Here is a 142,142-nt window from a genome sequence, read left to right as displayed (position 1 = left end):
TGGGGACAGACTGGATGCTGCTGCTGCACCGGCTCTCCTTTTCAGCCCCCACGCAGCACTTACTCTCAGTCCTGGGGAAAGCGAACCTCTCTCCCATGTCCCATCTCCAGACCTAGCACTTTGGAGCTCCTGTGATCACACATTCCAGGTTCACAGACTGGTGGCAGAGACCAGCATGTCGAGTTTACAGTATCTCAGTGAGAGTCTACCAGGTCTGCTCTGAGGAGAAGGGAAGCTTAGGGAACAGATCAGAAAGAGGAAGTGGGGATTGAGGTTCAGTTGGTAGAGTGCATGTCAAGGCCCTAGCTTTAATCCCAGCACCAGAAAAAAATGAACAGAAAGAGGAACATATCGCAAGAAACGCTTGATTGGATTAATTAAGTGGAGACATTGTAGGAATAATTAAGATAATTAAGTGCTTAGTGATGAAAGTATTTACCTTTCTTCTTCTTCTTCCTCTTTTTTGTTTGTTTTTTTGTTTGTTTGTTTTTTGTTTTTCAAGACAGCATTTCTCTGTAACAATCCTAGAACTCACTCTGTAGACCAGGCTGGCCTCAAACTCACAAAGATCCGCCTTTCTCTGCCTCCCAAGTGCTGGGATTAAAGGTGTGTCACTCTGTAGACCAGGCTGGCCTCAAACTCACAAAGATCCGCCTTTCTCTGCCTCCCAAGTGCTGGGATTAAAGGCGTGTCACTCTGTAGACCAGGCTGGCCTCAAACTCACAAAGATCCGCCTTTCTCTGCCTCCCAAGTGCTGGGATTAAAGGCGTGCACCACCACTGCCCATCTAAACATTTCTTGTAACACACTGAATTTTGCCAGGAGCAACGGATGCACCTATAATCCTTGCACGCACACGTGCATAGGTGTCTGTGTGTGTCTATGTGTGTCTGTGTGTGTCTTTTTGCTTTTTCAAGGCATGGCTTCATAATGTCTCACTGCCAGGCTCAGAATTTACAGATATCCACCTGCCTTTGATTCCTGGGATTAAAGGTGTGTGCCACCACACCTGGATCTGCCTTAGTGTATGTATGAATGTATGTATGTATGACTGTATAGATCCTCTAGTTTACTCTTAGTCTAGGCTGTCTGGCTGTGAATCCCCAGGGATTCACCTGTTTCTACTTCCCCAGTGCTGGGATTACAAATCCTAAATTTTTTAGGCAAAGATCTCACTATGTAGCCCTTGCTGGACTGCAATTTGCTGTGTAGGCTAGGTTGGTCTCAAAATCAGAGTTCTACCTGTCTCTGCCACCTGGGTACTGGGATTAGAAGGGTGTGCCGCCATGCATTTACATTTTACTTATTAATTTAATGTGTGTGTGTGTGTGTGTGTGTGTGTGTAAGAGGATGTGTATGTGTGGAGAGAGAGAGAGGGTGTGTGTGTGTGCACGCACACACACGTGTCACAGTGTACATGTGATATCAGAAGATGACTTGCAGAATTGGTTCTCTCCATCCACCATGTGAGTTCCAAGAATCTAATTACACTGGCAAGTTCTTTGGCCTATTGAACCAACTACATGCCCCAGAGTACAAGATCTTTAACCTTTAATGTCTTAATGACTCAGGTGTGGTTTTCTTGTTTAGAATACTGGGCTGAGGGAAGGTTAGCAAAAGAAACTCAAGGACAACTCTGGAAGGGTGGCCACCTTCACTGTTAGAAGAAAAATAAAAGGTTGCCCGGAGTTGATGGGTCTTTGTGGCCCCCTAGCCCAGGGAACTGTGAGATTGTCTCTATGCAACTCTGAGATTCTGATCTGCAGGACACCTTCAGATAGGCAGTGTGTGGAGACCAGAGCCAAGCCTCAGTTTTCATGCACAGGCTTGTCTCCTCTGTGGGTCTTTTGAGGATTTGGGGATCAAATACAGACAAAAGTTCCCTGGCACAGAGCCTCTGCGAGCAAGTGCCCCCTCCTCAGGGGTTGTGATTCCTTCCTTTTCTCTTTCTGCTCATGGAGCATGGAACCACCTCAGGCCTTTGCCACACTGTGTTGAGCCTTCTCTGGACTGACGTGCACCTGAGTATGCCCAGACCACAGTGGGACTTCTGGAGACCACAGATCAGATAGTAAATCCCTCTCGGTCTCCAGACAGAGTCTCTTTAGCCAGGAAGTAGTGCCTGCCCCCTGTTTATCTGAGGACATTCCTTGGTGGGTTGAGTTGGTCTGTGGCAGAATCTCCCCATATAATCCAGGAAGCTTCAAACTTAGACCCCTGCTCAGCCTCCACAGTTTGGAAATGATAGCAATGACCAAGGTTCCCAGATATAATCTTTTGCTGAGTCTGACTGACTTTATAGCACACTGGGTGGCCTCTGGCAGCCCTGGGGAGGATATGACAGGGATCATGACCCTTCTATCTGTGGCAAGTGCCTTGCCTATGGGCTGGTTACCATGGTGCCTGCAGCCTTAGCCTCCCAGTTTTCTCAGGAAGCTAGTCTAGAAAAGGCCTTTTCTTTCAGCTCTAGGTGAGGGAAGCTCCTAATACACAGACACATGGACAGACACTCTCTCACACACACACAAACACACACACACTGCCAGCATCAGGCTGTGACTCCAGAGAGCTGGAGAGGCAGCCTTGGCAGTTCACAGCGGCTCTCAGTGACACAGGCCAGCATGTTCTCTGGGAACACACAAAGGAGCCTACCCTCACCCAGTCAGGACACTGAGCCAGACACCATGGGGACACAGCACATCCCAGCAAGGCATCATTGCCACAGAGCTCTTGCAGCCTGTCAAGCACAAACTGGCAACTGACTTCTCTCTGTCTGAAGCTGTGGCTAGGCTATAGCGAGATCCTCCGAGGTTAGGACAACCTGAGACTGCAGCCATGAGACTGGTTTACACAGCTGCTGTCGAGAGCCTTAGAGGGGATGTTGTTATTATACTAACTCCCCAACTAAATACTGTGTTTCCATAAATGAAACCTGAGCCAAGCCAAAGTTTTGTTTCAAAGCACAATGAAGCTGAATCTATGGTCCCAGCACTAGGAAGGCTAAGGCTGAAGGATCTCAAGTTCAGGTTAGCCCAGGCTACCTCAGGAGAACTTGTTTCCATAAACAAAATGAAAAACAAAAACAAAAAAAAAAAAAACCAAACTCAAAGCTAGAGGAAGAAAAGTAACCAGACTTGTCTTCTCTGAGGCTGCAAACATTGCCAGAGCCTATGCCATGATCTCCTGTCCCCCTAGAGACTCCTTGGGATGGGGCAGGCCACCTCTCAGGCAGGAGAGCACTCAGATTCCACGAAGCTTTTGGCCAGCAGGCATGATGACATGTGGCAAACAACTGGGTATAGTGACACAGACCTGTATCTCTGTGCCACATGAGACTGAGGCAGGAGGATCCCTGAACCAACCTGAGCAACACTGTTAGATTATCTTGAAGGGTAATGGGGGGAGGGTAAGAAGAGGAAATTGGCAAACTATGTTAATTGAATTTATTTTGAAATATATATATATATATAATTTCGACACGTGACCAGTATAAAAAGTTGAGGCCATGTGCAGTCGTTTTCCCATTGTCTCAGCCACATATATTTTGTATCCTTGACCTGTGTCACAGGGAACCAGTCCACCAGTGGCTCGGTCTGTGATAAACACAGAGGCTGTTCCACACCCAGAGATGAAAGGATGTTTACCCCAGGGCAAATCACAGTAGGAACAGAGGGACCCTGAGGCAACAGGCATAAAGCCTGAGTGTGGCCGACTGGATGCCCTCCACTCAGGACGGGTGTGAAGACCTGTGGGAACATCCAGGAGTGTGATACTTCAGAGAAGTCCAGGTTAAACTTTGTGGTGGCTTCTGGGGAAAAGGATAAGGTCAAGGGAGAGGAGGCAATGGGTGGGCCCTAGCTGGAGGAACGCTGGACTTGAGTCTCCAGGAAAGCAGGGGGGTGGGACTGGCTTCTGTTGGCAGAAGAGGTGACAAGGGAGAGTGAGGACAGAAGAAAGGTCACCATCAGTGTGTCCTCTACTCAATTGCTTTATATTTCTGGTCCTGACAATGTTATGGGTCACCTGATCTTCCGAAAGGAGCTGGAGAGCTGGGTCTGATGACCTAAGTCTATCATCTCAGACTCAGGATCTGAGGCAGAAGGCTTCCCATGAATGCCAGGCTGGCCTGGTCTACAGAGGAAGACCAAGTCTCAGAAGGAGGGTGGGGAGAAAGGTGGGTAGAAGGCCAAAGAGAGGAGAGAAGAATGAGCAACTGGGAGTAGACAGCCTTCGCCCTCTTAGGCAGGTGAGCCCCCTCCTGCATGTGGTGGATAGCTCTCAAGGGGACTTGAGGGATTCTGTGGATTACAGTATTCTCTTATATACTGTAAAGATTTGTCATGTCTATTGCTTTAATAAAATGCTTATTGGCCGGGTGGTGGTGGCGCACGCCTTTAATCCCAGCATTTGGGAGGCAGAGGCAGGCGGATCTCTGGGAGTTCGAGGACAGTCTGGTCTACAAGAGCTAGTTCCTAGTTCCGGGACAGGCACCAAAGCTACAGAGAAACCCTATCTCAAAAAACAAAAACAAACAAACAAACAAAAATGCTGATTGGCCAGTAGCCAGGCAACAAGTATAGGTGGGGCAACCAGACTAGGAGAATTCTGGGAAGAGAAAAGGCAGAGATGCAATCATCATCCAGACACAGAGGAAGCAAGTTAGTCCCAGGACAACTAGGGCTACACAGAGAAACCGTGTCTCAAAAAAAACAAACAAATAAATAAATATAAATAAAAATAAAAAAATAAAGTTGGCCTCACTCTGTGTCTAGTGGCAGGGGTGGGGTTCTGCCCCTGAAGGCAGCTGCACCCACCTCTCCACAGTGATGTTTCCCTTGAGGAAGCCCATCATGCTGGGTCCCTGACTTCTGCAGGAGTGAGGCTGAAGCAGGTGCTGGGCCACCTGCCTTTTGATGGACATAGCGCTGGCGTTCCTCCCAGGCTCAGAATGTGCCTTTTGTTCCTAGGACTCGCTGCCTTTCTGAACCTCGGCTAAAAATTGCTTCCGTTCTTCCTGGAGTTACTCATCGCCTGCTGACTAATGCTTCAGGCCATCCATCTTTAAATCCTTTGTTATTTCTCAGCCTACAGTCTTAGGAACAAAAGTTGAAGAGGTATCCAACCGGAAGTGACCAGAAGGCAGTCCTACTGAAGCTGTGCAATCCAGAGAAGGGGGTGGGGGGCAGTATTGACTGTACTGCAGCGAAGTGGCCACGATAACTTTGGGGAAAAGTGATCTGTCACTCATCTGTCTTCCCAGCATGCAATTTACCCTCTAAGGCAGTTGCACAAGATGATTTTATCTCAAATTATTAAGTGCTGAGCGTTGCTGAGAAACAAGTTGCCTTGAAATGAGGCAGGATTCAGGTGTGTTTTGTGTGATGGCTTTCTCAAAACAAGCTGGGCCAAGTCCAAATTCTTTGCCTCAGTGGTGCTCTTGACACCCACCCCCAGCCTCGCCACCTCCTATACCGTGTTCAAATACTATCTTCCCCCAGCTTCCCAGACACACACCAGTCAGTCGACTGTCTCCCACTTCCCTCCTGGTTCTCATCCCCAAAATTGTCTCCAGGCCTGCCACATAGGTGACTGCTTTTTGTGTCTGTGTCACCCCAATATGCACATTTTGAACCTCTCTGTTGTAATTTAAAAAAAATAAAATCGGAAGCCGGGCGGTGGTGGCGCACGCCTTTAATCCCAGCACTTGGGAGGCAGAGGCAGGCGGATCTTTGTTGAGTTCGAAACCAGCCTGGTCTACAAGAGCTAGTTCCAGGACAGGCTCCAAAACCACAGAGAAACCCTGTCTCGAAAAACCAAAAATAAATAAATAAAAATAAAAATAAAATAAAATCGAGGGGCTGGAGAGATGGCTCAGAGGTTAAGAACACTTGCTGCTCTTCCCGAGGTCCTGAGTTCAATTCCCAGCAACCACATGGTGGCTCACAACCATCTATGAGCTCTGGTGCCCTCTTCTGGTGGGCAGGCATACATACAGACAGAACGTTGTATACATAATAAATAAAAACATAAATTTAATAAATAAATAAATAAATAAATATACAAACAGCATGTGAGAGAAAGATGCAATGTGACAGAGTTCACGTGGAGGGTTTTTTGTTTTGTTTTGTTTGTTTTTTTTGGGGGGGGAATCTAAAAAGAGGGAAAGGGAGGGGGGAGACCAGCCTCTGGGGACAGGAGCAGAAGAAGAGAAGAAAGGGGAGAGAGACAGAGAGAGACAGAGAGAGAGAGAGAGAGAGAGAGAGAGAGAGAGAGAGAGAGAGAGAGAGAGAGAGAGAGAGGTGGAGGGCAGGGCCCTTTTAAAAAATTTTTTAAATATTTATTTATTTATTTAGTATACAATATTCTGTCTGTGTGCATGTCTGCAGGCCAGAAGAGGGCACCAGACCTCTTTACAGATGGTTGTGAGCCACCATGTGGTTGCCGGAAATTGAACTCAGGACCTTTGGAAGAGCAGGCAATGCTCTTAACCACTGAGCCATCTCTCCAGTCCCTGGCAGGGCCCTTTTAAAAGGGGAGGCACAGAAGGTGCTCTTAGTGGCTACAGCTGAGGACACAGCCTGTCAGGACCCCTCAAGGTCAGGCCAGTACAGATGCCTGAATACTAACACCGTCCCTACTGTGACAGCGCTTGGAGGTGGTCTTTAACAAAACACTCTGGGCAGGCACTGGTGCGCAGGACTTTAATCCCAGCACTCGGAAGCAGAGGCAGGAGGATCTCTGTGAGTTTGAGGTCAGCCTGGTCTACAGAGCAAATTTCAGGACAGCCAGGACTGTTGTACAGAGAAACCCTTTCTTGAATAACCTGACTGGTTTTGGGTGTCAACTTGACACAAGCCTCAGTTGAGGAAATGCCTCCATGAGATCCAGCTGTAAGGCATTTTCTCAATTAGTGATCAATGGGGAAGGGCCCAGCCCATGGTAGGTTGTGCCATTCCTGGGCTGGTGGTCCTGAGCAAGCCATGTGAGGCAAGCCAGTAAGTAGTATCCCTCCATGGCCTCTGCATCAGCTCCTGCCTCCAGGATCACACCCTTTATGAGTTCCTGTCCAGACTTCCTTCAGTGATGAACGGCACTATGGAACTGTAAGCCAAATAAACCCTCTTCTCCCCAACTTTCTTTTTGGTCATGGCATATTTTTAGACCCCGTTAGACATCACTAAAACAAAACAAAGCAAACAAAAAAACCCAACTTAATTAGGTGGTTTATAACAGGCATTCATTCCCACTGTTCTTGAAGGCTGAGGATCCAAGATCAAGGTGGCTTCAGAGCCAGAATCTGAGGAGGAACTGCGTTTGGCTGAGAGCTGGTGACTTACATGTGATTAAAAGCTCATTATTTAAAAAATTATGGCCAGGCAGTGGTGGCACACACTATTAATCCCAGCACTTGGAAGGCAGAGGCAAGTGGATCTCTGTGAATTCAAGGCCAGTCTGGTCTACAAAGCAAGTTTGAGAACAGATGGGCAGCTAGGGCTGTTACACAGAGAAACCCTGTCTGGGAAAAACAAACAAAACAAAATAAAACAAAATTATGTATTTGCCAGGTACAGGAAGAGGTCAAAGACAGCTTAGCCAGATTATTGCCGTCACAGGCTTTACGGAGATTGGCCCCTGGAGTAGGCCAAAGTTTCGGTTTATTGTAGATTACCACCCTGTTCCAGGAAAAATCATAATTGATTTTTACCCAGAAATGGACCAGTCAGCATCCAGAGGGCAAGTACCTCAAGTTCCAACTGTTATTGATAAGGTCACCAGATATCTCTAAGCCCAGCATGAACCTATACCCTTTCACCAAGACCCCCCTAGACAAATGTCAGCTAATCAAGTGTCCAAAAGATGTCACCCCAACCCCTGCCATGATAAAAACCCTACTCCAACTGGGCTTGGGGTTCTCTGATCAAACCACTCCATCAGAACACATGGAGGGTCCAAGCTGGAGCTGGAATAAAGGCTCTTTGCTTTTGCATACAGACTCAGACTCTTTGGTGGTCTTTGGGGGAATTTCACAACACATGCACACACCTTTAATCCCAGTACTTAGGAGGCAAAGGCAGGCACATCTCTGTGAGTTCCAGAGCAGCCCAATCTACCTACTAAGTGTCAAACCAGCCAGGGATAGTGAGTCCCTATCTCAAAATCATCGTAATAATAACATGTATTTGATGATAATGCTAGCACACGCCTATACTCCCAGCACACAAGAAGCTCAGGCAGGACAATCAGCATCGGCTAGTTTTTTTTGTTTTTTTTTTTTTGTTTTTTGGTTTTTTTGAGACAGGGTTTCTCTGTGGCTTTGGAGCCTGTCCTGGAACTAACTCTGTAGACCAGGCTGGTCTCGAACTCACAGAGATCCACCTGCCTCTGCCTCCCGAGTGCTGGGATTAAAGGCGTGCGCCACTATCGCCCGGCAGCATCGGCTAGTTTTATACAAATTGTCCTCTGACCTCCATGACATTCCCAGTTTTAGCTCTGAAGTACAAGGCCTCCTTGATGGAGAAACCCCCATTCCACCCCTGGAATCCATCCAGGAAACAGCCATGTAAGTACCATTCAGAGTTTTTCTCATGTCTCATTCTGTCCCCTGTCCATGAGGATGCCCTGCCCAGGACACATTCCTGCCTTCATCCTGCTGGGGTCCCACGTCCAGCAGCCTGCAGAACCAGACCTCATGAGAGGGAAGTTTTAGGGGGTCCAGCTCAAGCATCAGAGAAAGGAAGGAAGTGATGAACAGAGGAGGTGGAGGGAGAAGGGAGGAAGCGTCAGGGCCATGCACACACCACAGTGCAGGGCACAGCACCAGCGATGGCTCTGAGTCTCCTCCCCAGGATCCACCTGCATCCCTGAGGATGAGGAGGTCCCTGTGACCCCTGGTGGGTTCACAAGTTCAAGAGCCAACTCACTTTGGCACAGACAGGGTATCAGGCCGCCCTCAGATCACTCCAGCCCAGGTGAAGTGTTGGCCCCCCAGCAGGAGAATTAGACTTCCTTTGCACACCTTTGCAGCAGCTTTCTGCCTGCGCAGGTAGGTATGCTGCCCTGCCTGCCCTGCCTGCCCTGCCGGGCTGGGATGGATGAACCTGGAGGCCAGCCATTCCTGCAGCCTTGGAGTCTTCTAACTCAGCTCCCACGTGGTGTTTATTTTGATTAAGCCTGATATGCAAGCTCTTGGAGTTTGGGGGAGGGATATGGCCTCATTACATTTTTTTTTTTAAAACAGAGTTTCTCTGTATAGCCCTGGCTTTCCTGGATCTTCAGGGGCAAAACAAGCTTGAGGTGATCCTTCTGCCTCTGTCTCATAAGTACTACAAGTCCAAGCTTGCCCCATTATGCCTGGCTAAAAGTTTGTTTTTGGCGATGACAGGAATTGAATCTAGGGCTCACATATACCATCCACCCAGCACTGCTTTTCTCTCTCTTCCTTCCTTCCTTCCTTCCTTCCTTCCTTCCTTCCTTCCTCCCTCCCTCCCTCCCTCCCTCCCTCCCTCCCTCCCTCCCTCCCTCTCTCTTTCTCTCTCTCTCTCTCTCCCTCTTGACACAACATTTTGCTATTGCCCTGCTTGGTCTAGAAATCACAGTGGTCCTTCTGCCTCTGTTTTACAAATGTGGTCAAGACATGTGCCACCACTCACAGGTTCATGTTTTGGCTGCCTTGGAACTCATAGAAACCCACCTGTCTGCTTCTCTGGTGCTAGGATTACAAGGAACACCATCACGCCCTGCGAAACATTTCCCAAGGAAAGTGACAAGGAAGAGAAGTGTCACATCCGGCCGAGTGGCCTGGAACGGAGGCTCAGCTCACGGTTGTATCTCTGGGTGAGGAGCTAGCAGTGGAAGCCTGCTTCTCGGAGCTCTGAGGGCAGAGGTCTGCAGACTGCTGGGAGCTATCTCAGGTCAACTGTGGCCCAGAATGGCCTGAACAGTTGTCACTAGGGCCCTCCATTCACCAGAAGATGCAAGGTGAGCTTCTAGTCAGGTGTGTTTGAGACTTGAAACACCAAACTCTGACTGAAAGCTGAATGGAGGGTGTAGGAAGGGCTGGTTCAAAGACCTTGAAAGGTTGAGAACCGCCCAGGAAGCTAGGTGCATTATTGGAATTCCAGCACTCAGGAAGTGGGGGCAAGAAGATTGAGTTCAAAACAGCCACTTCTTAGCCAAACAAAACAAAGTGTACCCCGTGGGAAAGGAGGGAAATGGTCTTGCAAAAAGGCTGCTGCTAAAAGTTGGAAGAGTGACAGGCCTGGGTGTGGTGGCAAAAAACCCAACCCAAACAAACAGCAACAACAAAAACAGGGAAGAGGAGAGGGAGGAAGAAAATGGTGGCGTAGACCCACAAAGCAAAAGGTGTTATTTTTGTTTGTCTGTTTATTACCTGGGCTGGTCTTGACTTCACAGCCCTCCTGCTTCAGCTCCTGAGGGCTGGGATTATGGGTTGGGACCACCAGGCCAGGCTGAGAAGCTGTTCTGAGTGGCTCTTATCTTTTCAGAGCAAAAGCACATGACTGGGTAACTTAACAGAAGTTTGTTTCTGACTGTTCTGGGAGCAGAGAGTTCATGACTCAGGTGCCACCTGACTTGGCTTCTGACTGGTGCCATCTTTCTGCCCGCAGCTGCCCACCATCACACTGTGCCCAGTGGGCTTCAGTATCCACAGTCTACTCAGGAGACAGACCATTGAAAAGCAGAAAAAGGTCTGAATGTGTCGGCTGGGCCTCTGGGGTCAATGTCAATGTTCTGGTCATCGTGCCCAAGCTTGACACTTTCCAGATGGAATGTTGGAGTGAGGGGAGAATTCACACACACACAGGTCACCAGCAGTGTGGCATCCGTGCTCACACTCCAGCAGTTGGTACATGAGTAGCCAGAGAACAACAAGGCACCACACACTGGGTGGCTTAATAAATAGTCATGTTGGGGGCTAGAGAGATGGCTCAGAGGTTAGGAGCACTGACTGCTCTTCCAGAGGTCCTGAGTTCAATTCCCAGCAACCACATGGTGCCTCACAACCATCTGTAATGAGATCTGGTGTCCTCTTCTGGTCTGCAGCATATATGTAGGGAAAACGCTGTATACACAATAAATAAATCTTTAAAAAAAATAGTCATGTTTTCATATACACCTCTGGAAAACAGGGGTCTAAAATAATGTTGGTCAGGTTGGTTTCTTCCTAAGAATCTGCTTCAACCTCTCATCTTGACTTGGAGGCCATTCTCTCCCATATCCATATTGTCTTTTCTGCAGCTCCTTCTGTTTTTTTTTTTGTTGTTGTTGTTGGTTTTTTTTTTGTTTTGTTTTTTTGTTTTTCGAGACAGGGTTTCTCTGTGCTTTTGGAGCCTGTCCTGGAACTAGCTCTTGTAGACCAGGCTGGCCTTGAACTCACAGAGATCCGCCTGCGTCTGCCTCCAGAGTGCTGGGATTAAAGGCGTGCGCCACCACCGCCTGGCTTTTGTTTTGTTTTTAATTTTTTTAAAGTCTCACTGTGTAGACCAGGCTGGCCTCAAACTCAGAGAGATCCGCCTGTCTGTAGGAGGAGAGCCGCTTGTTTGTCCCGGCCACCCAGAACCGAAATAACCACACAGAAACTGTATTAATTTAATCACTGCTTGTCCCATTAGCTCTAACTTTTTATTGGCTAACTCTTACATCTTAATTTAACCCATTTATATTAATCTGTGTATCACCATGAGGTCGTGGCCTACCAGCAAAGTTCTAGCATGTCTATCTCTGGCAATAGATCCATGGCGTCTCCTGACTCCGCCTTCTTTCTCCCAGCATTCAGTTAGTCTTCCCTGCCTACCCAAGTTCTGCCCTATCAACAGGCCAAGGCAGTTTCTTTATTCATTAATAGTAATCACAGCACACAGAGGGGACTCCCACCTCATCTGTCTCTGCCTCCTGACTTCTGGGATTAAAGATATGCACTACCATGCCTGGCTTGTATCCTAGACCTCCCACCCCCATACCCACTTTAATTTGAGAGAGAGGCAACCAGCATGGCTCAAGATAACTTTGTACTCATTGTGTACCTCAGGCTAGCCTTGGACTCTGTCTCTTGTCTCAGCCTCCCTAGTATTGTGGTGTGTGTTAGGAATATTTCTTAAGAAAAGCCTCTCTGGCCGGGCGATGGTGACGCACGCCTTTAATCCCAGCACTCGGGAGGCAGAGGCAGGCAGATCTCTGTGAGTTCGAGACCAGCCTGGTCTACAGAGCTAGTTCCAGGACAGACTCCAAAAAAAAAAAAAAAGCCTCTCTGCTGATGCGAATAATTCCAATCAGACAAAATTAGACCAAATAAAAGATGCCCATGTTTATTGCAGTACTCCAGGGTGGCACCAGGAAAGCATGGTGAGGGGAAGAGAGAGAGAAGGGGAGATCATGCAAAACCTGGAGACCACGTGTTCATTCTCCAGGGAGCAGCCTAAATATCCTGTGAGAGTGGTCCTGACACTCCCTGGGGAGGGGTCACCGCTTGTCTGGATTTCCCAGAGGTGGAGTCCGGACCAAAGCAACTCCCAGGGAAGGGGACTTGAAATGGATGCCGGGATGGGTCTGGGGTGACACTTCCAACCAAAAATCCCAAACTCCTTGGATATAAGGGTGTCAGGGGGCTGGGGTCTCACTTCCAACTAAACATCCCAGACTCCTTGGATATAGAGGTGTTGGCTCAAGTCTGGCTACTTCCTACAGGAATGGGGCAACGTTAGAGAGGAGAGAGCTGGGAACCCGAGTCCTCTGTGGGTGTGTCCTGGAGTCCGCTGCTGCTTGGATCATGCTCTCCGTCCTCACTGCTTTTTTCTCCATAGGCTTTGGATTTGCTTGCCCTACAGTGGTAAAGAGGGTTGGAGGGGGAGACTGCTTCTGAAGTTTGCCCTGGAAGAAGAAAGGGCACAGTGGCACACTGAGGTAGGAGGGGATGAGGTCAACTGCTGTGAGGATTCCTTAGGCCCCCCCAAAGCCAACAACCTCAAAGGCAGCATGAGAAAGGAGCAATGGAGCAGTGGTTGGTGCCATGGGCACTGTGGGCCCAGTAATCCTTGCCAATGATTTGCAACCTCTGGCCTCTTTTCCTTATCTTCAAAATGGTTCTGGTCTTTGGTGGCCACAGACACATGTTCATGAAATGATTTTACTGGGTTTTGGCAAAGACTTGGTTCCCTCCCTCCTCTCCAGGTCTTATGTCTCTTGGAGCCCAGATTGTACCCTGGCTTGCTGTGTAATTTAGGATGACCTTAAACTCTTAATCTTTCCAAATGCTGGGAATATAGGTGTGCACCCTCACCCCAGGAAAGATTCAGCATGTTTCATGAATGTTTCATGCACACCAAGGAAAAGCTATTATCAACAGGCAGTTCATTATTCCTACAATGTCTCCACTTAATTAATCCAATCAAGCGTTTCGTACAATGTGTTCCTCTTTCTGTTCACTTTTTTTCTGGTGCTGGGATTAAAGCTAGGGCCTTGGCATGCACTCCACCAAATGAACCTCAATCCACACTTCCTCTTTCTGATCTGTTTCATAAGCAATAGGGGTCCTTCCCTTCTCCTCAGAGCAGACCTGGTACCCCAGGACTCTCACTAAGATACTGTAAACTTGACATGCTGGTCTCTGCCACCAGTCTGTGAACCTGGAATGTGTGATCACAGGAGCTCCAAAGTGCTAGGTTGGAGATGGGACATGGGAGAGAGGTTCGCTTTCCCCAGGACTGAAGAGGAGAGCCGGTACAGCAGCTACATCCAGTCTGTCCCCATGAGTGGCTCTGAGAAGGTGGACTTGAGAAGATGGGGCTGGCTGGGATACTGAGAAGGGACACGTGGCTCAACTCCAGGGCAGCCTTAGATCAGACAGCCGCACTCGCAGCCGACTGGGTTCCGGCTTGAGTGCATGCCTTGTAGCTGGAGGGGTCCTCCTGATCTCTAAGGGTCTTATAACCCTGGTGTTCAGTGTTCAGTGGTAGCTCCTTGGACTACTTCTAGGAGTGCCACTCCGGCGGTGATGGGTGATCGGCGCAGTATGATAAGGCCGCGGACATGTGAGAAATGAATGAATCATACTGGGGAGAGAATCCCAGATGAAAGAGCTTAGGGCTGACCCTGGTCTGCAGAGAGGTTGGGCGCCCTTGTGCAGCCTGCAGCACAGAGGAACAGATCCAGGTCAGTTCTGCTGGTCCCTTTCCCAGAGGGTTGTGGCCTGCCCTTGAAACGGTCTCCAGCCCGCCCCTCAAACTCGCTGATCTCTGCCTCCAGCATGGGGATGAGAGATGTATGCCACCATGCTTGGTTTCCCAATACCCTTGTTTAATGCTGCTGGGGACAGAGGCTAGGGCCTTTCTCACACGTGCTAAGTAATGCTGTACAGCCAGCTACACTTCAGCCCACTTCCTCCTGCAAGGGGCAAGAGTCAATATCTCAAGGGCACGTGTATGTGTACACTGTATGTGTGTGTATGTGTGCGCAGGCACGTACACATGTATTTTCTGTGGGCTTCCTGAGCCCAGTGTGTATGCAGAGGACTGAGTGAATTTTCCCATGAGATAGGAAATGGAGGTATTGAAGATGGGCCCAACAATGACTTCTGGTGGCTGAGGACATGACACTTCCCAAAGAACCTATCCTGCTCCCATCAGGACCCTGGGCTCCTTGTGGGGTCACTAGTTTAGATAGAAGTCTTTCAGCCCTCCAGGAGCCTCCAAGACCCCTTTATGCCCTACTGCTCTGTGTCCTTACCCTTGGTTGTCTCCTGGAAGAGCAGCCCCTTGAGTAGCTAAGCTGAAGACACTAGACAAGAAAAGGCCCATCCAGGGCTGGAGAGATGGCTCAGTGGTTAAGAGCACTGATTATTCTTCCAGAGGACCCAGGTTCAATACCCAGCAGCCACATGGCAGCTCACAACTGTCTGAAGATCCAGTTGCAGGGGATCTGACACTTCACATCAATGCACATAAAATAAATGCTAAATAAAGCATAAAATATTTTTAAAAAAAAAGAGAAAAGAAAAGGCCCATTCAGGGGCCAGTTGCTGTGAACGGGTGTGAGGTCCCATGGGTGGGAGCCTGCCACCCCCACCCCCTCTGGGGCAGTGTGCAGGAGGCCCTGAGTAGAGAGACCACAGCACAGAGTAGGGCAGCTTTGGTGAGTGGCCTGTAGAGGTGAACTAAGGCCACATTGTGCAGCTCATTTGGGGTCAGGAATGCTATTTTGGCACTCCCTGGAGGCTCAGCCACTTCCAGCTGTCTGAGCCAGATGTGAGCAACTGGCCAGCTGATAAACAAAGGGGGTCGTGGGACAGTTCTTGACCAGCTTTCATCTCAGTGCCCATCTGGAACCTAGGTGAACCTATATCTGGGTTTCTGAGTCTCAGGGTGACCTGGCAGCAACAGGTGCCGGCAAGGTTGGCCTACAGAATCTACGGTGAGCTCAGCACAGACCCCTCCCCTTAGGACTTCACTGTGCAGCCCAACACTGCAGACCCCAGCAAGACATGACCCCTGGCTATGCCTGCTTGGCACTAATCCTGGCATGAGTGCTGTGAGCCAGGCTGAGGGTGGCCCCAGAACCTGGAGTGAGCAGGGTGGGTAGAGAGATGCCTTGTGGACATAGGTAGATAGATGCATTGTGGGACACAGGCTGTCTATAGCATTCACCATGGAGATCAGAGGGTGTGGTTTGGCTGGACTGGAAAACTGGTCAGTGGCCAGTGGTGGGAGGGATGTGGCCCTTCGACTGTTAGGTGACTCCGGGTGACACAGTCACAAGATGCTTGTCCAGCCTGCTTGCCGATTCCCATCTGTGAAAGAGGCTTAAGCATCAGCCTGGAACTGGTACTCCATGGCTGGAAGCACCTGTGAGGATCAGCCTGCTGTCCCCCTCCTATCTGCCCCTAGATGCCTGTGGAAGAACCACACTGGAACATTCCAGAGCTCACCCCACTGCTGCTGTGCTGATTCGCTCTGCCTCCCTTGGAGATTAGCTGAGCCATTGCTCTAAACACAGCATCTTCAGGCTGTGTGAGCCTCTCTGCTGGAGGTTTGATGATGCAGCAGTGGAGGCGGGCATGGGGCCCCTGGGATGTGCACCACCTGCCCACACAGCCAACCCAGCATAGCACACGTCACTGCTGGGGGCGGGGCTGAAGAGGAGCCTGTGGAAGGCATGGGCAGCAGGAAGCAGGAAAGGCAAAGCTCCATGTTCCTGTTTTGGCTTTCACTTTCCCAGGTGCCACTTGTCCTCATCTGGAGGTGTTGTCCCCTGCAGTGGAAGGGAGAAAGTATAACAGGCTGTGTTGGGGATGCTTTAACTACCCCAGGGGACAGCCGGAGGCTTCTCCACAGGATGGTGCTGTCCAGTTTGCCCAGCCCCCACTAGGGTCATTAGATGGCCTGAAATTCATCAGTTAGGCTAGGCTGGCTGACCCATGAACCCCAGGACTCATCACCAGCAGCAGAATGACAAGCAAGATCTGCTATGGTTGGCATTTTACCGACTGCATAATCTCCTGAGCTCAGGGTGGTCTCTTACTTTAAAATCAAAAGCTTTTAAACTCGTTGATAGGTTTGATTTGGCTCGGAGGTCCATAGCTTTAATTTGGCTCAGTGAGCTGCTTTGTGTGCTGAGGATGAACGGTTAACCACACGGAGCCTTGGTCTCCACCCAGCTTGTCTCAGGAGGCCCATTTGTCCTGTCTGGATGACTCCCACTGGAGCTATGAGAGGACATTCAGAGCGGCAAGCTGCTCAAGGACGTGGTTGTTCTGGGGACCTCAGCCCTGGCCTGCGACCTTCTTTCTCTCGTTGACATGGAGGGAGGGAGAGTTTGCTAGCCGGTGTGGTAAGAGACTGGCTGAGCTGAGCTGGGGCTGGGTCTTGCCTCCTCAGGGTGGGTTAGAAGGCCCACAGGGCCCGCCCCTTATCTGCACAGACAGCTGCTCACAGTGCTTTCTTTGGCTACTGTCATCAGGTGGGCCCTCTGGGGTGCTCTGTGAACCCTTCAGTGCCTGCCAGCAGGGGAGAGGGGTGTGGCCACCCTGGCCCTTTGGGCAATGTTCCTGAGTGAAGGAACAGAAGACTCCCATGGTCAGGCTTGTGTGGCCCTGAAATACAAACATCTGGCTGGCTTGGGCAGGTCCTTCTGTTCCCACCCTGTGACCATCCTGCCCAGGGGTCTGTACCACCTAGATGGTCTCCTCTGTCACCCTCCTCAAGTCAAGACTCTAGCCGTGGTTGGGACCCCTGCTCTGAGTTCTTGGAGTCACAGACGGGCACTCACACACCTCTTCTGTTTGTCCCTCAGGTTTTGGGATTTGAAGTTGATGCCGTGAACTCCGTGCAGTTTTCGAACCACACAGGTAGGACTACAAGGTGGAAGTGAGCGTGACATAGAACCTGGCCTGAGGCTGGAGGCTGGAACCTAGAAGTGCCACTCTGTGCACGGCCTGTGCCCACACCATGGCTGACTTGTGTGACCACTCTTCTGGAGCTGACTGGTGGGAAAACCTCTGTGCCTCAGTTTCCTCCTCTGTTAAGCTGGCAGTCATAGCACTGCAGTGTTAGGAGAGCTGAATAGGTCAACCACAGGGAGTGCTGCCGTGTCCCCTTGCTGACCACTGTGACCTGCATGTTTGTATGCTTTTCCACTATGGCACCTCCTTGGGCCAAGAAGAGCCCCATGCGTTTCTAGACTCAGCACCAATCCCATGGGGGAAGGGCATGTGTGTATCTGCCTTGTTCTTGGGTCTTAAGACATCACTGCTTATTGCGGAAGGGAACTGGACTTGGAAGGCCCTTGAATTGTTTTGGACAAGTGTGTGCGTGCGTGTGTGTGTGTGTGTTCCTCCACAGCCCTATACTATAGCCTCTGGAGTCCATGGTGTGTGTAGCCCTCCCTATTTTCTGTACTGGCAAGAGAACAGAGTCATCCGGGTGTTTGAAATACCTCCAAGTGCCTGCCCTGGCATTGTTCTGCACACAAAGGGGACCTCAGGAACTCAAAGTGTCCCTGAGTAACCCAGCTGGTCACCAGCAGAATGCGAAGGCTTAGAGGAATTTTTTTTTTGACAGCATTTCTCTGTGGTTTTGGACCCTGTACTGGAATTAGCTCTTGTAGACCAGGCTGACCTCGAACTCATAGTGATTTGCCTGTCTCAGCCTCCCGAGAGCTGGGATTAAAGGCTGCCCTGCCACCACCCAGCTGGCTCAGAGGATTTAATGCACTTCTCAAGTGTGATGTATATTAAAATGGGAGGGAAGAATTGTTAGCAGCCTCGGATAGGAGCTGCCAGTGGGTGACCATCATCTAAAGCTGAGAGTCAAACCCAACACACAGGGTCACTAACTGGCCTGGAATTCATAGTTAGGCTAGGCTGGGAGACCCATGAACCCCAGGACTCATCACCAGCAGCAGAATGGCAAGCAAGAACTGCCATGGTTGGCATCTTACCGACTGCATTATCTCCCGAGCTCAGGGTAGTCTCTTACTTTAAAATTGAAAGCTTTTAAACCTCAGACTACAGAGATGGCCCAACATTTTAAAGTCAGCGTTTTAACGCGCAGACCACCTTGGCATTTGTCTGTGTGGCTTTGACTCATCCATTACTCTTTGTGAGTTCCCTGAGCACAGCTGGCCACACGTGGTCCACACCAGTGCAGGACTCACCTGGACCTGTGTCCTTCCTGCCCTGCTCTGCCAGTGGAGTCCAGTGGCAGTGACCGGACCAGGTGTCTACTTTGCTCAGTGGCTGTCTTTTCATCTGCTTTCTCCAATGCTTATTTTCTGGAAGGTTCCCTGCACCAGACCCTCATCCCTCCTTTCTTCCTGTTACTGCTTGCTGCAGTGTCCCCAGCCAGCCTAGGAGATGCTGGTGTTTGGTTCTAAAGAGCTCTCCTTTGGGTTCAATGTCACTCCCTCTGCTGTGTCCTGCCTTAGGTTAAATAACATCTCCCTAGAGTGCCTAGATTCAAGATTATGTGTTAGGGTCAAACACACAGAAAGTCTGTGGCTCAGGTGATCAATTTTGTTCTATTTTTGGTCTAGAGGGTCAAACCCCGGGCTACTCACATCCTAGGCAAATGCTCTGCCACCGAGATGTGTGCCATCCATAAGACAGTGTTGTCTAAGAGCCTTTATTGATGTTCTGATGGGTAGTGCATGCCAGCTTGACACAAGCTAAAGTCACCTGAGTCCAGGGAACCTAAGATGAGAAAATGTCTCTGGAAGATCAGACTGTAGGCAAGCTTGTAAGGCATGCTCTTAATTAGTGATATTGGGAGAGGCTCATTGTGAGTGTTCCCAACCATCCACGGGGAGCAAGCCAGTAAGCAGCACCGCTTCATGCCTCTGCATCAGCTCCTGCCTCCAGGTTCCTGCCCTGTTTGAATCCCTGTCCTGGCTTCCTTCAACAATGAACTACAGTGTGGAAGTGTAAGCCAGATAAACCCTTTCCTCCCCAACTTGTTTTGGTCATGGTCTTATAACACTAGGAATCCTAACTAGGGTAATGTCACAGCCAGGCCTGAGTCTAGGAGTTGGACTGTCCAAGTGGACCCATCTTTATTAGTTTTTCACCAATATATGCCAGCCAGCAGGAGTCCATCTGCACAGGACCTAGGGAAATTCATCAGTAACTGACTGGGGAGACACTGAAACTCACCAGTACCGCAAATCACCATGGGAACAGACAGTTATCTCAGAGCCTCTTGAGGGACTTGGATGTCAGGAACCAGACATGGTTGTGAGTGTCTGTGATCCTAGTTATTTGGGAGGCTGAGGTGGGAAGATTGTGAATTCGAGGCTAACACTAATCAAAAATTTAAAAGGATGAGCTTGAGGTATAGTTCATGCTTGCCCAACAGACATGAGGCCCTAAGTCCATCCCCAACATGAAAATAATTTAAAAAAAAGAAGTAGAAGGTTGTTCTAAGCTAGTCTTGGTGACTCAACCCTGTAATCTCAGGACTTTGAAGGAAACAGGAGGATTGCTCTGAGTTCTAGGCCAGCCTGGGCTACAGAGTAAGATCCTGTCTCAGAAAAAAGGGGCGCAGGAGAGCACTGTTCTGTTGAATTGTTCATTGATAATTTAAAACAAAAATAAAATGATCAGAGTGTGTTGGCTCACAAGCATGTCTTAGGTGGAGAGGAGACGCCCCAGGACTCAGGCTCCCAGAGCCAGGTGGGCCCACTCCTGGATGTCAGGTCCCGAGGGCCCGAGGCTGCCTCTCGTCATCCTGTGCGGTCCTGTGTCTTAGCTCCCTCCTTCCTGTTCTCCTCTCTGGTTCTGGTGAGCTGAGGCCTACCCTCCTGCTCCAGGCCCTTCATGGTGGCAATGCCAGGTCTTGCCACAGGATATGGGCTTTGGGAATGTTCCTCACTGGGCCCTCTTTCTGTGGGAGTAAGTCCCCTTCTTTGTCTCCTGTGCTCTCCAGTACGTTCCCCAGGACCTCCTTCCCGTGTACAGGGACAAAGTGGTGCCCGTGGCAGACATCATCACTCCCAACCAGTTTGAGGCTGAGTAAGTAACTGCATAGCCAGCAGGGCCGGTGCCCTCGCGAGCCCTGCACCGTCTTCACATGTGTCCTGGCAGCTCCACATCTGCCTGCTCACGTCCTTGGCAGCCCTTAGAGAACCTGGCCTGCACTAGACTGATATGTCACCCTTGACCCTGACCCTATAAACCTGCACCCCAACCCTGCAGTGGTTCCCATCGCCTCTAATGTCACGACAAGTGCTCTTTCTGCCTGGTTGTTTGGTCATGATTGTGTGGGCTCACAGTATCCCCCTGCTGGCAAGATGCTCCAAGGAGAGAAAGATGAGGTGGCACCTGTCCCGCTGAGAGCTCATGAAGCTGGGAATGCCCCCAGGTGGAACTGGAGGCCATAGATCTCTCTCAGAGCTCACAGCCCCTAATTAGGTGAAGAGTCAGCTCCTAAGAGAAGTGCCAGATACCTAGACTCGCAGGGCACAGGCCTCTCTGTCCTGTGAGATGGTTCCTGCAAACTTGGGATGCAAACATTGGTGGGCATTTTAGACTGAATAGCTGAGGGCTCTGTACCAGGCTTTCTCTTCTGGGCCACCAACCAGCTCCTAAATCGTGACACCCATAGACTTACTAGTTTTGAATGTTCAGCCTAGCGTATGCTCATTTCTAGCTAGCTCTTTTAACTTAAATTAACCTGTTTCTCTTTATCTTCCTTTTGCCTCTGGGTTTTCTTTTACCTTTTCTTTCCTTCTGAATATCTTATTTTCATTGCTTCTCATGTCTGTCTGTCTGGTGGCTACCTGGCTGGCTTGCCCTGTGGGTGTGCCCTTCTTTCTCCTTCCTTCTCTTCTTGTTCCTCTCTCAATTCTAGATTTATCCTCCTATTTATTCTCTCTGCCTGCCTATCCTTTCTCTGCCTAGCAATTGGCAGGTCACCTTTTTTTTTTTTTTTGACCAATCAGGTGCCTTAGGCAGGCAAGGCAAAACAAAAGCAACACATCTTTACATAATTAAACACACATTCTTCTGTCATTAAAGAAACACAGCATAAACAAATGTAACACACGTTTACACAGTTGAAATAATATCCTGTGGTATAAACAAATGTAACACACGTTTACACAGTTGAAATAATATCCTGTGGTATGAACAAATGTAACACACATTTACACAGTTGAAATAATATCCTGTGGTATAAACAAATGTAACACACGTTTACACAGTTGAAATAATATCCTGTGGTATGAACAAATGTAACACACGTTTACACAGTTGAAATAATATCCTGTGGTATAAACAAATGTAACACATCTTTGCCTAGTTAAAATAATATTCCACAACAGAGCCTCATCCCTGGGTTCTTCCCAAGCAAGGGATGCCATTTCTTTGAGGCCCTGTGCCTTAAGCAGGCTGAAGCAGGTGCGCGGGTTGTGCTGGTCATTGTGGCCAACAGAATTCTATGAACATTGGTTACCAGACTTCTGTAATGGGAGACACAGGGCTCAGCAAGTAAGGCTGCCTGTCGCACAGCCTGACAACTGGAGTAACACACACGCTGGAAGCAGAGGTCTCGTTCCTGTGAATTGTTCTCTCTTATACACAATTAAAAAATTATCTTGTTTATCAGTATTCTAGGCCCGGGTTAGCTAGCTCTCTGTCAAGTGTTTACTGGTCCTATTGTCAGCCTCTGGGCCCCAGTTCTTGCTGACCAGAAAGAGGAGACCCATGGCTAGCAGGAACAACCACATTCCCCTAAGTCATAGCAAAAGCTTGTTACTGCCTCGCAGAGAGCAGGGAACCCCGCTTTGCCAGCAATGAGAAAATCTTCCTTCTTTTTTCCTCTGCGTGTTGAGACTCGATGGGAGAGATGGCCATGCATACAGGAAGAACCTGAGTTCAGTCCCCAGCACCCGAGTGTGGTCCTGCAGTGTGCACTGGAGGCCTAAGAACTAGGGAAGTGGGAACAGGAAGATCCTTGGGGCTCTCTTGCCAGTCAGTCCATTCAAACAGGCTTGGTTGAGACCCTGTTTCAAAGCAAAAAGTAGAGAGCAATGGACCCCAGATGTTGACACCTGGCTTCACATATATGCACACAATGAAGGATAAGAGCTGACATAGGCTGAGAGCTTAGATGTGTCTGATGAGGTATGAAGAGTTCCCTGCCAGAGCAGTACTGAGTGTGGCCATTTTTTATATGCTGGGGTCTTCATGACCATCCCAGCAAAGACATCAGGAGAGCCTTGGCTCTTGACTGTAGCCCAGAGCTAATGGGGTTGGGAGGACCCTTTCTTGCTTACACAACAGGGTGAATGCTCTCTCCTCTGAGGACTTCCTCTCCAATCCTGAACTTGGCTGTGGTCTGAATTGTCCTTCTGTGTGCTTTGGAGCCCAGGGGACAAGGAGCAGTGGCTGTGGCCCAGGCTTGTCACTAAGAAGAAACAATAAGTGCTTTGAGCATGGAGCCTGGGCAGAAGTAGTGCTTCCCAAAAAAACATCTGCAGCCTGCCTGCCAGCCAGCACTGGCTCTGGTCCCTGGTATCCAGATCAGAATTGGCTTTTACTTTCCCTTCCCGTAGTTTGTTTATTTTTAAATATTTATTCATTATTTATTATGTATACAATATTCTGTCTGTGTGTATGCCTGCAGGCCAGAAGAGGGCACCAGACCTCATTACAGATGGTTGTGAGCCACCATGTGGTTGCTGGGAATTGAACTCAGGACCTTTGGAAGAGCAGGCAATGCTCTTAACCGCTGAGCCATCTCTCCAGCCCCCCTTCCCATAGTTTAGTTATGAAATGATGTATCTGGAAATGAAGCGGTGTCCTGTTATGCCCAAATCCACAAGATCCCCCAAAAGCCAACAAGGAGACCGACTTCTGTATATAAAAGCAAAGAAAAGAGCCTTTATTTTATGCAAGTTTGCAAACTCTGTCTCTCCACATATCCAACGTATTGGAATAAATGGAGAGCCCCTAGCTCAGTTAGAGTTGTGTTTTTGTAGTAGTAAAGGTGGGGGTGAGGGGCTTCTGAGGTTCAGGATTCCTGATTGGCTGACATTTGTCTAGGGGTGTCTTGGTGAGTGTGTGCTGGCAGGTGATCCTATCTACAGTGGTTGGAACGTTAGGCATTTCCTTTGGATGGTCTGTTCTTGGGTGGTGTTCAGGTAATCTTAGTTTATGGTGCTTCCTGCAACCAGGTATTGCTTCAGGGTAGACTACTGAGACTCAGGCTTCTATTAAACTCGAAGCTGAGTCCTACTCTGGCAGGTGATAATGTTTGGAAGTAAAGAGCTTCCTTTGGGTGGTCTGTACATATTTAGCTTATCATGGCTGGCTCCTACATTCCTTCTCTTCTCATTGGGAAAGCCCAGTGTTTAAAAGCTGCTTGAGTCTTCAGTGGGCGTGGCCAGGCCTGGCTTCACTGTGCTTATGTGGAGTTTTGGAAGGAGGGGACTGTGTGCCCTGTAGGCTAGCCGAGTTCCTGGTATGATGTCACCACCCCAATCCAGAATAAGAGAATAGCACTGGGTGATAGAGGCCAGGCCCTGTCCTGTCCTTGCTGGGAAAGGCAGGGCCCTCCTGAAGGAGGCAGGTGGGCCCTTGTAGCCCTGGGCCCTTTGCTGTGCCCCTGGGCGGCTCCTGAACACAGTGTCCTGTTCCCATTGTTTCAAACCTTCCATTGTCTGTAGCTGAAAAGATATAGGAAAAAAAGTGAATGTATTTTGTTATTCTTTGCTTCCATCCTGCCCTCTGAGGACATATCTGGTCTAGAGTTACACAGTTCTCAGGTGCCCGGTGACCCTGGGCAGACCGCTGCTTGTTCTGGCCCTTTCTGTGCACTTTCCTTTTGGGCTGGGACAGGCAAGGACAGACTTGGTGGTGGCATCCAGATTCCATGTGCCCTCCAGAGGGTGCTGCAGCCCAGAGGCCCCTTTCAGTGCTGTCTCTCTGCCACTGGGAAGCTTGTCTCCCAGCCATCCATGTAGATACCTACAGTGGGAGTCCCTGGGAAGAGGGTCTGTCTGAGTGACAGATGTCTGGTGACCCTCCAGTGGATACCTCAGAAAGGTGTCCCCTGAGGGGCAGTTCTGGGAGGCCTGGTTCACTGTAAGGTTCTTCATAAAACTGTGGGCTCTGTAGGGAAGGCTTGAACCTGGTCCAGCAGTTTGGGTGGATGCTGCTGCCAAGGGGCCTTGAATGATGGAGGAGCGCCCTGGAGTGGAGGCACAGCTGGGCATGTATGTGCCAGTCCGTTCCTTTCCCGTAGTGAGTTACGCCCTAGTCAATGAAGAAGGAAATATTTTTTGATGCGAGATGTTCTTCTGTATGTGTTGCTCTTATTGGTTAATCAATAAAGCTGCTTTGGCTTATGGCAGGGCAGAATATAGCCAGAATGGAAGGGAGAGATAGATAAATATAGAGAGAAGGCAGAATCAAAGAGATGCCATGTAGCTGCCAGATGCTACTGGAACCTTTCCGGTAAGCCACAGCCCTGTGGCTAATGCACAGATTAGTAGAAATGAGTTTACTTAAGATGTAAGAGCTAGCTAAGTGTAAAACACAGCATCTGCTTTTAAGTGCTATGGTACACAGGCTAGGAACCAGGATGGAGATTTAAAAACACACGCACACAGACTGAGACACAGGGACATGGATCATCCTTGATACAAGAGTGCCAACTTAATTTGTCCTCAGGGGCAGTTTACATAGGGCTCTGGCCACGCCCAAACTCTCGGGAATCTGTCTTGTGCTCAGAGCAGCTGCAGCAGGGTGGTTTTTCAAGACCGGGAGGATTTCTCTGTGTACCAGCTCTGGTTGTCCTGGTACTTGCTTTGTAGGCCAGGCTAGCCTCGAACTCGGGTCTATCTCTGCCTCCTAAGCTCTGGGATCAAAGGCACGTCAATGCTAAATCCAAATGGATGGTTTTTGTCCTATGAACAGCGCCTGGTTTTCTGAGTGCTTTGTCTCATGGAGGAGCCTTCCCATTTCTACTGCCTCCATAACCCTCCCTGAGGTCGACTGAGAACCCTTCTGGACCCCCTCCCCCCGTACATGTGTCACTTTCTTCTGGCTGATGTTAAGTAAGTTCCAATCTTACAACATCTGGACCGTGGCTGGGTGCACGTGTTTTCCTCCTGAGGTGGAACTGGGCAGTTGTACTGGGCCACAGGTGCCCTGCTTTAGACACAGTGAATGGCAGTGGGGTTTTACAGTCCCAGTGCATCAACCTGAGCGAGGCCCGAGGAAGCCCACTAGCTCTGGGGGAAAAAGGGACAAGAGCCTGCTACGTCCTCTTCAAACACGACTTAATTTTCCAGTCCCTGGCACGGTAGTAGTTTCCAGACAGGCCTACATTTATAGACACCAAGTCAACATTAGAGACAAAGTTGAGGATAAAAACATATTTCTTTTAATTGCTCTTGGCTTTGATTTGTACCAACAAGCCCTGGAGAAACCAATACAATTTGATCGTAAACAAACTACACTGGGGGCAGTTGGTGATCCAGAGAGAACACAAACCTACTTCCCAGGGAGGCCACTCAGGCTCCCTGTGCTTCAGTTCGGAAAGGGGACTGTGTCCCAGCACTAGGGAGGATGAGGCAGGACCACCAGTGTGGGGCCACATGGGATACATGAGAGCTCGTGGGGAGCTGGGAGAAAAAAGAAAGTTTGAAATTAAACTGTAAAAAGGACCATATCCACACTCCTAAGACCATCATCTTCCCAAGTGATGTTTAGGTCACCAGCACTAAGATCTGCTTCTTCGGTCTCCCCGGCAATTTTACTTGAGGAAATAACACACATCAAGGACAACCATGGCATCCTAAATGTACTCCTTCACGTGGCAGAGCCTCCGTGTTTGTGCGCATAAGAAATAAAACCAAAAATCTTGGTCTGGCACAGCAGTGCCCACCTGTAAACCCAGCACCCAGAGGTTGCCCTCTGCCCCGGGAGTAATTTCGGCAGGAATTACATGTGCTTCCAGGATGCTCACTGGTCCCTGAGGATGGGTAGCTAGCGTGAAAATACTGCGGATGTTTCTAACACTGCTGCCTGCTGCTTCACAAAACTTGGCTATATAACATAACTTTAAAATGAAAAAAAAATTACTGGACATGTTGAACTTTGTAAATGAAAAGCTAGCGGCAGTTGCTGCCTTAACCTTAATCTTTTCTACACAGGCTGTTTTGAGTATGACTGTCAAACTCAGCACACTGTTGTCATGCCACCACACGTTACACTGCACACGACCTATTCTGACAACAGCATAATATCTCTATTTTTTATGGCCTATTGATATACTTCATTACTGAGCAGGCAAAAGACAAAGTCATTTCATTCCTCTCAGGAATGTTATCCATGAGTCAGTTGGTCCAACAACAGGAAGTGGACCCCTCGACTGTGTTCAGGAGTAAAGCCAGAGGCAGACGTAGCAACTCTGCGATCCCTGCAGTAGTGACCTGCCATCCTCTACTGGGGCTTCTGCACAAGGGTGCACAGAGTAGGAGGTACCCGGGCATACCCTGAGCATAGGGCAAACTGATAGCACTTTGAATGCTTGGGAGCCAGGGCCTCAAGGCAAAACCAGGAGGATCTGGGCCTCTGGCTGTGCCCCTTCCTGAGGCTCCACCCTTCAGACCCAAGGTAGTTTCCTTAGACAAGGCCAATTGCCAAGCAGGCTTTGCTCTGAAAAAAAAGTCAGATTTGTTTCAATGGAAGCCTGAGCGTCTCCCCGGGATTCTGCACTAATGCAAGCTCGAAGAGTTGCAGAAAACCTGCGGATGCAGGTGCTTGTGTTCTAGGTAACAGAGCTGCCAGCACATGTACTTCCAGGCGGACAACTTCCTGTTCTGCCAAGAGCCTGGGGTCCAGACAACACTGGGGGAAAAAAAAAAGCAGGTGCAGCCAGAGAGGCCCTTGGCTCACTCACTAAGCTTGAGAACTATGCCTGAGGCCTGGGAAACTGTGCTAGTGTGGGCAGCAGCCTGGGGGCACTGGCCCTCCTGAAAAGACACTTTGGGCTTGCTATAGAGGTAGGAAGACAGAGACAGGTCAGGCCGAGGAGAAAAAGCCTCATGGACAGAGTGGCTTTTCTCCACTCCGCACCTGTCCACCCCGTGCTGGTCACACGTAGAAAAGCTACACTATTGCTCATTCAAGAGAAACAGCCAAACGCCCACAGAATCCACAGAATGGGCCCGAAGCTGACATGCTTTCACAAGGGCAGACTTAGACGAGCAGCCAGAACGGCACCGACTGCGGTAGGTGCAGCAACGGGCACCGAGGAGAGGGGCTCCTTATACCCACATCACTTAGTCCTCCCCGTGAGTGCGTGCATGGACTCAGACCAGAACCACGGCCTGCACCTCAGGCAAGGACGGACAGGGACAGCAGCTCAGGCCTGGAACATTCGCCCCGTTCATGGGGATTTGTAAAATAATTAAAAAGCCCACATTTAAAAGTTATAATTTATAGAACATCCAGTATAAAAGCAGTCTTTAAAAAGGGATGCTGGCTCTCAGAAAAAGTCCGCAGCCCTTGGCCTTCTTTTCGGAGTGGTGGCTGGTAGCTTCATGGTTGACGTAGGAGTGCTGGCAGGGGAGCTGGTTGGCGTCTTCAGCACTCCATGCAGCGGCCTCTGCTCAGGGTTAAAGGCCACTCTGGAGAGGCCTGTGGGGCTGACCAGGATACTCTTGTCTGTCTTCTTAAATTCTGTTCGAAAGGAAAGGTTGTTAGTTGGATGGACAGAACCAGAGAACACCGGGACAAATGGCTTCTTACCTCACCCCTTTCCTGGTGGCCTCAGGAGGCCCCAAGAAATCTCTCCCCGCCTTTAATCCCAAGACTTGGGAGGCAGAGGCAGAAGAATCTCTGTGAGCTCAAGGCCAGTATGGTCTACATATGAGCTCCAGGAACGCTACAACTACACAGAGACACCCTATCTCCAACAAAACAAAACACCCTGAAACCTCTCTCTTCCTTGGCACCCATGCCAGATCTGCCAGCACTGCTTAACTGTCTGACCCTGAAATAGGCAGGGACAGGAGGGTCTTCGGCTACTGAGAACCCTGAGCTGGCTCCAGCTGGTTGGTCCCAAGGAAGTTTCCCAGAAGCCCACCCACTCACCTGCAGTCATGTTTCTATTCAATCCAAAGGTGACTTTCTTGGAGCTGGAGGGTGTTTTATTCAGCTGCAGAACAACAAAGGAGTAACCATGGTAACACAGGTGCTCAGCCTCCTTGTCTGGGAATTTTCTGAAGAACTTACCCAGGGAAGGCCCTTGCAGTCTGTTTCCTGACCTGCACACATACAAAGGCTAATGGGGCAGCATGCTATGACCTAAACAGACTCCACTACCAGACTTCTGCCCATGACCGTCACTTTTTACAGATGCCCAGATTTTTCAAATGGACACCACATTCCCAGTGAAAAAAAAATAAGGATGTTTGGAATTCCAAATTTATCACCCAAAATGATAAGGACATGTTAATAATCATCATTTATTTTGTCCCAGGACTTAAAAAAGTTATTTATTATTAGGTGTATGGTGGATATGGATGTGCCTGTGACTGTGTGTGTGTGTGTCTGTCAGAGGACAACTTCTGGAAGTCAGTCCTCCTCCTTCCACTTTGGGCTGTGGGGATTAAACTCAGGTAGTGAGACCTGGGTGGCAAGCAGTTTTACCAGCTAAGCCATCGAGCAGGTCCAGAATGTCTAAGCTGCAACTTGGAGCTCACAGGCAACTGGCTAGATTAGACTTAAAACGGGGTCTAATTTCAATGGGCAATGGGTATGAATTTAAAATCTTTGCTGGAGATAGCACCCAAGGCCGTGAGAAGTACTGAGGAAATGCTCTTGGCTGGCACCCCATCACAGACCAAAATCCCCAAACTTTTGTGCAAAGGACCTCAAATTATTTGATTTCCCAACAAGCTATCAGAATTAATGGTGAGCCTTTCTACTTGAGATGTTCTTAGAAGCCTGAGCCCTCCTGAGCTCTGCCTCCTTCTAGAGTTTGGGGCTCATCCACATGCAGGTGGTCAGACGAGGAAGCTGGGCCCTGCTAGTCCCCAAGTTCTTTGCCAGGTAGACTTCATCACCTGCACCCAGAACTCAGTTCGCCTGTCTGCGTGTCCCTGTGGGGGTGTGCTATGGAGGGCTCACCTGGACAGCAGGACTTTGGGGACGGATGGCAGAGCTGCTTTTTGCTTTCCTGAAGAACAGGGGCTTTGGTAAGAAGTGGGTGTCAAACTTCACAAAGTCATCCTCCGTTTTCAGCGGCTTTTTCAGAGTCCTGATGCTTTCCTGTGAAGATGAGAAGTTGGGAGTAAGGAGAATCATACCACAAGCACCTGGCCAGACTCACACCCACAGGGAAAGAAACCAGAACAGCATAGCAGGGAAGTGCTAGAGGCTGACCCACCCTAAGCCCCTTAGCCCGCAGTTTCTTTTGTCAGCTCTGCCAGAAACCCTCTTGCTCAGTGGAGCAGACTTCACTTCTGGGCCCTGTGCCAGCAGGGATCACAATGTTGGGATCTCTGCGGGAAAGCCCACTGGTCTAACCTTAAGCTCTATACCCCAGAGCCTACCGATGGAGTAAGCATCCCTTTCAAGGTCCACCTGTTAAGCTCTCACGTTTCTATCTGTGCCCAGATACGTGGGCTGCATGTGTAGTGTGGCTTTGGTTTGGGGATCCCCACATCGGGAAGCTGAGCGTGGAAGCACCATGTGGGCTGTTTGGCTGGAGCTTGGTGGTGCCCCCCCTTGCTGAAGCATGCTTTTTGGCATGCTCCAGAGCAACCCTATACCAAGAGAGAAAGCAGCGACTTCCCTTGGCCCCAACTAGTTAGCAATCATCCCAATTCCAAGGGCTATGAAGTAAATTCGTGCCTCTACCAGGGCAATGCTAAAGGCTGAGATGATATGCTAAGGCTAGCCCAGTGCTGTGCTCTCCTTTAGTAACCCTTTACTGGCCAGGAACTCCACTTCGATACATAGGCACCGCAAAGCAGTATGTGTAAGCACACACTGGTGCTGAACAGGGGTCACATGTTTCCCTGGACAGACAGGGAGTCACTATTTTGGTGGTTTGATGGCCACAGCAAAGAACACATGGTAGTGTGTTTGCCACCCGGACTGAGCCGGGCACAGAAGCAGCATGCTTCCTAGATATGGCAAAAACACAAGAGCCTAGGTTGCCCTTACAGCTCCAGAAGTCTACAGAGGAAGAACGCCCTGTCATTAACCTGAGAGTCTAAGAGCTCCAGGCTTCCTCTCTGCCACAGGGGCTGGACCGAGAGAGTTTTGAATGGAGGCTTGACTCTGACAGTGTCTTAGCTCCATGCTTACTGTCTGACCTGGCGAGACAACAGGTCTGTGAGGGAAGAGGTGGACATATGGTGCCGAATGGGTCACCTACACTTGGCCACCTAGACAGGAACCTGCCATCTGCTTGGTGAGAGCTGTTCTAAAGCAGTGCATTCTAACCCTTGCGTCCCCTAAGTCTGGCTGTCTCTACGTCCTAGCCCTAGCAGACAGCGGAGTCCTCTGAGCATACCTGGTCAAGCCCAGCACTATGTTCTGGGAACTTCCCCCCTTACCAGAGCTGGGATCTGCCCGGCGCTGGACTCAGTCACTCCGTTGTGTTCCACCAACTTTGACATCAGCTTCATTTTCTTCTTCTTTTTTAAAATTGCTGATTTTTGACTGGACAGATCATGGAGGTAAAGACTGCAGGACACTGTTTTCTTCTGTGGCCTCTTGCACTGGGGCAGGGTGGTCTGGCTATCTTTCTCTTCACTAGGGCTTGTTGGGGTGCCTGCCTTCTTCACAGTCAAGCCACCACTATTGACAGGGACAGCCCCGAGTTTCCGTTTCCTCTTCCGTTGGACACCTTCTGAGGAAGAAACTTGGGCAGCAGAGCTCTGGGGCCGGTCACTGCTAGGATCATTCTCTGCTACATCCTCCTGAGACAAAGGGGTAGATTTCCAAAACTCTCTGTGGGCCCTCAGGCTCTTCTTTCTTGGCCACTTCCTTTTCTTGTGAGTGGGAAAGATGGGTGTTGGCTCGGAGCTGTTCTCTTTGATGCTAGCTGTGGGCTCTGCTGCAGGCCCAGTCACATGTGCCTGTGGGGTCTGCCTCTTGGCATTGTTGGGCTCAAGGTCAGTTCTATCTGCTGGGGGCATGATAACAGCACCCAGGTCCTGAGTCTCAGCCTGAAAGTGGCTCTTCTTCTTTTTCTTTTTCTTCTTGGGAATGTTGCCTCCATTGTCCTCTTCACCATCAAGAGAGACTGTGTTTCCTACAAAGATGCAGACCAATGAGTGTGCCAGCCCTGCTGGTGACTCTTGGGCAGCCAGGCAGCCAGGGTGTTTACCTATTTTGAGATAGGGTCTCATGTAACTCAGAGTTGCCTCAAACTTGCTATACAGCCAAGGCTGCTGTAGGAAACCCTGGTTGTCATGACTACCTCTCATGGGTGATAGGAATACAGGTGTACTGTACCAGTGCACACTCCTTTAGAGGCAGGGTCTCACCAGAGTTGTTAAGGTCTGGAATTAAAATACCCCCATTGGATGGTTGAGCAGATGGCTCAGCAGGTTAAGTGCTTGCTGTCAAAGCGAGAAGACTTGAGTTTGGATATACAGCACACACATACAAGCTAAGTGTGACGGCATAATGTGGACCTGTAACCCAAGTGCTGGGGACAGTGTGTCCGTCCGTCCAAGGTAGAACAGGTCGATCCCTGAAGCTCAGTGTAGCCAAGCTAATGGAGGAAGACACCTACTGTCGACCCCTGCGTGGCCTTGGTGTTTGTGAACCTGCATATACCCGGCACATGTATCTGGACACTTGGCCCTCTGTTTGGGGAGGCTGTGGAACCTTTGAGAGGTAGGCCTAGCTGGAAGAAGTCCTTGAGGTTTACAGCCTTGCCCTGTAGTTTCCCCGTCCCCTTTGCTCCTTGGCTTGCCTATGCGTAAGTGAGCTCTTTTATGCGCCTGCTGCCATGCCTTCCCCACCAGGACTGACTGTACCCTGAACTATAAACCCACACAAGCTCTTCCTCCTTTAGGTTACTTCCTGTCAACTGTGGTCACAGTAGCTCAAGCTGGCCTCAGGTTCCTGAGTGTTGAGATTCTAGAGCCCAGCCAAGACTACTTTTTGGTGGTGTTGGGGACGGCACTAGGGCCTGAGACACACTGAGAAAGGTTTCTGTTGCTGAACCCACTTCCAGTCCCTGGATCTTGCAACCTTCACCATCAGACAAGTTCTGACCTCGGCTAGTTTTGTTAACCGGTCCCACTTCTCTCCTCTGGTGACCAGAAACCTTCAAGCATATCTTGATAGAAATGTGTAAATGGCAAGAGGTTTTCAATCATATGTTTTTCAGTATTTTCAAAACTTATTTTTTACTTTGCTTCATATGTATGTGTGCTGCGTGTAGAGGCCAGAAGTGCTAGATCCCCTTAAACTAGAGTTACTGACAGTTCTAAGTTGCCATGGAGGTGCTGGGAATCGAACCTGTTCTCTGTAAGAGCTGGCAGTGCTCTTTAGCCTCTGAGTTCTATCTCCAGGCCCTAATATTTAACATACAGCCGGGCATTGGTGGCGCACGCCTTTAATCCCAGCACTTGGGAGGCAGAGGCAGGCGGATCTCTGTGAGTTCAAGACCAACCTGGTCTACAAGAGCTAGTTCCAGGACAGTCTCCAAAGCTACAGACAAACCCTGTCTCGAAAAACCAAAAAAAACCAAAAAAACAAAAACAGTTAAAATACAAAAATTATGTTTATTTTGTGCATGTGTAGGCACACGAGGAGGTGAGAGGGCAACTGTGGGATTCAATCATCTTCTGCCACATGGGTCCTGGGGATTGAGCTCAGGCTTGGCAGTAAGTGCCTTTATCTGCTGAGACACCTTGTTAGTCCAGGCTTCCAATAATTTTAAAGTCAGAAGACACACACACACACAGAGGATAGTGTTTGGAACCCTATTCTCTCCCTGTACCATTCAATAGCACACACCTCTGCACAAACGAGATCAGAACAGCGGCTGCACAGAAAATAAAAACCTCTAGGACCCCTGAATACAAGTGACAAGGGTGTGGCTTGGGCAGTAGGTGGGGCCACTGGCAGTGGGACCAGGATCTAACTCTAACGCATGAAGTGATTTTGTAGAGCCTCAGCCTAGGCGCGCGCGCGCGTGCACGTGTGTGTGTGTCTTGGTCCTGTCTCAACAAGGTGATGGGACAGACAAAGTGGACTTCCTAGGGGAGGCCTTACCCTCTCTGAGGAGCAGATAGGGGGTGTGTGGAGAGTAAATTAGGGGAGAGGGAAGCCAAGCAAGGGGGCTGGGATTGGTATGCAATAACAAATAAATAAACAAGATTAATTAATAATTAATTGTATAAAAAAGAAAATAAGAGAACCTAGGGGATCTGTGGATGTGATGCTGCTTGCATGGTACCTCAGTACTCTGGAGGTGCAGGCAGATCATGAGTTTGAGGCAAACCGTGGCTACATAAGAGGGTTCTATTTCAAAGAACAACCCCCCCCCAACCACACCACAGCAAACCAAACCCCAAAACACATACAGAAACATTATGCTACGCCAATAATTCATAAGAACACTGGCTCTCACAAGTCCCCAGACCTCATAGCCCAGAGCTACCCAGGTGTGAGCAAGAGGTGAGTCTTTTTCAGGCCCGAGACTAAGACTTTGCAGCTTACCTTTCTCCTTGTCCAAGGCAGCTCTCTCTAAAAGCTTCTTTCTTTTCTTCCTGTGCTTCCTCCGACTGAGGGCTTGACCATTTTCATCAGCACTAACGTCCTGAGCAAAACTGAGTTGAGCACTATTGCCTGGTAGGTGGCAAAGGGACAATGGTCAGCTTCCAAGGCCCTTTTGCGTCTGCTGCAGTAGCCCAGGTCCTGAGCTCCTCCCTTGCCCTCCAGCGAAGACTCCCCAGCCTAACTTCTGCTTCATCACCTGCACTACCAACTGCTTCTCCAAGCGAACTCACGGCTCTCGGCTGGAAAACACAACCGATGATGACTGCCAGAGCTTTTCAGGTGAGTTGGCTTTACATCCCCCTGGTTCTATGAGCTCACAAGGGGCAGGGAAAGCTGGCTCACTGGCCCGCTCAGGCTTTTAGCAGCTTACCCTGGGGACATGTGTCTCAAAAGAAAATGAAAGATACTGAGATGCCAGGATTTTCTTCTTGATAAAGGATTGTAATCGTCCTAGCCCAGCTTAAAAAAAAAAAAAATAAAAATCTTTGAGTGTTTTGCCTACATGTATGTTTGTGTCAAGTGTGTGCCTGGTGCCCACAGAGGCTAGAAGAGGGCATTCACTAGATCTCTATGTGGGCTCTGGAATTGAACATGGGTCCTCTATAAAGGGCAGCCAGAGCTCTTAACCACTAAGCCACTTCTTCTGCCTTCCCTTTCCCCATTAAAAACTTAACTGTAGAAAGCACCAATAAAATTTCAAATAAATACCACATCAACCACACACAGGAGACACCACATGCATGGAAAGTGGGTGCAAAGGGTCTTCCCTTGGGTATGCCACGTGAACCTAATTGTGGTCTGTCCCCCGTGAGTCACTTTCCATGAAGGCCTGAAGTCCCACTTTTCAGAATCTGGCCGGGAGGCCCCTGGTGGGTGTGCACTGGGTGTGACTCACAGTCCGACTCTTCTTACCTTCAGAGGGGTCCCGGAACCTGAAAAGGAACACATGGAGTTCATAGTGGTAGACACAAGTCCTGGACTTAAGCAGGAATCTGAATGTGCATTCCCCATCCTCTCCTCCACAGGGGAGGCTAGGGGATAGCTCTACCTAGGGACGTGATGGGTCAGGAAGGAAGAAACCCAGAACAAAGGCACCTTCAATTCCACCAACACTGCAAGGGACACAGTGGCTAGAGTTTCTCCTGGCACACAAGACACCAAGAGCGCCAGCATCTTCCCTACTTGTCTCAGAAGGCAGACAGTCCAGTGCTGCTTCTGTTCAGGAGACATTGGCAGAGGGTTCTCTTATGCAACTATATACATTAGGCCAAATAAACAAGCTGAGGATATGAAGGAGGTCATGGGGCTGGGCTGGGTTGCTGGGGTAGGCAGGTAGGATCCAGCATCCACACTGGAGACCTTGGCACACATTTAGTGACCAAGCTATGAAGTACAGGAAGTTATGAATGCTATTTTCCAGAGTATTCTTTCTTTAGAAGCCATGTTTTTGGTATGTATGCCTGTCTGCACGTGAGCATATGTGCACGCAGACGTCAGATCTACATGCTATCACCCGGGGCCACTCTCACTTTCCACACAGAAGCTGGGTCTCTCACTCGAACCCAGAGCTTACCATCTGTAGCTAGTTTGTTCTGAGGCATTCATACCATAGAGGGCCAAGGTCAGGCCAGTGCCTGCTAACCCAATGAGGTGAGCAGACAGCTGTCATTCTCATGCAGTCAGAACACACCTACTGGCTTTTCGGCAAATCATCTATTATGGCTCTATGGTCCTAATGACAGATGCTGACTACCAGATGACCCGACCCCTTTGGCACAACCCTGCTGGGAGGTGAAAGTGGCTAACGGAGCCCCTTGGTGTGTTGAGAGGTGACATTCGAGGAGTATGCTGGCACCACCACCCTACAGCCGTATGGCTGAGCAGGGCTGCTTCTTTCCCTGGCTTAAGTTCACATATGTGCTATGTAGCTAATGAATAAAATTATAAAGAAAAATGAAGAAAAAGGAGGTGCACACGAAATAAAAATAAATACATCTTTAAAAGAAGAAGAAGAAAAAAGCATGCAGGAGAGCGTTGGTCCACAGTGCTATGGCCATGGACTCTCAATCACTGCTTACTTTCTGATCAGTCTGAAGAGCCGCTTCCGGTTGAAGGGAGGGGTGCTCTTTGAGTTGGCTATTTCCAAGAGTCGATCAGCAACAGCCTTTAAGTCAAACTACCAAGAAGAGACAAGACATATGAGTGGTAGCGAACCAATCTGGCCTACCAGTGCCGCCTTCTGAATGTTTTTGGGCGTGAGTAGTTCTCTCTAGACTGTGGTTTCATACATAGGGCAAAATTTGCCTGATGAACTTATATTCCTCCTGGGTTCTCAATCTTAGAACTTCTAATACTTTTTCAAAGTATAACTGGGGAGGGTGTGGTGGCACACGCCTTTATTCCCAGCACTTGGGAGACAGAGGCGGGTGGATCTCTGTGAGTTCAAGGCCAGCCTGATCTACACAGAAGTTCTAGGATGGCCAGAGCTAAATTATAAAGGGACCCTGTATGAACCATTTCATTTCTTCTTTAAATGGAATTTTCCAAAGGTATCCATCCTTAGGAAGCATCTTGCAATGGCGCTGGAGGATCCTGGCTTTCAGATTCTGGGGTGGTGGGAGTGAGAGCTGGCACAGCTTCTTTTTGCTGGGCTGCCGGGAACTCGATGGAGGAAGGTCATTGGCTAATAAAGGAACTGCCTTGGCCCATGTTATTGGTTAGGACATAGGTAGGTGGAGTAAACAGAACAGAATGCCGGGAGGAAGAGGAAGTGAGGCCAGACTCGACAGCTCTCCTCTACGGAGCAGACGCCTCGGAGAGATGCTCCCGGCTCCAGGGAAGATGCACGCTATGAAGCTCCGACCCAGGATGGACTTAGGCTAGAATCTTCCCGGTAAGACCGGTGCTATACAGATGATAAGAAATGGGCTAGTCCAGGTGCGAGAGTTAGCCTAGAAGAGGCTAGGTAGAAATGAGCCAAGCAGTGTTTAAAAGAATACAGTGTCCGTGTAATTATTTCGGGTAAAGCTAGCCGTGCAGGCGGCTGGGGTGTTGGGGACGCAGCCCCGCCGCCGCCCTAATTACTACAGGAACTCATGGATTGCTCGCTCTATCTGTGGCCTAAAGATGTGATTTAGTTTGGGGAAATGATCCTGTCCACCCACTCCTGCTTCCAACATGCCTGACTGAACCACACTCTGCCTCAGCCATTTCGCAAATGATTTCTTGTTCACTGCAGGATTCCAGTCCTGTTTGCCCAGGTGCGTTGACACAAAATTATTCACTTTTTGCCTCAGGTTCTGGTAAGGGGGCTTGGTGTTCACAGCAGCCAGGCAGTTCCAGCGGAAGCTGTTGAACTGGCCGTAGCTCTTGAGCTACAGGTCTCCCGGAGGCAGTGAAGCAGAGTTGACCAGGACCCTTGCCACACTCAAGTCCGCCACTGGTCCCAAGGTCTGGCCTACCATGCCTGCTCCCGTACAGTCTGCCATGGCTGCATCCCATGCCTGGGCCTGCGCTCGGTTGCTCCACTGGGAGCCGTGGGCCGCGATGCACAGACACCGAGGGCCCCACTGAGGCTGCGGTGACAACAGAGGACAATAGAGTCAACAGGGCTCTCCCTGATCACAGCGCTGCTGGCACCTGTCTCTCCTGTACTTATTGTCTATTTTTGAAATGGGGGTCTATGTAGTCTGGTCTGGTCTGGAATTGCTTGCTATGTAGATTAGACTGGCCTGGAACTCACAGAGATCTGCCTACCCCTGCCTCCTGAGTGCTAGGACTAAGGTGTGCACCACCATGCTTGGCTTCTTTTTGTGTTTTTCAAACAGGATGTTACTAAGTAGCCCAGGTTAGTCTTGAACTATGTGCTGAGATTCCACATGTGCGACACCATGCCAACTTAAAATTCCATTCTTTTAAAGTTGTTCCCAACAAGCTCAGAATGGTCACATTAATTACAGAGAGGATTATAAAGGACTTTACAGTTCAGGTCTTAAGGCTTAATGAGCTCTGACCCTAATTCTCTAGCCAAGCACCCCCAGGCAATCCACATTCTATAAAAAGCAAAAGCTGCCCCCACCTGGAGAGATGACCCTGAATTCTTGAATGCTGCACAGCCATCTCTTTCTCTGTTGCCAAGGGCTCCATCTCCGAGGCATTCACCCAGTGCTGTCAAAGTACACCCAAAGACAAAGACAAAACCTTGACATTCAAGAATAGACGTGTTTCATTCAGCTCTCCAGGCTCTGGGATCAATCCCCATCACCAGGAAGAAAAATTACAGTGCACCAGCAACTGCTGCCCAGGGAATGATACGAATTACTCTCTTAAAAATGCTTGTCTTTAGCCGGGTGGTGGTGGCGCACGCCTTTAATCCCAGCACTTGGGAGGCAGAGGCAGGCGGATCTCTGTGAGTTTGAGACCAGCCTGGTCTACAAGACCTAGTTCCAGGACAGGCTCCAAAGCCACAGAGAAACCCTGCCTCGAAAAAAAAAAAAAGCTTGTCTTTCTATTTTCTCTGTAAAGCTCCAGGTTTTACCCCCAGTACTAGGTCCATACTGAACAAGTCTACCCCCCACCAAACAACTAAAGGCTCCTAGAAGGAACCTGTGTGTCAGGGGAGTCATGGTGTGATCCTGACTGTAGGCAGCTCTCCCTGGCACAGGCCACACTTCACAAGAAGGTGAGCTCCTGGAGGGACAGAATCTGTCAGGCCTAGTGTGAGCAGCACTGGGTTTCTCCTGGGGGCCCCTGGTTGTGCACATGTCTCTTCTTTACCCTGCTTCACTCTTTGGTGGGAGGGCTATGTTCAGTGAGATGCCAACCAAGTGCCTATGGAGATTTAAAAAACAAAACCCAGAGGTGCTGGGGAGGCTTAGTCAGGCAGGTATACACCACACAAGTACAAGGGCCTGGGTTCAACCCTCAGAATCCACATAAAAAATCCGGGGCATGGTAGCACGGGGAAGGCTGAAACAGGAGGTCCCCAGGACTCCCTGGCTAGCCATCTAGCCTAATCAGGCATCTTCCAGGCCAACAAGATGTGCCATATCAAAATAAGAGGTGCATGACAACAAGATGTGCCATAACAAAATGAAAGGTGCCATATCAAATAAGAGGTGCGTGAAACCCAAGGAACGACTCCCAGCGTTGACATCTGGCCTCCACATGAAAGTATAAACACACAACCACAGCTAAGACAATATCCACAAACAAGCAAAACACAGCCAACCCTCAGAGAGAAAGAACACAGGAAATGCTCTCACCAGCCTTCTTCCCGCGGACTGCTTTTGTACAGGCCAGCTTGTCTTCAGGGGTCTCTCGGGTAGAGAGGCCACTGTCACCCACTTTGGTTCTCTGCTCCTCCACAGTCTCTTCAGGTACAAATGCAGACTGATCTATAATGACTTCAAAAACATCCCTAGCTATAGTCTGTACCAGTGCGTGGCTGAGGGTAGAAGCACAGCAGAGAGAATGTGATTAAAACACTCGGTCTGGAGCCTGTGCAGAAAGGAGCAAAGTGGAGAATGGCTCAGGGAAGTGCGTGCCTGTGCCTGCCTGGGGCCCAGGGTGCCCACCACTGCTCAGCAGAGACGCAAAGGCACCCTTAAAGCAGGTCCACTGCAGATTCTAGGGACCACTAACTCTGCTTCCTTCTGAGCAGGATCTTATTGTGTAGCCTGGGCTGGCTGGTCTCAGGCCTGTGAGGGGTATTAGGAATGGTGTTCTAGCCAGGCAGCAGTGATGTGTGCCTTTAATCCCAGCCCCCGGGAAGCAGAGGCAGGTGGATCTCTGAGTTCCAGGACAACAGAACCCTACCCTCAGGCATCACCGAAAGCAGCGAGAACATGTGAGCCACTTACTCCTTAGTTTTGGCGGCAATTCTGCAGAATGGATCAATTAGCTTGAGGTTCTGATCTGCTAAAAGCTGTAATTTAGACAGAAAATAGAGGGAAAAATGAGGGAAAGATAGTACATGTTGTAGAAGAGGAAGTCCCTGCCCCCTCACAAGTAAGATCAGCTGCATTGGCGCTGTCACACACAGTTGCGACACGCTGCAGGAACTGCTCAGCAGGCTAAGCCAGCCTCTCTCTGGTCTTCTGGGTATCTTAGTGCAGTGAGCCAAAGAACCATCAATTGATCAGGGGGACCCTGTAGCACTCAAGTCTCCTGGGGCAGCTGGGTGTGGCACCTGCCCAGCAGTAGGCCCTGGCTATCTCCAGAAAGTCAAGAAAAATATGAGTGCCATGTAGATGCCACCTCAGCAGGAGACAACTATCTATCTATCTATCTATCTATCTATCTATCTATCTATCTATCTATCTATCTATCTATCCATCCATCCATCCATCCATCCATCCATCCATCCACCCACCCACCCACCCACCCACCCACCCACCCACCCACCCATTAGGTTTTTTGAGGTTTCTCTGTAGCTTTGGTGCCTGTCCTCGAACTAGCTCTTGTTGACCAGGCTGACCTCGAACCCACAGAGATCTGCCTGCCTCTGCCTCCCGAGTGCTGGGATTAAAAGGTGTGTGCCATTACTGCCTGGCTGACAAAGGTATTCTTTACTTTTAAACTTCATTTGTTCATTCATTAATCGATTACAGTGTGTGTGTACATGTGCTGCCCCTCTCTTAAAAATATATCATTTATAATTTGACTTAATATATGTATACATGGTTCACTATAGAACGTCAAATAGTAAAAACTGTTATATTCCCAAACTGAGATGACCACTTTTATCTAAAAGTATACCTTTTCTTTCCAGCTTTTTGTCTTCATACATGGGGTATAAGCTGTGTGGTGCTGTCTACTGCCTTTCCCCTTACAGCTTCTGAAACACTCAACATATCCTGCTCTTTTCATACTGGACTCTGTAAACTGTTTCCAGCTCTTTCTGCAGAGGAGGGAGGTAGGGTCTCACTGTGTAGCACAGGCTGCCTCAATGCTGAAATGATAGACGGATACCACCATGGCTGACATGGGGTCTCGTACTCCTGGATCAAGTGACTCTCCTGCCTCAGCTTCTCCAGCAGCTGTGTGGGGCTCAATCCTATTTTATAGGTTAAGACTGCCATACACTCATAGTGCGCAGTTCTGCTACAAGTTCACTAGCTGTCTGGGGCACATTAGACTCCAGGAGAAGTTACAGAGATTGCACTTCTGACAGAGCCCACGACAACCCCGAACACGGTGGCCCCACCACACTGCTGGATGGCAGTGCTGCTTCTCACCTCTCTCCCTCCCACAATGGAAAGCTCATCCAAATAGGCATCAATCAAGTGGTTTCTCACTCCGTCGGAAGACTGACTCTCAGGACTCAGGATCTCCTTCATCAGGACGCCCAGGAAAAGTTTGATTTGGCTAAAGAACAACAAAAACAAACAAACCACACAGTTTTTCCTTTACGTTTTTTTTTTTTAAAAAGACATTATCACTAATACTTCCCTCCTCTCAAAGAACAGACAGAAGCAATCAGTTTACTGCTCACACAGCATAACGACCAATATGAGGCCTAAAGGGAAGAACAGTTATTCTGATCAGTATCAACGTCCTCACAACTACGGGGCTCTAACTCCCCTGGCTCAGGATCTACTGTGCTTCTCATAGCACTACATCGTGGTGTGCATACATCAGTCAATTCATGTTTTATTATCAGAAATCTTAGGGGGCCCTATTATTCTTTAAGGATTTTTTGGGGGGTACTAAGGATTAAAACCAGGCCCTCATACCCATTAGGCAAGCTCTCTACCACCGAGTCACCTAGCAACTCTGACGTGTTTTCAATGTCACCACGTGTTCATGTAAATAATTTAACGTGTTAATGGAAATGACGTACTGACCTTTCTTCCCAGGCCTTCCGCTTGAGAACTTCAAAGGACTGCCTCAGGACCAGGTGGATCAGCTAAAGGCCGACATTTTTATAATAAAAGTAAAAGGTAATCATTATTTTGGCAGAATGAGGAGCCCAACCCTGGATCCCCAAAGCAAGACAACTTCCTTAGGTCTATTTAACCCCTGTATCAAAAACCTTAAGCCAGACAGCAGTATGTGCCTGTATCCCGAGAGTCAGAAACTAGGCCATACAGCACACAGAGACTCTGCCCCAACAACCCCCAGAAAACAAAATTCAAGACGGGACCAGGACATTCTGCCACACCTTGCCTGGTTTTCCATTGTTTTCTTGATGGGCATAGAAGCTAGGTCTCAATAATGCCAACAAAGCAGCCATTGCCTGACGACCTCACACCCATATCCTGGGGTGTTGTTTATTTTTTCCCCCAACAGCCTTCCTTTCTCTTAACTCTAGTGCTTACAAGGTATTTAAAAACTATTCGCAGGCCAGGTGGTGGTGGTACACCCTTTAATCCCAGCATTCAGGAGGCTGAGGCAGGTGGGCCTGAGTTCAAGGCCAGCCTGGTCTATACAGAATGAGTTCAGGACAGCCAGGGCTACAGAGAAACCCTGTGAAAAGTCAAAACCAACCAACCTACCTACCTACCTACCTACCAACCTACCTACCTACCTACCAACCTACCAACCTACCTACCTACCTACCTACCTACCTACCTACCTACCTACCTACCTACCAACCTTTCCCCCAAACCCTCTGGGCAAACTCGGCCTTGGCTTGCAGAAGAGAACAGAATGAAGGCCAGGGAAGATCTTACCATGCAGTACTTGTCCAGCTGCAGCTTGTCTGTTGTCTCTTCCCACTCTCGGTTCATGGTTTGCCAGAAGGTCTGAAGGAACAGGTGTTCTGTAGGAACAAGAAGCTCTCAGTGCTTGGCTGCCACATGAGCACGCAGCAAGAAGGAAGCGACAGAAAACACACCTGGTTTTCTTTATACATCTACCTCAAGAATTCTTAGACAGATAGAGTTTGGCCAATAATTAAATATGTTAATAACTTCCTTACAGCTATATAAAGACATTATAATGCAATACTATCAGCATCTCTTAACAGAATGTTCCCCAAAGCACTGTTCTTTATCTGCCTCAAACCCACATTTCTATTAGAAACCCACTGGCCCTCTCTACTACAGCTGCATCTGACAACCAATCCTGTCTACTAATCCTGATGAGCATCCTTACAATTCATGTATAAACACAGATTTTTCAATGTTAAGTGTTGGCTGGGTGGGACACAGCACAAGCTATTTAAGTCACAGAACTATCACTTTTAAAATTGGAAATCTTTCCTGATTTACTGATTTTTGAACATCTCCACTTCCTTCTACATAGGGTTTGGCTGCTACCCAAGGCTGGTCTGGAGCTCACAAACCTCCTGGCTCAGCCTTCTAAATGGACTACCATGTCCAGCACAACTTTTTAACAAATGAAATCTTTACTATACAACAGATGTAGAAGCTCCATGTTGTAGGTCAGCTAGAACCGAGAGAACCGATCAGGGTTACTTGAGTGGGGAATGTCAAGCAGAACAAACTGCTGTCCAACTTCAGAAAACTCATCTTTTCTTTTAGGTAAACTCATCTATGCTTTATTACAGTGATTTATCAGCACGATGGCTCTCATCTTGGCCAGGTCACTGTACTTGCTGGCATAGATGTCACAGCTTTTAAATGTGAACATAACTTGCATTTGGAGACTTTATAGAGGATTTTGATCTCTGTTCACTTAGCAGTTAACATTAAGCACAGCATCTCAAAGCACTAACAGCATGTCACATCCGTACATTGCTAGCAGGAGGCTCCTATGTCACCAACACCCAGAAGACAAACTTCATGGGAGGGAAGCACTGACTAGGTTCCCCAGGCAAGCTACCAAACCTGCTAACGAGGAAGTCTGAAAGCCAGGAAAACAGCGGGACTTACGAGCCTCTGAGCTGTGAACAACATGGATGAGTTGGGAAATAATGTTCGCTAGCTCCTCCTGCAAAAGTGGGTTGGGGAGAAACATCGGTTATTAGTGGTCAGGCTGTGGTGGCAGGGCTTTGGGCGGTGGTACCCTCCTCCCTCTGTGGCAGGAAAGCCTGCGTCTCTTGTCCTAGGTCTGTGGCAGACACCCTGGGTTTTTTCAGATGTGAAACTCCAAACTTTATAGAGAACTACTAGGCTAATGTGATGTTTCTGGAAAAAATGCTAAAACTCTTGTGTTCAAGAAAGCATCTCTGGTTAAGAGTTTGAATAATTCCAGGAGAAGTAACCTTACCGCCAAATTCTTGGCCTTTTTTTTTTTTTGAGACAGTATTTCTCTACATAGTTCTGGCTGGCCTCGAACTCACAGAGATCCGTCTACTTCTGACTCTGAATTAAAGGTGTGCATTACCACACCTCATCCCTGGTCTTAACATATAAACTAAACAGAATCTATCATAAATATCAAATGTTGCAAGCAGAAGGCACAGGGTCACCTTTCTGGTGCTTGTACAATGGGGTTTTCACTTCGGCCTTCTAGACCTGGTCAGAGCAGGCTGGAATGTCAACAGACATTCCATTTGCTTTGGCAAAACTGAAGAGCAGTGGAGGCACAGTAGACTCCATTTGGCAGCACTAACGGGCTTGGCCTAGGAAGAAGCCTTCCATCTTCCAACTATCTGAAGATGAGCGCCCTTACCGGTCCTCCTGTGCCCAGAGTTCCTTATTCATCTTGAATGAACTCCAAGACTTGAAAATGATGTTCCTTTTTGTTGGTTCTCTTCCTCCCCCCACTAAAGCTGCTTGTTGCTACTTCTAAATATAATCTTACAATATTTTGCCCTGCTATCCCACTCAAAATATGTTCAGTAGAATCAACAGAGTGAACTGAGACAAGTCACTACGTGTCCTGAGAAAAGCAGCACGGCTTCATACACAAGGCAAGCGCTACCCAGCAGGACTCTACACTGGGGCTTGTGTGTTGTGACCCGTACTCCCCTGCTACTGAGGAGGGTCTAGTTCCAGACATTAGAACAAACCTCGTCTACGGTTGAACTGGTGGCAGACTGAGTGGGCAGGGCTCGACTGTGTATTCTAGTCACCAGTGCAGCCCATGGCACTTTAGCCACAGGGCCTGGCTGCTCATTTGGGCACCAGGCCCTCCAGGCCCCCTGCTGTGCTTCTGATCATGCATTGACAGAAGAGAAAGCAGAAACATTAAAAATGTTGTGTAAAACCTACCACGGAAGCTATAGAATGATGAGAGCAATAGGGAATTTATGACTTAGGTGTTCGATATGTCTGAAAGCACAGCCTAAGTGCCTGCTGCTCCTTCCTGAGGGGACAAGGGCGGAGACAATGGGTCCTTGAATCATTTACTTCCATCTGTCTGGGGATGGCAGCAGACTGGCAGAGCGTCTCTTATCCACTGTGGCAAAGGTCCAGGAACATGACGAGGGGCTGTGTTACCTGCAGAAGGGGTTCGTCCTGAATCCACATGCAGTAGAAGAGTCCTCTCCATATTTTTAGGAGTTCATCCTGACTGAAACCTCCTGCGGGAGAAAATGGCACATCCACCTTAGAGTCGACTCGTTTCTTAATGTTTAGAGATGCCATGCCAGCAGCAAAACTACCACACACATCCCCGTCCTCTGCGCATCATTCCCTAGCCCTGAACTTCCAAGCATGCCATGTTTCACTAGTTCATATACCTATATACTTGGCGTCCTGTAAGAATTTCTCAGGTAAAAGGGGCGGTGAACAGAAAAGCTGGAAGAAGGGGGCTGGAGAGATGGCTCAGAGGTTAAGAGCATTGCCTGCTCTTCCATAGGTCCCGAGTTCAATTCCCAGCAACCACATGGTGGCTCACAACCAGCGGTAATGGGGTCTGGTGCCCTCTTCTGGCCTGCAGGCATACACACAGACAGAATATTGTATACATAATAAATAAATAAATAAACAAACAAATAAATAAATAAAAAAAGAAAAGCTGGAAGAAGCAAAGCCCTGGTTTGGTCAAGTCTTCCACTCTAAATATTTACTTTCAAAATAGGCACAGAATCCTATTTTAACCTAGGAGTTTAGTTGGTAAAAACAGGTACTGAGTTTTACAGTACTAAAGAGGGATGAAAAAAACAATATCTGATTCCTTTTAAAACTCAAAAGACGCAGTAAGTATCTGAAGTGAAGCAGTCTTAGTTGAGAGTTGCCCTCGAAGATGCTTTCTTCTTGGTGGAAAGTCTTTCCGAGGTGGCGGTCCTGCACGTCACTTTGTCAGATAAGCACTCTATCCCTAGGTAAGCCTCCTTGGGTCCCTCCTCCTCTGCTATTTTATTTTAAGACAGGGCTCTTCTATGAGTCCAGGCTGGCCAGCCAGAAACTTACAATCCTGCCTCAGTCTCCCAAGTTCTGGAATCACAGGCATCACTACTATAACTGACCATGGAATATCTTTTTTCTGGCTGGCCTAGAACTCACTGAGATCTGCCTGCCTCTGCTTCCTGAGTTTGGGGATTAAAAGTGAGTGCCACCACTCCTGGCTGGGGACATTTTTTTAAATCTTTACCTAATCTAGTTCCTGACAACAGGTTAGGTTTAGCTATTTTAAAAACAATGACACGAATACAAAAGCTTGCCGGGCGGTGGTGGCGCATGCCTTTAATCCCAGCACTCGGGAGGCAGAGGCAGGCGGATCTCTGTGAGTTCGAGACCAGCCTGGTCTACAGAGCTAGTTCCAGGACAGGCTCCAAAGCCACAGAGAAACCCTGTCTCGAAAAAAAACAAAAACGAATACAAAAGCTTCACAGGGAATACCATTGAGTTTTTTTTTTTTTGTTTTTTTCGAGACAGGGTTTCTCTACCATTGAGTTTTGAAATGAGAATGCCCACCAGCAACTCTCTCCACAAAATAAACACAGTACACGAACATGTCCCCATTTTGGATGGGGAGAGTATCATCATCTTCCAGACCACACCACAGTCAAAACACATACACCTCCTTCTAACTTTCAGGCGGAGAACCTTAATTCCTCACTTCCACAATACCTGTAGTATTCTAGCCGCCACCAACCAGAAATCCAGTCATTTTATGTCATTAAAAAGGAAACTGGGGCTGGGGAAATAAACGGCTCTGCAGGTAAAGGCTCTTGCCACACAAACCTCAGGGCGAGTTCTAGCTTTTGAACCTACATAAAAATGGGAGGAGAGAACTGACCCCATAAAGTTGTTTTCTCACCTCCAAATGTGTGCTGTAACACATCTATCTCCCATATACACACTCACGCATGCGGGTGCACACACACAATACTAATATTAACAAAAAAAGAGAAAGCAATGTCACAAATGAAACTGCCACAGGGTTGATTTGAAGATGCACCATGGCTTTAGTAAGCGTGAACCGTTCAAGGCTGAGAACCGCTAAGACAGGCAGGGACTGCCGGTTTGATTCCCTGCTGTATCCCCTAGGCCGAGACTCGTTATATACAACAATACATGGTGTTTCACAAATGTTTGCTGCCTTTATGAATGACTGCACCAGGACACACGAGCCACCATGAACTAAAACACAGTGACCATTTCACGACAGCAAAGACCACAGAGCCTATCTATTCATGCTGCTAACAGACAGCTATGTGTTTCAGAAAGACTAAAATGTCAGATTGCCCAGCAAGATGCATGGCTGCAAAACAAACTGAGTTTGTCAACAAGATGCAAATGTGAGGCAACTCGTGCTTCTATTATGATGGGGCACAGCAGATGCTTTGGTTTTCTTGTCCCGTGACTATGAAGACATTCATTCTGCAAATTTTATTTATTTTCACGCACATACATATAGGCCAGAAGTCAATGTTGGGTATTTTCCTCAACAGCTCTCCAACTAATTTTCTGAGACAGGTTATCTCATTGATCCTTGAATTCACCAATTTGGCTAGACCATCTGGTCATCAAGGCCCCACCAGGACTTTACCTGGCCTTTATATGGATGCTGAACACCTGAACTCAGGTGCTCGGGGGCTTGTGGCAAGCACATTACTGATAGAGCACTGTTCCTGGCCCCTGCAGCTGTTTTTAGTTTATTTTAGACATATGTGTATTTTACTTGCATCTGTGTATACCATGTGCTTCTGTAGTGACCACAGAGGTTAGAAGAGGGTGACAGATGCCCTGGAGCTGGAGTTAGAGACAGTCATGAGTCACCACAGGGGTGGTAGGAACTGAACTCGGGTTCCCTGCAAGAAAACAAGTGTTCTAACCTGCTGAGCCATTTTCCCAGCCCCTCTACAATTATTATTTTCTTGAAGGCATTCTATATCCCACAAACTAGCCATGATGATGAATAGGGGACCAAGATAAGCAAATCTGGGGGGGGGGGTGCTAACCAGGAAGGATCCTGGGGTACTGGTGTGAGCCAACTGGCTTCAGGTCCTTGTGACATCTTAGTATTCCAAGACATCCTTAGTATTCCCGGGGCCTGTCCCCAAAGGGGTCTGAGAAGCATGCTCTCTGGCTACCCGAGGTCCAGAGGTAGTGTTTGCCTCTGTCTCCTGAAGGACCTCCTAAGGCTCCAAGTGCTTTTACCTTTGGCCAAGAAAACAAATGGAAGCTTACACTGCTGGAAGGAAAATGATAAAAGCCATGGAATTCAGAAACAAAGTTATCTGTACACAGCTGAGGCAGGACCACAAGGAGTTCAAGGTTACTCTCAGTTACAAAGCTAATAAAGACCAACCCTGGCTACAGGAAATTCTATCTCAAAACAAATAAATAGCACCCCCCCACCATGTATCTAAGCACTACATATTTTATAAAGGGACACGTGTTTTATAACTCTAGGGGTAACCAGGAGGCGGAGAGATACTAAAGGGGGATTTCTCAAAAATGATGCTGCCAGGGGAGAAGGGGTGGAGTTCTTTGCAAAACAATTCAGAAATGCAAAGGAATAGAGGAGAGCAATTGTTTGGTGTCCTCAGCCTCCGAGGGTTTTATTGATTACTAAGGACTTAGAAAAGCAGGTGAGGACACCCCGACTGACAGACTGTGACCTTCAAGGAGGTGCTTTAGGAAAGTGACCTGGGCTAGTTTGTGAAGGACAGATTAAAGAGGCACGAGAGAAGCCTGGCTTGGTGGTGCCTGCCTTTATTCCCAGCATTTAAGAGGACTCCCAGCACGCAGATCTCTGGGAGTTCAAAGCCAGCCTGGTTTCCAGGACAGTCAGGGCTGATACACAGAGAGACTGTCTTGAAGAACAAAAACAAGCAAAAGGCACAAAGGAGTGAAGGAGACCAGTTAGGGAACAGGCAGGAAAGACATCTGGGTAAGATAAGGGAAGCTCTGGTTAAGCAGGATACTGAGTAGGCAGGACAAAGAGATGTGTGTGGGTGGATGTGGAGGATGAAGAGAGCCCATGGCAATGTGGTATGTTTGTGTGGGGGGAAAATAAGGTAGTATGAGCCATAGGGAAGGAGCAGCGGCAGAGAATAGGTATTTTGGGGGAGCAGGAGTCATTCCCATTTTTGACACTGAGGCACTCATGGGACAGCCAGGTGAAGGATCAGGCTAGTAGCACTAATCTGAGGAGAGGGTAGCTAAAGCACACCTGGGCTACCAAGTTAGGTTTAGGAATTACCAGCACATGCATCTAGGGAACTTATTATAAACATGGGAGTAAACTGAATTCCTGGGGGCAATCCTTAACAAAAGGCATTGCAGCTGTCAGGTCTACCTGAGTCTGACCTCTGGAATCAGGGTAGAAGAGAGACAGCTTTCAAAACCTAACTTCCAAAAGTGCACACATGTAATAATTTAAAAAAATCAAGTTATTTTAGTTTTTATTTCTCTATCAGGCTTCTCACCAAAGTTTCTCTTTCTTTTTTGTAGATAAGATCTTGCTTGTCCTGTGGCCCTGGCTGCCTTCAGCCTTCCAAGTGCTGAAATTAATGGTGTAAGCTATCACATGGGAGAAGAGTTCAATTAAAAAACTTCTGAAGATTTATTTTAAGTGGATGAGTGTTTTGCCTGCCTCTACGTGTGTGCACCACGTGCATGCCTGGTGTCAGCCGAGGTCAGAAGGGGGCGAGTCCTCTTCAGGAACTGGTTATGAGCTGCCATGTGGGTACTGGGTCTCAAACCGCTGAGCCATTTTTCAATTTTAGGCAGATTTAGCAACATGTAGTTTAAACTTTAGTCAACTGTCTGCAACCTGAAACCTCCACAGCACGCTGCAGTCAGTCCAGACCTAAGTGTTCACTCAAGAGTTACAAAACCTACTCAAGATCACTTAAGGAAAATCTTGCAAAGCGCTCCACGGCAGTTAAAATCCGAGAAAGCCAGTAACCTGGCCACACCGCCTCCAGGCTTAACTTCATCTGGACACGCCCTGCGCGCCAACTTCTGATTTCTCTGGCCCAGGGCACCCTTAGCTCTTAACTTGCGTCGGCCTGGCTAACTTCCTCCTGTCAAAACTCTCACAGAACACCGGAGGCTTCGTTTAGAGAGACTTCCTCTTGTACTTTTCCACACCTACTAGTATACATTCCCGCATTCACACATGCCCTACTGCCTCGGGTCCTGCCAGAGTTCCTCCGGGGCTGGAATGCAGCCTCAACTCTCTCCCGCACACCAGCGCCTGCAGGCACTATCCAAGAGAAGAAAACAAGAAACGCAAACGGGCCTCGGCGAGCTGGGCCAGGGCTGAACGTGGAGCTGGAGCTCCGCCGCACAGCCCGCAGCAGCAGCTCCCGCACCCACAAGAGCGACCCTCGCCGAGCGCAGCGACGCGGACCCCGGCCCGCACCTGTGTCGCTCTGCGTCCTCGCGCTGAGATACTGCCGCAGCTTCCTTACTGCGCGGTTGCGGACACCCTTCTCGCTGGAGGCCAGCCGCTGGGCGAACTGGAGCTGGGCCGACTGCATGGCGGGAGCCATCGCACAGGCTCCTGCATCCCCAGGCTGCGCGCGTGCAGCTCGCCACCGAGTAGCCTGTATTGCGCCTGCGCACGGGCGAAACGGCGCGCGGGTGATGGCGTCACAGGCGCGCCGCCGTATCGCGCCTGGGGAGCCCGCGTGGCCGTGGCGCCTGTAAAAGCTGCGGGCGCGCTTCCTGAGTACGTCCTGTGGGTGGCCCAAGTCAGGGTGGTTGGCTTCAAGATTAGCTGGGGTCAGGTCTCCTCCAGGAAGACGCCTACGGCTGGTTTTGACGCAGTCTAGAGTTTAAGCACAGCTAACAAAGCTCTGTCGGGGGTTCCCGCGACCTCCCCACACGCTGTGTCTGCAGAACTCGGCGGGCTTTCCTGGGCAGAATTGAGACCCAGAAGGAACAGTCATCCGGGCAGCCCCGGCCTGACGACAGCCTGTGCTCCCCCGCATCCACTTCCCCCAGTGTAACATAGTGCCTAGAGTCTGATGCAGGCGCAGCATTCTAGAGTGAACGATCCGCCCCATCAATGTCCTGCGACAAATGCAGAGGTGACGAGACCTTTGCAGTGTTCTAGGGCAGGCTCGGGTTTAGCGAGGAGGAAAAAACCCATCCCTGCAGCATCAAGGGTACGTCCAGGAGTGTGGTGTGGAGAGAGCGATCCATTCCTGGGACAGAGTCAGGGGTGTGTAGTGGCAAGACAGCAAGCCTCCCTGAAGCGTCCTGGGACAGGTGTAGGCTTGTTGAATGGGGAGTTAGCAAACCCGTACCCACAGCCTCTGGGTCAGGTGAAGGGATGTCCCCCCACATTAGAGGAAGATGACCTGTCCTGGCGGCATGCAGGGGAAGATTTTGGTATCTAACGGGGAGGGAACTTGGCCCTGTTCTCCTGCGTGCAAAACACACAGTTCTGAGCCGTGGTGTCTTAGGGTTTCTACTGCTACAGTGAAACAAAAAGCAAGTCCTGACCAAAAAGCAAGTTAGGGAGGAAAGGATTGATCTGGCTTACATTTCCATATCACTGTTCATCATCTAAGGAAGTGAGCACAGGAACTGAAGCAGGCCAGGAACCTGGAGGCAGGAGCTGATGCAAAGGTAATGGAGGGAGCTGCTTACTGGCTTGCTCCTCATAGCTTGTTCAGGCTGTTTTCTTAAAGTACACTGGACCACCAGCCCATGGATGGCAACGCACACCATAAGCATCAACCACTAATTAAGAAAAGGCCTTATAGCTAGGTGGTGGCAGAGGCAGGCGGATTTCTGTCAGACAGATCTGTGAGTTCAAGGCCAACCTGGTCAACAGACTGAGTTCCAGGATAAGGAGCCAGAGCTACACAGAGAAACCCCATTTTGAAAATAACCACCCCACCCTCACCTTATATGCCTGCCTACAACCTGATCTTATGAAGACGTTTTCTTTTTTTTAAATATTTATTTATTTATTTTGTATACAATATTCTGTCTGTGTGTATGCCTGCAAGGCAGAAGAGGGCACCAGACCCCATTACAGATGGTTGTGAGCCACCAAGTGGTTGCTGGGAATTGAACTCAGGACCTTTGGAAGAGCAGGCAATGCTCTTAATCGCTGAGCCATCTCTCCAGCCCCTGGAGATGTTTTCTTAATTTCTTTTTTATTATTTTAATTTTTAATTTATTTATCTCAGATTTTCGAGACAGGGTTTGTCTGTGTGGCCCTCGCTATTTGTTCTGGAACTCGTTCTGTAGACCAGGCTGGCCTCGAACCTGGAAGTCCACCTGCCTCTGTCTCCCAAGTGCTGCGTGATTAAATGCACCCCCCCCCCCCGAGATATTTTCTTTATTGAGGTTTCCTCCTCTCAGATGACTTTAGCTTGTGTCAAGTTGACATAAAGCCACCTGGCACCAGCACAAGTGGGGACATACTAATCCCACAAGAAAGAAGTCGTTCCTCTTGCCCCTCCCCCAGAGTTTCATTGCAGCTTTGGAGCCTATCCTGAAACTAGCTCTGTAGACCAGGCTGGCCTCGAACTCACAGAGATCCGCCTGCCTCTGCCTTCCGAGTGCTGGGATTAAAGGCATGCACCACTACTGCTGGCTTAGAAGTCTTTTTTTAAAATTATTATTATTTTTTTATTTTACATACCCATACCCACCAGTTTCCCCTCCCTCCTCTCCTCCCGTTCCCTCCCCCCACCTCCCTTCTATTCCCCCCTCCATTCCCTGTCCCCTTCCTTCTGTCCCTCACCACCACCTCCATTCCTCCATCTCCATTCAAGAAAAAAAGTCTTAACAGCTGTGCTAACTTTAGGGACATTCAAAACCCTAGGTCATCAAACACACATTCTGTAGATTCATTAGCACCTTAAGGGAATTATTAGATTAGGATACTCTTTCGAACTTTGGTTATTGAGTTTTGCCCCCCCCCCCCATGTAGCACAGGCTAGACTCTCCCTTGCTTTGTAGCAAGGCTGGTTTTGGACTCCCTCTATCACCCAAGTGCTGGGACTACAGGCGTGTACCATGACACCCCGCTTCAGTCTTTGGTTATTTCGTATCTCAGTTACCTGGCCAAAATAGTTCTTCAGTGAATACAAAAATACATCTCTCAATACAGAAGTGCTTTGGGCCAAGGGGCGATGTTCTGTTGGCAATCTCACCAAGAGGATGAGGGTTTGGCTGTAGTATCCTCTCCCTGAACAGGAAAGGATGGACTCTGTATATTTTGACACCCAGGCCTCATTTTGCAGGTGCCAAATTTGAACGGAAGCGGAAGAGCTTCAATAGAGTCGGGTCAACCTTATCCCTGGGCCCAGAGACCAGAAACCAAGAGTACGACGCAAACTTGGCGAAATTTGAACCTCGCGGCTTTCCGTCGGGTCCCAGCAGCTCTTCGTTCCCGCGCTTTCTAGCGTGTACGAGAGCTTCACGCAGGCGCAAAGAGCAGAGGCCTTGACCATGGCCACGAGTCGGGTGGGCGAGGTGTCCGATATTGATGAAGCCTGCCGGGTCAGTGGGATGGTTCTGGGTCCAGCAAGTGGGAGCTGCTGGCACTCGCTCCCTTCAGGGCCAGGCCCTGTGGCTGTGAGACGGCTCAGGGCAGGCGGCGCCAGGGCGAACCAGGGCGGGCGACTCGAGGCGCGCCTCCTGAGCCCTCTGAAGGCCTCAAGTCTAGTTAAGAAGCGGCGGTCAGGGTCTCAGGCCATGCATGAGTTTTTGGGAGAACCAGGGCTGTGTACTCAGTCATGGTGCCCTGCCCATGGTGACTCAGCGAAGAGAGGGCCACGGCGACGCCTCTCCTCTGTGACGGCCTTGGGTGGTGGCGGTGAATGTTAGGGGGTTAGGGGTCGCAGAGGCTGTGTGCAGCCCGCAGGGATGCCATCCCCGGGGCAGCTCAGCCTTGGACACGTACATTGTAGGTGCTTTCTTTGGCTTTTAGACTTGTGTACACGGTTTTTCCCCTCCAGTATTTACACTCGCTCTTCCACTGTATTCTTACTGAAACAGAGTTGATACGCTTGCCGCTCTAGGCTGGCTGCTAACGCTTGGGTAAAATCATCTTTCAGCCTCAGTTTCTTTCTTTTTTTAAAAAAATATTTATTTATTATGTATACAATATTCTGTCTGTGTGTACGTCTGCAGGCCAGAAGAGGGCACCAGACCTCATTACAGATGGTTGTGAGCCACCATGTGGTTGCCAGGAATTGAACTCAGGACCTTTGGAAGAACAGGCAATGCTCTTAACCACTGAGCCATCTCTCCAGCCCCAGCCTCAGTTTCTTGAAAAGCTAGGAATATAGGTGTACATCACCACCCTTGTCTCTCTGTATATAAAACCCGTGTGTACCCACATACACATATGCAGCACACCTATATTCAGACACACACACACACCCCTATATCCAGACGTGTAATAGAAGGTGCATCAGGTGCCGGGAATGGTGGAATAGGCTTGTAACCCCATTACTAGGGAGGCAGAGGCAAGCACATTGTTTCAAAGTTAAGGCCAGCATAGTCTACAAAATTCCAGAACAGTTAGGGATACGTAATGAGACCACCCCCCCTAAAAAAAATTGAACACACATGTGCACACACACAACAGTACATATGTAGACATGCTTGTGAGGTAATTAGGAATGTAAGAGGCTTGAAAGAAAAGGAAGCAGGTTGCCTTGGGTGCCAGTTCTGGTCACCTGAAGAGAGATATTGTAATGTTAAGATGTACTTGTTCTTTTTAGTGCCTAGAACCCAAAGAAGAATATGTGAAAGTCAGAAGGAAGGACCTGGAACAGCTGACGACCGAAGTGATGCAGATGCGGGACTTCTTACCCAGACTGCTCAACGCGGAGTTAACGGAAAGTTTGCAGAGCTTGAAGAGTGTAGAAAAAAGTGAGTCCTATCTCATGTATGTTGCTTGTCTACATGTATGTGGGCAAGAGAGCCAGTTTCCAGTGCTGAGCTAAGTTCAGGTCGCTAGGACTTCTTGTCCATTCAGACTTTTGGCGTTTGAGCAGTATATCAAATATGAGTCCAGGACCCTGTTACATTTATCGGAGGTATTTAGAGATCGAGTCAGCACATTCCCGACTGGGACTAAATTGCAATTAAATCTGTCTTTGGTGGTCACAGCTAATTTTCCACGTCACATTTGGTAACTTGATCAAAGTTAGATCACAGATGTTTGCTTGTGTTCCTGACCTTCCCATCTATCTCTGGTGATGTCCTCTCGGTCTCCTTTGTCCCTTTACCTTTCTCGAGAGCCTTTAGACAGTGCAGGCGCTTGAGGCTCAGCCTTGCCCACTTTCACCGTAGACTCCAAGGCAGTGTGGTGCTCACACATAGCTTTAGTTACCATTGGATGCTGGTGGCTGCTGGATGCATCTGTGTCTCCAGCGTCTGCCTTGCCCCTGCTTGTCATCTTTCCCCACTTGTTTTGTTACCATTCAGACTCTGAATGTCTGTCTTGACCTAGTCAGGAACAGATCTGAATTTGACAAGATACACATGATCATATGGCAGAAGAATTGGGAGGCCCCTATCAGACCTTGGGGGCAGGGTTTGAATTTGGTGGTTTGGAAATGAAGCAGTGTTTTTGTTAGAGATGGCTTCACTATATATCCTGGGCTATCCTTGAATTCTCTTTGGAGCCCAGGCTGGCCTCAAACTGTAGATATTCTTGTTTCTGTCTAGGTGTTCAAACAGTGTTTTGACAGCTCATGGCAAGGTGGAACTGTGTGTAAAGAGCCAACTAGAGTTTGAATGTGAAGTGGACCCAGGTCTTGTTTGCCTGTAAACAATGAAGTTCAAATAAATGGAAAACACTGTTTATACATACCTTACCCACACCTCTGAGGCTAGTGGGGAGTTAGGCTGTTTCTGTGTCACTGGAACTCTTCAGGGCAGGTCATGGTTTTTTCTTTCTGAAGTGGGGAGTTTTCAATATAAATTTGATGAATAAGAAGTGAGCAGTCACTCCAAGAAAGGAGCACTGTGACACTTTGCAGTTAATGGGGGAGACACTGTTTTCTGTTTACTTGGCAGCTGGCTCTGTCTGTGCCCGCTGTTTCTGCCTGACAAATGGCAGGCCATATTTTCACTTAGCAATCTCTACTTGACATATGTTTCCCTTGTGTTTTTTCTCATTGGCCTGCCTTGGTCTTCTCAGAGAACATCCCTAGATCAGACCCTTGGGGTTCTCCCTTTTTGCAGCGAGTTCTGTACATTCTTCCTGGGAGATGTGCTGTGACTATATTAGACTGTCTCCATCTCTCCTGCTCACGTGGGATCCTTGTACTTTGCCTTCTCTAGGCAGTGTCTGCTATTCCCAGTCTGGGTCATTTTTGTCTGATTTTATCAAATAGCTGCTCTTTGTCCTTAGGATAAAGACCAACTAGCAAACTGCTGCTATCCTGGGACCTAAACAGATCTTACAATAGCTGTGAAGCCGTTGTATTGCTGGGTAAGCCTCATCCAGAGTGGCTATGTGCTCTGAATGCCCAGACATGAGCTCTATGTTAGGCATGGCCCCTGTGCTTTTCCTCCTGGGAGGTCACTATAAAATTTCAATTTAGGCTTACCCTGACTACCTTCGCTTTTCTGACTGAGGTGTGGTTGAAGAGATGGCCTTCTAGAGCACCCTTTACCTAGTTTTCTCTCTCAAATTCTCTTTTTCCCTCCCTCCCTCACTTCTCACTCCCTCCCTTTCTCCCTCCCTCCCTTCTCCCTCCCTCCCTTCCTTCCTTATTTCTTTTTTTGAGACAGGGTTTCACTTGGGGTAGCCCTGACCAGCCTGGGATTCTCTATGTAGTTCAGGCTGGCCTTTCACTCACAGAGATCCACCTGCCTTCCTGAGTGCCTGAGTTGATGAGATTAGTATCAAATAGTATGGGGAACCTGGTTCTGAGCTATCGGGATAGTTGCCTTTGAGAGCTGGGTAGGTAAGTAGTGGTTTGAAAAGCTACTGATCAGTGTCTTGCCTAAGCATCTTTGAAGAATCAACACTGAAGAAAAGACAGTTTCTTTTTTAAAAAAATCATGGCCGGGTGGTGGCAGCGCACACCTTTAATTCCATCACTTGGGAGGGAGAGGCAGGAGGATCTCTGAGTTCGAGGCCAGCCTGGTCTACAAGAGCTAGTTCCAGGACAGGCACCAAAGCTACAGAGAAACCCTGTCTTGAAAAAAACCAAATAAATAAATAAATAAATAAATAAATAAATAAATAAATAATGAATTTATGTATGTGAGTTTTTTGCCTGCATGCATGTGTGTATATCGTATGTGCCATGCCTGAGGAACTTAGAAGAGGATGTCAGATCCTCTGTTACTGGAGTTACAGACAGTTGTGAATTGCCATAAGGGTGTTGGGAATTGAACCCAGATCCTTTGAAAGAGCAGCTAGTGCTCTTAACCTCTGAGTCTACTTTCTCTCTCTCCCAAAGCACAGATTCTTTTCTTTAGAAGGAAAAAAGTCACAAATGGGAATAAGGATCAGTTATGACTTAGCAGCTGGTTTTCCTGCCTTTGAAAGACTCGAGTATAGCACAAGTAAAGATGGTAAATTGGGGTGTTTATAGAGGATGGGCGGGGGTGTAGCTGAGGTGAGAGGCACTTGGAGCTTCTAAATGGACCGATACCAAGATGCTGATCATGTGATGCTTTCAGGGGGAATGGTTTGAATTAGAGTATGAGTTTGAAAGGTTGGTTGGGTGGAGGGACCAACTGAGAGTGTTCCTTGAGGCAAGTCCCAGGTTCCATTGTACTCTGTGTGTATGGGATAGGAGAAGCATGAGAAAACAGGATGGGCTCTGGTGATGAAGTGAAGGCACAGCCTTCTGAGTTAGGATCAGGAGCGATGGGAATGAGGAGGGCAGGACATCTGTGTCCTGCATGGTGACCAGCACTTCATTATGTGTCCTGGGACTATAAGGCCACACTAAGGACATCTAAGGACAGTAGAGCAACTTGCCTGGTTACATACAGGGTTCAGAGTAAGATCCCTAGGACTATACTACCCACCCCTGAAAGTCTCTTAGGATAGTACTTCTCAACCTCCCTAATGCTGCGACCCTTTAATACAGTTCCTCATGTTGTGATAATCCCCAACCATAAAGTTATTTTCAGTGCTACTTCATAACTGTAATTTTGCTACTGCTGTGAGTCATAATGTAAATATCTGTTATTTATTTATTTATTTATTTATTATGTATACAATATTCTGTCTGCGTGTATGTCTACAGGCCAGAAGAGGGCACCAGACCTCATTACAGATGGTTATTAGCCACCATGTGGTTGCCGGGAATTGAACTCAGGACCTTTGGAAGAGCAGGCAATGCTCTTAACCACTGAGCCATCTCTCCAGCCCAATATCTATGTTTTCTGATGGTTTTAGGTGATCCCCGAGAAAGGATTGTTCAACCCCCAAAGGGGTTGCAACCCACAGGTTGAGACCTGCTGTCCTAGCATGTGGCAAATTTGAGATGACTTAATCCTTCTAAAGGGCTTGTATGGTACCTGCATTGTAGGAATCTTGAAACTCCTTGAGCTCCTGGTGTAATGGAGAGAGCATTCTGGCGGATTCTCAGCCCAGCAGCTTCAGTTGTGACTAAGGCGCCATCACATAGTGAACTTGGAATAGCCTTGACTTGGGGTTTGCCAAATTGGAAAGCGCATAAATATAAAATACTCCCATGAAAACATTATCAGCACTCTTGAGTATTGAGCATTGGAGGAACATTCTTGTATAGAAAGTCCTACGCTGCTGTTTATCATGTTGAGATCACAACCAAGAGTGAGATAGGGAACGAGAACACTGTGGGGCTTTCAGTAACCATGTCAGACCATCCAGATAATAGGTCATAGTCCATGACTGCAATAGTCTATAGTTTTCTGTCAGGTGTCCTCAGTTGTCTTTAGTACTGTAAAGGGTTGCCTGCTGACACCTGGGTCCTGGGCAGAACCAGCCTCAAGGAGCAGAGCCTTAGGAGGATAGGGAGCTTGTTTGGCAGTTCTAGCAGGGGAGCTACTTATGTGTCCTTGACAGAAGAATGGTCCTTCTTAATCAGGTAAGGTTGTCCTCTTCAACTGGATGTTCGGTTTAGGAAGGGATGCACACGGACTGTTGAGGAAGGAGATTCCTGCCTCACGAGACAGACAACCCTTATGAAGAGTGGGACAAAATGCCAAAGCCACATTGCCCTTACATCCAAGAGTCTATTGATTCGAAATGGGACAGATGATTGGGGTTTTTAAATACTACTAGAACAGCTTGTGAGCTTGGGCTCTCAGTTTGTGAGGGCTCTCTACTGGTTACTTGAAGGAATCCACAAGTACATGAGATGGTTGTAATCCTAGGGAACAAGGATAATGAAAAAGAAACATAAACAATGACAGTGTAAGGGGAAGTATGTCACAGGTGCCACATAACCACAGAAAGCCACCAGACTTCCAAGGGGGATAGGGTGGGGCAAGTCAAAGGCTGCTTATGAAGGAGTAGACTTAGAAGACAGTTAAAGGCATCCTAGAAGTAGTTTATTAAAGAGAGATTGTACAGCATTTGGCCTTGTAGGCGAATGGATTTCAGTTTAGCATGTTGGAAAATGTAGGTCATGCTTGTGCAGTCGGCCCTCTCTTTAGCTGTGGATTGACTAGAGTAAAGTGGTGTTCAGCAGGTGAGTTACATGGTGGACCTTCTGTGGACCACTGTATTCTGTGAACCTGAGATATTTAACAGCTGCCCTTTGGTTGGGAGTGACCCAGATCTGAGTCTTTAGTTTGGGAGTCCTTGAGCCACTGTAACCGCTTATTTCTGGGAACCTTGTAGGAAGCAGAATCAGTCATTCTGGGGATGGTCGTTTGCTTTAGAAAACCATGTGAGTGGGAATGCCTACAAAGCACTGACAATTGATGGGACCCTGGCAAGTTGCAGAAGTATCTGTCAGGCGTTTCCCCAGGTCCTTAGCCTGGGACTTTTTTTTTTGTAAAAGATTTATTTATTATGTATACAACATTCTGCCTCCATGTATGCCCACACGCCAGAAGAGGGCGCCAAATCTCATTACAGATGGTTGTGAGCCACCATATGGTTGCTGGGAATTGAACTCAGGACCTTTTGGAAGAGCAGCCAATGCTCTTAACCGCTGAGCCATCTCTCCAGCCCTTAGCCTGGGACTTTGAAGAAAGGTTTTCACAGAGGTAAAATGAGGCCTGTTGGGCCTTATCCAATATGACATTCTTGTCAGGAGAATTTTGAACACAGTTGTGGAGTGAGGTCTGTGTGAAAATATAGGGAGGCTAGAAAGGGAAGACTGCGTCCCTCATCAGGGAATTCTGGGCAGAAAGAGGCAAGGAACAATTAATGCCGAGGTTTCACAGGGAGCTTGGCCCTGTCAACACTTGGACTTTTGGCTTGGAAGTCCTCAACCTTGGGAGACATACATTTCGGCTGTTCTAAGCTACCAACTCATACTTTATTCCATATGCCAGGAAGTGAGTGCACCACCCAAATCTCAGCTCAAAGTAAAGATGGAGCATGTCAGTGTTGCACCCACTTTTTTTCTGAACATGCCAGAGTGAAGGAAGGAAAAAGGTGATGGTTATTTAAAGTATTTTTGTTTTCAGACAGCTGTTTCACATGAGGTGAAAGCAACTGACAACTTGTTATAAACATGCCGGGATCCCAGGGTAATTTTAACTCTTTTATCTATGCTCCGGAAAACCTGCTTTTCACTGACAACTCTCCTCCCTCTCTCTGAACAGTCATTCTCCTGTTAGTTACCAAAACGGTTGAAGTTAGGTCCTGGTAGTACAGGCACTTGGGGCCTGACAATTGCATGCCGTTGAGGTAGGTTGCCAGCAATGCTCTCATCTGGCCACAAGGCGGCGGCCTGACATAACTGATACCCCTGGTGTGCCATAGTCTTGTGAGCAAGGGCTTAGAATTTTCTGGGGTTCCATATTGTCACAAAGGCCTTGTTAAGCCTGTAGAAAGTTCACATAAAACTACACAGAGAAGACTTTACCATAGTGAAAGCATTGAGTGGTTAAAATTAATTCCTATATATTTTTACGTGACAAGAATTGTAGAGATTTAATTACCCTCTTCCTTTCGGGTGTGTTCAAGTAGCATAGTTCAATAATAGAAGCAGACTTTAAGAATTAGCTGCAAAGAGAAAAATATAAACTATTGATAATTTATTATTTAGTTTCTGTCTAGTTATGTATTTCATAGTCATAGGTATGTATTTTATAGTTACATGAATGTACATAGTCATATAATGTACATTGCGTAAGTAACATTCAGCATGGTTACATGTTTAGTAATGTTATTTTTAAGGCATAAAGCTGGCTCACTGGTTTCTCGGATGGTCTTGATTATTGGACAAAGTAGAGTTCATGTAGTATGACATATCTGAAAAGTCAGAGAAGAAAGCTCTGACATGGCGAGAATAAATAGCCCAGTGCAGCTTGCATGCTTCTAGGAAATATGAGTGGGAGCTTGCCAGCCCAGTTTCACAATCTCCAACTTGTCTTTGACCTTTGGGTCTAGTCTTCCTTCTTGGACAAGGTCTCAAGGAAATGTAGACACTCTCCTTGTTCCTTTCTCCAGAACAGTTGGAATGCCAAGCAGCTCTAGGCAATCCCTGGGTTTTTTTGTGTAAGTGTTCCCTTGCCTTCTCTGACCTCAGGAACACAAAGCTCTCCCTCTTCCTTTGCCTGCACTTCATTGAGCATCCTTGATGGTGGAGAATGTGTGGTCTTCCATATGTTCTTAGAGGTGTGCTCCCTTACCCAGTCCCATTTCCCTCCATTCATACTCTGTCATTGCTGTAGCTAAGCTTTCTGACCCACTGTGTTCCTTTCCTGTTGCTGGTGATGAGAGCTAAGACTGTTGACTTGAAGTAGTTGGTTTTAAAGTGCGATTTCCATAGAGTCTCACCAGGAACCTTGTTAAAAATGTAACTTCTTTGGGCTGTAGAGATGGTTCAGTGGTTGAGAATACTTGCTGCTTTTGCAGAGGACTAGATGCCTGGTAGCCCACAACTGTTTGTAACTCAGGTTCCAGGGGATCTGACACTCTCTTCTGTCCTCCATTGGCCTCAGACATGCACATGGTACAGATACATACATACACACACACATGCAGGCAAAACACACAGTTTAAGAAAAGATTTTTTTACCTTTTATGTGAATATGTGAGTACCTGAATGTATGTATGTGTACCACATTCATGCTTGGTGCTTAGGCGTCCAGAAGTGGGAGTCAGAGATCCAGGCAATTGTAAACTGTCATGTGGGTGCTTGGAAAAAAAGTCTGCAAGAGCAGCTAGTGTTCTTAACCATTGAGCCATCTTTCCAGTTCCCACATATAATTTTTTTAAAGATTTATCTATTTATTATGTATATAACGTTCTGACTGCACATATCCCCGTGGGCCAGAAGAGGGCACCAGATCTCATTACAGATGACTATGGGCCACCATGTGGTCCCTGGGAATTGAACTCAGGACCTCTGGAAGAACAACCAGTGCTCTTAACCTCTGAGCCATTTCTCCAGCCTCTTATATACAAATCCTAAAAAAAGAAATTCCAGCACTTGGGGTGAGTGGGGAAGTAGAGGCTGATGGATCTCTGTGAGTTCAAGGCCAACCTGGTCTACAACAACCAGTTTCAGGACAGCTAGGGCTATTACACAGAGAAACCCTGTCTCTCAAAAATAAAACAAAAACAAACAAAATAAAACAAAATGTAAATTCTCTTTACCCCTAATGGCAGTTCCTGGCTACAGGGGAAGGGGAGTAATTTTCTTAGTGGTGTAGTCACTGGTGAGTTGCCCATGTTCCATGTTCATGCAGTACCGTTTAAACTCAGAAGATCACAGACAAAAACACCCAATCAAAACAGCAGCAACAAAGACATGAGAGCAGGTAGAGACTTCTTGACTATAAGGCCATCATTAGGAGTGGAATGGGCACGAGAATGGATAATGGGAGTGGAAATGAGCAAAATATATTACATACATTCATGAAATTATTAATAGAAAAAATTACTTTAAAGAAAAGAGATGTAAGTTCTGAGGCCCAGACACACCCACAGAACCACAAACTTTATTCACTAGGTCCTGGAATCCTAATGCACATTAGGCTTTAGTTAGCCATTAACTCTTAGTACTTGTTCTCAGATCTTGGTATATGTTGGCAAAAAAAAAAAAAAAAAAAAAAGTTTAACTTCTCAGCCTTGAAACCAAACTCTTAAAAACCCGAATTAAGTGTTCAATTTTTTAAGCATCAGTATTTCTGCAGTATTTAAATTTGATATTTTTCATTGATTTATTGATGTGGGTATTTTATGTTTTTTTTGTTGGCCATTTGACTCATAAGCTAAATGATTATGGTGGAGAGGAAGTGTTACGTAGTCGCTGCCCCCTCACTGTAGCGTTTTCTTGTCTTGTTCTCTGTGGCTTCCCACCTCCATTGACTACTACTGCAGTTGTTCCCATTGAGTCAGCCTGCCAGTTGGTGGGATTGCTTTGTGAGTCAGCTCCTGCTGGCACCAGCCACTCCTGAGATGCCTTCTGCTTTTTATGGCACAGATACACGTTTCTGCCATGAGATAGTCGGGCTTCTCAGCTCTGCCTTCAGTCCTTTAAATAACTCATTTTCTTGAAGCCTTGAGTACATGTCTGGCAGTAAATGAGGTCTTAAATCACAAAGTAAGGTAGCAGCAGAATTTCTTTCAGGACTGAAAGCAGTTCAGTACCATAGTGTGCTTAGTGTACATGGGCGCAGGGTTCAGTCCCCAGCATCTATTCTCCCTGCTCCCCAAAATAAAAAGTGATTTCTGGTATGGCTTGAAAATGGAAGAGAGCTTAGAAACAGGGCTTTAGGAATGTTGACTGTGATTTGACATGTCTTGAGTATTTTTCTGTCTCTTCTAGACCTGGAAAGGCGAGAACAAGAATTAGAACAGCTGAGATTGGACTATGAACACTTCAAAGCCCAGCTAGAAACTGTACAGACAGACAGCAGAAGGGAGAAGAAGGTAGGCACTTATGTGAGGCTCCTGCAGGGGGCTTGGTCCAGAAGGTACTGTTGGTTTGCTACCTTTTGCTCATAAGAAGCAACTAGTCTCACATTTTCTCTCTTCACCCTCAGGAAGTTGTAGTTCCGAATATATGTTTTTTAAGTAGGTTAGTAGGTAGGTGAACTGTTAATCGAGTTTATAAGCATTTAACATATAGATTATTCACTTCCTTTTAATGAAGCATTTTTTTGTACATTTAGAGTGTGTGTATGCATGAGAGAGCATCTGCGTGGACTTGTTTATGTGTATGTATTCAGGCTTGTATATGCTTCAATCTGTATAGAGGTCAGAGGGCAACTTGTGGGAGTTGGTTCTCTTCTCTCCATGTGGGTTCTGGCTTGGCAGCAAGTGCCTTTACCCATTGAGCATCTCACTGATTTCATTTTAATTTTGTATTTAAAAGTCTGCTTCAGCTGGACATGATGCCTCAGGTCTTTAATCTCAGCACTTGGGAGGCAGAGGCAGGTGTATCTCTGTGTTTGAGGCCTGCCTGGTCTACAGAGTTTGTTCCAGGGCAGCTAGGGCTACATAGGGAGACTCTGTCTTAAACAAACCAAACCAAAAGGTCTGCTTTAATGCATATGCTTATAACATAGTAAGAATCTTGGAGAAAATTGTGTATATGATAATTTATAATTGGAGATAGATATTAAGTTGAAGTATTTCTAATTAGTTTGGGTATGATTTATTGCTACTTAGGAAAAACTAATTATATTTTATTTTACTATTGGAGGAGACTATATTTTTCTCACAGATTATTTTATTTTATATGTACAAGTGTTTTGCCTGCATGTATATCTGTGTAGCATGTGTGGGACAGATTTCCCTGGAGGCTGGAAGAGGGTGCCAGATCCCCTGGAACTAGAGTTACAGACCACTGTAAACTGTCTTGTGGATGCTGAACCTGAATCCAGGTCGTCTGCAAGAACAACAAGTGCTTTTAACTGACAAGCCACCTCTCTAGTCCCTATAATATTTTGAGATAGTTTTACAGTTGGATAGCATACATTATTTCATCGCCCATAAAACTAGTTCTGTTCTGTCACTTGTAAAATTTTGGGCTTCCATATCTTTGTATTTTAAAATAATAAAGCAATAATAGTGCTGATCAATGACAGCTAGTATGTTTTGGATATTTGCTGTCTGCTAGCAGGCACACAGCTGTTTGAGTCCCACGTACTTCTCCTTTTCCAGGCCTATCAGCAGGTATTACTATTGTTCAAGAGGTTTAATAGCTGGTCCAATGTCATATTGCCTGTGTGCTAATGTGTGTTAAGGAATTCTGAATATCTGTGGCTGTTTTTGAAAACTGGGAGAGTTGGCTTGTATTTAATACTGAGCAACCAGAACGTGGTAGGAAAGACTTTAATTGTAAGGCTGGATTATTATACTGAACAACACAAAGTTGAAGTTTTAGTTTTGCCATAATCTATTAAAACCAGGTGATAGGGGCTGGAGAAATGGCTCAGTGGTTAAGAGCATTGCCTACTCTTCCAAAGGTCCTGAGTTCAATTCCCGGCAACCACATGGTGGCTCACAACCATCTGTAATGAGGTCTGCTGCCCTCTTCTGGTCCGCAGGCATACACACAGACATAATAAATAAATAAATAAATAAATAAATAAATATTTAAAAAAAAAATAAAACCAGGTGATAAATTGCAAGGCAGTCTGGTCAGTTTCAGACTTAACATTTTATGGCCTAAAAGTTGACCTGTAGGCAACAAGGAGCTGATAGACATTTAAAACACTTTAATCTCAGCCCTTGGAAGGCAGGAGTAGGCAGATCTCTGTGAGTTTAAGGCCAGCCTGTTCTACATAGTGAGATCTAAGATAGCCACAAACAATGAGCCAGGTGACCATGGACTGAAGTCTGTGAAATTGTGAGTCAAAAGGAGTTTTCCTCCTTTTGATTTTTTTTCTCTCGGGTATTTGTCATAGCAATAGAAATACTGGGCTTTACACAGAGAGTTGGTGCTGGAGCAGAGCCATTGCTGTGATGAAACCTGGCCGTGTGGTTTGTAAGCCTTTGGAACTAGTTTATAGGAAGAATTTGGAAAACTGGACAATACTGTGTGTAGAGTTTAATGAGGACTGTGGTGGGTGGGAGCTCAGAAGACTAGGAATGCAGAGTGGAGACTGTGCTCATGAGATCGCAGATGGGATCAAGGGTTCTATGGGGATTAGATTAGAGTGCTGTTCCATTCATGATCTATTATGGCAAAGAACTTGTCTATCTTGTGTCTGTGCTCTAAGACTTTGTGGGAGCTGAGTTCAAAGGTTGAGTAGTCTGAAAGAATTTTGTTTTTAATTAAAATATAATTTCTTTTTCTCCTCTTTTTTAACTTTTCTCATGTCCCTTAGCTCCTGCTTCCTCTCAAATCATGTCCTGTTTTTCTTTAATTATTATTGTTATACACACACACACACAGAGAGAGAGAGAGAGAGAGAGAGAGAGAGAGAGAGAGAGAGAGAGAGAGAGAAAGAAAGAGAGAGAGACATAAATGCAAAATTTACTGAGTCTGTTTAGTTTTGCTTGTATTATATGATTCTAGGACTGACCACTTGTATTGGATAGTCAGTTAGGGGCCGCTCCCTGGGGAAGACTAATTCTTGCTCTCTCAGCAGTTGTAAATTGCTTGTAGTTCCTTTATGAGTTGGCCTTGTGAACTTCCCTCATTCATATTAGTATGTCAGCTGGTGCTGGAATTGTTCAGATCTTGTTTAAGTAGCCATATTGTAGACATTTCAATGGTATAGCTTCTCTGTCATAATTAGAAGACACAGTTTGACAGTGGATTTCATGGCCCTGTGGTTTTTTACAGTCTTTCCAATCTCTTAGAAAATGAATTTGGTCTTTCATAGGGGTCTTGCTGTATAAAAAACCCTTTTAGCCAGATTTACAATGAGCATTTAAAGAAAAAAAAAACTGTTTTAAAAAAGTCACATTTAAAGTTGGGACTATTAAGTGGATAATCATTAGAGATTAGCACCATTGTATGTACCGGGTCAGTAGATAAGGTGTCTTGAGGGCACCTCAGTGATTAGGGAAAACCCACCCATCCTACAATCAAGTATATAACCTGATGTTAATCCCAGCACTTGGGAGGCAGAGACAGGCCGATCTCTGTGAGTTTGAGGCCAGCCTGGTCTACAGAGTGAGTTCCAGCATGGTTGGAGCTATGTAGAGAGACCTTGTCTCAAAAAAAAAGTATAAAAGTTTAAGGTCACTGAAAAGATGAATTAAAAGATTGACCTGCAGAGGTACCCTTTTGCAAGATGACCTATGGCGTTTTCCCCCAAGTTTGTTTGTTTATTTTGTGCTAGAGATTAGAGATCAAACCTTGGCCCTTTTGCATGTTAGGCAAGAACTGATCTACCAAGCTGTAATGTAGTCATGGTGTACCCGAATTCCTCCAGGCTTGCTCAGTTATCCATGTACTCATAGGCTAGCACAGCTTAACATACTTATGGGTGATTCTGTTGGAGGGGCTCAGAAGACCAGAATGACTATAGACACACTGAGAGTAAATACTGTGCTCAGGGATGTTGAAATGGGAACTAGACTAGAGAACATTAAGTAGATTTTGTCTACACTGGGAACTGGTTATAGTTTAAGCTACTGGCAGACCTTTCTGTCCTCAGTCTGATGTTGTTTTTGCAAGGCAGGTCATAGAGGCTTCTACTCAGATTTCAAAGGAGTGTTGGGGAGGCCAGATGATGTATGACAGTGGTAAGAGTACTTGGATGTAGCCCTTGGGAGAGCTGTGATGGAATAGAGACCTTAAGAAGCTGAAGATGCTAGGAATGGAGACTGTCTGCCAAGGAAAGCTCTAGTCAGTGAGCAGGATCAGCCTGTAAGAGTCATGTGACCGCAGTGTGGCATACTGTAGGGGCTGGACTGTCCCAGCATTTTGGCACCCAGATCATGGTACTACATGTCTGGGATGCCAGCCATGGAGCTACAGGAGGTTACAATTGCCATGCTGATTCCTATCTTACTTTGGTATCCTCCAACCTTTCCATGTGCTGTCTTTGGAATAGAAGTCTTTACTCTGCCTTGTGTAAAACTTTTCTTTTTGGCCTTACAGGGACTCACAGGTGAGAGTTTGCCTTGAGTCTTAGGAAACTTTGTACTTGTCTGTTGATCAGTGCTGGAGCTGTCAGGAATTTGGGGAAATGAACTAATGTATTTAGGGATATACATAGGATGGTTTTATGAAATATGTATGGCCTTGTCACTTCCTTTGGAAATTAGGTATGGTTTTAGGAGATGTGGCTTAATGGGGGGTGCATGTGTTTGGGTGTCAAGTTGACAGAGGGTGGACTTGTGATAGTTAATCTAGGTTCTTGGACTGAGAAATACTGAGGATGTTTGTAAGGTACATTCCTGATGCACTTGTGAAGGTATTGCTAGAGGCGATGGGGAGCAGCTGCTCTGAATGTTGTTATGTCATTCAGTAGTCTGAGAACCCAGATGGAATGAAAAGACAAGGAGGAGTGAGCACAGAAATTTTCTCTCTTAATGCTTGCTGGTATCCTTGAGGTAAGCAACCCTACTCTGCTCTACTGTCCTGTTTGCAGGACTACAGCCATGGGATGGATTGACTATGGACTGAAACCTGAAACCCTAATGGAAAAGAAATCTTTTGTCTTTTGTTTGTTTTCTCGAGAAATCTTTTCTCTTTTGTTTGTATCTCTGGCTGTCTTGGAACTCATTTTGTAGACCAGGCTGGCCTCATAGAGATCCGCCTGCCTCTGCCTCCTGAGTGCTGGAATTAAAGGCCTGCACCACCACCACCCAGCTTAGAAATCTTTTATCCTTTTACCTTGTTCTGTCAGGCATTTGCCAGTGATGGAAGGTTAATAACATACCAGGTCACTATTGAAAAGGGTCGTGGAGAAGACACATTGTGAACAGGCTTATCAAACTAAAGTGGGATGGGAACTGTACCTTGTTAGTGGAGTTCCTAGCATGAATGAGGCCTTGGGTGATGTGGGATTGCCCTCTGTGTGCTGTGAATAACATTGGTGAATAAAGAGACTGCCTTGGCCTGTCAATAGGACAGAACTTAGGTAGGCAGGGAAAACTAAACTAAATGCTGGGAAAAAGAAGGGCGGAGTCATAGAGAAGCCATGTAGCCCCGCCAAACACAGATTCTGGAACTTTACCTGATAAGCCACAGCCTCGTGGTGATACAGAGATTATTAGAAATGGGGTAAATTAATATATAAGAGTTAGTCAGTAAGAAGCTAGAGCTGATGGACCAAGTAGTGATTTAAATAATATAGTTTCTGTATGATTATTTTGGGGCTTAGCAGCTGGGAACCAACAAGCGGCCTCCTTCAATACTTGGGTTTGATCTCTAGTATTGCATAGACTGGGCATGGTGGTATACACCTTGCACCTAGAAGTTGGACACAGGAAGGTCAGAAGTTCAAGATCATCCTCTGTTAATAGTGAGATCTGTACAGGCTACATAAGACCTATTTTAAAAACAACTCCCCCAAAAATACAGCAGCTAAGTCCTTCCCAGGTGTTTTGTATTCCCAATAGCTGTGCCTGTATCACAGTGCTGAGACCTTTTACCATTGCCAAGGCCCTTCCCCCAGGCAGCCTCTGCACCCCAAGAGCCATCCAATTCCAACTCTTCTCTTCCCTTGATCCAACTAAGTTGCTGCATTGAAGAAGAGTGCACTGCTTCATTGTAGCTTTAGCAAAGTCCCTGTGCAGGACTCCCTATCCCCTAGAAATTGCTGCTTCCACAGCACACTCAGGTCTTTGGTTCCACACTTTTCTTACATGCTGGATTCAGTCATTTCTGTCTTTTTGTAATATTTTCTACCCGTAGTGAAGTACTTACTGGCAGTAATCTAATTCAGTCTTCTAGTTGCTGGATTCTTTCCTGGTTCCTCAGCTCTAAAATAAGCTTTCAGTCCTGCCTCATGATCTGTACAGGCCTGGGCATGGACCACAGACAGTGCCACAGAAAAGACAGCTGCTAGAGACAAGTGGCCTTATTATAGCCATCTTGCTTATCACTGTTCAACAGGAAACTTGAGTAGAAATAGAAAAATAGTCAAAGCTAAAATATTCCCTCATTTCCACTAAGGTCAGAGTACTAGGACAATGATAATACTTGAAGGGTTTGAAACCCTGATCATTCTATTAATTTACTGTAGCTCCTCTTTATTTATTTATTTATTATTTATTTATTTATAAATTTTTTTGAGATGGGGTCTTGATATGGAGAGCTGCCCTCAACTCTATATAGCTTAGGCTGGCATTGAACTTTTGATCTTCCTGTCTCAGCCTCCCAAGCACTGGAATGAAAGGCATTCACTAGCATATATTCGGCTCCATGCTTTTCCCTTTAGCAAACCAGCCATGATAGAGACTGCCAGTTTTCTGCTAATATTTTGTTTTTTATATATTTTTTACTTCGTTAGGTGTTTCTTGTTTTTAGCACGCTATAAAGGAAGTTGCAAACAGTAATAGTGCTTCAAAACACTTTTAAAAGTTTATTTTTAGATTCATGTGTATGGTGTGTGCCTGTATGAATTAATGTGCACGATGTGTGTACTGGTGCCCCTTGAAGACCAGAAAAGGGTGTCAGATTTCCTGGAACTTGAAGTATAGGTGATTAGCAGCTACCTGATGTGGAATGGAACCTGAATCCTCTGCAAGAGCAGTGCATGCTTTTAACTGATGAACCACCTCTCCAGCCCCTTCAAGAAACCTCTTAAAGAAAAAAATTAGCTGGTAGTATAATCCAGCTAAAATCTGAAATGAACTATAGAAAGATTTTAGAAGGGTTCTTTGATATTTGTTTAAAAAACTTAAATAGCATTTTATGTACTATTTCTCCATGCATATCTATCCTTCCCCTCCAGTTCTTCTCCTGTCATGTTTGCACCACTTCACTCCTAGCTTCCTTGAGCTTGTACATGCTCTTTTACTCTCACAGGCCCCTCCTTCTCTTAATACCCATTGAGTTCATTTAATGTTGTCTGGCTATGCATGGGTATGAGACTATTTATAGGAGCATGAGCTGCTGTGGGATTCCCTTCTGTATGCTATGAATATGTTTTATTACCTTTGGTTAATAAAGCTGCTTCAGCATATGGTAGGGCAGAAAGAACTAGGTGGGAAAACTAAGCAAAGATATAGGGAGACAGTAGGCAGAGTCAAGGAGACACCATGTAGCTGCCAAAGGAGACAGATGCTGAACCCTTACCAGTAAGCCCCAGCCTTGTGCTGATACACAGATTAAGGATGTAAGAGTCAGTTAGTAAGAAGCCTGAGCTAATGGGCCAACCAGTGTTGTAATTAACATAGTTTTTGTTTGATTATTCGGGTCTGGGTGGCCGGGAAATAAAAGAGCAATCTCCATCTACAAAGAGTAGTCTCTCATGCAGCATATCCCTGGAGAAAAGTGATTCTCTTTCCTTCAGCAGCCATCAGCTGCTAAGAGCTCTTCAGTTAGGGGTAGGATTTTATGAGTTCCTCATCATCCATGTTGGAATCTTGTCTGACTTGACCTTGTGCAAGCCCTGTGCTTGTAGCCCCAACTACCATGAGTTCACGTGTGCAGCTGCACTGTCATGTCCAGCAGAAGCTGTTTTCTACAAACCCTACTTCTTCAAGTTTCCTCTTCCACAGTGATCCTTGAGTGCTCGCCCTCCCTCCCTCCCTCCCTCCCTCCCTCCCTCCCTCCCTCCCTCCCTTCCTTCCTCCCCTCCCTCTCTGTGTATGTGTGTGTAATATGGATATCCTATTTAGGGTTGAGCACTCTAGTATTCTGCATGTTGATCAATTGTAAGTCTCAATTGCCATCTTCTCCAAAAAGAAGTTTGTTAATGCAGGTTGAGAGATATACTAATGTTTAGGTATAAAGAAAAGAACTTAGGGGAAATTTATTACTATGTCCATTCAACAGAATAGTAAAACTATTCTTCCTTAAGGCCTAGGACTTAGCCAGGTATGAGTTTCACTCAGTACCGGGAAAAAATTTCATCTTGTGGAGTGAAGTTAATCCAATCAGAAAGTTACCCCCATAGCATTTGTGCTACTATTGCACCAGTGGGTCTAGCTTGTAGGGGTCACAGCTGAATAAGACTAATGATGCCTTTTCTCCCCTTGTAGCATCCATAGAACCTAAACACTTCTTCCCTGTTTGATTGGAGTAGTTGTCTTCTTTCAGGTACAGTTGTCCCTCAGTATCTGAGGGGAATCAGCTCCAGAACCCCTTGTGGGTAGTCTTAGGGTGTTCAGGATCCTTCCAAGAGAAAGTGTAGTAGTTGCATACAGCCTACACTTACAGGCCTTAACTTAACAGATTATTTTTGCTATCTAATTCATTGTAAATGCTATTTAGATTATTACTAGGCTGGGGAGACGGCTTATTTGGTAAAGTGCTTGCCTAGTGGACAAGATATAGTACTGAGTTTGAGTGGCTCAGTGGATCTGGAACCTGTAAGGTATGTATGGCAGACCTTTTATAAATATAAATAAATAAATATATGATACAGTTTTTTTTAGCCTATGGCTTCCCTCCCACAACTCCCCTTGATAGACTATTTCTATGTAGTCCAGTCTGGCTTTGAACCCTTTGGGCTCCTGAGTGCTGGGATTACATGTGTGTACTACCATGCTTGGTTGGAGTTTGAAAATTTACCTTATTGCTTTTTAAAAAATGGATCAGGGTTTTGTTTTGACATGTTTTAGAAGTTCCTGTACCTGCAGTTTCAGATAAATGAGTTTATTAAGTATGTAGCAAGCAAAAGTAAAAGAGCAAAGAGTAAGTAACAGATAACATCATCAAATGTGACTGGTGTAGCCTGATTGAGAGTAAACAAAGGTACTGTCGTCCAGTGGAGTCTGGCAACACTTAGCAGAAATGGACTGGGGAAAAAGCAGGTAGCTGGAGCTACTGGTTGGAAGGCTCTCCATTTAGTTCTCACTGCAGGCATGTTATACTATGGAATCAACAATAATAACCTCTGTTGGAAAGGGTTCACCTTCTTTGTTCTCAAGAACACAACTACTTGCTGTTTTTCCTTCTCCCTGCTCCAGAGCTCTGGAGAGAGGGGTTTTGGAAGACATTTAATATAAACGTGTTGGAGTCTGAGACAAGGAAAGGCCTCTTCTTTGTCAGTATGTTTTCAGTAAGTTTAAAAGGCATGACAGTTTACAAGTATGCTGTTGTAATGTTGCCACCTAGAATCTCCTGGGAAGAGAGTGGCAGTTGTCAAGATCTGTTCAGGTCTTTGGAAAGTTGTCCTGGTTGCCTTAATTTAGCTGGGTTGGAAGGACCCACCCTGAATGGAGATGGTACCATTTCATGGTCTGGATTTAGAACTGTGTAAGAGTTCAGAAAGCTAGCTGAGAAGAAGCAAGCATGGTATATTTGTTTTTCTCTGGTATTGATGGTGGATGTGATGGAGGAAGAAATGAGAACAGAGTGGAATGATTCATATAAACATACCCATTACTTTGTCAGTTCAGTTACATAGGTGTGAAGGGCAGTCTAGGAATCCAGACTGTAGTATCATTAAGTCAGACATGAAAAGCATATAGTTTATATTTTGATTTTTAGAATTATTTATTTTTATTATATATGTGTGGATATTTTGCCTGCATGTATTTATATGTACCACAGGCGAGCCTGGTACTCATGGAGGTCAGAAGAGAGTGCTGGGACTGGAGCACAGGCATTGTTAGCCATAGTATAGGTGCTGGGAATTTCCCACCCACCTCTCATTCTCTTGGAAACCCAGGCAAAAATCCTTTTTCTTTTCATTATTGAATATTGACTTCTTTAATAATTTAAAAAAACCACCTTAGCCATCAGCATAATTTAAATTGTTGTTTTTCTACTCATGCTTGATAGAAATGAATTTGCCTAGGTTTTTGTATTTTTCAGTTTATTGCTCTCAGTGGTGCTGGGGGTGGAACCCAGGGCCTCCTGTATGGTAGGCAAGTGCTCTACAACTGAGCGGTACCCCCATCCCAGTTTGTCTCTCAGGAAATGCTGTCTCCTTGAAGGGAGTTTTAGTACCAGAGAAACATGGTCACTGGGGAGGACGAGATGAGAACTCCTTAGGCTGTATTAATGTGAGGGTAATCAGGAGAATGGTTCCCTTTTTCCCTTAATGGTCCTGCCAGAGACTAGCCTAGCTTTAGGTGTTCTTAGGAGCTGCTGTAGGGAGGGCAGGAAACCTTCCCTGGCCTGCATGGCCTTGTTATTCATGAATTTGGGCCTGAGCATATCTGGAGTACCCACCTTCACAGCTTTTCTGCCTGGTGTTTGATTCTGGTGTCATTTCACAGCCACACATGCTTTTCATATTTTCCAGCATCTTTGATGACAGTCATGAGGGCTTCTTCATAGTCTGCCTACAGCAGTGGTTCTCACTTTTCCTAATGCTGTAGCTCTTTAATACAGTTCCTCATGTTGTGGTGACCCCAAACTATAAAATTATTTTTATTTCTACTTCATAACTATAATTTTGCTACTTTTATGTTGGGGAATATTATTTTCAGATGTGTGACTTTTGTTTACACTGCATTTGTTTAATTCTGTGAAGCTGTGTTACTGTGCCTGTCTAAAACACCTGATGATCCTAATAAAGAAATGAATAATCAATAGTGAGCCAGGAGCAAGGATAGGCAAAGCTGCAGGCAGAAAGAATAAATAGAAGTCTGGGAAAGAAGGAGGAACAAGAGAACAAGGAGAGGATGACATCAGGACCCAGCCACCAGCCAGTCACCGAATAAGAAGGAAAGAAATAGAGAAATACAGAAAGATAAAAGCCCAGAGGCAAAAGGTAGTTGGGATGATATAAGTTAATAAAAGCAAGAAACAAGCCAAGCTAAGGTTGGACATTTATAACTAAGAATAAACCTCCACGTGTGATTTATTTAGGAGTTGGATGGTGCCTCCCCTCAAAAAAAAAAGCCAAAAAAGTAAAAGTTCACATAACACTATTAAAAATAATAATGTAAACATCTGTGTTTTCCAATGGTCTTGGGTGACCCCTGTGAAAGTGTCATTCCACCCAAAAGGGGTTGAGACCTGCTGGCCTAGGAGACTTTGTACAGTTCTTTTCTTAAACTCAGTGTTGTGTTTGTCAGTGGACTGAATGTTGGCCATGGCAGCCTCCCTGATAAGAAGTGCTGTGCAGTCTAGGCTGCACGCTAGGTTACTGCTTTGCTTCTGAGTCTGGTGTTGCTGCTCTGGGTGTGGTCGTTTGGCACAGGTGCCACCTCTAGTTTTCTCTTTACTTGAATGAATGAATTTTGCTCTTCACAATTATCCATAAGCTGAAAAGAAGCCATGTGTTCTTCTCTAAGCTTTGAACTTTACTGTTTAGATGTGAATTGTGGCTCAGAAAGAGCTATATTCTACTTGAAGCTGTTTTCTAGAATTCTGAATGCTTTCTCTCTAATAAGTATCATTGTGAAAGAGCATGTAATAGAGATTATTGAGATTGAATGCTAGCTGTCTGTCATCTTGTTCTACTTTGTTGTGAATTTAGGAGAAGTTGGCTCTTCGACAACAGCTGAATGAGGCGAAACAGCAGCTCCTCCAGCAGGCAGAGTACTGCACACAAATGGGAGCAGTTACCTGTACCCTCCTCTGGGGAGTCTCTAGCAGTGAGGAAGTCGTCAAAGCCATTCTGGGAGGAGTAAGTTGTCTGGCACTGTTGAATGTGTCTTGTGACCTGAAAGAGACAGCACATCTGCTGTGACATTGATTGCTAAGTCCTGCCATGATGTAAATTTGCTTTAGTTCATTCATCAGATGGTTGCCAGACACCTGCCGTGTTCATTGTGTCAGTCACCTGATGCTCTGAGGATGTGTAAAATGAAGTACAGTCCTTCTGTCCTGGCACGGAAGGGGAATTTTCGATATATTAACCATTTTAATATTTATATGTAAGAAATTTAACAACATTAAAAGTGCTCATATGTGTTTTACCTCATGGATAATAGATAATTTAAGAATTTGGCATATATTTGTGTCTAGTATACACACACACACACACACACATATGTATGTATGTTAGGGAACTTCATAAGGAAAGGAATTTGAAATGGACCTTGAAGAATAGGTAGAAATGGCAGTAAATTGTAAGAACAGTTCAAGAAGACAGAATTAGGTCGCGGCCTCCATCGGAGAGGAGCAGCCATGGCCCTGCGCTACCCCATGGCCGTGGGCCTCAACAAGGGCCACAAGGTGACGCGAAGGACGTAAGCCAGCCGAGGCACAGCCGGCGGCGCGGGCGCCTCACAAAGCACACCAAGTTCGTGCGGGACATGATCCGGGAGGTGTGCGGCTTCGAGCCCTACGAGTGGTGCGCCATGGAGCTGCTCAAGGTGTCCAAGGACAAGCCCGCGCTCAAGTTCATCAAGAAGCGGGTGGGCACTCACAGAAGCGCCAAGAGAGGAGCTGAGCAACGAGCTGGCCGCCATGAGGAAGGAGGCGGCCAAGAAGGACTGATCCCCTCCCCGTTCTCAATAAGCATTGCTGTGGCGCAAAAAAAAAAAAAAAAAGAAGAAGACAGAATTAGTCAAATCAAAGGTATAAGTGGGAAGTCTGGCTTGTGTTAGGACTGAAGGTCCCTTGACTGAGTGGAGGGTCATGCACTGCAGCTTGGGAGATAAGGCTTGTTGTTACTGGAATGCCATTTTGTGATTGGAGGTAAGCAGTTGCTGGTCCCTTTCTCCCACCATCACCCCCCATCCATAGGCAGGAGGGCTGTAGAGTCTTCAAGTGTTTTTGAGTGAGGTGTGTGGCTCTTGGCAGGGCAGATGGGGAAGAAGGAGCCACTGAGAGCTGTATGATTGAGACAGGTGTGGTGTCAGGGTGCAGTTGACAGCTAAGAAAAGAAACCACCACCAGCAGGTAGGGTTTGACTCTGGGAGAAGGAATGGAAGTTGAGAGGGGGGATGTTTGGCTAAAAGCCAGAGCTACATTAGTTACTGCTTAGAGGACGCAGTGTTTGGCTTGAGGGAGACTTAAGTGTCCTTAACAGTTTGTTGAACTTTAATAAAGTGTAATTTCCTGGGCTGTACGAGATTTTGTCTTAAAAATAAAGATGATTTCCATGTTGTAATTTATCCCCTGGACTTACATAGTTCTTACTGGTTTCTTAGAAAATTTCTAGAGTTGGGAAACCATCCCTACAGTCATAGAACATTCTATCACCCATGAAGTTCCCTTATGCTGTTTTCTCAGGTTTTGTTTTTTGTTTTCACATTCTAAAATGTGCCTTGGTTCTAAATGGTTCTTGACAAATTTATACACATATGCACACACACATACACGTAAAGTATATCTCAGTCATAGATAACTCAAATCTCCCTTCTATTTCTTATTTCCACTTCCTTTTTATACTTCACTAAGTCTAGTTAGTGCTGCTGTGCATGCATGGATGTAGCCACCCACTAGAGCATGAACCTACCAGTGTCCACGGCCCTGAAGAACAGTGACTCCTCCAGCAGCCATCAATCGTTAGTAACTCCTCAGTGAGGCATAGTGAGGCATAATGCCTCATAAGCCCATGTCCCATCCATGCTAGCATGCGGACTGGCTTGATTTGTCCAGGTCTTGTGGATTTTAGTTGGTCACGTTGGCTCCAATTTGTTGGAGGAAGCCACTTGTTGGTTCCCAGCCGCTCAGCCCCAAAATAGACATAGAAACTGTATTATTCAAATAACTACATGGACCATTAGCTCTAGCTTCTTATTGGCTGACTCTTATATCTTAATTTAACCCATCTCTATTAATCTGTGTATCACCATGTGGCTGTAGCTTACCGGATAAAGTTCTGTCCATCCGTCTCCGGTGGGGCTACATGGCTTCACTCTGACTCCACCCTTCTTTCTCCCAGCATTTGGTTTAGTTTTCCCTACCAACAGGCCAAGGTAGTAGTTTCCTTATTAACCAATGGTATTTGCAGCATACAGAGGGGAATCCCACATCAGGTAACCACAGCAGCTTTGAGTTCATGAATGTTCAGAAGACAGCATTTCAAAGCATTCCTTTTTCCCTCCAGCTCTGACATTCTTCCACCCGGTCTTCTGTGATGTTCCCTGAACCTTGGTGGTGGTGGTGAACACAGATGTCCCATTTAGGGCTGAACACTCAGAAGTCACTTATTCTTTCTACTGTGGTCTGGTATGAGTCCCAGCATTGACTGCTTCCCTCCCTGGGAACTTTGAGCACAGGTTTTTTTTATAATTGCTTTTGTAATTGCAACTAGTCTTTCTTCTGTATGGTTTGCACATTTGTGATATTACATTGGCTTATGTGGAAAGATCTGACACTTGTATTCTTTTATTTTTAAACTTTCAGGACAAAGCATTGAAGTTTTTCAACATCACTGGTCAGACAATGGAGAGTTTCATAAAGTCATTGGATGGGGACGTCAGGGAGGTTGATTCTGATGAGAATCAGTTTGTATTTGCACTGGCTGGAATTGTAACAAGTAGGTAACTTTTCAGACATAGTGCCATATATCACGGTTGTTAATTATAGTTAGGGATTTGTGTGTGTCAGTGTCTGGAGCACCATGTTCACCCTGGAGTCTATCTCAGTAAGTTGATCTAGGTGTTGGTGTCTCTAGTATGGAAAAGCGCCCCAAGGACTTGTGGTCACCAACACTTATTAGAACTAACTGATCTAAAGGAAACACAGATTGATTTGATCGCTATTTATTTTTATTTATTTAATTTTTGTTTTTCATGACAGGGTTTCTCTGTGTAGCCCTGACTGTCCAAGAATTCACTCTGTAGACCAGGCTGGCCTCAAACTCAGAGATCCACCTGGCTCTACCTCCCAAGTGCTGGGATTAAAGGCGTGCACCACCACACCTGGCTGGTATTTATTTTTATATATCACAGAAGTAAAAGAATAAAAGCCACAAATTGTACATTTAGATGCTTGTCATTTGGAATCCTTGCTGTTTTATTCATGTCTGGCTAAAGCAAAAGCTGTGAGCTAAACTTAAACTAAATTCCACTTAAAGGATTCTAAAAACTTTGTGTTTTCAGTGAGTTTTTCCTGGAAGCTAATAAATGGAACCTCTCACTGAAGAAATGCTACAAAAAAATTTCATAGCAAAACTATAAAGGAGCTGGCATGGTGGCACAAGCCTGCAATTTCATCATTTAGGAGGCCCTAAGGCAGGAGGATTAAGAGTTTGAGGTCAACCTGGGCTATATAGCAAGACTGTCTCAAAAAACGAAATAAAAAAATAACAGTAACATTCCAAACCTTCAAAATTTTTGTGAGAGATAGACCAGGGACTAGTGATTCCTAGTACAGTAGGTGAGATGACCCAGTGGGTGTGGAAACTCTACTTTCATGAGGTTGACAAAGTGCTTAAATTGCCAGGCGGTAGTGGTGCACGCCTTTAATCCCAGCACTCGGGAGGCAGAGGTAGGCAGATCTCTGTGAGTTCGAGGCCAGCCTGGTCTAGAAGAGCTAGTTCCAGGACAGGAACCAAAAAGCTACAGAGAAACCCTGTCTCAAAAATCACACACACACAAAAAAAATAAAATAAACAAAGTACTTAAATTGTGACCTTTCATCTCTGTTGTATCCTGTGTACTCTTAGAATGATTTTTGCTGTTAATATGAGAAAAAACTGCCCTTTCCCCTTGCATTATGATGATGATGATGATGTGTGCTCACACGTTTGTGTAGGTACGTGTGCAAGAGCGCGTGTGTGTATATATGTAGCCTGAGTTGATGGTGGGTATCTTCTTTGGTTACTCCCCACCTTATTGATTATGGCAGGTTTTGTTGAACCTGGAGCTTAGTGATTCTGGCTAGTTTAGCTTGCCAGCTTGTACCAGCGACCTCTTGTCTCTGCATCCCAAGTGCTGAGATTACAGGAAGCTGCCATGCCTACCCAGAATTTACATGGGTGCTGAGCGTCTGAATTCCAGTCCTCATGCTTGTGTGGCAAGTACTTTGTACCGAGTCATCTTTCCAGCCCTGTGTTGTTACCTTCTTACTGAGATCAGTATGACGAAAGGCCTGTATAGACTACTTCTGCTTCTCCTACTCCTTTAAATTTGAGACAAACTGTGCTCAAACCTGAAGTAATCCTGCTGTTTCGACTTCTTGAGTCCAGAGATTATAGGTATACTACTATACCTGGCTGGCATTTAAAAAAATCCCTTAAAAGTTAGTGGTACTTATTTTATTTATTTTCTAAGATTTATTTTTATTTTATCCTTAGCATAGGTGTTTTTTTTGTTTTTTGTTTTTTTGCCTGTATATATGCCTATGCACTGCCATGTATGCCTGGTAACTGTGGAAGCCTGAAGGGACTGTTGGATCCTCTAGAACTGGAATGAGCTATCATGTGGGTGCTTGAAATTAAACCCAGCTCTTCAAGAAGAACAGCCAGTGCTCTCAATTTCTGTGCCATCTCTCCAGCCTCCAGTGGTGTTTCTTGTTGGGTGGATGCTGAGAGTTCATTACTCTGGCTTGACTGGCACTTTGTCTGAAGCAGGGCAGCTCTCTGCCCATTCATCATAGCAACTATATTCTCAGTCTTCCTGTCTCAGCCTCCTGTGTCAGGCCTTAAAGGCTATATTTAAAAGAAGGCATTTGTACATTTGATTAGTTCTAAAAGTAACCTTAAAAGTCTACTATCCGTGTATGTTGTCATTTTGCTGGTTGAGAATTTAAACTGCATGAATTTCTGGCTGGTGAGCCATGAGGCAGACAGTCACTAGAGGGTAGAGCATCCTGTTGCCCAGCATTCAGGCTCACTTGGCTAAAATCACAGTCATGTACATGTGAAAAGAAGACTTATAGGCTTGCCTGAAAAAGGTTTTCAACTCTGGTGGTGCATTGCTAAAGTGGGTTTGTGCCACAGAAGTTTGCTTTTCAGCTCCTGGAGCCATTCAGTGGGTACAGCAGCACTGTGGAGACCATGGGCTAGCGGTTTACATCTCTTCTTGCTTGTCAAGCTGATCTTCCAGTTTTACACACTCTCCCAGTTCCTTTTTATCTCTTAGAAGTTCTGAGAATTTCATAAACCCATGTACAGTATAACACCCAGCTAGGGAGTGGAGCCCTGTCCTTCTTCCATAGTCAGCCTCATGCAGCAGCTGTCCTGGTGGCCTGTTAAACATTTGATCTGGTTTGTTGTGACTTTGAGCATATGCTCCAGGTTGAGCATGTTTGTCCCATATCTCTGCCTGGAAGTCTGGCTTCTTTCATTAGGTGTTTCCCAGCCAGCCTTAGCTCTCTGATGTATTTAAGAAAAGCTGTGATTTTGTAGAATTTTCCCTGTCTTCTCCTCCCTGGGGAAGAATGGAGCAGCTCTTATTTCTAGTTTACCATATTCTAAGTAAAAACTGATATGAAATTTCTTACTTGTTCAGTCATTGTTCCTGTCTTAGTCATTGTTCTTTTGCTGTAAAGAAACACCATGACCACAGAAACTCTTATAAAAGAAAGCATTTAGTTAGGTGCTTTCTTACAGTTGCAGAGGTTTAGTCTCTTATCATGGTGGGAGCATGGCAGCAGGCATGGTGCTGGAGAAGTACTTGAGAGCTACATCTGCAGACAGAGAAGATACTGGGATTGGATGGACTTTTGAAACCCTAAAGCCCAAGCCCACCCCAGTGTTTTACACTTCCGCCAAGGCCATACCTCCTAATTCTTCTAATCTTTTCAACTAGTCCCATTCTCTAGTGATTAAGCATTCAAACATATGAGCTTATGGGTATCATTCTTATTTAAACCACCACAATTCCTAATGACAGGTTAGGAAATGACAGGTTAGGTGGAGCATTGAAAGTCTGGATTTTAAGACAAGATGGTTCACTTCCCAGGTTAGCTCCTTTAGACAGGGTTTCTTCATCTGCATGGGGGACCCTACCTGCTCTGATGGACTTACATCCTGTCATCTGCTGGTCTTTGGCAGGTCATAGCACATGTGAAGTGAGGGATTGTTCGGGGTAGGGCAGCCTGAGCAATATAGCAATGAAAGAATGGTGATCTGTGAAGAGTGACTCACCTAACTCACAAGTAGAAAACTTGCTTTTCTGCCTGCTTTTCTACTTTGTAGACTCATAAATCATAAGTGCATACCCTGCCTCCTAATCTGGCTATGCATTTTAGGTAGCATTTGGTAATCGTTGCCCTATCAACGTGACCTTTTTTCTCTTCTTTTTTTTAAGACAAGGTTTTACTAAGTAGTCTAAGCTGGCCTCAAACTCACTAGCCCAGGCTGTTCTCGAACATCGAATCCTTCTTCTTCAGCATCTCAAATGTTAGGATTATAAATTTGTGACCATGCCAAGCTTTTAAAAATTCTGTATATTCTTTTTCATGTTGCTAGCGATTGAATTTTGGGACTGGCCTCATGTATGCAAATGCCAAGCAGACTCCATCACTGTTCTCCAGCCCCAGCTCTAACATTACATTTTTCAGTTTTAAATAAATTTTGGGATTATAATATAATTACTTCATTTCCCCCTTTCCTTTTCTCTCTCCCAACCCTCCCATCTACATTTTCTTGCTTTCTCTTAAATTCATGATCTATTTTTCTTACATTTTTGGTTTTGAGTCAGCCTTTTAACAGCTGAGTCATCTCTCCAAACTAGTCTATTTTTCTTTAATAATTTGTGTGTGTGTGTTGTGTGTTCCAAATATATAAATACAAACTGCTCAGTTTGTATAATGTTAATTGTATGTATGTTTTCAGGGGTGACCATTTGGTGTTGGATAACTAATTGGTGTGCTCTTTCCTACTGTTTCTCCTACTCCAGCATTCCTTAGTTACCTGTAGTTCTTTGTTTAGGGTTGAGGTCTTGTGAGCTTCCCCATGTCCCTGTTAGCTTGTCTATGGGTGTCATTCTTGTTCAGGTATGGTTTAGGCAGTCATGTTGGTGAGACTCATGGGCATAGCTTCTTTGACATTTCTAGGAGACTTAATCTCACAGCAAACTTCCTGTTCCTTTGGCACTTATATTCTCTGCCCTCCTTTCTACAATGATCCCTGATCCTTAGGTAGAGGAGTTCTGTTGTTGATGCAGCACCTGGAGCTGGGCTCCATAACTGCATTTGACTATAATGGTCTCCACATGTTAGAAAGAGAAGTTTCTTTGATAAGGGATGAGAGTTATACTTCTGTGTGAGTATAAGGAAAAGCATTTAAGACTGTAGTTAGAATAGCAGGTTTAGTAAAGAAGTTTCTTCTCCATGACCCATGACTTTACTAGCTAGGTTCTCAGTACCAAGCATGATTTCTCTTTTGTTGAGTGGACCTTAAGTCCAATTTAGACAGTTCCACTAAATACCAATAGGTACCACTAAGCCCCTTTAGGGATATCTTGCTGTGCCTGTCATTGTTGGGGTTCATAGGTATCATAGCTGGGTAGGGCTGTTGGTTGCTTCCTTCCTTTGGAAGCTGCATGGTATCTTCTGATAACATAAAGCTAGTCCTCCAAGGAGGAAGCCTTCAGGTAAGATTCTGCTTGAATCTTCTGGGTTCTGTGTCCAAAGTACATGGTAGCTTCAGCATTAGGGATTTATTTTCTATCTCTGGGGGGCAATCAAGGGAAACAGCAATAGCCTATAATGTTTTTGGATCTCTTGGATCAAAGAGGGTTTGTAATGACTGGTGTTGGGCTTTTGTCAGGTAGTCAAGGCTCTTGTGGGGGTGGGGACACTCATTGTCAGTCCAGGTGGAAAAAATTCATTTAAACTGTGTATGTATATGTTTAGGTGTGTGTGTGTGTGTGTGTGAGTGATTCTTTGTGTTTTCAGACACCTTACTGTGGTTTTACTCTCCTCCCTCCTTCTGTATTTGCCTGCCATCTCTCCCTAGTCAGCCTCCCTTATTTGTTCTGTGACAAGCCTAGGTTTCTGGAGCAGGGACAGGCTCTGGTACACACTGCTCTTTCAGGAGTCTTGCACACAGCATGTTTCCCACTTGGCACTGGCCTGCGGTGCTGTAGGAGTACTGCGTGCTGTAGGAGGTTTGTGATATTCCTGCCACTCTATTATGTGGGCATAGCAGACAAGTGTAACAAATGTTTGTAGATGTTGCAGGAGATGAAGTCATCCCTTATGACCCTGCCTGACTTTTCATAAAGATTAAAAACTTTATGTTCTGGGGTTGGTTGCTAGAGAGGTGGTTGCTAATTGATATTGTGAGATCACCAAAGGCTTTTTGGTTTTGGTATTCCATGGGCATGATTCTTACCTCTTTGATAACTCAGTCATGTTAAGTGTCTTGCTAACTTGGGAAAATTGGCATTGGTCACTTATAATATTCAGTTTATTATAGAATTCTTCTAATTGTCTTGCAATGTTTTGGCTTTGTAGTGTTTTCTTGCTAACACTTAAGTTAGTGGAGCTGACCCTACACAATGAAGCGGAGTTTTTGTTGGAAACTTGTGTTTCTCTGTAGTTGGATCAGCGAGGAAGTCCCATAGTCAGTATACTGTGCAGGATCAAATGCAAACTGCACACAGTAATGTTGCAGGACTGCATCTGGATTTTACATAGGTCTGTGAATTTCAGTTTAATACGTGGGAGAGGTAACTTGGGATTTCATTCAGTCCTGGTAGACAGACCCTTCTGAGTGTTGATTTTGCAGGTAAAGGCAGATCAGAATTTTCACCTTTATGGATGAATCGCAGAAAATCTAGATGTGGTGCTCTCTGTTCTGTAAAGAACTTGGCTCCAGGATAGCTGCAGAGAAGGCTGTCTTGAGATTAGGTACCTGTCTTAGTCACTGTTCTATTTCTGTGAAGAGACCCCATGATCACAGTAACTCATAAAAGATAGCATTTAGTTGGGGGCTTGTTTACAGTTTCAGAGGATTAGTCCATCATCATCATGGCAGGGAGCTTGACAGCATGTATGCCATTGGAGCAGTAGTTAAGAGCTACATCCTGATGCACAGGTGTGGGTAGAGGGAGAGAGGGAAGAGAGAGGAGATGTAGAGAGAACACATTGTATACTGGGATTTGTATGAGTCTTATTTGTATAAGTATTGTGTACAAATATTTGCTGATAAATACTTGCAGTTATGTGTGGATACTGGACTGGTAGGGCTAGTACTGGCTGTACTAGCCCTGGGCCAGTATAATAACTTGGTCTGGTCTCCACACCCATTTGCAGAGCTTGAAGTATGTAACAAAGTATTTGCTGATCACAATAGGGAAAAGCATTTAGGAAAGTCTGTTCAGATTGTTTTCATGCTCTACCTTTGACATATGATTCCCATTTATGTCATAGTTAGAAATCATTAGTTAATTCTTGAAGGATTTTTTAATACTTGATCTCAGCTAAGACTGATCATCAGTCCCACTTCCTGCTTGGACCAGATATCTATTGGTATGGTGTTCTGGGGCAGGATGCTGTAGACACCCAGGTCCCAGTGCTCTGTTCCATGGTTCATGACATCACTTTCTGATTTGTAGTAGCTCTTACAGTTGTCAGGTCCTCATTCAGCATCATGTCAGCTCCATGAACAGCACCATTGTTTTTTTGTATCTCTCTCTCTCTCTCTCTCTCTCTCTCTCTCTCTCTCTCTCTCTATCTATCTAGATCTATCTATCTATCTAATCAATAAATGTATATTTTTTTATTGATTGGTTGATTTTTGTTGAGCTCTACATTTTTCTCTGCTTCCCCTCTCTGTCTCTCCCCTCCCCTTTAATCCTCTTCCATGGTCCCCATGCTCCCAATTTACTCAGGAGATCTTGTCTTTTTTTACTTCCCATGTAGATTAGATCCATATATGTCTCTCTTAGGGTCCTCATTGTGGTCTAAGTTCTCTGGGATGATGATTTGTAGGCTGGCTTTCTTTGCTTTATGTTTAAAAACAACTTATGAGTGAGTACATATGATAATTGTCTTTCTGGGTTACCTCACTCAATATGATGTTTTCTAGATCCATCCATTTGCCTGCAAAATTCAAGATGTAATATTTTCTGCTGTGTAGTACTCCATTGTGTAAATGTACCACATTTTCCTTATCCATTTTTTGGTCTAGGGGCATTGACAAAAAATGCTGCTATGAACATAGTTGAGCACATGCCCTTGTGGCACGATTGAGCATCCTTTGGATATATAGCCAAAAGTGCTATTACTAGGTCTTGAGGAAGGTTGTTTCCTAATTTTCTGAGAAATTGCCACACTGATATCCAAAGGGGCTATACCAGCTTGCACTCCCACCAGCAATGCAGGAGTGTTCTCTACCCTACAACCTTTCCAGCATAATTTGTCACCAGTGTTTTTGATCTTGGCCATTCTTACAGGTATAAGATGGAATTTCAGAGTTGTTTTGATTTGAATTTGATTTGAATTTGACTAAGGATGTTGAACATTTCCTTAAGTGTCTTTCAGCCATTTTAGATTCCTCTGTTTAGGTCTGTATTCCATATTTTTTATTGGATTATTTGTTCTTTTGATGACAAATTTTTTGAGTTCTTTAAAATATTTATTTATTATGTATACAATATTCTGTCTGTATATAGGCCAGAAGAGGGCACCAGACCTCATTACAGATGGTTGTGAGCCACCATGTGGTTGCCGGGAATTGAACTCAGGATCTTTGGAAGAGCAGGCAATGCTCTTAACCACTGAGCCATCTCTCCAGCCCCTTTTGAGTTCTTAATATATTTTGGAGATCAAACCTCTGTCTGATGTGGTGTTGGTGAAGACCTTTTTCCATTCTGTAGGCTCTCTTTTTGTCTTATTGACCATATCCTTTGCGTTACAGAAGCTTTTCAGTTTCAGAAGTGATGGAGGAAGGTCATTGGCTAATAAAGGAACTGCCTTGGCCCATTTTATTGGTTAGGACATAGGTAGGTGGAGTAAACAGAGCAGAATGCCGGGAGGAAGAGGGAGTGAGCTCAGACTCCACAGCTCTCCTCTCCGGAGCAGACGCCTCAGAGAGACGCCATGCCCTGCTCCCAGGCAGACACACGTGATGAAGCTCCGACCTAGAATCTTCCCGGTAAGACTGGTGCTCACAGATTATTAGAGATGGGTTGATCGGTATATCAGAATTAGCCAGTAAGGGCCAGAGCTAAAGGGCCAAGCAGTGATTAAATGAATACAGTGTCTGTGTAATTATTTCGGGGCATAAGCTAGCCGAGCAGGCGGCTGGGGTGTTGGGGACTCAGCCCCGCCGCTCCTATTACTACACAGAAGGTCCCATTTATTGTTTCAGTGTCTATGCTACTGGAGTTATACTTAGGAAATGGTCTCCTGTGTCAATGCATTCAAGTGTACTTCCCACTTTCTCTTCTATGAGGTTCAGTGTCTTTATATTGAGGTCTTTGATCCATTTGGACTTGAGTTTTGTGCATGGTGATAGATATGGATCTATTTCCATTCTTCTACATGTTGATATTCAGTTATGCCAGAACCATATGCTTTCTTTTTTTCATTTGATGTTTTTTACTTCTTTGTCAAAATCAGCTGTTCAAGGGTATGTGGATTAATATCTGGGTCTTCATTTCGGTTCCATTGGTCCTCCTGTCTGTTCTTATGCCAATACCAGGCTGCTTTCAGTACTGTAGCTCTGTAGTAGAGTTTGAAGTCAGGGATTGTGATGCCCTTTATTGTACAGGATTCCTTTGGCTATCTTGGGTTTTTTTTGCTTTTCCATATGAAGTTGAGTACTGTTCTTTCAAGATCTGTGAAGAATTTTTCTGGGATTTTGCTGGGCATTGCATTGAATCTGTAGATTGCTTTTGGTAAGATTGCCATTTTTACTATGTTAATTCTACCTACCCAAGAGCACGGGAGATCTTTCCACTTTCTGGTGTCTTCTTCATTTTCTTTCTTCAAAGATTTAAAGTTCTTGTCACATAAGTCTTCTACTTGTTTGGTTAGAGTTACTCCGAGATATTTTATGCTATTTGTGGCTATTGTGAAGGGTGATGTTTCTCTGATTTCTTTCTCAGCCATTTATCATCTGTGTACAGGAGGGCTACTTTTTTTTTTTGAGTTAATCTTGTATTCTGCTACATTACTGAAAATGTTTATGAGTTTTAGAAATTCTTTGGTAGAATTTTTGTGGTCGCTTATATAAACTATCATATCATCAGCAAATAGTAAGAGTTTGACTTCTTTTCTGATTTGTATCCCCTTGATCTCCTTTTGTTGTCTTTTTTTTAAAAGATTTATTTATTATGTATACAACATTCCTTCCATGTATGCTTGCCAGAAGAGGGCACCAGATCTCACCATAGATGTCTATGAGCCACCATGTGGTTGCTGGGAATTGAACTCAGGACCTCTGGAAGAGCAGTCAGTGCTCTTAACCTCTGAGCCATCTCTCCAGCCCCTCCTTTTGTTGTCTTATTGCTCTAACTAGGACCTCAAGAACTATATTGAATAGATATGGAGAGAGTGGACAACCTTTTCTTGTTTCTGATTTCAATGGGGTCGCTGGGAGTTTCTCTCCATTTAGTTTGATGTTGGCTGGTGGCTTGCTGTATATTGCCTTTATTATGTTTAGATAGGTTCCTTGTATCCCTGCTCTCTCCAAGACCTTTATCATGAAGGACGTTGTATTTTGTCTAAAGCTTTCTTGGTATCTAATTAGATGATCATGTGGTTTTTATTTTTCAGTTTGTTTATATGGTGGATTACGTTGACAGATTTTCGTATGTTGAGCCATCCCTGCATCTCAGGAATGAAGCCGACCAGATGATGGTGGATGATGGTTCTGATGTGTTCTTTAATTAGATTTGCCAGTATTTTATTTAGTATTTTTGCATCAGTTGAACAGCACCATTGTTAAATGCTGCTTTCTTTGAGTCTGTAGTCAGGGAATATACTATCTGCTAATCAGAATTTTTCAGATTGTGAAGCACCTGTGATCTTTTAGAAAAAAACTTATTATTTATCATTAATTATTACTATTATTATTATTAGTGTGTGTGTGAGCAAGACAAGAGATAGGTAGAGTGAAAATGAAGGTGTGTTCACGCCATGATGCGTGTGTGGAAGTTAGTGGAAAACTGGTAGAGTCACTTCTCTCTGTCCACCGTTATGTGCTCTCTGTGCTGCACCTGTGGTCTTGATGCTTTATTCTGTCTTTTGCAGATGTTGCCGCCATTGCATGTGGTCGTGAATTCTTGGTGAATTCCAGTCGGGTGCTCTTGGACACCATGTTGCAGCTGCTGGGGGACTTAAAGCCTGGCCAGTGCACCAAACTCAAAGTGTATGTAGATAGTAACTCACAGTTTCTCAACTTGCGCAGTGCCTAGAATATGCTGATGGAACCTCTCTTTAAGTAAATGTGGTTGATCTAGTAGTAGTTCTAAAAAATAGGAAACAAATTGCCTGAGAATTTAAAGGATGTGTTATATCTTAGGTCATATTTTATCTAATTTTATTTGAGATAGGGTTGATGTGTAGCCCAAGCTGACCTTGAATTCATGTTCCTTCTGCTTTAGCCTGCTGAGTGTTGGGTTAAACAGTATTTCAGGAAAAAAAATGAATCAAGAAAAGAAACATTTACCCCTTAGAATGATCAGTGGATCCTAAATATTTTAGGGTCATGTTTCTAGTGGCCTCAGAATGAACTCTGAGGTAATTTCCTACCCAGGTACTAAATTTTGTAGCTATTTTTTACGGAATCATTTTAATAAATCACAACAAACTTCTATTTCGTATCTCACAGTGTTGTACGTCAGGATCCGAGGTAACTTGGCCAGGTCCTCTGCTGGGCATCACATAAGGTCAAAATCAAAGTGGTGCTCAGCAGGACGCTGTGAGTAGGCTCTGGAAGAGTATGCTTCCTTGTTCTAGTCTTTTAGGTGGCCAGCTGAATCCTGTCCAGGCTTAACTGCATCTTTCTCACATGGCCCCTTGTCATTCCACAGCCTTTTATACTTGACATCTGTATTTGTTACCTTTCTGGTTACTGTGACAAGAGTAGTTTAAAGAATGACGGTTTTGTTTTTGTTCACAGTTTGAGTGTATAGCTCCTCATGGAAGGGAAGGCGTTGTGGCAGGAATGTGAGGCAGCTGGTCACATGACATCCATAGTCAGGAAACAGGGAGAATGCTGGTACTCAGCTCTGTTTCTCCTTTTGAAAATTATTTTAAATTATTTACTTATTTATATTTGTGCACATGTGTGCTCATGAATTTGTGTGCATGGTATAGTATGTATGTGGAGCTTAGAGGACATCTAATAGGCATCAGTTCCCTCTATGTGGGCTCCAAGGAATACAAAACAGCCAGGGTTAGTGGGAAATACTTACCCAAAGAACCATCTCGCCAGTCTATTTTTTTTTCAGTCTAGAATCCCAGACCATAGTGTAGTCTCTCCTCTCAATTCAACCTTCTTGGAAACATTTTCAGAGTTGCTTTTCCATAGTGATTATAAATCCAGTTGAGTTGATAATGATTATCCATCAAAGTGTGTATCAAACTTCCTCTGTTGCTTTCTATGGGCTCATGTGTTTAGATTAGGCATATTAGATAAACTTTTTTAATCAGCTCAGAGCCTGTTGATTAGTAACGGTGATTGATTGCATCTGCAGAAACTCGTTTGCAAGGAAGGTAATTTAAGTTTATCAGAGTAAGATGTAAATATAGTCTTGGAGATTAGGCCAGGAAATATTTTTTTCTTTTTTTGGGAGCAGTGCTGGGAATGGAACCTAGTGATTTTCACAAGGCAAGCATTCCTGTGCTGACATATAGCCCCAATCGCAGGAAAATTAGAGGGTATTAGGGTTTTTCCTGTGATAAATTCTTCCAAGTGTGTTGGAAATCTTACGTGTTGCAGATTTATCTTATTTAGTTCATTAGTCTCTTTAAAGTCTGTGGCAGATACTTCCAACACCTGTGTCCTCTTGGCCTTGGTGTCTCTTTTCCCATGTAGTGATAGTTTCTTTTTCTCTTTATATTCTAATAATTTTGGATGCATCCTGGGCATTGGGAATATTATGCTAGAAGCCTCATGTTTAAAACCTTTGGAAAATGCAGCAGTTCAGTTGGATTTGAGTTACAAGTTGCAGTGTTGTTTCAGTATCAGCCCCATATCTAGAATGCCTTTACCTGCTGTTTCCCATGCTAGTGGAGCTGCCTGCCAGGGACCTGTGGGAGGCCCAGGGAATAGTGCTGCGTATGATGAGGTCCACACTTGCCCAGCTTGAGGTGAGGCTTGAAATTTACAGATAGTAGTACTGTGGGGTCACTTTCCATGATGCCTGTGCTGCTCTGTTGTTCCCCCAAAGCTTTTTTTTTTTTTTTTTTTTTTGCTTTTTTGAGACAGGGTTTCTCTGTGGTTTTGGAGCCTGTCCTGGAACTAGCTCTTGTAGACCAGGCTGGTCTCGAACTCACAGAGATCCGCCTGCCTCTGCCTCCCGAGTGCTGGGATTAAAGGCATGCGCCACCACCGCCCGGCTAAAAGCTTCCTTTTTTAGTTCCCATCTAGAATGCTGAGGTGTGGTGTGGCCTAAAGTATTGTTGTGCCTTCTACTTAACTCTGTCTGCAGCTATTGAGATCTTCAAGACGGGGAAGCATTCTCTTCCGCAGCTATGAGTTGCCTGGAGCTCCTTCTATCATTGTGGCTGCCACTAGACCTCCCCTCTTTTCTTCTCCTTAAGACTGAGCTAGAGCCTTCTGTGTAGTCTGAGTGCACAATGGAAGCGATGGTTAGGTGGTACTTCATGCTCTGTTCTCATTGCCTCAGCTCATTTGCTGGTTCCCTGTCATAGATTTTAAGTAGCTGCTCCATGCATTCTGTTCAGAATCTATAGTTGTGTTCAGTGGACGTAAGAGCTATGTGTACTGTGACATCCTGTGTGAACCACACTGTAGTCTGCACTGGTGTTTTATACTGACATGTCTATGTGCATGAACAATGTGTGCTGTAATGGGACGTAGATTTCTTTATGATAGTGTTAAAACTTGACTGTGGATCTTATTTATTTCTTTGGGGGGGTCTCAAAAATTGCAAAAGTCCTAATATTTGGATCACCTTTCTCAGCCTAAGAGAATATTTAGGATATTTTTTTGTTTCTCTGCATATATGCTGCTACAGTGAACAATTGGTAAATATCTCCTGTGGACCTACGTGTGAGTTCTTCTAGGAATTTCCCCAGAAGTGAGATCTTTGGTGGCACCCATACCACCCTGTAAGATGCTCCCATCTTGTCAGCATTTTGTTATTTATTCCTATAGAAAATATATGTATCATCAGGCCATCCACCCACTTCCCTCCCTTGATTTGGAATACCAGCAAGGTGGGTGTTTTTTCTGCATGTATACAACCAGCTTCTAATCCCGTGTGTGACATTGGCATGTTCTAGTCTCAGGTGGCTTCCTCATGTGCCTGGCTGTCTTCTATGTAGGTTGCTTGCCTTTTTCTCTCTAGGGTTTTTAGTCTCTCTGCTGAAGTCCCTTTGCTTTTTTTAAAAAAATATTTATTTATTTATTATGTATACAATATTCTGTCTGTGTGATGTCTGCAGGCCAGTGAGCCACCATGTGGTTGCTGTGAATTGAACTCAGGACCTTTGGAAGAGCAGGCAATGCTCTTAAGCTCTGAGCCATCTCTCCAGCCTCTCCCTTTGCTTTTGCTAGCAGCCTAAGTCCTCTTGAATAGGGCCTTTGCTGTGCTGTGCTGAGGTGTTTTTTTTTTTCTGTGACTCACTTCTCCCCTGGGGCTTTTACTCTTATCACTTTACCGTCAAAAGCTGCTCACTTTCAGAATTGGTGCCTCAGGCCCAGAGATGGGTTCGGTTTTCTTTTAGCTGCTGGTTTTTGCGTGTAAAACCTTCTTTAAAAACTTCTAAAAAAAATCTTGGGCTGGAGAAATAGCTCAGTGGTTTTGATAGTTTGAATGAAATTGGCCTCGTATGTTTGAATATGTGACCTCAGTTAGTGGAACTGTTTGGCCAGGATTAGTAGGTGTGGCCTTATTGGTTGAGATGTGTCACTAGGGTTGGATTTTGAGGTTTCATAGCATTCCCAGGTAGCTTTCTCTTTTCCTCATGCTTTTGGATCAGATCACATCTTTCTGTTCTACTTGCCACTCACTTTAACTGTCAAAGTAGATAAGATCATTGGTCAGAAATCACGTCACAACTGAATGCTGTTATACTTTCTCATTCCCTCCACCAAACAATTCCATTGCTTTTGAGTCCTCATTATCGGGGCAGAATGCAGCTAGATTCTTTGCCAAAATGTAACACAGATGGCTTTGTTGTTACTTTTTTGGGGGTGAGATGTGAGCAAATGCCTACTTAGCTCAGATAGGGCACTGACAACAGACAAATTAACGATTATACCAAGTCTAACTTTTAGTGAACCAAAATTTATTGAGGTTCCTTACGGAAACATGTATGACTCAAAGGCATCTCCATCACTGAAATTCTGACCCCAGCTTGAGTGATGACTCACAGAAGCTGTTTTCCTTCAGTTCCTCACACAGCTAGCAGGCAGTGCGGCTCATCCTCCAGTGGTTGTTATATAATCCTAGGAGAGGCTTTCCTGAGTTTCAGGAACTTTCCAAAGAGAAAAAAAAAATTTGTTTACTTCCTGAATTTTTCTCCCTCTGCTCTCGTGTGACACTGGTATTTCCATTTGACTCTTTATGAAAACAGGCAACCAAAACTCTTGCTTCATGTTAGACATGTGGAACTCTCCAGCCTTTTAAAGGTGTTATTCAGTTGACAACATGGGAGAGAAGCAACACACTCCCTGGATAGTGGGCTTTGTCATTTTGTCTTCATGCTTGCTTCTCAGATACTGCTATTGTCTTAAAATACTTTGTGGAAATATTTCTAGAAGCATTTTAAAGTACAGTCCTGAGGCTGAGGCTATGACCTAATTGTTAGAGGACCTGCCTAGTACACAGGAGGCCAACCCCATCATCACTTAAATCAGGCACAGTGGCATACACCTGTAGTTTACACCCTGGAAATAGAGGTGGGAGAATCAGAACATAAGTTCAAGTTCACTCTCAACTATATAGAGAGTTCAAGGCCAGCCTAGGCTACAGGAGACCCAGTCTTAAAGCAAACAGATAACAAAAACAGCAGTCCTCACCCTGACTAACCCAGAGATATTTATTGTCTTTGGCAAATAAGAGCTTTCTTGAGAAAGAGGTCGCATAGCAATCCACATGTGGCTGAGAGACCTGTACTCCAGAAAGCAAGGGAGATGTGATTCAGTGGGTTTGCTTACAAAGGTGGCCTGGCTTTCCTGCAGGACACATAGCTGCTGTGAAGTTTACTGTGAAGGCCCTGAGACTTCACCATTACTTCCACTGATTTCCACCTAGGTGGTAACACTAAGGACACTGTCAGGTGGGGGAAAGAGAATAGAAACTTCAAGGAGCAGGGACTAGGTGCAGCTCAAACTCTGTGACGTATTTTTACAGTCCATCATTTCTTGACTAGAAATGGCCCTGTCCTCCCTCCTGCTCTCTTCTGACCTTCATGCGTGTTTATTATGTTCTGAAACCCCTCTCAGTCATACACGGTATCTACTACCTAGGCTCCATACAGGGTAAGGGTATTTATTCCCTTTACTGGTCTGGCAACCCAACTGGGACCTGGGCTAGAGCCTTCAGCTGAGAACCAAGTGTCCACTTAGGAACAAGTCCTCTCCTGGAACCCTACTCCATGACACTTGTCGGGGATCCTCACTACAGGTGAGGAGTCCTTTATACTCAGCTTTCAGTCACTCCTTTCCAGAACCCCCTAATGACCCTTCCTTTCAGCCCCATCCTCTGGAAATTCCACTACCTCCTAGTATTGCCACAGGGTGGCATCCAGGCTTTTACCACATGGTCCAGACTATAACAACTGCCTTTCCAAAAAACATGCTCAAAGCACTGTGTGTGTGTGGATTTGTAATCAGTGGGGCTGGTGTTGGTTTGTTCTCTTTGTGTTACACAGTGGATGAGCCTTAGCATACAGATAGTATGTTAGGACCCCATCACTTGTAAATCACAGTTTTAGATTCTTACTTGGCAGGGATGGGGACACCAGATCTAAATAAGTATGTTAAGTAGTTAATTATCAGGACTGAGGCTGCCTCAGTGGGAGAGCATCTGGCTGCTTAGTATGCACAAGGTCCTGGAACTGGGCCCCAGTGCTGTATAAAAATGTACTTCATTGTTGTGCTCCTTTTAAAAAATGAGTAGACCTCCAACTGTAGGTTTCTGTCACAAACCATCTGACCAGGGATAGGTGTGTAGGGTAGTGGAACATTGCCTAGTGTGGAAGCGCTGGGTCCTGTCTCCAGCACCCAGTGAGATTAAACATCTTAACCAGTTCTCTCTCATAGTGCATGCAGTCTTTGAGGAGAAACTTGTTTCTATGCCTTAGACTTGGTCAGTGGTGTCGATTTGTCTTTGGGGTTCAGCTGAGGATGAGTAACCCTGTGTCTGTTACTGGTATCTTTCTGTCTTTGGCTGGTTTGTTCTCTAGTACTGGGTGCTCATGGAGCAGGTATTGCTTTAGGGTGACGAAGGTGGTCTCTTGCATCACTTTCTTTTCAGGCTGAAGAATAGCAAGGGAGTGCTTTCTGTCCTGTCCCAGGTCTCATCCCTAGAAAGGAGACAGCTTCCATTTCATTAAGCAGAGTTACTGGGTGGCTTCCCAAGATCATCCCCTCCCATTTAAAACATTTTTTCTCCTTTTAAACATTAAGGTACCTCTTAGAACACTTCTGTTACAGAAGATTTGTTCTACTAAGGAATCCAGGTTGATAACTAAGTACTTTAAGGCCACAGAGTTAACAATACACAGGTCTAGCAACATGTTTGTTTTCTGTTTTGCCTTTATTCCTTCTGCAGATTAAACCATTAAACATGGTTTCCGCTTTGTAATTGTTCTACCCATATGTTATAGTTGGACATGTGAGATGTAAATATGTTTAGGTCCTTTAGGGAATGATTCAAGATGAAATACAATGTAGATAACACATAAAGCCAGCACTGTATTCTTTTGCATTTCAGTCTAATGCTGATGTCCCTGTACAATGTGAGCATCAATTCAAAAGGCTTGAAATACATCAGTGAGAGTCCTGGATTTATCCCTTTGCTGCGGTGGCTTTTGAATGGTAAGCAGTATTCTGCTATGTTCTTGTATAGTCAGTCATATGCTAACCCAACTGGAGGAGGTATTGGTGTATTAGAAATCAGGAACCATTTTCTTACAATGTTTACTCTTTAAAAATAACTTTTCTCTTTTGTTGGTGTGGCTTCTGGGGATGGAAGAGGAAGAATATTCTTTTGTGGTGGCAGCTTTTAAACCTTGGTACCCTCAGACACTGGGTTCTCAAATCCCTGCTTCTCCCCAAATAACTTTCTACTCTAGAAAGCCAACTGGTATACTAGTAGTTCCTCATTATGTTTCTCAACTATAGGTTTTAGTTTTAGTTGTCACCTTTGAAACAAAGATCATTTTATAAAACAGCACAAACATTCTCCTTCAGAATAGTAGATATGTGGTGGACATGGAAGGAAAAGTCCAGAAGTCTAGGCAGAATGAAATAGGAGACCCATGAAGTTGCATATGGATATATCTTCAATTGTAAATAAAATGAATCTTACCTTAGTGCTTCCTTTCTTGTTTACCTTCACCACTATTTTTTTTCCAAGTTGTTTTGGCTGTTTTTAAGACTTTTGCCATGAATTTGAGAATAAATGTGTCACTTAGTACAAACAAGAAACCCTTTTAGAAATTTTATTGGGTGTCTGTTGAATCAGTAGTTTATTTAGGGGAAAATTGACATATTAGCAATATTGAATCTTCTAAGCCAGGAGCCCAGGTGTGTAGGTAATTCTCTTGTGTCTGTATGTCCTAGGGCATTTGAAGGATGTATGTAGAGTGGACATCCTTGCAGTGAGTGTAGAGGTATTCTCTCCTACCAGAGCAGAATGTGTTTGGCACCATTGTCATGAAGATATATAACTCTAGGGCACACTACTATTCATGTGAAGAGTTGTGGGTTCTCTAAGCCTGGGGTCCCTGCGCTGAAATGCAGTCTATGTCATGTGCAAAGTCTGTCTCATTCATGGATCTTGAGCCAGCACAAACATGGACATTCTGGCTGTAGCTATGACTAAGAAGTTCTGTCTCAGACAACAGTGCATCCTCTGTCAGGATCCTTCAAAAAGTAGCATATATCTTGTAAACATACGAGTAGGGTGAAACCCTAGGGTTCCACAGCTTAAAGGTTGGTTAAATAGACTTTAGATCCATGTGCCCCAAGCCTGAATACTCAACTAAACAGCTTTTTTTTTTTTTCTTGAGAATGCATCATAGAACTAGGTGATTCCTGAACTTAGTGTCTGTGTGCAGATCCATAGTACTAGCCTGTAGGACTAGGGGAGATACTTAGGGAGAAGATAATTGAAGAGGAAGTCCCAACTGAGCCATAGCTGCTGCCGCTCTACATGGACCACATATGTACCCTGATCTATTTTGTCAGTGTTCCGTAAGGCAAGGCATTATTGCCTCCTTCTCAGATGAGGAGGCCAAGTGGCTTGCTGGAGGTTAGCAGCTGTGTGGCAGTGGAGTTGGGTTTGAACCCTGCCTGCTCCATGACCCTGTACCTTACCCTAGCTGCTCTGCAGGCACTGGACAGGGCTATAAACCTCCATTCTGGAGATGGTCTACTTTAGCAGCCATTGGAACTGGCATTGCTTGGTTTTGCAGAGACTTTTGTCTCAGACAATATGTCTGGCTCTGCTTGCATCAGTGACCTTCCAGCAGCCTTTGTGAGTTGTGTTCTCTGATGCCATAACTGCTGGCCTTGAAGTGTCTGTGGGGTGAGTAAGAATCTCAGCTGAGTTTATACTTCTCTCCTGGGTGCTCTCTATGCCCGTAGACTACCTGCCTTGACACAATAGAGTGGTTCCTAAGGTTTCTTAACCACTTTGCTACTGGGGCTGTTTGACTTTCTCGACTTTGAAGACGGTTCCTTGTTCTTTGAACACAGCAAGCACATCCAAACCCTGAGATCCATTGCAACTCATCTCACTTGATGCCTTTAGCTGCATTGCTTGTAAAGTCAAACAAAACATGCTGGACTCAAGTCCCAGATGCTTAACCACTGAGTTGTGTACTTTCTATTTTATGTCACTTTAATTTTAAATGTTTTAATCTTAAATGTTAATTTAATGTGTGTTTAAGTTGGCTTTTGTTGTTGCTAGTACTGCAACCTGGAACTGCAGGCGGTGCTTAGCAAGTCTGCTACTGAGCTCCTTCCCCAGCCCTGCCCTGCAGATTAGAAAGTTGAGAGTGTGTTTTATTGTGAAGTAGGAAACAGGAGCACACTGGCTACCTGAGAAACTTTGCTGCTTGTGTTTGGTGACTGCACTGTTCCTCTTAGGACCTGACCCCTTGACCTCTGACCAGGAAAGAATTTGAAGATTGGCTGTCTATACTCTTATACCATTAAGTAGATTCAATTTGTGAAAATGTTCTCGATTTTGCTCAGGATTAATAATTTTTTCAAAGGTCTGAAGCAAAGAGATTGCTAACTCTTAGAAATCAATTTCTGTGTTATCATATAATCCCATTACGGAGCTTGATGTGTTTAAAGAGAGCAGCTTTGGACTCACTACACAGATGTGAATTGAAACTTTCGTACTGGTAAACTGATCTAATCCGTTAGAACTTCACTTTTCTGATCTGTACAGTGGGAGTCCACCTCAGGGTTTTACCATAATCCAGCAGGTGTCGGCTCTCCCCTTTATTTCTGATCTAAGTATCCTATGGAAACTTGTTTCCCTTTACTTTGCTTGACTTAAGCAAGTTACTTCTGAGTTTTCAGACCTTCTGCTTCAGAGAATAGTTGCTGCTGTGCTTATCTCGGGGAAGCTCATCTCATTCCCTCTAACCTTTGCTGGATTTCATTTTTCTTTCATTTGTTCATCTACGTGGCTGCCTTTTTCCCAGGCTGGGTTCAAATTCTTCACATTCCTCTTAAACCACAGAACTGGCACAGAACTCTAACAAATAGCTGATGAGGACAATGTGTATTTGGGTGGTGACCACAAGTTATGTAACTGCTAATGCAGACTAGTGTCAGAATCCCACTGGCAGCTGTGGTGCTGCCTTCCCTGCCTGAAGATACAGTGCTGAATGGGCACACAGCATTCATACCCCATCACACATCCACTTACTTCTCTGAGTGACCTGAAGCATGGCACGCTTTACAGACTTTACAAACTTGACCTCAGAGCTTCCTCTAGAGCGCCATTCTCAGAGCCAGCTCTGATGAGTCCACATGCACGTCAAATGGACATTCACTTCCAATGTGTATACCAAATTACAACCTTTTCCATACAAGCCCTGTCCACAGTCTTCCCAGTCTCAGTGAATTTCAGCTCTCTTTCTCAACTTATCAGGCGTTTAAGCCCTCCCAGCAACTCTTTTTTTTTTTTTTTCGAGACAGGGTTTCTCCGTAGCTTTCGGTTCCTGTCCTGTAGCTAGCTCTTGTAGACCAGGCTGGCCTCGAACTCACAGAGATCCACCTGCCTCTGCCTCCCGAGTGCTGGGATTAAAGGCATGCGCCACCACCGCCCGGCCCAGCAACTCTTGATTTCTTTTTAGTCTGTCACATCAAGATCTAGTCTGTTTGGAGTCCTGAGACTGTGCTTTTAAATTGTACCTGGGATTAGAATAGCAGGAAGTGTCCTCCGTGTCCCAAGCAACCATCATCTCATGTGAGAACCTTCTGCAGGGTTCCTTGTGGTCCAACTTCCATGTTGTGATCCAACTCATGTTAGGAGCCAGGAATAGGAGGGAACAGACCACCAACCAGCTTTCTTCATTGAACCAAGAGCTGAGAGAGAAAAATATTGTTAAAAATGCTTTTAGCTAGAATAGTAAATTGTACCTAAAGAACAAAACTCAAGTAGGACCTTAACTGTATTAACTGAGAACTACTTGTTTTATAGTCTAGTTTAGCTTCCAAATTGTGATCCTCCTGCCTCAGTTTACTGTGTGCTGGGATTAGAGGTGTGTCAGTATAACTGAACTTCTTCAAACTTGAATTCAGATTTTGTGGCTCAGGGATTGGACGAAGGAGATAAAGCCTAAGTTCAATTCTAGGTAATAGCCTAATAGAGAACTCCACAGGTTCTTACTAGACATGGTCCTCTGTAGTGTGAATTTATAGAGGCCTTAGTAATAAAAACCTGGAGTCAGTTATCGGTGTCAAAGCTGATAGATCAGAGAAACAAAGCAACCGATCACCAGAGAGTTCTTACCTCTACCAATGCTCAGACCAAAGGGGCTATCCTGTCTCTATGAATCCTCAAACTGCTGCTGTCTCTACAAAACCTCATGCTGCATCTGTCTCTATGAATCCTGAATCCTCAGACTATATCTAAGCTCCTGTCTCCTCCCGCCTTATTTTCTCCTCTCCACCCATCCATATCACTCCTGTCTCCACCTCCCTAGGTCTGGGATTAAAGGCATGTGATCCTAAATGCTGTGATCACCTTTGTGTGAGCTCTGTTTCTCTTTTATACAGATTCAGTCTTGTATAGCCCAGGGTGTCCTTGAACTCACAGAGATCCGTCTCCCTCTGTTGAGTGCTGAGATTAAAGTTGTGTGCCACCACTGTCTGGCCTCTGGCTAACTAGTGGCTTAGTTCTGCACTCTGATCTTCAGACAAGCTTTATTTGTTAGATTATAAACAAAATACTCACTATACTCCTCCAGCTCTGGTCTTTAGGATAATATGTTTCTTTGACCCTTGAGTGCGGTAGCGGGAAAGTTTCTTTGAACAGTGAATAGCCAGGCTGATTTTCATGCTGGGTTGAAGGCTTGCTTCCAAGCAACTTGCCTAGGCCCCACTGTATCTACACATTTAGTTAGGACATTCTCACATACTTGCAAAGATGTTTTGAGATGAGATTAACTTTGAAATTGGTAGACTTGAGTAAAGCAGGGGGCCCTAGCTGGTTCAGTAAGCTTTGTCCAGCCAGATGGAGGCCTGAATAGGATACACAGGCTTGCTGCTTGTGTGAGTTGGAGTGTGGCCCTTTCCTGTCTCACCAGAAATGATAGTACTAGGTTCTGGTCTGGAACTGTGTGTTGTTTTTATTCACTCTCTATTTCCTGCCTTTACTGTGTGCTAATTTTTTTTGTACTTTTTTTAAAAAATATTTTTTCACTTTACATACCAACTGCATTCCCCCACCCCCACCATCTACTCCTCAGAGCGGGTAAGGCCTCCCTTGTGGAGTCAACTAAGTCTGGCATACCAAGTTGAGGCAGGACCAAGCCCCTTCCCTCTGTATCAAGGCTGAGCAAGGTATCCCACCATAGGGAATGGGCTCCAAAAAGCTAGTTCATTTAACACCCCATTTTGTGTTACACCCTTGGTACAGTTCGCACGCCACTGTACTGTATGCGAGTCGGGCAAGGGCCTGGAGATTGAAAGAACACACAAAGAGACCCGGGTCGTTCAAAAGGAGATCAGCCGAATGCCGTTAATTTAACTTTGGGGAAATCCTTATATACCTCACTACTGCACAAGGATTTCCGCCCAGGCAGGTGGGAAATTACCATACCAAAGATGGAGTCAACAGTGCTCTACAGCTAATCACCAGATGGGGCAGAGGGAGCACAGGAACAAACAGAATGCTTTCGCTGACTGACCAGAAACTGTCCTCAAGATGCACCCCAGGAACGAGGGTAGACCTGGGCCCTACAGGTCCACCTTTTATATAAATTATATGACTAGGCCTGTCTTGGGTGGCATTGGATGTCAGGCAATACCCCTTAGCTGTCATGGGAAAGCATCCAGGTCGAAACACATTTCCTGTCTTAAGTTGGGGCAGTCCCCCAAAAACCTTTCCCGTCATTGGCTCACTAGTCACCCATCACCGAGTTCAGCCAGATTTGTGCTGAAAGATTCTCTGGGGCAATAGCTAAGAGGACTTGCCATGTGGCAACATTGACTTGAGCTTGCCTCTGGCTCTGGCACCATGAAAACATGAGGATGATGCTCCAGCACATATAAGCACTCCTTAAGGAGACTGTGCCTGCTCAATTCTAAATAAGTCTGTCCAAATTGGAGCCCTTTAAGTAAGGTCTCAGCCAAAAAATTTAAAGACACAATAACATACAGGATCCAGACTCTGGTATTGCCCATCTTTACATGGCTTTTTTTCTTTTATATTACTTTACTCCCTTTTTAAAGACTTTATTATTTTCAATGAGAACAATACATATATACAGTATACAAAGATTGTTCCACAAAGAGTGCTGGGATTAAAGGTATGTGCCACCACTGCCCAGCTCTCCAAATTTTGAAAACATTTAATAATTTGATCAGGCAGTGGTGATGTATCCCTTTAATCCCAGCACTCAGGAGACAGAGGCAGGGAGATATCTGTGAGTTCAAGGCCAGCCTGATCTATAAATGCTAGTGCCATGGCAGTTAGGACTGTAACACAGAGAAACCCTGTCTAGAAACCCCTACCCCAAATTAATAATTTGAATCAGCAGCTCACTAAATTGTCTAGTTGGCTTTGAATTTGTGATCTTCCTGCCTCAGCCTTCTAACTCTCTGAAATATAGGCTTTTGTCAGTGGGTCTATCTTATTTTCTGCTTGTCTTTTTTTTTTGTTGTTGTTGTTTCTTGTTCCATTAAATTACTGTTCTCTTCTGGATTAATTTAGTAGTAGTAGTAATTCTTTGTCTCTCCATTATGGACTTATTAGCTTTGTGTTTTTTCTTTTGGTGGTTTAGAAAATAAAGTCTGTCTTTTTAATGTATTCTAGCCACATTCTGATGCTGTTACAACCATATAAGTACAGATGTGGTCTTCTAGCCTTCTGCTGTTGTCTTCGTTCTTTGTTAGCTTCTTCTCCTTTTGCTGTGGCAATACCGTGATGAAAGCAACCTACACGGCAAAGGTTTATTCTGTCTTCAGTTGAAGTAGTCCATTATGGCAGGGGTAAAAGCATCAGGAGCTTGAAGTGGCTCATTCCATCCACTGTCAAGAAGCAGGCAGCAGTGAAAACTTGCTTGTTAGAGCTCAGATACATTCCCATTTTATAAGGTCCAGGACCAGAAGGATCACAGTAGCCAGAAGTGTGCTGCCAAAGGCCTCTCCCCACAGAATCCCTACTTGTGCCTGACACCCTCTGCCTATCACGACCCATCAAGCTATGTGAAGCTCTGAAAGAAACTTTTCCTTTTTCCTACTAGGAAGCCAACTCAAAACAGGAGCACTGCTTTCCCTGCCCAACCAGGAGGCACCATTCTTGTTCTGGTCCCTCTGCCTGAGCTTGTGGATTTGTCTGTGCCAGGCTGAATTCATTAGTTAAACCTGTTTCTATTGTGAATGTGAAAATTACATGCTGCTGCCACTTTAATAGGTGACACACCATTCTGAAAGCTTTGTTCCCATGGCATTTCTGCCCACTTTAATGTATTGGAGTAGGACTCAGGCTCTGCATGTATATCAGAGTAGAGCCACCTGCCACACCAGTGTGTTTGGAAGAGCAGCCTTGTCTCTCTGCCTAGTTGGCTAAGCAGCCCCTATCCACTGCCTTCCATGTGATCTGCTGACTGCAGTATCATTTGAAAAGTAGGGATTTGTGTGAGGGAAATGAGGAATCTGTTGCTGGAGTGCAATTGCGAAGTATCAACACTGCTTGTGGAGTAAGTCAGGAGGTTTAATTTACTCTAAAGTGTGAAGAACAGTGTGTTTTGGATTTGGAAAAGAAAACATTAAAAATATAAAGTAGCTGGTACTTTGGTTTTATCAGCGTGTCTCCTAAGTATCTGAGTGATTTGCTTTGTTATCTTCCCAGACCTTCACAGTCCTTGAAACCACTCACTAGGGAAGCTTTTCCATATTCCCTTGTTCTTTATTTCTTGGGGAATGGCACTGTTGTGTGGTTGATCTGTCATTTGTTGATACCTGTGCTGCTACCTTGGAAGTTGATGGCTTGGTGAGAAAGCTGGCATTCTGAGTCATGTTTCCTTGGTCTCCTACAGCATACAGTGATAGTCTTCATTGCTTTACCAGCACTGCGGTGAGCCTTCCTGTGGGTATGTAGAAGGTAGCTGCATTCAGGAAATAACCAGGCTAGCTAAAAGATAAAACAATTATATTTTTATTGATTATAAGGGGGAAAACTCAAGAAATAGAAATGAGAAGTCCAAGCTCAGCTATGCTGTGAGGGAACCACAGAGAGAGAGAGAGCGCACCTGGGCCATGTGCCCATTTTTTTCTCCAGGTCACAGAAAGCCACACCCTAACTTGGTCCTGCCTCTTAAAGATAAGTGGTTAACAAAGCTTCCCCATCATCTTCCCCTTTTGTCTAAACAAGAGTGATCCAAACCCAATACAAACTATATACAATGGGAACAGATATCAAGTATAAATTACAACCAACATAAATAATATTAAGCAAGGAACACATGACAAATGTTTTAATAAACAATCTATTCCAAAGAGTCTAAGTCTTGCATCAAAAATAAGCTTGTCTAAATCATAAAAGGAAGGTAACTATGACTATCTAATCTTCAACCCCATCGAAGGCCTGAGAATGGAGATAATATTACTTGAGTAGGCAGGAAGTGCAGTCAAGCAGCTTCCAAAGAGACCAGTATATTACAGAGACAACTGACTACCTGAGCAATCACCCAAAGTCATTTGCAACAAAGTAACCAACTTTGGGTAAGGCTTAGTGTAACTGACAGACCATTTTCAGAGGCAGGGAATTTTTCAGAACCATCTTACCCTGCCTTGACAAGGTTTGGCAGTCCTTTTCCTTGTGTCCTGCTTATTTAGTCTGGATACCATGTACTTGTCAGTGGTTGAGGCATGGACAGTTTCTTGCCCAAACACCAATTGTGCCAAGAAGAAAACAAACTCCAAGTGGAGTGTCTTTGGTGCTCAACATTCTCTCGGGAATAAATTGGTGCTTTCAGGAACAATCATGTCTTAGGTCAACAGAACCCTAAGTTATTTAAATGCCATGTTCTACAAATTCTTGGAGTGGTTGAAGATTAGCTATCTAGGCAGAACACAATCTGTGTATCTAAAGAACCTAATTAATCTGACTGTATGTATAACAAACATGAACAACTATTGACCTATAATATTGAATACCTGTGTAACTTAAAGACTAAAACTTCATGTCAGAATATAAAATAATCTGTACACAAATGTGCAGCAAATCAATACAATGACCTCAAAATGTAAGCAATGTATAAATATCTTGATCAGAGGTAAGAATAATATATAATGCTATATGAAAATATATCCTAAAAGTTGAATCAGTATACAAAATGTCCTAAACAGAGGTAGAAACATGCATATATTCAGTCTGACAGAATAACTTTGCATAGGTGTACAAATATTATAAATGGAAATAACAAATATAATTTTAACTTGTATCAATATACAAAAAGTATACCATTGTAAATTATCCATAAATAGTAGCTCACAAGTATTCACTCTATTACCCACTATTATTATCCTTTTTTTAAAAAAAATCTCAGAACCTACATAGTTTGCACCCCAGCCCTCTACTTATACAATCCCTAAACAGTGTTCCTAACCCTGAGGACAAACTTTTGGGAGAGGATGTAGGAGAATGGGTCGCTTGTTTTGCTCGGCCACCTAGCTTGCTTAGCCCTGAAATAACCACACAGAAACTGTATTAATTAAATTATTGCTTGGCCCATTAGCTCTAGCCTCTAACATCTTGAGTTAACCCATTTCTATTAATCTGTATATCGCCACGTGGCAGTGGCTTACTGGGAGAGATTCTAACCAGCATCTGTCTAAGGCGGAGGATTCATCACTTCTTCCTCCCCATCCTTTCTCCCAGCATTCAGTTCTGTTTTCTCATCCTACCTAAGTTATGCCCTATCAGGGGCCCAAAGCAGATTCTTTATTAACCAATGAAAGCAACACAAAGACAGAAGGACCTCCTCCACAAAGAGGGGACATCATCCTCTAGAATTGCTTCCTGGTGTCATGGGGGTGATGGTCTCTTTATGGGATCCTGCAAAAGTAAAGTGATGGTTAAGTTTCAAGATTACTGTCTAATATAGTTGCAAATGATTTCTGAGCAGTCGATAGGGTTTTTCCCAAAGTTCTTATTTGAAGTTCTGGCCAGAATGTCATGAGAAGGTGCACCATTTTAGCAGCTGGTACCCGCCCCCCCCCAAAAAAAAACAGTCTTATAGTAGCTCTATCAGCATCATGATGTCATCTCAAACAGGTGGAGTTGTTGCTTTGGGGTCCTATCTTCTTTCTGGAAGCTTCAAAGATTACTTCAGGAAAAGGATCTGTAGGAAACTCTATTGTTCATCACGGAAAACTTAAACATTATTTATATAGACATACATTTAGTGAAGAATATGATATAGACAAAATAGGCTTGGAGAAAGTAAAATTTTTCCTAAAGTCTTCTTTCTATCTCATACCAGATGGCTCTTGACATGAAACAGAAACTCTTAATATTCCTTTAACAACAAACTTGGATTTAGAGAAGAACTCCAAAACCAGCTCTGTATATTCATAAATATATATTTAAATGTATATGTTTTGATTATCTGTTCTCATAAGTTATATTCCTTTTTCTTGATGAGCCTTACTGGAAAGTTATTTTTCTTCTGTCAGCATCCAAACATCCACTGTCTTTTGAATTTTTGAAGATGTGTATTTTTCTATAAAGACAAGAGCAGAACCCTACCCCAACCCTATATGGTTTCCCTACCACCTATATGGTTGTCACCATTGTGAATGAGCTGTCATTTCTCTTTCTCAAGAGGTTTCTCTTTTTTAAAGTGAATGTTTATTAATTTTGATTGGTATCCATAGTTTTTCTTCTGTGGAAACAAGAACAAAACCCCTTCCCTAATGTACCATATCTCTTGGTTTTTATTTTGAGGGCAGCACACCTTGAAATACACTGGTTGGTGCAATTTAGAAGTTTTTTTTTCTTTGTGCAACATTGCCGTTGTTCCTGTCACGGCCACCCTCGACCCGCAAGGATGACGCAACCACCGAAGCTCTTCTCACTGCAGTTTATTCCAGGACTCTATTCACAGCAATCTATCTCCTTCTCCTTCTCTTTTCCTCTCTCTCTCCTCTCTCTTTCCTTCCTCTCTCTCCCTCTCTCTTTGACCTCTCTGGGCAAACCTCTCCCAGCCCTTAAGTAGGCATGGGCTGCCAATCCCGGATTGCCAGGTGGGCACTGCCCATAGACCCACACATATGCAAGCAGCTGATAATCATTGCGTTATCATAGCATAAGTCAGGTCTTAGCCGTCTCAGGAGTTGATTATACATCTCCATCAGGTGTGATTCCACGCAGCTCGCTACAGTTCCTTTCTCATTAGTGTTAAGAAAATTCGAGGTTAATAAAGCATTATGCATTATATTTCTGGGGGTATTTTTTATCCTTTTCTGTTTAGCATATCCCTTATAGTTTGATTTGATCTTTTTATAACTGCCTGACCTGTAGGATTATTTGGTAAACCTATAATATGCTTTATATTATAGTAAGCAAAAAAACGTTTCATTTCCTTAGATACATATACTGGACCATTGTCTGTTTTTATTTGTGCAGGAATGCCCATGATGGCCATAACTTCTAATAAATGTGTGATTACTGAGTCAGCCTTTTCTGAGATCAAGGCCCATTGAAAACCTGAGTACATGTCTATAGTGTGGTGCACATATTTTAATTTTTCAAATTTTGTGAAGTGGAACACATCCATCTGCCAGATCTCATTCCTTTGAGTACCCTTCTGGTTACTCCCTGCAGGCAACAGTGTTTGGTTATAGAAAGAGCAAGTAGGACATCTCTTTATAATCTTCTTAACTTGTTGCCATGTAATAGGAAACTTTCTTTAAACTTTTGCTATTGACATGTTGTTTTTGTGGAATTTTGAGGACTGCAACACACTTCCAATCAATAATTGATCAATTTCTGCATTACCTTGTGCTAGAGGACCTGGCAGACCCATATGGGATCAGATGTGTGTTATGTGTATAGGACAAAGTCTATTCCTGATTATGTGTTGCACCTGAATGTATAATAAAGTCAATTCTGTATCATCTGGTATAAATTTAGCAGTTTCCATACGCAAGACAACTCTTTCTGCATATTGTGGATCAACAACTATATTGAGAGGTTCTTTAAAATCCCTTAGTACCATAAGAATAGCATATAGTTCTGCCTTCTGGACAGGGTTATAAGGACTTTGTTCCACCTTACTTAATTCTTCTGACTTGTAACCTGCATTTCCCAATTTATTTGCATCGGTATAAAATGTGTGGCCTCTAGTTATTGGAGCATCATGTACAATTCACGGAAGAATCCAAGATGTTCTCTTTATAAGTTTAAGTCTATCACTTTTGGGATAATTGCTGTTAATTTCTCCCAAAAAATTAGCACAAGCTCTTTGCCAAGGTTTATTGTCTTCCATAACTTTTTATTTTATCAGTAGTAAAAGGCACTATAGTGTCTGTTGGGTCTGTATTTGTTAATTGATGAAGTCTCAACCGACCTTTTATAATTAATTAATTTAGAGACTTTGTCCATATAAGTTTTTAATTTTTTACTTGGTTTATTTGGTAAAAAGGTCTATTCTAAGATAATATTGTCACTTTGCATTAAAATTTCTATGGGAGAAATTCTGGAAGGCAATATGACTAGAATACAATTAAGATTTGGATTCACCCTATTCACATGTGTCTCCTGTAATTTCTCCCCAACAACTGTCACTTCCTTTTTTGCTTCAACTATTAATTCTCTGAGACTATTTAAGTCTTTGTTACCATCTAAGGTTTTGTTTAAATGCACTATTAGATCAGGTGTTATCCCAACAGCTGGTTGTAGATGGAAAATGTCTTCTAACAATCTTTGAAAGTCTCCTAATTTTCTGTAAACCTATTCTGTAACCTAAGTAATTAATAGAATCTCCTCTTTGAATCTTTTTAGGAGCAATTTGTAATCCCCATTTTGGCAAATCTTTCTTTACTTCTTTAAACATTCCTTCTAAAGTATCTGCATTTGAATCAGATAACAAAATGTCATCCATGTAATGGTAGATTATAGACTTAGAAAATTGCTTATGTATTATTTCCAGTGGCTGACTGACAAAGTATTAGCACAGGGTGGGTCTATTGAGCATTCCCTGTGGGAGGACGGTCCATTGATATCTCCTAGTAGTCTGAGAATTATTATAAGTAGGCACCGTGAAAGCAAATTTTTCTCTAACTTTTTCTTGTAAAGGTATAGTGAAGAAACAATCCTTTAAATCAATAACTGTGAGAGGCCATCCTTTTGGTAACAGAAAAGGCAGAGGAATTTTAAATTGTAGAGGGCCCATAGATTGAATAACCTTGTTGATAGCTATAAGATCTGTCATCATTCTCCATTTTCCAGATTTTTTAAATACAGGAGAATTAATTCCAAGGGCTGGTGGATTCTTCAGTATAGTGAGCATCTAGTTGCTCCTGTACTAGCTGTTTTAAAGACTGCATCTTTTCTTCTGTTAGAGGCCACTGTTTAACCCATATTGGTTTCTCAGTTACCCATTTTAAAGGCATGGTCATTAGTACCTCTGAAGGTTTGTCAATTGCTTTGTGTTCTTGTACAGCCTGAATAGCTGGTGACCTTTGTCTATAATATCTTTTAATATCTTCCCCAGAAATATAAGTTTTGGGGGCTGCAGGGTGGCCCTCAGTGAGGCAAGCTTCACCTATTCCTGTAGTATTCTACATGAGCAAAGCTGAGCTTTTCCTTCAACATCTCATATCCAGGTAGGGATGCTTGACAGTAAACAAGCAGAAGATGTTTATGATGCAGTAACAAGATGAAATGGAAGTGGGCTAGAGAATGATGCATGAGGCTGCTCCTCTTAGTGTTTGATTGGAGCAAAGAACAAACTGTGCAGAGAGCTATGAGCTGAGAAATAGGATGGTGTGTGGACTATTGGAGAGGTGAGCAGCAGTGGACATTTTAGGAGTCACTGTGGGTCTATGTAGTTACAGAGGGTAGTGTCAGGAGGGGTGTCCAGAGGGACTGATGGGCTAACTTGCCTGTGAAGACTCAGGCATTGTCTGAAGAAGCCTTTACCAGATCTGGTTCTTACTCCTGCAAGGAAGCTAAGAAGAATCACAGGGACCTTGTAATGTGAGAGGGCCAGTGTAGCCTAGAACCAGGGTAGTGGTAGTGGTCCTGAAGAATGAAGGGAGTTCATTTGGCAGGTACCTGGGTTTTCACTGATACTGCTATCGTAAGGAACAGGAAAGAACCAGTTCAGGTTGGTTCATTTAAGTCCAAGATATCCACTAGCTGTTTTCAGGAGGGCAGAATCTACAGCTGAATTTATAAAAGAAAGGCAGGAAGGCGCTGGTCTTCCAGAAGATACAACCTTGGGAATCACTGTTATTCAGACAGGACTTATATCTAGACAAGAGATCACATGATAGAGAAGATAGGAGAAGGCTGGAGACAGAGCCTGAGGCCTCCTAGTATCCTCAATAAGGTTTCTTCTCTCATCAGTTCTCAGCTGAGACAGGGTTAGGTTTTTGTTATGGCTTAAATACAAATTGTTACCCACAAGCACTTTCCTGAAAATTTTATTTTTCTATATTGATAATTTCATTGTATATGTATACCACATTTTTATCTCTGTTTTTCTTCAAAAGTTTTTATTGTGCTGGACAGTGGTGGCAGACGTCTTTAATCCCTGTACTCGGGAGGCAGAGGCACGTGGATGTCTGTGAGTTTGAGGCTAGCCTGGTCTACAAGAGCTAGTTCCAGGACAGGCTCCAAAGCTATAGTGAAACCCTGTCTCAAAAAACAACAAAAAGCTTTTATTGCATTTATTTATTAATGCACATAGTTGTTTTTTTATTTATTAATGCACATGGACATGATACATATGAGGAGGTCACAGGACAATTTATGTAAGTTGTTTCTTTCCTTTTATTATGTGGGTCACAGGGATCACACTCAGGTCTTCAGGCTTCAAGGGAAGTGTCTTTACTCACTGAGCCATCTTGCTGGCCTCATACGTACCATATTTTCATTATCTATTCAGCAGTTGTTAGACGTAGCTGATTTTATTTCTCTGCTTTTGGGAAGAGAGCAGCTACAAACATGTATATGTAAACATTCCTATAGAAGGATAAAGGAATACATGCCTGGAGTGATATAGACAGTATATATAGAAATCCTCCCCCAGTCCTTTTTTTAATTTATTTTTTCTTATTTTTTATTGAGCTTTACATTTTTTTCTGCTCCCCTCTTTGCCTTTCCCCTCCCCTTCAACCCTCTCCTAATGTCCCCATGTTCCCAATTTACTCAGGAGATCTTATCTTTTTCTAATTCCCATGTAGATTAGATCCATGTATGTGTCTCTTAGGGTCCTCATTGTTGTCTAGGTTCTCTGGGATTGTGATTTATAGGCTGTTTTCTTTTGTTGTTGTTGTTGTTGTTTTTTGTTTTTTGTTTTTTTTTTTTTTTTTGCTTTATGTTTAAAAACCACCTGTGAGTGAGTACATATGATAATTGTCTTTCTGGGTCTGGGCTACCACACTCAATATGATGTTTTCTAGATCCATCCATTTGCCTGAGACATGTCACTGCCTGGGCAGTCACCCAAAGTTCTTCTGTATCGTTGGGGCATCCATCTTCAGCCTTCAGGCCCAGTAGACATTTTCATGAAGCAGGAAATTTCAAAGACAGTTCCACCTATATTGGCAGTTTGTCAGTCACTTTCTTCTGTGTCCTCCAGAATGTCTAGCAGACTCTTTCATGAAGCAGGAGTCCCGAAGGACCATCTCATGTTTAGGCAAGTTCAGCAGTCATTTATCTGTGGGTTGTGTGTGTCCAGTTAAGCAGTCCAGGCAAGAGCAGTTTCTTGCCCAAATGGCTAGCAAACTCCATAAGGAGCCTCTTCAATACCTATCTTTTTCTCAAAGTAATTGGTGCTGCCAGGAGCAGACATGTCTCATTGTCATGAAAAGTCCTAAGTTATTAAAATATTTTAAATACCATATTCTGTAGTGTTTGAAAGGTTTGAAGAATACCCACCTATCTGAAATACATCTCTGTACATCTAGAAAATCTAACATGACTACAAGCTTGACTATTATAGATGGCTCTCTATTTATCTATATTTCTTAGTTATACATTACATTTTTAAATGAGTTGCACAAACACAGTACCTTAATCAAGAGCCAGGAAAGTTTCTTTATTCATTAACCAATAAAAGCAACACATAGACGGACCTCTCAAGCCACAATGATGCTTCTCTTTTTTAAAATATTTATTTATTTATTAATTATGTATACAATATTTTGTCTGTGTGTATGCCTGCAGGCCAGAAGAGGGCACCAGACCCCATTACAGATGGTTATGAGCCACCATGTGGTTGCTGTGAATTGAACTCAGGACCTTTGGAAGAGCAGGCAATGCTCTTAACCTCTGAGCCATCTCTCCAGCCCCCGATGCTTCTCTTTAAATTATTTTTTCTGCAATTATGTTCATAACTATAGAAACCAGTTAACATAGTATGCCTTCATTTACACAATTTTCAAGAGTAGATAAAAAGTCACCCTCAAATCAGATGAGAACTTCAGTTGCTTACAGGATGACTGAAGGAAAGGAGATGAGGGAACTTGATGGTGATGGAATTGAGTGTCAGAACTTGGTCATTATCTGTACCTCTAGTCTTGCTTCATTGAGACCACACGAGAAGACTGTTCTTAGCTGCTAAAGTCTACACTGTACACACCACTAATCCTTGTCCATGGACAGCAATTCTCACCAGCCCCAATAAAGCTTTGCTGGCCTTTCCCTTCTTGTCACAGCACAGCTTCTTTTTCGCTTGTCTAAGATTCCTTCCATTCACCACTTCATTCCTGTTTCATTGCTCAGATTTATAAAAGTTTTTTTAGTCAGGGCTTTCTGGAGTAGCAGAACTGATAGAGTGAATGAATGGTGAGTCTGTGGGGGGGGGGGGAAGAGAGAAGAGAAGAGGAGAGGAGAGGAGAGGAGAGGAGAGAGAGTGAGTGAGTGTGACTAAACTATGGTCTGGATAGTCCAACAATGGCTGCTTTATGATGGAGAGGAAGGCCAAGAATCTGGAAGTTGTTCAGTCTAAGAGACTATATGTCTCTACAATCCCAATCTTGCTGTACGTGGGAGAATATCTGGACAGATGCTCATTTTCAGTCTGCACTGGACTACTAAAGAAGTTGGATTGATTGGTTTGTTTGTTTATATTGAGGCAGGGTTTCTCTGTGTAGCCCTGGCTGTCCTGGAACTCACTCTGTAGATGTCTGGCCTCAAATTCAAAGATCTGCCTGCCTCTGCCTCCCAATTGATGGGATTTTAGGTGTGCATCACTACCACCCCAGCAAGAAGCTGGATTTAATACCAGATGCAACAATAAGCTAGATGAATTTGTCATTATGAATGGGAACAAGTTGACAAAAGCAAAAGCTTATTCTTCTGTGTCCTTTTATGTGGGCTGCCAATACAAGGTGTGACTCAGATTTAGGCTGGGTCTTCCCACTTTAAACAATTTGATTAAGAAAATCCCTCACAGTAATGCTCTTGAAATTTGAGTTTTAGTTGATTCCAGATGTAGTCAAACTGACAATCTAGATTGGCAGTCATACGAGTGTTAGTGAGTGACACAGTGGCAGGATGGGCAAGGAACCAGGAAGTTAGCTCTGGTGGGATTTACTGCCTGTTTTGTGTGCCCTCATCGGAGCATTCTACCTTTCCCTCATGTCCTTCCACTTGCATTTTCAACATTTATCCATGTTATGATCCAGGTCAGTGCTTTCTTCCTTTTTATGGCTACAAAATGTCTACAGTATGGATGTCCATATTCATTCATTCGCTGTTTGATGGGCATGTGGGTCATGTGCTGTGAGCCATGCTGTTGGAGCGAGCCTGCCTGCACGTTTGTGTCATCTATTCGTTCTTTTAGAGTGGTGCTTCAGGCAGTGAACCCAGTTTTCCCTCACTTGAGTATGACTAGAGCTCTTCTTCGTATTAAAATGCTGTTCCCCTGGAGACAGTTTTCTAGAGCTGACAGTTCTCTTTTGTTCGATGCGTGGGAAGTACAGCATCACTTCCTCTGAGAAGCCAGTTGCCACTGTTTAGGGAGGGGTCATTTCTCTTGCTGTATTCAGCATAGCCGCCCGGGGTTTGGATATGCTATGTATCATACTGTGTTCCGTTAGGCTCTCTGGCAGCCTGTCTTCTGCCTGATCAGGTTCACATTCTGTCAGTGTTTCTCAGCTGTTTGCAGCCTTCCTAGTTTTCTCTTAGACTACAGTGACGTGAACATTGACTCACCAGTTCCCTTCATGTTTTAATACCACCTTTCTTTTGCTAACTCACATTGGCTCATTTCCACTTTTGTTGTCCCCTTTGTACTGATCTTTTTCATTTTTTTTTCTATGTGTGTGTGCACTACCACCTCCAGCTTTTTTATGTGGGTTCTGGGGATCAAACTTGGATTGTCAGTCTAGTTGTTTTATACACTGACTCACCTCTCTGGCCCTCACTGCTTTTCTTGTTGTGTCCCTTTCATTCTCTCTCCACTAACACCTCAGTAATTGTATTTTCAGTTTCGGCTTTTCCATTTGTTACTCTGTATACCTTCTGTTTATTTGCCGAGATGATTTTAAAACTTAACCCCTTTGCTCACTGAGGAACCTTTATGGTGGCTGCTTTAAAAGCATTGTATTCGTCTGTGCTATACTTGCATATCCGAAGCAGGCTTATTTTGGTTCATGGGTTTGAGGTTCAACATCCTAATAGTTCTGTACAGGTTCTAGTGAGGGAGGGACCCTGAGCTAAACCATGCTGTGGTGGAGACACTCAGGTCTATGTCTGTCTCTAGCTCTTCTTCAGTCACTGGACTCTATCCTAATGATGGAATCACTTCCCAAAGGCCTTACCTCTAAAAGCTATCGATAGATTATCTACACTTTAACCCCATTAACTTCTGACTGGTATTTAAACTCTTGCATGAATTCTGGGAGAGAGGCAAGGCCTGTTTAGACCCTTGTGAAATAATTGTATCTTCAGTGTCCTCTCTGTGTGCAGACAGGTGGCGATCCTTTATTATTCGCATGCCTTACCTGGCTCTAAGCCCTAGGTTTTTGTGACTGGAACTGAGCTCTGTATTACTCTTTTGTCTACATGGTTTATGATATTTTCCCTCCATGATCTGTCTCCCCTCAAATATTGTCACAGTGACTGAGCCCTTATGGTGCTATCATGAGGTCATTCCTGTTGGCTGCACCCTTGGCTGCATTTGCCACACTACTTAAGTGGTCTGTTTTATCTTTTGTTGGGTCCACACACTCTCTCGAATGCCTAGTGTAAGCGAGGATGCAGTAAAACCAAAACCTAGACCATTTCATAGGCAGAAAGAAAAGCTTATTGGGGAGCCAAACCACTAGAGCTATAGCAAGATCAGGGGAGAACAGCAAAAAGTGGAAGAAACCTTGACAGTTTTAAGGGTACAGGTAGCAGTCAGGGAGGCTTGTGAACCAGAACAGCCTGGGAGTTAGAGTAAAGGGAGGTGTGGTGTGGGTCAGAACAGCCTGGGAACTAGCTTGGGGACTTTAATCTGTTACAGACTTGTTTGAGCTAATCAGGAACTAGATGCCCCTGCCAGAGGCAGTTGGCTAGAAGGGGTGGATAAGGATAAGGGAAGTGATGGCTTTTCCTGACAAACAGAAACTCGCTTTACAAGGTTTCTGAGGAATGCTGAGTTTAGGCTTTTGTTTACCTGGTCAGAGTCCAGACTTTCTTTCAGAACATTGTCAGCAGCACTGCTATTTGAGGGCCTGCTTTGGACCCAACACCTAGTTATTTTGTTCATCCTGTAATTTCTTTATATTTCTGTTGCAGTAGCCTTATCTACATAAACCAGTCTCATTACTTAGAGAGTAAATGAGCTTTACTCTGACTATTCCACATGCCATGGATATTCTAAGTACTGGCAAGACAGCCTAAGTCCTGCTCTCATGAAGCTTTCATCTGGTGGGAAAAGAGAGAAGAGCCTTTGTAGCAGAAGTGGTGTGCACTGAATATGAATGTCTCATGGTCTCCGGCTGCTGGTGCTGTTTTGAGAGGATCTGGGAATTTTGGTGGAGAGGCCTCGCTGGTAGAAGTAGGTCACAAAGGTTTCTTGGGAGTGTCTTGTCCTTGGCTTCTTCCCCTCTCACTGCTCCCTGTCCACCATGATGTAAAAAAGCCATTCTACCATTTGTTTCCATCAACATGATGCTCTGCCCAAGCACACCAAGCGCGCAACCATGGGCTAGACTTTCCAAAACTGCAAGTCAAAAGCAATCTTTCTTCAGTTTGTTTCTGCTAGATACTTTGTCACAGAGAGAAGTCATATAAGCTTTAGGGAATGAAGACTGATTGACTGGTGAGTGAGTAAAGTGATAGGATATTTGATACATTCTCAGAGTTTCCATCTCTGTTTAAATCCATCTACTTTCATTTTGTTATGTTTTGTTTCTTGAGACAGGGTTTCTCTGGTGTAACAGTCCTGGCTGTCCTGGAACTCACTCTATAGGCCAGGCTGACCTCAAACTCAGAGATCTGCCTGCCTCTACCACCCAAGTGCTGGGATTAAAAGTGTGGACCACCACACCTGGCTCTCAACTTTTTCCAAGGTCTGAATTGTGTCCTACAAAGTTTATAAGCTGAAGCCCTGATTGGAGAAGGTCACACGTACTTGGAGTCAGGGTCTTTCAGAGGTAATTAAGTTAATTAGTTCACTATGATAGTCCTCTGTCCAGTCTGACTGCGGTCCCCATAAGAGAACAGACACAAAACAGAGGGCTTGCCTGCCTTATGAGGACACAGGGAAAAGATGCTGACTGCATACTAAGGAGAGGCCTAAGGAGGAGCCAGCTGCTGGCACCAGACACTCTGACTTCAGCCTCCAGGACTGTGATGAACAACTTTCTTTTGTTTATACTCTTCTCTGTGGTGTTGCTGTGGCAGCTGGAGCTGCCCTGAGCATATTAGTCATCTGTGTATATTCCCTGTGTTGTGTCTGCATCTGTATCTGATGCTCAGTCACTCCTCACACCTCTTCTTTTCAAAGATTTATGTTATTTGTTATAATTTGTTTTATTTTATCTTATGGGATTTTGCCTATATGGATGTCTGTGCACCCCCTGCACACAGAAAAGGGCATCTGATTCTCTGGAACTGAAACTGTATGTGGTTGTGAGCTGCCATGTGGTTGATGGGAACTGGACCCAGGTCCTCTGCAAGAGCAGTGAGTGCTCTTAATGGTTGAGCACCTTCTTTTTCTTCTTATTATGCCATGTAAAGTTTTAGTTAAAATCTGGTTAATAATCAACAGGGCAATGCTCCTGAATACTGACATTTATTTGAGACCAGCTGAGGACTGCAATGGGAACAGGTGTGTCCTAATAAACTATGGCATGATAAAGGGCTGAGGCAAGGGAAGTTTTCAAAAATAAAGTGAAGATTGCATAAGATCTTGTGAAACAATACTCCTTGGCTACAAGGATCAATACAGTGACTACAGTCCAAGGTGGCAGGCTGTCCTTGGAGAAGTACCTTCTGGGCAAGGCTACAGTGGCCTCAGTGCAAAACTGGTCCCAGCAGTGTGTTGTGAATGGCTCTTGCCATTAGGCATGCCATCGTGAGACCCCCCCTCAATTGTGAGGCCACCTTCATACCATCCAAGCATTAATGATTAATCTGGTTTGAGCTTGACAGCTCAATACAGTACTGTTTTGATTTTGACAGCTTTTGTAGGGAGCATGTTTTATTGTGTAACAGGAACTGAGGGAAATAGGCCTTTACATTGAGATTTTCTATTAATCTAGCTGGGATTTAGGCTGGGCCTGATGTTGGTGCTCTTGTTTCTTCTTCCATTGCCTTTCTGGTTTCCTGAGACTTCTCCCTGAAATGGGATCTGTAACTGGCAGTTCTCTTGGCTATAGACCCCATATTACTGTAACTTGTAGTTGCTATTGGTGTGAAGTATAGTGTGGGAGAGGAACAGAAATGTTGTCAAAAGACAAAATCTCAGTCATAGTGGCGTGTGCCTCTGGGCTGTGGCTGTCATCAGTATTTCAGGGTTTTCTTCAGGTTGACCAGGTCCTGGAATCTTCTCCTGAGGACCAGCTTTGCTATGTAGAGTATCCAGGGCATGGTGCAAGATAGGGGGCCTTCCTTTCCCTGTCACAGCTGCCAGATCACCACGAGAATCTGGTGAGATTCCTATGCAACCCAGTCCCCATGGCTCTAGCTGTTTCTTTTCCAGGGAAGTAGATCTCAGTGACTCCAGATTTCACAGTGATGGTTAGGTTGGACTCCAGTCCTCTGATGGACCAAAAAGTCACTCAGCTGAACTGTGGAAGAAGGGCATTTGAAATAGGGAAAGGTATACTGGGTGAAAGGACAGAGGCTTACTGGGGAAAACAAAGGCAAGCCAGTGTTCCTAGTGTTTAGAAAGGACACCACACAACGTGAGGGGAACTGTGAGGAAGTAGTCGAGCTGATTGGGTAAGGCTTCTTCTGCCATACATAGGGCTGTGCTTTTATCTCCAGTGCGAAGCAGAGAGGAGTCCTTTGAGTTCCATTTAGAAAGTGTCATTCTTGCCACAGGAAGATGCAGGAGCTGAGTGCTAGCTGAGGAGGCCTTTGTAGCTCAGTGGGCAAGGGAGCCCTCTCTGGGGTGTGGTCCTTGTGGGCTTTAGGGTGTGCTGGGAGGAAAAGCAGGCGAGATTTCTGATGAATAAGAGAGTCAGTACCCACATCTCTCTCTGTGGGTGTCTGGGGAGGAGCATGGAGAACTGTGAATTGGAATTTGATATTGTGCAAGCAGATATGGTATCAGGTTCCCAAGGTGAGCTTTCTAGAAGGTTTGTCAATAGGAAACCCAGAATTCAGAGAGAGAGGAGTGTTAGAGAAACAAAGTTGAGCATCACTGGAAAGCATGTGGGATTTGAAGACTTGCCATGGGTGAGGTGGTCACCTAAGGAGAAAAGGGAAGAGAAGGACACCGGGACAGAGGCAAGCGCATGGAAGAGGACCAGTGAGGAGGACATGCTGCAGAAGCCATGGAACAGGTCTTCCCGATCATCTTCCAGGGATGGGAGGTGGGGGTTAGCTGTATCAGAGAACTAAGTAAGAACTGAGCAATAACAGTGTGGAGATCAGTGGTGACCTTGAGAGGTACTATGTGAGGGAGAGAAGAGACAGCAGTGTGACTGGCAGTTAAAGGGGCAGTGTGAGGCAGAGCAGGAATGTGGCAACAGCAGCCAATCCCTAGAGTATTCTAGAAAGAAGCAGAAGGCAGGCAGGATCTGGACATGAATTGGGGCTCTGGAGGATGGCTTCTCACCTTTTCCCTGTTTTCTCAAAGTTTGGAAGCACAAGGCTCAGGCTGCTGCTGGACCAGACTCTTGATGGGTGTCCATGGTGTCTTGGAAGTGGCCAGTGATCCCAGAGGAGGATGACTGTACAGGTGTGCTCTGAGAGCTTGGCTGTTGTCTGGAAGTCCTGGTGGGAACAAGTGTGGTTGCAGTTCAAACACATGACCTTGTCTCAGGTGAAGGAGAAGGCCTGCTGGATTCCTTCAAGATAGTTTTAAGTATTAAATACATTGAATGGTTGAAAAAAATCATAAACTATTACTAATGTGTGGACAGAGATTTTTTTGGTGATTGTGAAGAATTTTTATTATACATTCATTGCATATTCTCAATTAAGTTAATTTACTTGTGATTTGGAATATGAAATCTAATATATAGAATATGTGCATAGAAATAGGATTCTCATTAAATTAATTCATATTTTATTTAAATGCTTTGTGCAGATTCATTTATTATTTCCATATTAGAGTCCTGCTGGTCCTTCTCATATGCCCTGTGCATACTGCTGCTTGCCTCTTACTGGACACTGGGGCTAGGATTCTCAGGCTTTCCCCGTGACAGCTTCCTGAGAAACTTCTTAACATTGCTTGTTGACTTCTAGTAAAAAAGGAAGACAGTCATCTGTCATCCCACCATCTCAGAACAGTCATAGCTTGAGTCAGATTAACATTCATCTTTTGCATTATTATGGTTGCAGTTATTCAGACCTGAGTCTTACATTATTTCCTTATCTTCCAGGTTCTTATATTGGCTAATAATTTTTTCATTTTATATAATTTTCTTTATTATTATTATTTGGTTTTAAATTCTATTAAACTTTTTAAATGATTTATTGTTATTTTTTAATATCCAGACCTCAGTTTCCCCTCCCTTCTCTCCTCCCAGCCACTCTACTGCACCTCCCCTCTTTCCACCTCCATCCACTCCTCTTCCATTTCTATTCAGAGAAGGGCAGGCCTCCCATGGATATCAACCAAACATGGCATACCAAGTTGCAGTAAAACTAGGCACCTCCCTTCATATTAAGGCTGGACAAGGCAACCCAGTAGGAAGAAAGGGTCTAAAGAGCAGGTAGCAGAGTCAGAAACAGCTTAGGAGTCCCTCAAGAAGACCAAGCTACACAGCTGTCATACATGTATAGGGCCTGGATCAATTCCATGGAGGCTCCCTGGTTGTCGGTTCAGTCTCTGTGAGCTCCAATGAACTAGGTTAGTTGATTCTGTGGGTTTTCTTGTGTCTTTGACTCCTACAATCCTTCCTCCCCATCTTTTGCATCTTTTCCTAAGTTCCTCCTAATGTTTATCTGTGGGTCTCTACATCTGTTTGCATCAGTTGCTGGATGAAGCTTCTCTAATGACAATTGGACTAGGCTCCAATCTATGAGTATAGCAGAATATCATTAGGCATCATTACATTGCCTTTTTTTTGCCAGTCATGTTTGGTTCTCTCCTAGGTCTCTAGGCTATCCTGCCTCTGGGTCCTGGTGTGCCAGGCAGTGTCAGGGATGGGATCCCTCCTATGGAATGGTCTCAGGCTGGACCAGTCATTGGTTGGCCACTCCCACGATTTCTGTGCCACCTATTTTACCCCAGCACATCTTGTAGTCAGGACAAACTGTAGGTCAAAAGTTATATGTCTGGGTTGGTGACCCAGTCTCTTCACTGGAAATCTTGCCTGATTACGGGAGATGGCCGGTTCAAGCTATATATTACCTGTTGCTAGGCATCTTAGCTGAAGTCATTCTTGTAGATTCCTGGGAGTGTCCATTGCACTAGGTTTCTACCTCACCCTGAAATGGCTTCCTTTTCCAGTTGTCTCTTCCAGTACTCTACCCCTCCATAATCTCCCTCCACCTAGTCCCTTCTGTTCCCATTTCTACCCATCCCCAGTCTACCTTTAAAATCTATTTTTCCTTTCCTGGGAAGATCCAAGTGTCCTCCCTTTGGCTCTCCTTGTTACTTAGCTTCTCTAGGTCTGCAGATTGTAGCATGGTTATCCTTTACTTTATGGCTAATATCCTCTTACAAGTGAGTACATACCACATTTGTCTTTTGGGGCCTGAGTTATCATCCAATTGCCTGTAAATTTCATGATGTCTTATTTGTTTGTTTGTTGGTTTTTGGTTTTTTGAGAGAGGGTTTCTCTATATAACAGCCCTGGCTGTCCTGGAACTCGAACTCTATAGACCAAGCTGGCCTTGAACTCACAGAGATCCTCCTGTCCCTGCCTTCCCGAGTGCTGGGATTGAAGGCATGGGCCACCACAACTGGCAATGATGTCATTTTTTTAAACAGATGAGTAATACTCCATTGTGTAAATGTACCACATTTTCTTTATCCATTCTTTAGTTGAAAGACATCTAGTTTGTTTGCAGTTCCTAGCTGTTACAAGTAAAACTGCTATGAACATGGTACTACTCAGCAGTAAAAAACAAGGACTTCATGAATTTTGCATACAAATGGATGGAAATAGAAAACACTATCCTGAGTGAGGTAAGCCAGACCCAAAAAGAGGAACATGGGATGTACTCACTCATATTTGGTTTCTAGCCATAAACCAAGGACATTGAGCTTATAATTAGTGATCCTAGAGAAGCTAAATAAGGAGAACCCAAAGAAAAACATATAGGCATCCTCCTGAATATTAACCTTCAGCAAGCGATGAAAGGAGACAGAGACAGAGACCTAAATTGGAGCACAGGACTGAAATCTCAAGGTCCAAATCAGGAGCAGAAAGAGAGAGAGCACGAGCATGGAACTCAGGACCGCGAGGGGTGCACCCACACATTGAGACAATGGGGATGTTCTATTGGGAACTCACCAAGGCCAGCTGGCCTGGGTCTGGAAAAGCCTGGGATAAAACCGGACTCTCTGAACATAGCGGACAATGAGGACTACTGAGGACTCAAGAACAATGGCAATGGGTTTCTGATCCTACTGCACGCACTGGCTTTGTGGGAGCCTAGGCAGTTTGGATGCTCAACTTACTAGACCTGGATGGAGGTGGGGGTTCCTTGGACTTCCCACAGGACAGGGAACCCTGATTGCTTTTCGGGCTGGGGGGGGAGACTTAATTGGGGGAGGGGGAGGGAAATGGGAGGCGGTGGCGGGAAAGAGACAGAAATCTTTAATAAATAAATAAATTAAAAAAAAAACTGCTATGAACATGGTTGAACAAATGTCCTTGTGGTATGCTGGACCATCCTTGGGGTATATACCCAAGAGTAGTTATAGCTGAGGTAGATTGTTTCCCAGTTTTTTGAGAAACCACCATTTGATTTCCAAAATGGCTGTACAAGTTTACACTCTCACCAGCTATAAGTTTGAGACCAGCCTGGTCTACAGATCTACTACAGGCTCTGTTAGTCGAGTCACAAGACCTTGACTTCTTTTTAAATTAGCTCAGCTATCCCAGTCTTTTGCCTTTCCAATAAGCTCAAGAACAGCTTATTGATTTTAAAACTTTATTATTTATTTTACGTGTATGGGTTTATGTGTATCTGCATACCATGTGTCTGCCTGGTGCCTGCAGAGGCTAGTAGGGTACATTGGAGTCCCTGGAACTGTAGTTACAGACATTGCCAGCCACCATATGGGTGCTGGGAATTGAACCTAGGTCCTCTGCAAGAGCAACCAGTGTTCTTAACTGCTAAACCATCTCTCTAGCTCTGGTTTGTTGATTTTTACAAAAATGTTTACTGTGACTTTGGTTGGAATCACATTGAGTATGTTGGTAAAGTTGAAGGTCTGACATTGTAAGCCTCTTGAGACTTCTTATCTATAAATGTTACTATGTGTTGGTTGGCTTGGTCCTCAGTGGGTGACACTACCTGGAGATGAAGGAAACTTAGGAGATGGGGCCAAGTTGAAAGAAGTAGGTCACTTCAGGGAGCTTGCTTTTGAAGGAGACTGTGGAACTTTGGCCCCTTCCCTTTCCTCCCTTCATTTCCTGTCCAGAGTCAGGTGAGCTGCTTCTCCTACCATGCACTTTCACTATGAACTGTTACCTCATCATAGGCCCCGAAACAACCAGTCCAAACTGCCAGTGAGCCTCATGTGAGTTTCTGCTGAGCAGAACACTAGTCTCAACATAGGACATGTCTTCATTTCATTGCCTCTGGTCCTTACTTTGGTGTCATGAGGGTTTTATCTTTTGAAGCTTCCAAACATTCTATGCGATGTTTTGCCCAAATTTTATAACCTTTTGTCATCTTTAGTGGTCTTCCTTTAAAAATTTGATTTCCAGTGCTTTTTATTGTCAATATGTGGATAAAATTAATAATCTTTATGTGCTGACTTTGTAATCCTGAAACCTCATAAAACTCAGTTCCAGTGGCTTTTGTATCTTTTGAGATGTTCTATACAGGCAGTCACGTCATGTGGAAATAGATACGGTTTCAGTTCTTCCTTTTCAATCTGCATGTCTCTGTTACAGAGGTTCAAATATCTAATGTGATTTGGATGGACTTTGTAAGGATGGTGTCCTTGCATCTCAGAGAAGCATTTGGTCTAACATTATGTGTGATATTGGCCACCTGGTTTTTGTAGCTCCCCTCAGTATGGTTCAGAATATTTCACTCTGTTCTTGATTTGATGAACATTTTTATAATAAAATAAATATTAAATTTACCAAAGGACTTGTCAGCATCTGGTTGAAAAATAAGTATTCTTTACTCTAAGTTATAAGATATATTGGCATAATTAAATGCTGAGCCCATTTAGCATTCCCAGAATGCTAATACATATTAGTTTATTCCTGGTTCTGATTTGCTAATATTTTGTTCAGGATTTTCACAAAAGATGTGGGTCTGCTATTTACTCATAAATGTCCTTGCTTAAAAAGTTGAGATTTGTTCCTTTTTTTCTTTCTTCTGTAAAAAAAAAAGTGTGTGTGGCAGCAGGGTGGGGGGTTGTGCACCTGAGTGCAGTGTCCACAAAGTCCAAAGGGGTGGGATCTTCTGGAATTGGAGTTACAGATGGTTGTGAGCCAGTTAATGGGTGCTGAGAACCAAACTTGAGTCCTGGAAAAGCATTGAACACTCTTAACTGCTGAGCCAGTCTCTCTAGTTCCATCTATTTTCTAGAAAGCCTATATAGAATTACTATTCTTTAAAAATGTGTGATAGGACTTATAAATGAAGTCATCTGTGTCTGGGTTCTTATTTATTATTTAAACATCTTTAGCTGCAAATTCAATTTTCTTAGTAGATGTAGGATTAATTTAGGTTATTCAATCTAAAGAAAAAAATCAGTGTACTTTGAAAGTTTTTTTCTTATAGACAATTTATTCATTCCTCCAATTTTTAAAATTATGGGCAGAAAATTGTTTATATCCCTTCTGATTCCTTTACTATCTGTAGAATTTGAAGTTAAAGCTATTGCCTTATTCTTGATACTTATTTCTGACTTCTCCCCCTTTCCACTAGTCTGCCTAGAGTTTGACTAGTTTTAGAAATTACTTTTTAAATGACAAGCTTTTGCTTTTACTGATTTTTTTCCTCTTGAATTAATTTTATTTATTTATCTTTTTGTTTTTCATTTGGTGGTCTTTGAGACAAGAAACTCACTGTGTCTCCTAGGCTATCCTAGGAATTAAAGTTCAGTTTTGCCTTAAACTCACAGTGGTACTCTTGCCTTAGCTGTGAAGTTGCGGGCATTGAGCCACCATGCCCAGCATCTTTATTCTCAACTGTATTGATTTCTACATGTAACTGTATTATTTTTACCTTTACATGTTTTGGTTTATTTTTCCCTCCTCAGTTTTAAAGGTTAAAGCAAAGATATCTAGAAATGATTCTATCTTTAATATCTATACTTAGAAGTATGGTGTTTGAAGATTTTTAAAGATGTTTTTATGTTCTTGGTTATAGAACTCTATATATTTCCAGCTTAATCCCTGTGATCACAGTATATACTTCGGAGTCATTAAATTATTTTGAGATTTGCTCTGTGACCCTGAATAGGTGTTTCTACTGGTGCTGCCCCACAGGTCCTAGGGAGGAATCTCTTGTGCTAATTTTGGGTGTAGTGTCATCTAAATGGCAGAGAAAGTAGGATGGTAGCATTGTTTAGAAATTCTATCTCCTGCCATGTGTGATGACCCTCCATCCTAGCTGATCTCCGGGAGTTTGAGGCCAGCCTGGTCTACAAAGTGTGAGTTTCAGGACAGCCAGGGCTTTCTATCTCCTTATTATTTTGTTTCATCTTAAAAACAAACAAACAAACAAACAAACAAACAAACAAACAAAGAAGCCAATGATAGAATAGTGTAAAGTTCCCAGATTTGGTTGTGACTGTTGATTTTCCCTGGGCACTTTGCCCCATGTGCCTTATCACAGGACACTCTGTTGTTAAGTACATACATATTCAAGAGTGTTAAATCTCTGAATGCATTGAACTCATAATTATTCAATACCACTTCATTCTTTTTTGTTTTTGTTTTTCAAGACAGGGTTTCTCTGTAGCTTTGGAGCTTGTCCTGGAACTAGCTCTTGTAGACCAGGCTGGCTCACAGAGATCCACCTGCCTCTGCCTCCCGAGTGCTGGGATTAAAGGTGTGTGCCACCACTGCCCGGTCCTCTCTTCATTCTTGATACTTCTTGTTTTGAAATACTAGATACTGGTGGCCATATCACAGGAACAGCAAATGGCAATTGAAGTTCATGATGTCCGCCCACAGGAGGAAAACTCTGCTCAGTGATCCTCATTAAGCAAGGCTGCCGGGCTGCAGCCCCCCGAAAGTCTTTTGCTTCTGCTGTGCCTTTATGTGTTGCTGCTACAATCTTTCCCTGCTATCTGGCATGGTGTGAGTGATGTGGAGAGAGACCATTTTTAATCTGTGGATTGTCAAGAAGATGATCCATCCCTAAGCTGTACTGTCTAATTGACAATTAAAATGATAGCTTATACAGAGTTTTGATGAATAAAAATATATACAAGGATATGTTTCACAGCTAAGGCCTATGAGTTCCACTTAAGGAGCTGTTTTAGATCAGGGCTCTGGTTAACAATCAAAGCAAACATTTGAATTTCCCCAGGAGCCAGGCTGGTTCTAATTTTCTTAATGCTGAAAAGACTCAGTCACAGATTTCAGTGTGCACCATTAACAGAAACAAAGCTTTAAAATTACTTTAAGTCAGACCAGAGGCTTTGCTAATGGTTTGTAAGATAATCAGTCCCAGAAGATCAATCTTAAAGTTTATAAAGACATATAGCTTAGCTGTCTGATTTGTTGGCCAGGATTGAAAGAGCAAAGCAACCCGATTGCTGCATCATTTACTCTCCTTACTAGGTCTGGTTGATAACCTAGGGCAATGATTAATTCTGCACAGATTTCTGACCTCAATTTTTTGATATGGGTGTGTACCCTGAAGACTGAAAGTTCAGCCAACTCACCGATTTTATAGTAGAGAACTGAGGTCTAGAAACAGAAACAGCTTTTGTTCAGAAACACTTCAGGGAAACAGATTCTAACTGGTCAGGGCTACAGAGAATAATTTGACTCTATAGCCCCATGAAAGGACCAGAAGTTTCTTTTTGTGGTCAAGGGTTACACACAGGGCAGAAAGTACATTTTGATATTTAAAGCGCTATAATGTCACAATGTCTTGGGAGTGCCAACTCGAGCTGAAGCTAAGAGATTTACCATATCTCAGGAATGTTGATTTGAGCCCACATTAGAGGATTTATGACATACCAGTGTCTCCTGTGTCTGAAACTTAGCACTTTCTGGACACTTTGGGGTCTGAGAAAATACAGAATTTACAACTCCTGAATATAAGGTGTTAGTTATAATGTTTATATGGGATATCAGTGCACAGTTTTCTCATTTTCACTAGTTTAGGTTAATGATTCTTAAAATTCCTTATAAGATTACCTGTCAGGATAGATAATAAAGTGACTGATTCTTTATAGTCACGATTCTTTATAGTCACTGCCAATAAAAGAAAAAAATGCTCCTTTCTTGCTCTGTGACAGTTACTCATATGTATTGCATGTGAGTTGTCAGGCTATTCTTTTTCATCTATAATCATTCATTTGAGAAATGGAGTGTACTTCATTTGTGACTCCTGCATTGCCTGAAAAATTTCTGTGAGGTGTGTAAGCTGTGGAGAAAGAGAATGGAGGAGAATAAAAAAAGGAACCATCAAGAGAGTGTGTGAATGTCTTTTTCCCCTAACAAAGTCTCAGCTTTTCAGTTTGTGCCAACGCTGTGGATTTTCCCTTCGAGCCCTATGCAGCCTGGAGGCTGGTCCCCCAGACTGCAGTAACAAATGAAGACTATGATACTAGCAGAAGCACCATACCTTTCTTGTAGCTAGTGTTTGCATGACACAGTTTTGTTATTTAAACATTGTATATTGAATTTTGAGACAGGCTGTCTCATCCTGTGCCCAAGCTGGGCTGGAACTTGTTTCCTGCCTTGGTCTTCTCATAGCTGTTGTTACAGGTGAGACTTCAGTTCTTTTGACTCTTGTGTTCATCTCTAGAAAGCATCTAGAGACTTTGTTCCCTATGCAGAGTGTGCTCTGCCTCTTGTGCTTATGTGATTTCTAAAAACTCTAAAAATTTATCTTTATTACTGTGTATACGTGTGCTTGCTTGTCTGCGTATGTAGTGTCCGTGGAGGCCATAGAGGGCACTAGCTTCATACTGTTTCTTTTAATGTTACTATTAGATAGCTTAACAATTAAGAATACTTACTGCTCTTGCAAAAAGCCTGAGTTCAGTTCCATTACTTATATATCAGGTGACTCATAACAGCCTTTAATTGCTGTTCCAGGGGATCTGACACCTTTTTCTGGCCTATATGGGCACCTACACACACACATGGCACACACATACATATAAGTAAAAATAAAATCTTGAAGGTAACCATTGAAGTACAGAAGGGAGGAACCATGGGTAATTGATGACTTCTGGAGCAGAAATATCAGTGTTCTTCAGATGTAGCCCCTGAGAAGTTACCACTCTCCCCTGGGTAGCCCCACATTGCACATATATTGTTATTTTTGTTTTAAAGATTCAAGGGTGGACTGGGAGAAGGCCAGTCCCAAGGCCAGTCCCACGAGGGGCAACCAGTCCCACTCCCACGAGTGGTACAAGCGGGTGACCTGAGGCCTCAGTGGGTCACCTTGGTGGGTGAAAGACAGACAGATACATCATGCAGAGAGGCAAGTTTATTTAGTGAGTTATGGAGGGGAAAGGAGAAAAGGGAGAGGGAGAGAGGTAAAGAGTGGAGAGAGAATAACGAACAGAAGTTACCTCTTCAGGAAAGAGAAGGAAAGAAAGAGAGCATAGGCTGGAGGAGGCAGGCTATCTGCTTCCCTTGGTGGAAGGGGAGGAGTTAGGAGAGGGCGGGGCTTCTTTCTTAAAGGGACAGGATACCCAGGTGACAGACTAGGCCAGTAGCTCATAACATTCCCATCTCTTTCTTATAATAAAAAGGTGGGAAGTTAGGCACAACAGGTTAAAGGAATTGGGACGGCGGATTCTCAAGACTGCTTCCTGCTTATTTGTGGGCGTTATCTTCCCAGTGGAACCTGAGAAAGCTGTGTGCTGGCCACATCCTGGGGTAGCTGGTTGCTTTACTCCTGTCCAGGGTTTGTTGTATGGAACTGTCCGGTGTCTCTTGGACCTGGCAAGGTGTTGGCAGAACAGAGGACAAAGTTAAGTTTAGGAAGATTAAAAAAAAAAATTCAGGACCAGGGAATTGAGGGGGGTGTATCTGACCTGTTTAAGGTGGATCCTTCAGTTTGGCTCCCTGGAACTCACAAGAATTCTTTGGGTTTATGAAAACATAAGTTTTAGACATATGCGTTGTATAAACAGTAGCATATTTATGTCAGAATGACTGTGACAAATGTTTTTGCACAATGAAAAGTATTTTTAATACTATGAAAGGGAGCATAAGAGAGAGATTTGATAACTTGCATTTGTCCTCACACCTTTATAACTTGTAGTACACGCCTTAATAACTTGTATTTGTGTTTTACTGAAATTTATTTGGTGAGGTTGTCCTTTTAAGCCAACAAAACCTCTCAGCTGTCAAACTTCATCAGTGATCTTTGAGAAGGAAAAAATTTTATTTACATTATTGATTAGAAAACAGCAGAGAACTTATGGCTACCTGGATCCCCTCCTTAGGGTCCTCCATGGACGTTGAGGGTTATATTTGCCTTTTGAAGTTTAGTTCAGGGTCTGCCCGGTTTTAGATGATCTTGTGGGTTAGAAAGCTATAGGAAGACAAGCCTACCTTTACCTGAGCAGCTAGGCTTTCAATTCCAGTGATTCTGTCCAAGTCTGGAGATCTTTAGTTTAGATGAAAGACAGTTTTGCCCAGTGTTCTGCCTTCTTTGTCTGCTTTGGAGGAAACAGAGTCTGCGAGGTAAGTCACCTGTTAATGGCAAGTTTAGGAAGATAAAAAACAAATTTCAGGACCAGGGAATTGAGAGGGATGTATCTGACCTGTTTAAGGTGGATCCTTCAGTTTGGCTCCCTGGAACTCACAAGAATTCTTTGGGTTTGTGAAAATGTAAGTTCCTCAGGCGGGAACCGGTGGAGGCCCTTGCTTATCTAAATGCCTGACCTTGGGAAAAGGACTTGTGGGAAGCAGATACTGACTCTTAAGGTTTCTTAGTCTTACTAGGTGGACCTGTTCTCCCCAGAATGCCCCCAAAAGGGACTTCTTACCCTTTTCCCGTGACACCTTATCCTTCTGATCATTCAGTACTGATTAACAGAACTCTTACCTTTAACAACCTCAGGCTTTGCATCAGAATCATAGTCATTTCATCCTTGTGTCTAGTCAATCACTGACATTCCTGCTAACATTCCTGTTCTTGGTGTAATTAGGAAGAATTACATAGTAAAATTTCTGGTTCTGTGGTGTCAGGGATTTTTTCCCCCAAAGAAGGGAGGCTACCATTATACACACTTTTATCCTCTACCAAAAGCCCACCCCCACAAAATTTCCCAGAGGGAAATACTGAGAATCATTAGAAATGAAAATAAAAAGGTACTGGAGAAGTGTGGTCTGCAGTGTTAAAATGCTAGAATGTTGTCAAACAGCAATGGTCACCATGTCCCTTCCTCTTGACCCACAGGCCCTCTTCTACTGCATACTCAATAAAATAAACAAATACGTGAACAGATGAATGAAAGAAGAATTTTAAAAAAAGGAAAGAAAGAAAGGTCCTTTGGAAGGCTTGTACTGATAAGAAAGAGGTGCTGATTGTAAGCTCCTTATACAGTCCTCAGCCCACAGGGTATCCACCAGAGAGAAACTGTTAGAATTTATCCTGGTTAAAGATTATTTTGATTTGGGCTATTGTTTTGGTGTATTTTTCAGAGGTGGTTCTACCATAAACAGGGCTACCAGGTTCTGTAACTCCTGTGCAACATTCAGATGGAAAGCAAAGGAATACAGTGTGGTGCTTGTAGCCTTGTGTGTGGTTGTTTGAATGAGAATGACCCCCACAGGCTCCCACATTGGATTCATTCCCAGGTGGTGGACTGGTGATGGAGGAGGGTCATCTGTCTATCTGTTGCTTTCATTGGTTAATTAATAAAGAAACTGCTTGGCCTGATAGGTCAGAACATAGGTGGGTGGAGTAGACAGAACAGAATGCTGGGAAGAAGGGAAGTGAACCAGATGCAATGGAGCTAGCCGCCAGGTCAGACAGGCTGAATCTTTTCCAGTAAGCCACCACCTCGTGGTGCTACACAGATTATTAGAAATGGGTTAATCAAGATATGAGAGTTAGCCAATAAGAGGCTACAGATAACGGGCCAGGCAGTATTTAAAAGAATACAGTTTCCGTGTAATTATTTCGGGTGTAAAGCTAGCCCGGTGGCAGGACGCAGCCTGCCGCTCCTACTACAGACTGGGAAGGATCAGCAGGTGTGTCCTCTTGGAGGAGCCTCTCATTGGTCTAAAGCCCATTCCTTGTGAATAGGATGTGAGCTCTCAGCTATTGCAATAGCACTATGCCTGTCTGCCTGCCGAGCTTCCTCCCGTGATGGTCCTGGAATAACCTCTGAAACTGTAAGCAAGTTAAATGCTTTCTTTTATAAGTAGTCTTGGTCATGGTGTCTCTTCACAACAATAGAATAGTAACAAAGATACTGTGATATTGTCCATCTCAAAGACCCTGTGTATGAGTGTTTGTCTGCATATATGTATGTGCACCAGATATGTGACTGGTACCTGTGGAGGTCAGAGGAAAGTATTGGATCCCCTGGAATTGGAGTTATGGATGGTTTGAAACAACCATGTGGGTTCTGGGAATTGAAACCAGGTCCTCTGAAAAATAAAGTGCTCTTAACTGCTGAGCAATCTCTCTATGCTTTAGTGTTTTAAATGATATAGTCATGACATTTGAAGATGGCTGCTTATTAAAGGCTGTGATTATGTTCAGTCATGAACATAGAAAGCTAGGCTTTCTGTTTCTGGACTAGCCCACAGCTTCCTCAACTGTCAGACCTGTCATTCAGAAAGACCCCCTTCAGGTTGACTTTCTGAAGAGGCTTTGATTTTAACCAGCAGCATCTCCTCTCCCCAGATCCAGATGCAGAAGTGTGCCTTCATGCCTTGCGACTTATCCAATCTGTGGTTCTAGAACCAGAGGTCTTCTCCAAGTTGGCTCTGGAACTCCGAAGCTCCTTACCCCTACAGCGCATCCTGGCCATGTCCAAGAGCCGCAACTCCCACTTGCAGACTGCTGCCCAGGAGCTCCTGGAAGACCTCCGTGCCCTGGACTGCAATGTTTAAATGCACTTGACCAACAGGGGCTTGGTGAAAATGCCAGTGGCCCTTTCCCTCTCCAGGCCCTTTACCGTTGTGTTCACAACTAGATGGCACTGTGTGTCATGTGTTAGCCATTGAAGGCCTTGACTGACTTGAGATGGACATGATGGGTAAGATAAGCATCGTGCATTTCCATCCTGAGAGGTCACACTTGTTAGATACTTGGTTATGATTAATCTTGCCAGAGCAATAACCAAAAAAGGTTGTATTCTCCAGTAAGAAGTCCTCTCTGGACACCTGGAAACTCTTCCAGAGCTTTCTCAGAGTAGCTTCTTGCTGTCCTAGAGGCTGCCCACACCAATAGGGTCACTGTAAAGATGGGACCAAGTAATCAGTGTTTCCCAGAAGCATTTCAGTAATAGTTCATCCTCTTTTTCTAGTACCCATAACCCCTACTACACAGGCTTACTTTGTAACCTTTTGATGAACCTCTTACTTCACATGACACTGGACACTTGAACTCTGTTTTGGTGCTTCTTTTATTTTTGAATAAAGTTGAGTCAATATTAGCTATTACATTGTAAAATACAATCTTGCAGTTAGGAAGTTGGTGTCCTTTGTATATTAACAATGTCATTTGTATAGCAAAACACACTTTCCTTACTTTGTTCTGGCCCTTTGTGAACTTAAAACAAGTATAGGAAAATTACCTCAAGATAAGAAAGACAAAAAGTAAATTACATTAAGCCATCTACCTGCCTCTGCACTCCTGTGGTGTGTGTGTGTGTCCGTGTATCTGTGCAACCATCACACTAGCTTAAGTTCTGAGACACTGGCAGAGGACATAAGAAAACATGCTGTACCTGTCACAGACAGAGAAGTGTGTGAGAGAATTCCATTTAAGTCAGCATACATCATTCTTTCTCTGGGTTGCTTCCTTGAAGGCAGGGCAAGTTACTGCAGGACATTGAGCTTGGCCCCTGTAAGGGAAGATGTGAATCTCTGTGTCCCCATGCAGTGGCAGCCTCAGCACACATGTTGAGCTGTTTCTCTGTGTGTGGTGTTGTAGAATGATTTCATTGTCTTTTAAAAGAATATGTTCTTTATGTTGAACAAAGAACTCAGAGAAAGGTATGGCTACTTGGATCTCACAAGGCAGCCTTTTGTGGAACACTAACTCAGCAGAGCCAGGGAGATACAAAGCAGCTTAAGATTCATGGAGGGAGATGTGGGTCTTTCTGTGCTTGGTGGCTCTGTAGGTCCGGTTCCAATTAAAAATGAATGAGTACAGCATGGTGGCCATGCCCTTAATTCCAGAACTCAGAAGGCAGAGGCAGGCTGATCTCTGTGAGTTAGAGGTCAGCCTGGTCTACAGAGTGAGTTCCAGGACAGGCTCCCAAGCTACACAGAGAAAACCTGTCTGGAAAAAACAAACAATAACAAAAACAAAGCCAAAAAGTAAAAAATAAGTACACACCTCAGAATGGCATTCCCTTCTTTCTGCTTGCTATTCATCCTAGCAGGAGGAAGCTGTTGTGATTGACTTATGCTTCTTTCGCGATTGCTGAGATTGCTCTACCAAAAAAAGTCTAGCTTTCTGTAGATAAGAAGAAACTGCCAGCCCTATGAATACCATGTGGGTTGGTAGTTATTAGATGGTCATGAGGGTAAGGACTTGATCATTTCTACTCTTCTGAGGTAGGTTCTAGGCAAATGTTCCAGGCAGATTCTCCTAGAATTGCTGTGACATGTTTCCTTTGTGAGTACCATAGGGTGTGCCAAAGGGCCCAGGCAATCGTCCCTGCCCTCCACTACAAGGCCAGCAGGAAAGCATGGCTTCCTTGATTTTTTTTTTCTGTATCTAGTAAATTGTAGAAAACCCACTTAACTACAAAATAAAAAATATACATTGAAGCATATACGTTGCAGGGACTAAACCCTTGTGCATTTAAAATGCAGAGATCTTCTTCCTTGGCACCATCAGCTTTTATGAGGAGGTGAGAAACCTGGCAGAGTAATCCAGGCTGTACCGACTCCTGCCCACTGAACCTCTCTGGCTCTGTTCTTAGCACCAGCCTAGGCATCTGCTCCGTCAGGTCTGATTGATCCTGGGTAATGCACAGAGCCATGTGAAGTCTCTGGGGATGGCTTTAGAGACCTGTCTCTTCTCTTCATGGGACAGACTGAAATCGGCCTGGTGTGAGAGCGTTCTAGTGACAGAGATATGCAGCTCATGTACCGGAAGCTAAAGCATAGAATAACAAGTTTGTGGCCAGAAGAAAAGAATCATGCCAAGGCTCCAAGTCAGTCCATGGCCAAGGAGCAATGTGAAAAAGGTTATAGATTGCCTGCTACACCTGTTCTTCCAGGCCTGCTGAGTGCTGCTGTGACATTATACAGAATGGGAAGGATTGGCAAGTATCTTAAGGAGTCATTGTTTTATATCTTCCCATGGCGTAGCTGCTTCAAGTGTCCCAGAAGGGTTTATTTGACCCATGATGATCCCAAGTAAGATCCTAGGGTATCATGGAATGTAGTGTCAGACTCAGCATCCTACCAAGACAGCTCTAAAGATGGTGGGGATCCACTGAATGGTCCTTAGATACTTTTCTCAGTTCAAGCTGGGGGAGTGGGGTGGGCAAAAAACAGTTGGGATAGCCAGCCCCACAAATGTCGCAACTGTCCCATCTCTGAGACTCGGCTGGTTCTGTTCCAAACATGTTCACTTTTGGATTTATTTGGGGATTTAGGATAAGAAGTTAGAGTGTGCTATACATTAAAAACTGTCTTTGTGGTTTTTTACAAAGTTTTCAAAGCCACAAAATAAATTTAACATAAAATCTTACCATTGTAAGTATAGAATTCAGCAGTATATCCATCACCACCCTCTGTTTCCACGACTTTGTTCTTAACTTAGGTTGAAAGATCCAGTAACTAACTCCCACTCCCCAAGCCTCTCTCTCCTAGCCTTTGGTGTTCCTGTTCTGTTGTTGTGTCTGTGGGTTTAGCTGAAACATTTGTCCCATTTGGTCTGGCTTATTTCCTCTGCATAACGTCAGGGTTCGTGTTTGTCTAGCATTTGTCAGAACCTCACTCTTGTAATGGTGATACAGCCATGTTTATGTGACCGCAATGTATGTGTACAAAGGTCTGCTTGAGTTTCTGCTTTTGATTCTTTGGGCGTATTCTTTTTCATTCATTCACTCACGCATTCATTCATTCATTCATTTATTTATTGTGTTTTGGGGTAGGGTTTCTCTGTGTAGCCTTGGTAGTCCTGGAACTCGCTCTGTAGACCAGTCTGACCTAAAACTCACAGAGATCCGCCTGCCTCTACCTCCGGAGTGCTGGGATTAAAGGCCTGTGCCACCACTGCCCAACTCTTTGGGTGTATTTTCAGTAGTGAAATTGTTGGACCATGTGGTAACACTGTGTTTAATTGTTTTTGCTTGCATATGTATATGTAGTCACATATGCATGTATATGTGTGTTCAGGTGCATGTGTGAATTTAGAGGTCTAAAGTTGATGTCGGATGTTTCCCTTAGTCTTTACTACATATGAGGTGATGTATGTATGTATGTATATATACCAAACCTGGATTTCCTGATTCCAGCTAGTCTAGCTAGCCAGCTTGCCATGGGGATCCCCTGACTTTCCTTGCTGAGTGATAAGGATTACAGTAGCTGCCACACCACCTGACTTTTTTTATGGGTTATAAAGATCCAGGTTTTCGTCCTCACATTTTCATGGCAAATTTTTATCCCCGGAGCCATCTTCTCAGTCCATTCCATGGTCAACTTTTTGATGAATTGCCAAACTGTTGTCCACAGAGCAACTACACCAATCTCTGTTCTCACCAGCTGCAATGCAGGGAGTCCTCATCTACCCCCTCTTTGCCAACACCTTCCCTTTTCTGTCTTACTGAGAGACCATTGATGATAGATAGTAGCTGTGAGCCTGGTCCCACGGTGACCACATTTGTTTTCATCTCTGATGGCGAGTGCTGCCTCTAGTGGCCATTGACGTGGCTGCTGGGGAGAGGGGTCTGTTGAGGTCCATGAGATGGTTTGGGGGCTTTTTTGTTGCAGAGCTGAAGAAGTTTTTGTGTTTAGGATCCCTCATCAGACTCAGAATTGCAAGTGCTCACCGTCACTTTGTGGGGCGTCTTCACTGTTTGTGGTGTCCTCTGACACGGAGGAGTTGCTCATTTTGATTGCACGCAGCTTTCATTTCTTTCCTTGCTTTACATTCAGTGTCATAACTAAGAAATCAGCAAGTCTGCACTCATGAAGGCAGCCTCTGCTTTCATTTGACACCTGTGGTTTTCTCTATTTGGTTTAGATCTTTCATACACTTTGGGTTTTGGGGTTTTTTGTTTTTGTTTTTGTTTTTGTTTTTTTTTGAGATGAGGGTCTCACTGTGTTGTCAAGTGTTGCTTTTGCTTAGACTTAAGCAGTCTTCCTGCCTCAACCTCTTGAGTAGCTGAGGAACCTGTCACCACTTCCAGCTCATGCATTTTTACATATAGTACAAGGCAAAGGTCTGGGTGTGTAGATATCCACTTTTCCAAATACCATCTGTTGAAATTTATGATTGTCATTTTAACATGTCATCACAAATGTCATTTTCAGAACTTAGAAAGTGATGTATGTTTTTTTTAATTCGGCTTCATGAGTAGCTCTTGTTGTAAGGATTATGCCCAGAGGGGCTCCCTGACTTGTCTTGTTCTCCACAAAGATGAGTCTAAAGTTCCTAGAACACACCTGGCACGTGACTGGCAGTTGAAAATGTGATGCCTACTCACATAGTCTAACGTGGTTTTTTATTGAAGGCATTTTTATAGCTCCATCTTTATGCAGAATATTTCTGTACATGTCCATGAAGAAAATTCCGGGCAGCAGGAAGAGGCAGAAGGCCAGAGAATACTCAACCAGGGCCCACAGGTAGGGCGACTCGAGTGCAGCTGTGGGAATCTTTGTGATTCATGTTGTATGATAGCTGGGTGTTGGAAGGTCGGGCAGGGACAACTCTGTATTGCATTTACATATAAAAGGATGGGATGTTTTGAGCATCAAATGGGCACAGTATCTGTTTTTAATCATGCTGCCCTTTCCTACCCTTATACATGATCAGAAACCATGAAGTCAAGATGAGCAGTGGGCTGGTATCTGCAAATACCTCCCCAGGATAAAATACTCTTCCTCCTTGGTTCTCAGGGAGCCAAGAGCCCTGATGAATGAAGCTGGACTAGGCAATGAGGGCAGCCTCCAAGAGGTGCAGCGTGGATGCAAAGGCTTGAGCCAGCCTGGGTATGGTGGCTCTTCTTTTCAAGGTGAATCACAGCCACAAGAAGCAGGCATCACAAATAAACGCCACATGCTCCTGTGCAGCCAAGTGTGTGGGCTCCTCTCATATGATGTATTGTATCCCCACTGCTTTATGCATTGTGCTCAGGACATTTCCTCTTCCTGTCCTCCCTGCAGACTACATCCAAGGCCCACTCTGTGGATTGCTATTGGATACTGTTTTTGCCTGGCTACACATGTACCGTATAGCATGGATAGCATGGGCCAACACAGAGGCAACATATTCCTTCCAGAGTGGGGACTGTAGCCCTGATACCTGCTCGGGCCTGCCCCTCTAGTTATACTAGCCACCATATCTCCCTGGTGAGCCTCATGACTCTCCTCTCTTTTGCATTATGAATTGTGTCCAGTTTCTGTGTGGGATCCCAAGAATACTAGCCCTCTGGTCATAAAGAAAGAGCCCTTTGCTCTTGCATATAAGAATCACCTTAGTTGACTCTGGAGCACAGTGCAGGGTTAGGCACATCATGTGACATGTTAATGATGTCACTGTTACAGTGAAATTGAAGCTTTCCCTCTCATTGTTAGCCCAGAAGCTTTGTACAGAATGTTGGCTTTCTGTACTTAATTTGCTTTAGTTTCCTGCTCAGCACCATTCTATGAGGTGGCATTGTCAGCCACATTCTACTTAAGGGGACTCCAGAGCCCCAATGGCAGCACTTTAGTTTATATCTGCACTTTTCTGTTTGGCCCTAGGTCACAACTGGTGTCATCTGCCCCTTCCTGGGCCAGTGTCCACATCTAGACCCCTGTAAATTCCAGAACACTATCTGTGGTTCTTGTGGTTAAGAGTTGAGATCCTCAGACAGAAGATCTACAGCCTCTGGCCAGCATTGCTTGCTTTGTTGTTCCCGGCAGGCTATCAACATGAGAGAAGGGAAATAAAAGCTGGACAGCAAGCTCTATCCACTTTAGCTTTCTGCTGTTCAGGCTGGCGCTTGGGCATGTGCAGACTTGTAACAGGCTCCTGTGGCTGCCTGATGTGCCAATCTAGAAAGAATGGAGAGAGACATGGACTTACTAATACTAAACCCAGATTGTTAAAAGATCTACTCAGTACCTGCAGATCATCTTGTAAAATTAATGTTTATTCCCACCCTCTTGCTCACTGATGACTACATCCTGTTTTGCCTTTGTTGGAATAACCAAATATGCCTCTTTCTCAGTGTTTCTTTGCAATTCCATGTAACTGAAATAAATCATTGCCTGGATCAGGACAAATCCAGTCATCCTCTTCCCCCCCCCCTCCCAAACACATGCCTTGACCTAAGCCATAAAGTGCATCAGGCTTGTTGCTCTGGAGATAACAGCTGTTTTACCCTTGGAGTTGCCCCTCTGCCAGCATATTAAACCCAATCCAGGTGATAAGATCTCACCTGAGGGACAGAGAGTGGAGAATTCTACAACTACTATGCTTTTGAGGTTTCTTGCCCTTTTGTTTTACAACCAAATGCTGCTAGAGGAGGAGGAAGAATGGAATGGACTGATGGGCCAGAAGAGAGTGAGGGCATATGGGGCACACACCCCGGAAGCAGCATAGCTGCTTTTTGGACAAGACTGTTTTTAGGGCATAGAGAAACCTCTTCACACAATGCATTGTGCTCAGGACATTTCCTCTTTTTGTTCATCAATGACCTGCCTTCCATCACTTGAGAGAGGGAATGAGCATCCTTGTATATAGAGGAAACACCCCAACTGACAAGAGTAGAGATCATCCCTTCCTGGCTCTCCCAGAGGCCTTCAAGGTCTACAGAAGACACGTTTAAAGCAGCTAAGGAGCTTGTGGCCTTTATTTGTGATGCCTGCTCCATAGAGAACCCTGTCACGTGGCTGTGATTCACCTTGGAAAGAACCACCCGTGCCCAAACTTGCTCAAGCCTTTCCACCCTCGCTGCACCCTCTTAGGAACTGCCCTCACTGCCTTTTCCAGCCGCATTCATCAGGGCCCTGGCTCCCTGGAAACCAAGGAGAAAGAAAGGTCTTTCTGGGGCTGTGTCCTACCTTTAAGATCTCTGTGATTGCTGAGCTATCCTCACCCATCCCCTGACCCTTGTTGAATCTCCCTACAGTCTCTAACCCTGACTCCAAACCGGCCGGCTTTTTTGTCCGGCTTTTTTGTTTTTGTTTTTCCTGAATTAAATGTGAACACAGTTCAGGACTTTGTAGTGTCTCTGACAAATCAGCCAAGCCAGTCACGGATGTCGCATGTGTCTCCATGCCTGTGTTTATGTATGTGTCTGTATACTTAAGTATCTGCATGTAATGTCACATGTGCCTGGAAGTCTTTCTGTATGTGTCTATCTCTATGTGTACATGTGTATGTCTGTGTGCCTGTGTGTGTGTGTGTATATATGTGCCTCCATGTGCATGTGTGCAGATTGAGTAAATGATGTGTCATACATGTTAAACATACTGTGTCTAGCCAGGTTACCCTCTTATATCTATTCAAGCCCACAAAGTTTTCCTCCAGGAATAGAAGAGAAACACACAGAAGAGGGGAGGCATCCTTTGGGGATTTGGTCACCAGCAGGACGCCCACACTCTGGTGATGGTTCCACAGTCATGCACATATGGGCAGCACTAATAGGATTCAGCGGGTCATAAAAAAAGGGGGGGCTATGAATCTGTGAGGGTACATGTTGGAATTCAGGAGGACTTGGAGGGGAATATAAGAGTGAGAAGGTTAATGATACAGATAAATGTATAATGACATTGTATACATATATGAAATTCTCAGAGAATGCATTTAAAAAAGAGTAACAATTTAGAAGAATCAATACCCTCAGAGCTTTTCCCTCAGAGAGAAACCCCAGAGTTGAGAATGTGGCATGTTCTTGTGGTCTTGAGTAAGAATGGGGCCACTGAGCACTCATTTGGTACATGAGGTCTGTCCTCCTTACCTGGGCTGTGAGTGGCACAGTCATGAAGGATTGGTCCACGGTGATGTTACTTACAGTCCGGTCAGCATTCACTGTGGCACTAGGGAACCCATACCCAACCTTTTTGGGGCATGTGCATGGGCTTGATAGGGTTCAGGAATACTATACACGTCTCCCGTCATCTCCCTTCAGTTATGCCCGTTGCATCTGGTGATGCTGTGGAACATTGTGGCTGTAAGACTCTATGGGTCCAGATAGGTTTTAAAATGCCCTGTGTTCTGCAGACAAGGCCTTTACTATTAATGTAACTAACTGTCTGGCTGTCGACCACATGTACCTGCCAGACAGACACTTGGTCAGGTCTGCCGAGGTGGTGACAAGTTATCATTGTCCTGCAGGACCTACCTAAACAAACTCCCTGACTCACAAAAGTCCAGACAAGTGCTAGTCAGATTACCAGTGGTTCACTGACCAAGGCCCTGAGCAGAAGGCTGGGCTAAAGTAGAGCACCATATTCTGCTGCTATCTCTGTGTCTGACTTTCTTGCTACCTACACTCTCCCTTTGTATCTTATTTTCTCTTATGTGTTAGAAAGAATCCCATTTCTTGGAATTGCCAGTAGAAAAGCTTTATTCAGGTTATACTAGAATTTAATGAAAACAAGTAAAGCCTGGGCTTTGGGGTAAGAGCAGTGTCTGAGGTATATGCTCCTGCCAACCAGCTAGCTCCAGGGACCCTGTCTATCCTGTTGACGTCATTAGCACAGGAGACTCCCAGCAAAGAACAAAGCTGCCTGTATGTACTCTTGGGCTCATAATGCTATCATCTTTGTCTCAGGAAGCCCTGACCAAGGTCCAGGCAGGTGAAAAGCCTTCCTGTTTGTCACACTTGACTCTGGGCAAAGCAGTCCACTTTGGCATTAATCCCTGCCCTGGAAGGCATACTGTAGTCTGTGTGGCTTGCATAACCCATGCTACAGATTACAGTGTGGCTTCTCTTCCCTGTAATTTGTAACCCCTACCCTTACTTAGCACATATTTCATTATTTCCCTAGTTCTTTCAGAACATTCTGAT

The 142,142-nt window shown here is 44.8% G+C and overlaps 2 protein-coding genes and 2 pseudogenes across 2 annotated transcripts; 2 read left to right on the top strand and 2 right to left on the bottom strand.

The window, feature by feature from the left end:
• Nucleotides 1-25,872: 25,872 nt before the first annotated feature.
• Nucleotides 25,873-51,153, bottom strand: Rrp1b (ribosomal RNA processing 1B). The gene is made up of 16 exons (XM_075979793.1): nt 50,948-51,153; nt 45,625-45,707; nt 44,113-44,170; nt 42,949-43,037; nt 42,121-42,182; nt 41,512-41,641; nt 40,135-40,199; nt 39,538-39,719; nt 38,352-38,440; nt 36,352-36,449; nt 35,186-35,205; nt 34,214-34,342; nt 31,087-31,787; nt 29,651-29,791; nt 28,613-28,676; nt 25,873-28,198 (listed from the first exon to the last, which is right to left on the bottom strand). Exons 1-16 carry the CDS (start codon nt 51,075-51,077, stop codon nt 28,005-28,007), a joined length of 2,235 nt encoding a protein of 744 aa, XP_075835908.1. The 5' UTR covers nt 51,078-51,153; the 3' UTR covers nt 25,873-28,004.
• LOC142854361 (biorientation of chromosomes in cell division protein 1 pseudogene) lies at nt 37,280-37,863 on the bottom strand (annotated as a pseudogene).
• An 18-nt stretch (nt 51,154-51,171) lies between the features above and the next one.
• Nucleotides 51,172-133,413, top strand: Hsf2bp (heat shock transcription factor 2 binding protein). The gene is made up of 10 exons (XM_075978732.1): nt 51,172-51,230; nt 51,427-51,532; nt 53,929-54,345; nt 55,281-55,431; nt 64,473-64,576; nt 76,159-76,308; nt 78,981-79,113; nt 89,730-89,847; nt 96,611-96,714; nt 132,638-133,413. The coding sequence occupies exons 1-10, from the start codon at nt 51,172-51,174 to the stop codon at nt 132,844-132,846; spliced, it is 1,551 nt and encodes a 516-aa protein (XP_075834847.1). The 3' UTR covers nt 132,847-133,413.
• Nucleotides 76,179-77,743, top strand: LOC142853635 (large ribosomal subunit protein eL36 pseudogene; annotated as a pseudogene).
• Nucleotides 133,414-142,142: the final 8,729 nt, after the last annotated feature.

The sequence above is a fragment of the Microtus pennsylvanicus genome, chromosome 7 (assembly GCF_037038515.1).
Source record: "Microtus pennsylvanicus isolate mMicPen1 chromosome 7, mMicPen1.hap1, whole genome shotgun sequence".
NCBI classification, from domain to species: domain Eukaryota; kingdom Metazoa; phylum Chordata; class Mammalia; order Rodentia; family Cricetidae; genus Microtus; species Microtus pennsylvanicus.
The sequence above is the reverse complement of the archived record's forward strand: the minus strand, read 5'-3'. Positions and strand labels throughout refer to the sequence as shown.

Bases quoted from the DNA above. Each gene is read 5' to 3' on its own strand.
- Rrp1b (XM_075979793.1), bottom strand. From the start codon at position 51,077: ATGGCTCCCGCCATGCAGTCGGCCCAGCTCCAGTTCGCCCAGCGGCTG. The intron at 43,038-44,112 runs GTAAGTCCCGCT...TTGTTCCTACAG, and splicing joins TGTTCACAGCTCAGAGGCTC to AACACCTGTTCCTTCAGACC. The intron at 38,441-39,537 runs GTGAGAGCATTT...GTACTTTGACAG, and splicing joins AGTCCGCGGGAAGAAGGCTG to CACTGGGTGAATGCCTCGGA.
- Hsf2bp (XM_075978732.1), top strand. From the start codon at position 51,172: ATGGCGTCACAGGCGCGCCGCCGTATCGCGCCTGGGGAGCCCGCGTGG. The intron at 51,533-53,928 runs GTAACATAGTGC...GTCGGGTCCCAG, and splicing joins CCGCATCCACTTCCCCCAGT to CAGCTCTTCGTTCCCGCGCT. The intron at 64,577-76,158 runs GTAGGCACTTAT...TTGTGAATTTAG, and splicing joins ACAGCAGAAGGGAGAAGAAG to GAGAAGTTGGCTCTTCGACA.